Raw genomic sequence first — 144,179 nt, 5'->3', positions numbered from 1 at the left:
AGTATGTTTATTGTTAGATAGGTATGTGTTTTTTTTCTTGATTTTAGTTCTAGTCACAGACCTGATGATGGCTGTATTGCATTACTTATCCAAAAGTGATTTTGGTTGAAAGTCTTTTTATGTATATCTTTTGATGTATATGCTATGCTTTTCTTAATATCTGATCTTGGAATGTGGGTTGCAAATAGATAGGCAGTGTTTTCCTTAGCTAGGATTTAGTTTGTTCTAATCAGTACTTGTATGTGGGGGTGGGTCCTTGCTGTTCTAAAATGCACTTTTACAGCCCTGTTTATATTGCTTGCCATGAATAGGCTGGTTTAAAATTAACAATACACACCTACTTCTAAGTATATAAAATCTGATATGTTTAACATTATTAAATATTTCTGATATTTTGTTACGGAGGATCACTTGCCTGTGATGAATAAAGGCTTGTTGCTTTGGAACACTACCTGGATTTCATGATTTTTGGAAATTATTGTGACTGAGCTCATCAATGAAGTTGTAGGACCACTAGTTTCTCTATTTTTTTATTTTTTCCTCAACACTTATGGTGCTAACATTGGAACTAGACAGATTCTTGTGCTTGTTTATTTTTTTTTAAACTTGTAATAATTGCAACATATAGTAAGGTTAATTTAGAATATGCATTCTGAGCAAATTTATGTCAAATACAAGTATTAATTACTTTTGCAAACAAAGACAGTCTTTGTTTCAGCTTCATTTGAATTATATTTTAGCAGCCACACCCCACTCATTATTTTTTATTCAGATTCTGCTCTTCTGTTTTTTTTATTCTATGTTTCTTCTGCTGCAGGTGTGCACTATTGTCCCCATTTAGTCTATTTATTGTATTCTTTCCTCCTCACCACCTGAGGAGTGTAGCATGTACAACATCTTTCCATAACCCTAGACACAGGTGGGCCCTCACTTTGGAAGGAGGACTGGCAGCATTCTAGATAATGGGCAGGAGCACCATGGGTCCTGAGGCTGTAAAGTTATACTAGCCATTTTAAATTTCATTAGCCCTGATCCCCACACTCTGCAAAACTTAGGTTTGGATAACAGTGACCGCCTCATTCGCACTGGAATACCATGGGCAAACAAGAAGTGGATTACCAAAGGATCTGACTAAATGTTCTAAAGTTTATTGTTTATGAGAAGTGTTTTCATTTGGAGAGTCATCAACTACAATGACTTTTTGATAGAATTTTTACAGATTACACTTGCACATATGTTATCTGTGATTATTTAGGCATATACTGTTTCATTGATATACACTTAATATACATTTTTGATAATGCATTACTACTTTATTTTCTGTTTTGTGAGTGTGCGTTATTTTCCATATTGCTTCTGTAATCCTATATGTATTGCCACTGTAAAATTGTCTTTGCCATATTGTCTCAGGTGATGGCTGAAAAGGGCCTTTGGACTAGTTCACTTACCCACGTAAATAAAAGTACAGAAATTAAAAAAGAAAATAAATTAAAAACAGGTAATCTCACATTTGATACAGGGGATGGGTGTGTGCATTGGGGGAGAGAGCAGTAAACTAATCAATAATAAACAAACACAAGATGCATTCTACCAAGCAAACAACATAGCATCCTCTACCTGAGTTAAACTTAGAACACCTAAACTTGTCAAAAACAGCAAGAAAAGCTAAAATAAATTTCTATTAACAAATAAAAATAATCAAGAAAATAACTATAAGCATATATAAATCAAATACAATACATTAATATTACAAAATACAGGTAAGCCACAGTGCAAATATGAATAAATATAAAAACATCATTAAATATTCAATCTACCTCAAGAAAGACTATTATAAGCACTTATACTGAAATTCATTAAAATTCACTGAAAGCTAGGCAACATAGATCCTGAAATCAGGTTATCTGTATATTGTTGAGTGCAACATGTACATGATTTCATTTAGTTGAGTTAAACTCACCAACATTAAACTCTATTATTGCTGCTTTCCATAGCAAATCACTGCCATCCCAGGTCCTAACAATGTGCTGGCAGCAATTCCTTTGTTTTGAGAGATTTTTCCTTTCCTTTACATTGTCTTCACATTTTTATTGTGGATTTGCTATATATAGGTTTAGAATATTCAGTTGCAGACCACTTAAAATTTGTTGAGTTGATTCATTGCTGAGTTGTATTACAATGAGTCATAGTGGAAGCCATGATGACTTTACATTCCATTCCACTGAAGAATAAAAACAAAAGTACTACTGTTATAACAAAATTCCACAATGGCATCATAAAAAGTGAACGGGAAACAGGAATGAAAACAAGTATAAATGTATAGATAGATGGTATACTTGAAATATAAGGGACTGTGCAGTGTGAAAACTTGTTTCATGAACTGTGGCTGCTCCACTCAACAAAAAAGTTGTTTAAAAAAAAAAAAATCATCAATACCACTCAGACTCCCTTTTTACAGGCCACTGAACTCTTCTTCGCCACACATCAGGTGCCCGATTTACAAGACACTGAAGAAGAAAACTATGATGACCATTTGCAATTGGAAATCACATTATAGTGGCAGACATCACCATGCTATAGAATTGTGCAGTGTTGTGTAAAATGCACAGCTGGTACAGCATGGGTAAGAAGCATAACAGCAGATAAACAGTCTGAATAGTGTGAATGTGATTAGTGTATTAGTCACAAGGTTGTGAATGCAAACAAGTAAAATGTATCATCTTTCACATACACATAGCAGTGTTGTAAGCTGAATAATTGTATTAATTCCTTCTGGTCACCTTTCTGGGAAAGAGCAATGAGTGTTATTTTCTCTTTTATGGTCAGTTCCTGGAAGACATGAACTAAACATAATCATGAGGTGTGACAGTTATGTGCTGCAGTTTTGAAGAATGCCGATTCTGTCATCTGACAATGGCTGTAATTTGTTTTTCCGTTTGTAACATGCTTAAACACCTTCTTTGGGAAAACTTGTCTAAAGCATGCCTTGAACTGACAGTAAGGATAGATATTTTGTAGGAAAAAGAAAAATCAACAGAGCAAGTGAACAGAGCAACTACCCAATAGGTTTAAGATATGTCTAAATTTGCAATTTGCCTACCAGTGCTTAAACTGTCACAGATTGCTTGTCAATCTGTTGTAATGGTTGACGGACTTTTTTATGCATCAGTTATGGAAATGCAATACATTGTTCACTTTTCTTTAAACAGGATATGTTTATGATATAACTTTAACACATGTGAGACAATTCTGCAGATCTTTCCATGATATTGCCTCTCCCCGAATGCATTATGCAAGTGTTACATGATATTTCATGCATGAGTTTTAAATCACAGAGGATGTTTGTTATAAGATATAAATACAGTCCTGAGGCTTTTAAAGCTACAGTAAAATCTGAGATTTACGTGAAGGAGATGTATTAATATCTGAAATTTACATAAAAGAGGTGTATTAAAATCTGAGATTTATGCAAAGGAGATGTATTATTGATCTTCTCATCTTAGACTAGTACTGGAATATCCTAAACAGCCTCTGCCTGAATGGTGTCGAACTAGCAGTCATCTTAGAAAACCTGGAAGGAATAAATAATTCAGTGAAACTCTCAAAGATTTTTTTCTATCTATTTGTTAACTGGGTAGATGGTCTGATCCAAAGGCCCTTTTCAGCTGTGACCAAGACCCATGAAAGAACAGAAATGCTGAAATCTTTCAGCATTTCAATCAGTCTCTGTTGGTGTTGTTCCGCAAGTGTCAATACTCGGCTGTCTTCTATTTAATATTTTAATAAATAGATTTCATACTACCACAACATGTGCCACTCTCATACAAGATGCTGATGACTCAACCCTTATCTGCTCTGTTCCATCTATTACAAATTTGCAGAAAATCACTCAATAGTCTTTCACTGACATTGAAACATGGCTAAAACATTCTAACTTGCTGCTTAATGCCAAAAAAAAACAAGCTTCTGCTATTTACTCCAAAACAACACTTTAACCACAAACACACATTTCATACTACTTCAGGTGATAACATAAAAATAGAAACCATAAGCCAAACTAAACTCCTTAGAGTCATAGTAGATGACAACCTCAGGTTTGATCAACACATACTTCATTCCATCAAGAAAACTCACCAAAAACTTGTCTCCCAAGCAAGGATTACATTAGCAGCAACATACATCCTTCCTTTTCCATTATATGCTTCCTCTGTTCTTACAAATATCAACAGTATGTGTAAAACTAAACTAGCTTTCTGCTACTACTGAATAGCTAAATTTGCGACTAGGCTTATTAAACACACCAATGCATTGTGTTAAAACAATCAGACTGACGTGAACTCCCAAACCAGTTGACATATTCACAACTTATCATTACCCACAACCTATTGCACTCTACAGACACATGTCCAGCCTTACAGAATAATCTACTATACTACTGACCCACAAGAGACCTTTGCTTTAGTAATAAATTCTTACAATATATTGGTAAGACATTCAAAACTGAAACTCTGCTACTTCCATTATCAAAACACTGGAATGAAATCCCCACACAGTTAAAACAGAAAGAAAACTTAAATAGTTTCAAAACTTTGTTTAAACAGCACCTATTCCAAAGATGGCTCTGCTCTCCCTGTTCACCTGGTTAACTTTACTCAGATTACTTTTCTCCAACTCTTACAGCCACTTTGCTTCCCCACTCTTTTCTACCTTATTATTCCTCCTCATACTGCACTAGTTTCCTAAATGTTTACTCTTCTGCTTTTCCTCACACCCCACCACTAACTACAATCCATCCTCTGTCCATTTATCATCCGTTGTAGTTCCATAATTTTTCCTTTCATATCTCTCTTGTCCTTAATTTTTAACATACATTGCTACTTGTCTGTAAATTGTTATTGACCTCAAAAATACCCCCGTTTAATCTTTTACCTGCAGCCATCATGCTATAAATACATTAACTATTATTCTATTTTATTTTCTATTCTATAATTAGCCAGTTTAGTTTCTCCCTTGGTTTGTGTTACACTATTATGTTCATGTAGGGAATATTAAAAAAAATCATGTAAATAAGCTTATGTACAAATGTTTTACTCTGAGATTATAAATGTGCATCATGTGTCACTTAAATGTGGTGCTTCTCTCCCTGGCCTCTTCTGAAAATGAGTTTACCTAGTCAGACTTTCCCAGTCAACAAAGGCAAATAAATAAATAAATAAATAACTAAAATAAAATAACAACAGAGTGCATTACGTTGCATACCTGAGATCAGCAGAGTATGTTACAGTTTCGTTTTCCTTCTACTATGTTTTTCACTGAAGGCTTAGTAATTTCAAAGTGTTCATCAAGGTTAGAGTGATATGGGAAAGATCTCAGTCACCCCTACCTGCAAGTAGCCCTCATTTGACTGTTCACTGCTGAGTACTGGTTAGCCATTGGCATGTCCCCTTAGTCTTTCATACTTGCAGGCAAACAATCCCAACATAGTCATGCACTGCTTTTGAGATAAAATGAAAGAGTACTGATCATTCTTAACTCAGGAATACTATGAATATTTATTTATTTATTTATTTAACATTTGTTTACTGAGAAGCAACACTGATCATTAAAATTGCTACACCCAGTGATTATATTGTTTTATGTACTGAAAGACATAAAGTTGGTGGATCTTAATGTCTAAGCACATTAGAGGAACACTTTTCCATACATAAAAGACTAAAAGAATGGGATGCTAGGTACTGTGGCCCTAGCTGTAACAAACAGCCATTTTCTCCTTTTGCGAGGTCAAACAATGGTACTCTTCCTGAAAAGAAGGGAAAATAAAAGAACATACTTTATGAACTGAAGTTTGAAGCAATACGTGGGAGAGCACCCTCCAGAAATTATTAGTTATTGATAGTTTTCAACTACAAGAAGAACATATACCACATATATGTGTTAAGGGAACTACAGTATATAATACGTCATTATATAATACATCAATATATAATACAGCACCGAGTAAATTAACTGATTTATATACATCAAGTATATCAGACTGACTAAGACTAACATCAGAAAACAAATAGTTATTACCTCTGATTGCTTATAGATAAAGAGCTGATAGTTGAAGGTAGTTCAAGTATTTGCTTATGGACTAATACATGAAAAGGTAAGAATGATAACATAATCTTAATATATTACATCAGTGATTTTTATGGCAACTCTATTACATCAGTTATTAACTTGCTAGTCTAAGTAATTGTAGCAGTCAGCAACATAAAAGTGCACCTCTCTGTCAGCATTTGGTACAGCTTTTTATAGCTGATGACCTGCTTCTGCATAGATAATAGAAAACTGGAGAGATAGTGTGCTACCTTCACTTAAGTCAAAATAGAGATAGTCTCTGGTTTACAACTAATCAACTGTTTGTTAATAAAAAATGCAATGGATGTCTAAAGCAATGCCACAAAAACCTTCACAGTACAATGGATCTGTCTCTCCTGGATGTCTTGCTCTACAATGCTGAGCATCTTCATACTCTTACACAACTCATCTCTGAATGAAGTCTGCACTGTACTTTAACTCTCACAGAGAATGCATCAATAGGATTTTAAGCTTGATATAATTTTTTTAGTTTATGCATGCTTGAGGAGCGAAAATCTTGGAATCAATGTACTTTTGCAAAAACAAGAATAAGCTCTGCCAATGTTATCTACACATTTTCTTATAGCACTCTTTATTTTAAAATGAAGAAGAAGACCAGCTAACATGGCAATAAAATCAGTATTTTAATAACAAAGACAGAAAAAAAATGATACAAGATAAGTGCTTTCATGTATATCTTTAGGTGCTTCATTAGACTATTATTACAAATGAACAAAACATCAGCTAAATACAAAATTTCAAATTCAACTAGCTAGATCACATGACTTCAGAACGGGTCTTAAAGAGACTGTCTCATTGAGACCTAGTCCCTTATCAGCTTGCACCTCTAAAATCCAATTAACTTCAAGGCATTCAGTACATGTTTTAGTATCACTACCCCTAATGTTAATCTGATATAATTGTATGACCAAAAAGTCAAATACATGCTCATAACTAGCTGCTTTCAAATGAGAGGGCAAGACGTCTTCAGTTGTGTATTGTATATAACCTATTACACTGCATTTATTGTTGATCACTAGTAAACAAGCATAGAAGTGATGTATCATACTACTCTTTCAAATTCTCAAACAAATGCACTATTTCATCCTTCAGACTTTCCTTTAGTTTTGCCACTGGCAAGTATGCCCTTTCCAAAACAGCTAGCCTATATATTACCTTCATTGCTACTTGCATTTGCTTCATAAACTTTGCTTGATAGATTTTTCATACATCCTTGGACCCCAATGCTAAATGTTGTTATACACATGTTTATCTTTTCTTTGAAAATGTTGTTGACCTTTGACCAAATATACTGGTGTACACTCTGTACACCCATGTTTGCTGTATTGGCCAGATGTCAGTTTTATTATTCAATGTTTTCTCATGATAATCTGTTGTATTCTTTGATATCAAATGCATACTTTTTTTGCCCTTACATTATATTAGCTTTTTTCATTTTCAAATGTACAATGCATTGCTGTTTGGCTTTAGTCAGGGCTGAAAACAATGCAGTAAACTAGTTCAGAGAGAATGTATAACTAAATCCTTCAAAATAACTGTCAACAGTGCTGCCCTTGATGGTCTCTACATGTATTCCATAGTACAGTGAAATCTTTGGCAAACATAGGTGTTGTATCATGTATTTCTGAAGCTTCTGCTATGATCGTTTTGCTAATGAAGTTTGTTTGAAATAATGTTTTACATTTATGTCATTGCACAATTAATCAACGTTACACTAAGAGGTTCACTCAGCTATGTGAACTTGCATAAGCACCTGTGAAGTGCATTAAAAATGTGTGGTTGGGTCAGTGACTCATGTTGGGATATGTGAGAATTTATTACACATCTCTAGCCAAACTGCTATTGTAATTAGACACCATGTTGTTGCATACTTTTTCTATGCAAGTGTTCAAACCCTAACATCATCATGCCATACCATGTATTTCTATGCTAACCTATGGTAGGACCACAACTGGCCATGTTAACTTACTGCCCAGTCTTGCATGTTGCATACTGGCATCATTAACATACATGATCATGAAAGGGTACCCTAGTTCTCTGGAATGCGACTTGGTAAAAGGACACTGGTTCCAAAGGTATTGATTTTAGCAAAGCTTCTAATCTGTGACCTAAGGAAAGTCAAGTATTCCTTTACCTGCTTCACAGGGATCATTCAGAATGTCTTACATTCTATGAACATGATGGCTTCTAGTATAAAGGGGAGGTGCTCTATGCATATGATGGTCCCTAGTATAAAGTGGAGATGCAGACACATCTACAGTAACTTGAGGAGGTGACATCCTGATTTTTTATGCTGGTTGAAATATAAAGTCAAAGCAAAGAACCCAGACATGTATGAAACTCATATCACAATCTTGCTATTTTTCTTGTAGCTATTTATGTTGCTGGGCATTCAATTAAGGAGTGCCTTTCTTATAGGTTCATAGGTAGGTACTAGGCTGTCAGCCCAAGGGCCTAAGTAAGCCTAACCAACAAGGTTCCCTGGCTTACACCACACAATAAAATTATTTTCCTGTGCCCCTGTCGAGCAGAGCCACAGAAGTGATCCCCGGTGAATTTCCTATTTCCCATCCAATCATCAAGATTTTTCTTGAAGAGTGCTAATGAGGAGCTCTGTTTGACATAGATAGGTAGTCTGTTCCAGAGTATGGGAAGTCTCTGGGACAAGAATCTATCCCTCCAGCATGTTCTGTTTATTGTGGTGAGAAAGGTTTAGGTCCCTACAGCGTGTAGCTCAGTGGGATTGGGATATCTTTAAGTGAAGGATGTCCAACAGCTCTGGGTTTGACATAGCTTTGTATGTTAGGCAGAGATCACCTCTGAGTAGGCGATATGTGATGGAGTAAAGCTGGAGTTTTATGAGATAGTCTGCATAGGGCATCTGTTTGAGGCCAGTAATCCTCTTTGTGAGGTATTTCTGTGGCCTCTCCAGCTGTTGTAGATGTCTTGTGAGGTACATACCAAAAGGGATGCTGTACTCTATAATGGGTCTAATGAGTGATGAGTAGGGGGGAACAATGACCTCTTTTTTTCTGGATGAGAAACCTTTTGTGATGAGGTGTGCCACGTAGAAGGATTTCCTGATGACTGTGGTGATGTGATTATTAAAGGAGAGACTATTATCCATCTGTGTCCCAAGGTCTCTTATCACACTTTCAGTGTTAAGTAGACTACCACCTTTGTGGTAGTTCATGGGTACAGAGTTTTTACCAAAGGGGATGACAATGCACTTTTTGGCATTGAGCTTCAGGCCATGTTTTTTTCACCAGGCATCTGTCTCAGTGAGGCCCTTTTGTAGGATGTCCACATCATTAGGAGTTTTGATTATGGCTCCCAATTTGCAGTCATCTGCAAACGTCATTAGCCAAAGACCTTCTGTGTTAGTCCGTACTTCAGAGAAGTAGGTATGAAACTGGAGGGGACCCAGGACTGAACCATGTGGTACTCCACTTGTCACTGGTCTGAAGTTGGATTTGGAGTCTTCTACTTTCACAATGTGGGCTCTGTCCATGAGTCAGTTAGCAACCCATCTTGTGACATAGGGATTTATACCTAGTTTAGTGAGTTTATCTATAATTCCAGAGTGGGGGATGGTGTTGAAAGCCTTGGCGAGAACTAGATAGGCTGTGTGAACCACCTTACCCTCATCTATGGCTTTTGTGACTGCTTCAAAGAAGTCTGTCATGTTTAGGAGACATAATCTGCCTTTTACAAACCTGAACTGAGTGGGGTCTAGAGTTTGGAGATTACCAATGTCTTTGTTTATGAGTTCCATGATGATATGTTCCATGGCCTTACAGACCAGGCTCATCAGGCTAATGGGGCAGTAGTTCCCGGGGTCCATTGTGGCTCCCCATTTGTGGAGTGGGATAACCATCACAGTGCACCATTCAGTGAGCACAAAGCCTGAGGTGAGGCTATGATTGAACATGGTACTTATGTGGGGTGCCAGTTCATTCTGTAGTTCATGTAGAACACAGCCTGGGATTTTGTCAGGTCCCGTGGATGCTGTGTTCTTGGCTTTGGAGAGTGTGTTTTTTACCTGTGCAGCCATGATTACAGGAACTTTGCATTCTTCCAGTATAGAGATGGGCCCTCTAGGGGGTTAGAGGGGGTAAAGTTAGCACTGAACCTATCTGCCAGGATGTTGGCAATATCAGTTGGTTCTGTATATTTAGTGCCATTGTGCTGTAACTCAGAGCAGATCTGAGTGTTGCCATTGAGATTCTTGACATAGCTATTTAATGCTTTGGGGTTGTCTTTAGAGTCAGTGGCAATTTTGTTTTTGTAATTAGCTTTGGAGGATTTTATGAGGGATCTCAGCTTCTTACTGAGGCTGTCCAGGGAGCTCCTCTAGTCATGGAAGTTTGCTCTTTTTTGCAACAGTTTCTTTCTTCTGTTGTAGAGTTTGTTTATGACAGAGGACCACCAGATTGGCTTCCTTTTTTTGGAGGATAGCATCTTGGTTCTGTTAGGGATAGCACAATCCATGCAGTTGTGTAAGTGCTTATAAAGTGCATTTGTGTAGGATTCAGCAGTCTTAACTCTATTGTCCGTCTGCATGGGTGTCATGAAGTTTGCCACTTTTCTTGAGAAGTGTGAAGTTGGCTTTGGAGAAGTTTTTTTTTTTTTACGGTGGTTTCCCTAATGGGTGTAGGGCAGAATGTGGATGTCTAGGGTGATTAGCTTGTGGTCGGATCTGACCAATGAGGAATTGACCTCTGGTTGGAACACCGGTCACCCATGTTGGTAATGACCAGGTCTAGGATATTGCTGCCCATGGTGGGGGTGTGAATAAGTTGATCCAAGGCATTGGAATTTATGAATTCCAGAAAACATTGAGCAAAAGAGTTGGTACATGAGTACTTTTCACAGTTAATGGTGGGGTAGTTGAAATCGCCCATTATTAGGGTGTTGGGTTGTACCCTAATATTTTCCAGTGTATCAAGAAATGAGGAGTGGGAATCTTGGGGCATGGTGGGCAGTCTGTAGCAAGCTACAATTTGGATTGTGGTGTTGCCCAGAGTTAGTTGCACTTGGATAATCTCGGATGCATTATTTTGCTGTGCAACTATCCTGGAGGTGTGGATATCCTTAACGAATATGGACAAGCCTTCACCTTTAGTGCTTCAGTCCGGGTTAGGTGGCCGAAAGGTGTGGTATGAATTTTAGCCTGATAATGCAGTGGTGCTCGTTGGAACTTTGAACCAGGTCTCTGTCACTGCTCAGATGTCATTGTTCTCCATTTTAAGGAGTGCCTCGAGTGAGTGCATTTTGTGGTTTAGACTTCTAGCATTGAGTAGCATTATCCTCAGATTTTGCTTGCTTGTACCTGTTATGGTGGTGAATTTGTCATTTGAACCTTGCCTAAAAAAGGCACTATAGGGGTGGCAAGAGCCTTAGCCAGTATCCAGAATCCCAAGGGCAACAGGTGCAAGCCATCTCTGGCAAAGCATTGTGGTATATCGATCATGTCATCTCAGGCAGACAAATAGTGGATCCCCTTAGAATGACACCAGAAGCTTAGCCAATTGTTGAAGTCAATCATTTTGACATTGTACTGTGGTATCATTCTGGGTAATGGTAGGATGCTACTCAGGGCTAGGGTCATACCTGCCTGGGCTACAAGATCAAAGAGCTCCTCTATGTCTCTTTTCATGTAGTCCAGGGAGGTATGTCTCAGGTCATTCACACCAACATGGACAATGACAGAGTCATATTTGTACTTGTTGTGGAGTGACCTGAGTGCGTGCATTATGTGGTGGATCCTGGCACCTGACAGGCAGCTGACAGTAACTTTCTCCTTGTTTAGCCTGATGAGTGGAACATCAGTGTGTCTGACTATAGAGTCACCTATGACTAGAGTGCTGGATACATTGTTATTCCTTATGGGCTGTGGTTGAGTGGCACACTGAGATTGCAGGCTATGTGTCATTTGGGTTGTGTTGGGGGTGGAGTTTGCTTCTGTTTCTGCTTTGGAGGTCCCTGTTGCTTGGGCAGGTTTTTATTGAGAGCCTTCGTGAATGTAGGTGTATGTTTTGTGCTTCTATGTGTGTGTTTTGGTGGTGTAGGTTTTGAGGGACTATGTGATAAGTGTGGTGTGGTGCAAGTGTTTACCTTCTCCTCTTAACTGTCTAGTCCAGTCTTGGGTGAAGAGAGCTTTGCTTCCAGTTTGACTATATAAGTGCATCTCTCACAGGCTGTAGTGTTGGGTGGTAGCAGGAGAGGGTTGTCTGTGTACATGAGGCAATTGCTGCATTGCCCCAAGATGCCCAGATTCATCAGGTAGACAGGAGAAAACACCAGGTGCTGACCCTTAGACATGCCTGGATAGGTGATTATTTATTAAGTACTAAAAACTGCTTTCCTCTAGACAAGTGAGGAAAGTTGAATGTTGAAGTAATTTATAGCTTATTTAGCGCTTACAATGAGTTCTGAACAAGTGCTGAGCTCAAAGAAACAGATGTGAGTGCTGAAACTAAAAAACTGGCAAGTTCTAAGAAACATAATTAAGCTAGAAGGCTTCTCTCCAACACAGAAAGGTTTGGGAGCTCAGAAGCTTACAAATAGTCCTGGATACAGCAAATCTGTATGTGGACTAGAGTGCTTACAGGAAAGGCAGGAAACAAACTTAGAATTTTTTTTTCTTCCCAAATGCTCTCTTTGTACACAGTAGGAGTGCCTGAAATCAGAATATGACTTCATGTTTTATAAAGCATTATTGCATGATACTTATTTAGTTTTGTACAGCATTTATCAGCATCAGTAAGCAACGCTACTACCAAATTACTTTAATGTATTACCTATAGCTATACCATTTGCTCAAAAAAGGAACTTATCACTGCTTAAGTGCACTAATTCTTGCAGCCAGAGATTCAGTTAAGTAGCAGGTGTATACAACAGCAGTTAAATCTGCAATTTGCTGTACAGTCTATAAAATACACCTGATAATCAAATGAGCCTGTAGCACCACCTGTTAATGCAATGACACACGTATTTTTTTTGTTCAAATGGTATTAAGTTTGAATCAAGGTGTATGTAACAGTTTCAAATAGTTTTACATGTAAATCCAAATTCTGAAGTGTGATAACTGGTATAGAGCCTCTAAAATATGGCTAGATGACACTGGTTTCCAATTTAGCTATATGATACTTAGAAATGATTTTGCTGTAGCTGCATGTTAATGCATGATGCACACCATTGCCTAATTATGCTTTAAAGAAATGAAATGGGGAAGACAGGAAAGTGGTGAAATGGGGAGCAAGCAGGGGGAAGAACATAGTGAAAGGAGGGAGGGAATGTGCAGGACAGATGTAGGAAAGAACCATAGGAATCAATTTCTTCAAGAATAAAACATGAATATATATATGCACAAACGTTGCTGAATTTAGACTGTCACGTCCAGAGAAAGGGGAGATAACAACATAATCTGTTGTATATGGAATTGGACCAAATCATGTGTGTCATGAAGACATGTGTGTGAAATGGAGAGCTATGCATGGGATGATATTTTCTTTTTGTGGGACAACTGCCCATTTTTTAAGAGAGAGAGAGGAATGTTGGTGAAGGGCTTTAGGAATGTCTGGGTGCAGTAAGCTGGGCAGTCGAGGAAGCAATTGCAGACAGACAAGACAAACAAGATGTGAGATGAGGACAGTGAAGGACACATGAGGTGGGTGAATAACCTGTTTGGGATGAGGTTGGGGACATTGTGACCCCATAGACATCAATTTGGGTAACAGTGAGAATCGAGTTTTCACCCACTGGATTGTCATCACTGTCACCTCACTACACCAATGGCTGTAGTGTCTGACATCTGTGTCTTCTTGTGTTATTTAATACAACGATGGAGATCAGTGTCTCCAGACAGCATAGGTGTGCATCAACTGTACATTGCACAGTCCTACGCACCAGCCTTGGCAGTTCACCGCAGATGATAAACTCACCACCTCTGCCACTGCTCCTAGAGGGAACCACTGGTCTATCCTGCAGGGCAGAATTACCTGATGGGCCAGGTAGTGCTAAACTGAGGCCATGCATTACTTTGGGGAGGAATCAATGTGTAAATCTTTGAGGCCTGAGGCCTACTACTTACTAATGGACACATACAAGTCAAATAATTCTCTGCTGTCACATGTGACAATTTCTGTACAAATATCCCACCTTGTAGTTGCTTACTGTACGAACTGATGAAATACAAGGACATGTCATAATATTATTATACAATACAGGACTTACCTTGTAAATGCAGTAGTTGACACAGTTTTAGTTTAGGCCTGAGTGTGATGCAAGCAATACACGGCCAATGCATGGGGGTGGGAAAGGTTGGCACTCTGAATTGAGGCTGTCAGATGTCACAGGGTTCCTGTATTTTCTCCCTGTCTGCCCTGTAGCACTCTACAATGTCCATGTCATATATGTTGTGATAGGTCAAATGTAGCCTGAAAACTGTTCTCTGTTTCAGCCTAGGCCAATCGACAGCAGTAGCAGCATTGCCTGCAGACTGTAGCACATACAAATGGAGCTAAGCACCAGCAGCTCCTAACATTCTGTCTATGTAGACTGTCTGTGTCTGTACTCCACTACTTTTGAAATTCACAGGAAAAACCTGGACTCTAAATGGTTGCTTTATAACTACTTGAATAGCTCCACCAGATTGGTTGGTTAGCATGCAATTCAGCTGCTTATCCTGTGATTAACATCTCTGAAACACAGCCTAGACAGATGCAGTCCATTAATAATCTACTCCATTTTAAAAAGACAAATGTGTAGCTAACCAAACTGATAATTAGGATGCATGCTACATCTTCAGCAAAACAAAACATTTTCCAAGCTATCTTTACAGAGGAGTATTGAACTCCAGAAGGTATGCTGTTGTTTTTTTTTCCACTATATAATACATATGCTGGAATATATTAATGAATAATGTGAAGCAAAGCCTTTTACACTGTTTTCTGTATGCACTAATTAGAAGTGTGCTGATGGCATGGCCATGTTTGTCAAGCCATTTTAAAGGTACAAATGACTGGTAATACATGAAAATAGCAAGCTGTGTGATATATATGTACAAATGTTTCAGAGACAGGTCCTTTGAGTGCATGTTTAGCACTTCAAATATGTGTTATTAGCAAAATGGTCCATGCACCTGTTCTTTAGTAGGTGGGTGGAGCAAAGAGAAGTTACTACCCAGTCTATTGAGCCCACAGATGTAGGACACATGGAGGGCAATGACAGTGAGCAGCGAAGTGTGGCTACATTGGCTTCAGTGCCTGTTGAGTCTGGCCACAGAAAAAGTGTTGGCAAGGTGCCACACCAGAGAGTTGATAGGGGAACTCGGAGGGTGCCTGATGTCGCTCCTCAACCTGCTGCTCGTGTCTCTTTCTGTGTCACACAGTGTATGTTTAGGGTCATAATGGAGGCACAGGTATGTTCAGAAAGGAGCTCCAGCAAATGGTCAGGGTTGTGTATGTGGCACAATCTGACATGAGTGACTGCCTACACCATGTCACTGGTTCCCTAGATCAGATGAATGACACATTAGAAAGAGGCGTGTCTGTCATGGACTAAAGGGTATCTGTCATGGAACAAGTACTGTCTGTGATGGAACATCTGCTGGGAGGGGAGTGATATACTTGTAGGCATAGGCCAGCCACAGCATCTGCTGATAGCCAATGTGGCCATTACTGATCAAAGTCCAGTAATAACAGTACTTCTGCTGATCCATCAGTGAGTATGTTTCCCACACCCAGATGTGGCAGGCCATGGGGTCATGGTCCTGGGCATTCCCATGAAGGGAACAAGTCCAGCAGACATCGGTCACACTCAGGCAGCAGCACGCCATCTGATCTTGGGAGATGAGGTGCCAGTGCAACTCCTGGCAGAGCCAGGTCTTGTGGTCATGGATGACAATAATGAACTGCTACCTCTACCATGCACGGCTCACAGCTGTCCAACATACCAAGGCGTAGAACTATCCCTGAGCTTGGCTGCATACATGCAGACTCTCACACACCACTTTCACATGGAGAACCCCTACAGAAACACACACGCCTGCTTCCCTTTCTCCCTCACACATGCTCATAGACCTTTTGTGTCAGCCTAGGTCTCTGCCCCCCCCCCCAGCACCCTGTGCAAGTGATGACAGCTGTGCTATATCCCTGTTTTCATTATTTTAGATTCAGGGATACAAAATGTTTGTGTCTAATGCACAGTGTGCATTGCTACTTATTGCCTAGAGTATCTTCATTTGTGTTGTTGAACTGATAATCGCACCTGTCAGTTATATTTGCCTTGCCAAATGATACACTGGATAATATAATCATGACAGTGTTTTCTAGTGTATTCTCTTGTAGAGGTTGTGAAGTCAGGAACTGCAATGTGTGTCATTACTTTATAATCTTTCTCTTTAATGTTTTCCAGTATATACATATGGTGCACATCATAAGGCATTTATCACATTCAGATCTCAGGATTGTATGACAGCACTGCAGTCAAACTCATCAGAACAGTAATGCAGTATATTTTTTTTCTTTTACAGGAACCTCAGCAGACCCATGTAGCTGCTGGACAGACCACAGGCTTTTCTCATCAAGATAAGACACGGCCTACTAACCATGACATGATGCATGCGGGTAGATTAAAAGATATGTCACTGTCATCTGTCTGGTATTGCATTAAACTGTAACTGTTATTCTAAGCCTATAACTTTTGGTTTAAGCACTTGGGCTTCAGACCAGTTGATATACATTAACAAAGTTTGCAGTCTACACTCTTGTGGAAGGAGATGATAGCCTCTGACCATCTGAGCTCTGAATTGCTGGTTGAATGCTCATTGTGGCTGTTGTTCTAAGTCTCTTTGTTATGGTTTATGCACTTGGCCTCCAAACCAGTTGTTTTACATTTGGAGGGTTTGTGGTTTAGACTCTCGTGGCAGGGGAGGATTGCCTACACCCTTCTAAGTTGGGAATTGCTGGTTGAAGGCTTATTGTGTGTGTTAGTGTAAAATTGTCTTAGTTCTGGTTTAAATAGTTGGGTTCCAGTCCACTTATCTCACACTAGGAAGGTTTGTTATCTACACTCTTCTTGGAGTATTCTACTGAATTGCTGCTTTATTTAAACTGATTGTTCTTCTGTTGTGATACACTTTGGATATATAGTACTTCTGCATGTTATAGCATAGGCTCAATTCAGGCTTGCTGAATCTAGACTGGTATCATTGGAGTACTAAAACTATCCCACTTATATTAAGAAGGCCCCCCTGCACCCTTGTGGCAGAACTGTGCAGCCAATAACCCATTTGAGATGGGGATTAATGGAATAAGGCTCACTGCTCGCCTTTCCTTTTGTTTACTTTTTATAAAAGTAGTTTAACTATGTTTGTATTCCAGCATTGTGTTTTGGGGAGTTTGCACTCAGTTTATTGTAGCTGCTCAGAGCTTGCACTGCTGCCCTGACAACAGCTCAGTTGTGAATTGTGAAACATTGACACATTTTTGTAACCCTAGCCCTCCATAGAATAGGCACATTTTGTTAGTCTTATACAAAAACTTGGTCCATCTAGTCCATTCCCCTCTACTTACTACAGTATATACCTTCCATAATGGGCAGACAGTTTCCCACCATTTATCCAGGCAGCCTGATTTGCATGGGTATCCTGAGGCAACAGAGCAATTGCCTATGAATTTGGAATCAGTTCTCTCACATAACAACAAACCAGATATTAAGCATGTTGTCAGTACAAATAATTTACCTCTTGCACATAAGCTCACAACACATAAACCCACAATTGTGGAGGTACTCACTAGAAACCTAACTAAAGATCAGAGATCTCCCAAGTGCAAATCTGTACACACTGCAGACCCAACAGAATCCACTACACATAATAATATGCACACCAGTGACACAGCCAATAAGCCCCTCAGGCAAAACACCTCCAAACAAAATGTCTTACTCATACATGACTCCATAGTGAAATGCACAGATGTCCCTTTCACCAGGCTGGACAAGGAACAGGTCACAGTCAGCTGCCTGTCAGGTGCCAGTGTCCGTCAGATCATGCATGCACTCAAGTTTCTCAACAAGGACTGTTATGACTCAGTCATAGTCCATGTTGCAGTGAATGACTGAAGATGTACCTCACTGTACTATATGAAGGTGCTTGCCTCTCCCATAGTGACCTTTTTAGGCAATGTCAGACCAACTAAATTCCCAAGGTAAAAGAATACACTAGAGTCAATTTGAAAGTTATGCTGCTTAATGCAATAAGTGTAAATCATAAACTGCACTCACTGGAAGAGCTCCTTACCTTGGAAGATGCCCATGTCTATGCAGTCACACAAAAATGGTTCAAGGCTGCAGAGAGCCCCCTGGCCATGCAAGGGTACTATGCTTTCCACACATTCAGACATCAAAACGAGTTTGAAAGAACCAAAGGTGGAGGTGTATACATCTTCATTGAAGACAATTGCACAGCAAGACTGTTCAAAGGGTACAACTCCATAACGCTACTCCAAGTCCAACTAACTGTGTGTAAAACCCCCTTCCATATCATTGTTAGCTACAGGTCCCCCACCATGAAGCATGAGTACAGCTCTGAATACTTGCACCTACATGAGTCACTAACTATACAGCCAAACACCTTGGTCATGTCTGATTTCAACTATCCTTCCACTGATTTGGAGTCATATATGTGCGCAGACATGCTCACCATAAGGTTTCTGGACTTTGTTAATACACATGCTGTGTAATAGATAGTCTGCACCCCCACAATGGGCTTGAATGTCCTAGACTTAGTATTCATTAACATAGTGGTTCTCTTCACTAACCCCTGTGCTGACTGCCTTGGTCAGGTCAGATCACAATTCAGTCTCGTTCACATTCACAATCATACCCAACACCTCCTCAAGAGCAGAAAGGATGAAACATTTATCCAAAGCAAACTATAGGCTCCTAACTGATGCCATAAATAGTTGCAAACCCTCTGCTGCCACTGCCAACAATGACTGCTATACAGAGGTGTACACTAATGGCCTGTATAAGCACCTATACAGATGTATTAAGTCAGGTGAGTGTGAATGGATCAAAACAAGTTGCTCACAGAGAACAAGCCACCTTGGTGGGCATCAAATATATATAGGTTATACAACAAGTAGAAACACGTCATGTCTAAGAACAAGAGACAACTGACTCAGCAGAGAAGGACAGCCTACACAGCTTGAACAAGGAAATTAGCTGTCTTGCAAAGGTACTCTAAAGCCACATATAAACATAAACTTGCATCCCTAGCTAAAGATATTCAGGAGGCATTCTTTAGCTATGTCAGAAATCTGAAAGTGAAGGGCCAGTTTGTGCTGAACTAGTAATGAACGATACCACTCATACTGACCCTGAGGACATTGCAAACCTGCTACCAGACAGTTTGGGACAATCTTCACCTGCCCATCCCCACCAGACATACTCCAAAGCATAACTGTCACCAATCCTCTACTTAGTATCTGCAAAGAGCAGTTTATAATAGCACTGTCCATGACCAGAAAGACAGCCTCTATGGGGCTGCCTACTAAATGGTCTGAAACAGGACCTAGCAGAACCATTTGTCCCTCTCTTCAACCACATGTAAGTACTGGCTTTGTCCAAGCAGAGTGGAACACAGCAACAGTATTTCCCTTGCACAAAAGGGGTTTGTCAACCCACCCTAGGAACTATAGAACCCTAAGCCTCACCAGCTATATCTCCCAGGCCATGGAGAGAATAATCATGGACCTTATCAACAAAGACATAGGTGACCTTCAAACTGTTCTCCAGACACAATTTGGCTTTGTTATGGGTAGATCAGGCTTACTAAAACCAGGTGTACAACTTTGAGAATGTCACCAAAGACCTGGATGAATGCAGAACAGTACATACAGAGTATCTTGACTTAGTCAAGGCTTTTGACACAATCCCCCACTCAGGCATCATTAGTAAGCTCACACAGCAAGCAGAAACAGTGTAATGTGGAAGAAAGATACCCAGACAGTTCCAATAGTAGTAGGAGTAACAGATCTTATAAAAAAATCTACAACTGTATTTAGATATGTTACTGATACATGTAACTCCATACAAATTGCAGAAGGCTTTGCAAAGAGCACTTCTGGCTGATATCAAAGATGGAAACAATACTAATTTCATGAACTTTAATTATGCTTTGATTTAGGAATGGGGTCCATTCCCATCATAGTATTAGAAACCCAAATGATTTGTAGAAATTAAAAACTGGTAATTAACCCGTATGTCACTAGATGTGTAGCCAACTTGATCACCAACAGAACACATACAGTCAAATTTGGGGATTCCTCCTCTAGCAACAGACCAGTTACCATTGGTGTACCACATAAATTTGTGCTGAGCCCCCTACAGTTTGGAATATATTTCTCAGATGTCCAGGAAAAAAAGACAGCCTGTGGCTTACCATGTTTACCAATGGCTTCAAATTGGGTGCAATCAATGAGTCCCATAACAATGTTGAAATACTACAAATTAGGCCTTACACAGACAAAAGATTGGTGTCAAAGTCACAGACTCAAAATGCATGGTAAATAACATGTTAACATCCATTACAGCCAAGGGGAAGTCCCTGCATTTACAATATTAACAATACCCCTGTGGTGAGAGATTTGGGAACACAGGTTGATATCAACCTTAACTGTGATCACCATATATCCACAGTGGTAGGGAAGGTCTTCTATGTTGCACATCTTATAAATAAAGGCATCAAATACAGAGTTAAGGATGTTATAGCTCCTCTGTACTCATCCCTCAACAGACCAGTAATAGAGTACAATACTGCCTTGTGTATGTACCTTACCAGACACCTGCAGCAGCTGGAAAGACCTCAGAGGTTTCTCACCAAGACAATGCTGTAATTAGCAGCTATGAAAAACATCTGCTACTTTACTGAATATATAAACTCTCTTAGTACACAAGATTATATACATGTTCATTCAATATATTTAATACCTCCTAAAAAAAAGTTTAAAGAGAATGGAAAAAATGTCAGCTTCATTCTTATAGTATCAAAAAAAAAAACTGAGAACTGTCTACAGAAAAACAGAAATCATATAAGATTGTAAGAGTATGGTGGTATTAGCTTCCCAGCTGTAGCATCCTATTCTCTTGCTGCAGATTTTAACTCTGTTATGCTCTGTATAGACTGAACTTACACTAGTAAATGGAAAACTATTCAGAAGAAGATTTTACTAAATTCTTATAAGTTTATCAAATATGATGAATTAGAAATATGTAACAATCCTTTCATCTGATTAATAAAATTTACCTTAGAAGGATATTTATTTCAGTCTTTAGGCTCTGCATATATGAAATAAATTCTTAAACCAGTTCAGAAATATATTTTTGAAACTGTATTAATATGAAAATGGAAGTTTTTGTGCTGTTCCATTGCACACACCTAAAGATTTAAAGAAACTCAGAACAATGTTAAAATGAGTTTGCTAAAAATAAATAGATTAGTATCATGGTCTGATTGCTTTGAAAAAGGAAAAGCTAAATTGGCAGAATATTTAACAAATGACTGTAAGTTGGATGAATCTGTTAACCAGTTAATATTATTCATCAATAAGAAATTAAATGAATTTGTAGATAATATGAGTGAAGATGAAGAGAGCAGTATTCCCCAATTTAATGAACACATGAATGCTATCATTGAAGGTAAATTGACCTACAGTGGAAGCTTGTCCAAGTCGTATAAGTTCATTATAAATAATCCCCTGGATTTAATAAATTCAATAAATTCCATGTAGGAATAGTGTTATTCCAACATGGAGTGAATGGTGTTCATGTTCGCATCCCTTCTCAGCAGCATGCCTTTCATATTAATGAATGTGTGCTACTGAGATGGATCTGCAGACACTAGCACTGAATGAGTGCAGGGGGCATGTTGGAGTAGTGCTCGCAGATCCAACATGACCGCTGCACTGTCAAAGTGCCATATGGCACATTTTAAATGCTTTCAGTGTCTGCAGACACTGAAAGCAACTGATAACAGTAAAAGAGTGTCCGTGGACATGGAAATAGGTATTAGGACTTGAAATAAATGCGGGGGGGGGTGTGACAGGTACTGTCATAAGCACCCTGCATTGTGAAAATGCTGTACAAACAGTGTCTTCAGACACTGAAATCAATTAATTACAATGAAAGCAATGCAGGAGGTGTGTGACAGGTACCATGAATCACCCCCTGCATTATGAAAATACTGCACGGCACTTTACAATGCTTTCATTGTATGCAGACACTGAAAGCAGGCTTGTGAATGGAAATCAATGCAGGGGATGTGTGACAGGAACTGTAACACACCCACTGCATTGTCAAAGTGCCGTACTGCACTTTACAGTACAATTGTGTCCTCGGACACACAGCCATACCTGTCAACCTCTCAGTGCCAAAAATCAGGACAAAGGCCAACAAAATGGGGGGGGGGCAATGGTCCAAAAATAAGGACATATTTTAAGTACTGCTCTTATAAACTTAGAAAGTTGATAGAGTAATAGGGTTCGATTTAACATACATTTTCTGAAGGATTAAAAGTCTGAAACTCAAATGTATGCCATCATTTAGTGAAGTCAATTCTGAGATCATCCTATTGATTTGCAGAAAACCACAAATTTTATGAGGAACAAAATAAAAATGTGATCAAAACATCTGGACAGTCTGTGAAAATCTGAACAGTTGAGAGGTATGCATACACCTCAACCTCTTCTACCAAGAAATCTGGATAAAGCCATGAAATAAATGTGGGACAAAGGACCTAAAACAGGGCAAGTTTAAAAAATATTGCTCATACAGACTTAGAAAGTTAATAGAATGACAAGTAGTGTGTTACCAAATATGAATCGGCATTAGTATTAATATATGTAATTAAAGTGGTTGCATTAATTTTTTTCCCCATTATAAGTGAAGTTTAAGCATAGCTGAGTGGGTTTGCACATCTTGGCACTTTGTTCAGCATTACTTAAACATGTTATAGGAGCTAAATACAAATGCATAGCTAAAATCCTCAATAGTGTAGTGGTTAGAGTTCCGGCTTTGCATGTAGCAGTTCACAGTTTGGGTACCAAGACAGGCCCTTCATTTTTACATGGGAAAGCATTGTTAAAATTATTATTATTTTTCTTTTAATTATGTAGTAATTAATATTTGTTAACCAGGGTAGTATAGCTGGTCCAAAATTGAAGTGTAAGTGGATACAACATGTGAAATCACCCATGTAAACACAAGTGTCATATACAGTATAGTCACACCACAAGGTAATGTAATGAAAGCACACAGGGGGACATCATGTAAAGTAAATTATATACACTTAATAATATGTCAGTAATGATTAATTAATTTGCAATTCTGAAAAATTTCTTAAATGAAAACTGAACAATGCTTAGCAGTGCTGTGCTCTGCTTAGCTGGTATGAGCATTGCTTAGAAGTCTCATTCTAAGCAGTATTCAGCCCAGCTGAGTGGATATGCACACTGCTAAGCACTGCCCAGCATTTGCCCCTTTAAGCACTGCTCAATTCAGCTTAAAATGGTCCAGTAATGGCAAAGGGGTGGGAATACGGGCTTATTTAAACTGCACAGGTGGGAATGCACCCAGAAAGTGTTGTAGTTTGATCTGTGCAGGAACTATGTCAGGCGTTGGAGAAGGAGCATGCGATCCGGTGCAGTGCTGGGTCATCTTGGAGTCCAGGGTCATGGCTGGGATCTTTGTTAAAGACCATGACCACAGACTGCTGCAGGGCCAGTACCAGGGCTCACAGAACAAAGCAGAGGCCTAGGACCATCTGGCACATGATCTCTCTAGTGCTACTGGAATCCCCCAAACTGGTGAGCTGGTACAGCATCATTATGCCAACCTGAAGCATAGGAAGGGGGCACTCTTGGCCCAATGGATCCAAGAAGCTCGAGATGGGGATGCCCCAGTAGTAAGTACCTCACCCATATCAGTACCAAAATCTAGCTTGGTATGTGATAGACATACATGCTTAATGTTTTCCCCCTACAGCTGCAGAGGAGAGAGCTAGCAACCTAGAAGATCATGCTGACAGATTGGTGAGGTTGAGATGATTGTGTGGTGAGTACATATTTATCTTGCAGTATATAGTGTAATAAATAAGAAGGAGTACTTTGTTTACTGCCAGTAGGTATAGTGTGTTCTAAGTGTACTGAATAAATAAAAAGGTTGTCAGACCAATATTGATCTACAGGATATGCAGTAGTACTGAATGTAGAATATCAACTGTAAGAAAGCACTGTGTCATGCTACAAAAATAACGATTTATAACACAGACTGTTGTGTTTAATCTGATTTGTTGTTGAAGAAATAGAATGTGTAAAATAGGATATAAATGAAATATGAAATATGTCCTGCACTAACATCTGAACCTTAATTAGTAATGTGTAATTGATTACAGTGTGTCCCCTGCAGCATTGCCTTGTGTTAACCTTTGCATTACAGATCGATGTAGCCCTGAATGTGGATATGCTGATGCAGGCAAGTATGAGAGTGTAATAGGTTTAAACTGCAAATATATGATGTCCAAATGTATATGGGTCGGGTATGGAACCCAGCACCCTGCTATACTCTGTACAGATCACACATATTCACATCTACTAGGGGTTAAATGTATACACCTGCTTTCAAATGATTAATACACAGTACAATAACTATCTGTCAGGCATGTATGTTCAACTGTCATTACAGTCTTTGGTGACACTCCACTTAGATTACAAGGTCAGACTGTCTAATCAAGTGACTGAGTATTAGGCAGAAATCAGTCAAGCAAGACACAGTTTCCCAGTAACGCCGTGTATTGAGAAATAGATACGTTTTTCATTTTTGCACACACAAACCATGATTTAATGCCAGGGAGTGGTACTAAGAAGTGTGAATATTTACAGACAATTAATCCTGAATATAGGTACAAATAGTCAGGTAGTGTTAACAGATATTTTCTCCACAGGTTTTACAGGTAAATAAATGATTGTAGTAGCTGTATGATGGGTATACTAATACACTTTGTGTCCAAATGTTTCAGTTTCCAACCCCATAGTTGCAAAAGACAGCAGGATAGGTACATACATCATGTATTCTTCCCAATGCATGTCTCTCAAGTGTCACACTGTCATGGCTAGTGATCACTGTTTCCAATAATCTTGGACACAGATATGAATCTAGTTGAAAAATGCCAGTAGCACTCTCACACAACATCAGTGCAGACTACACCTTGTTAATCCTATATGTAACTCTGACATGCACGAGTCTGCTCCAGTCATGTACCCAGAGTACTCACACTTTGCCTCATACCCTTCCAGCTTGACAGTTTAACAGTTATGTGGGCCACAGGTAGATATAAAGTGAGGGCAGACCTGTAGAGTATAGAGCAGTACTGTTGTGAAAAATAGAGGCCTATACAGTTGTTAATGTTTTTTTTTCTCTCTCCCCACCCCTTATCTGAATCAATAATTATTATCCATATACTATGGGTATGTTGTTCTCAAACTCCAATGTTGGGACTTGTGTTCCATTATTGTTCATATATTTAATTATTTACATATTAACATACCTTGTCAAATACCATTGTTGGTTTCTTGTTTCCACACATTTAACTGGCATGATGTTAAAATTCTGACTGTTATTCCATATATGCATGTGTTCTGTTTGCTATGCAATTGTGTGAATTCCACTGTTCTGAGTTAATTGGAACACCCATGCATGCTGTTATAATTAATTTTGAAATGTTTTGTGCATGACTAACCAATACATTTTGTAAAACCTCAACACCATAGCACTTTTGAGAAGGCCGATCCAGGCGGATCCACCTGTCCTGCCTCATTTGGCCATGGCATCAGGCCACAGCACATCTGTGACCCAACCCCGAACTGCCCCTTCTGCTGATCCTGCACCACCCTCTGCTGGAACTGCCTTAGGGGATGGGGCCTGTCCCCCCTGGGTGTGGGCGCCGAGAGGAACCTGTCACCCACAAGAAGTTCAGGGGTATGGTGCACACTCTCATCCGCTCAGGGTTGGATGGATGGGTGAGCCAGATTGAGGGCAGACTGATGCACCTCAAGGGGCAGTTTGCTCCTGTTGTCCAGCCCTCAGCACAGCCACCTTTGAGGCCATGAAGGTGCATTAGTGACTGCCCATGGGTGGGGATCTCAGTCCCACTGTATCCATTTAAGGGCTTGTGGGCCTCTGGTTACCAACCACCCTCTCTGTCCAAGGTGTTTACCCCCCCTCATGTGTAATATACCTCCCCTGTCTGCTGTCTTGTGTGTCTTGTATGTCTGCAAATGCAACCTATTCTACCCAAACTACCTCCCCAAACATACCTACAGCCCTTCCCCAACATCCCACTCTCACCTTAAAAAAAAGGGCATCTGTCCTGCAAACAAATCATTGCCCTATACATAGCTCTACATTTCGGCCCCATGTACAGTGAGACAGTGAAGTAAATCAGCCTGCCCTCAAATTACTCTGCAAATGTATGTTGCCAACACCCCTCCTTGTGGGGTGTGAGGCTGTAAATTCCAAATTTTCCACATCATTCACAGTTGTTGATGCAGAAGATATGAAGAGCTATGGTCCTTTCCTACTCTCGTCCTGCACATCCCTAGCTGCTTTTCCTAATATTTTACTCCCTGCTTGGCCCCATTTTACCACTTTCCTATTACCTTTTTTCTTTTATTTTTTTAAATTAGCATGGGTTCATGCTGGAATAAGCAATGTTAAGCAAAGCCAATCAGGACTAAGCACCTTTTGGCATTGCTTAGTGTTGTTCAAACTCACCCAAACCCACTTAAAATTGCTTAAATCTACTTTAATCACTCTCTCTCATTCAGCCACTGTTCAACCTAGCAACAAAATAGTCAGCCCTGCCATTTCTCAGACCCAGGATCCTGTAAACTGATGGTCAAAGCAACTACCACTACACCACATTAGCTGTGAAAATTATTACTGCTTCAGTAAAGATATCATGTATTATGGTCATCTAAGTTTATATGCATATATATATATATATATATATATATAATATACATATATATATATATATATATATATATATATATATATATATATATATATATATATATATATATATATATATATATATATATATATATATATCATGAAGTGCAGTCATACCTCTCAACCTCTTAGTGCAAGAAATCTGGACAAAGCCTAACAAAGTGGGGGGACAAAGGCCCATAAATAGTGACATATTTTAAATATGTTTTTTTATAAGCTTAGAAAGTTGCTAGAGTAACACGTTTTGTTTTAACATATACTTTCTGAAAGATTTCAAGTATGAAACACAAATGCTTGTCATTATTTAGTGACTTCAATTCTCACATCATCCCAGTGATTTGTCAGAAATCCACAACAGTTATGGGGAACAGACCAAAAATATGAGCCAAACATCTGGACATTTTATGAAAATCTGGACAGTTGAGACATATGAGTGCAGTCATATAACATTAGGAAAATTACACAGAGAGCTACCAAACATTTCACCCAGCACCTTCTGAACTACAGTCAGACCAACACAACGCTACAATAAATCAGCTCTGGGGAATTGCTCATGCATTTGCAAATATATCATGCACTATACATGTGTAACTGTAGGGAAAAACAGACATTGATTAGAAATTGTCTGCCCGCAGTCATTTGCACTACAGTCAAACCAACATACCAGTAAGCCAACTGATGTCTAGAGTATAATGATTGTTTGAACAAACATATCCTGATTGCCAGTCACACACTACTCCTATATACAGTATACTGCCCCAAGTCACAGTGCACTTGAAATCCAGAGGTTTTAAAGGAAATGACTCAGTCTGCCCCTATGAACATATACAGCTTATAGACCACCAGCAACTGTAGCAGCATGCACAGTCAGATAGAAAAAGCATCTATGACAGTCACATCTGCCTACTCAGGTCAACCACCATTTACACACTACACTGCTACACAATCTTAAAAGCCTGTTAACAATAGCCAGACATACATAACTCTCAACTGTACAGATTTCCACAGACTGTCCAGGGTGTGGCCCAATATTTATGGCCTCTTCCTCATAACATTTCTGGGATTCTGCTAAATCACACTGGGATAATATCAGGAGTGAAGTCACTAAATAATGATATACTATACCTCTGAACCTTTTAGTGCAAGAAATCTGGACAAAACCTGACATAATTGGGGGACAGAGGGCGAAAAACAGGGACATATTTCAAATATTGGCGTTATAAACTGAAAAAGTTACTGGAGTGACAGGGTTTGTTTTAACATAAATTTTGTGAAGGATATGAAGTCTGAAACACAAATGGATGTCATTATTTAGTGACTTCAATCCTCAGATCACCCTAATGATTTGCCAAAAACAATTGTATGAGGAACAGACCAACCATAAGAGCCAAACTTCTTGACAGTCTGTAAAAATTTGGACAGTTGAGAGGTGTGTCATATACATATCAGTGTCAGACTTCAAATCATGCAGAAAATGCATATTCAGACAAACCCTGTTACTCTAGCAAGTTTCTAACTGTATAACAGCAATACTTACAATCTGTCCCTACTTCTGGAACTTTGTCCCCCATTCTGTTGGGCTTTCTCCACATTTCCTGTGCTAAGAGATTGACAGGTATGCAGACACAGCATGCAAAACTATGGACATAGCATATTAATCCAAACAGTGGACAGCATTTCCACCTACCCTCTGTGATACTGTAGCTCCAACATCTCCATAATGTCCTCCTCACAGGCAAGGAAAAGGGGCAAGGCCCACATGAAGGACTTAATTATAGCACTGTGTTGCCATGCCATTGGCTAATTTAAAGACAACGCATCTGTTCTGGATGTAATTAGCAAGTGGAACACACCAATTTGTGCAGAGGCCATCACCTGCTCATGAGCATTACCTACAAAAGGCAAGCTGCTGCCTATGGAAAACAGGTCTGAGCAAAGACAGACTGTGACCACAGAAAGCTTCACTTCTGGATTACTCTGAGAAAACACTACAGCACTATAACAGGTATGTCAAACAATTAAACATGTAATGGAATGCAGAAGGGGGATGCAATAATGGGAAATAGGAGGTTAAACAATAGGTCTCAACAAATCTTGCTGGACTGACATGTTGCTGTCCAGCACCTACAGCCATCTCTGCTGGCTCTGTCTGCAGTGACATAGATCACATGTCTGGCCCCTGAGTCACCCCAGCAAAGGTCAGCTCACACATGATTACTACTGGAGTGTCTGTTGTACAATACTGGCTGTGACACTCCCAGGCCAGCTACCTGGGAGGATCCATATCACATAGTCAAAGTCTTATAACTTTAAACACATAATGTTCGAACCATTATGTTTGAAGTGACAAAACTTTGACTATGGATAAAAAAAATGGAAAACAAAATAAACAGTTTTAAGCAGGAGGGGGAGCCCCCTGCACCCCCTACACCCCTGGTACTTAATTATACCAACTCCGAGATTGCACCCCATCGATCAAAATGGAAACCTCTGCTTATGGAGATTTCCATTGAAACACTTAAACTTTTACAAATTCGAACTTATGGTCTCGACCATATGATGTTCAAACTTGTAAAAGTTTGACTACATGGTAGGAACCCACTTGGGATGTTGTAAATATTCATATGCCACTTGTGAATACTACTATGATACATATGCTTGTGTTACAAATGTAAGAGATCTATATATGGTATGTGCATAGTAAACAACTGGCACAAATGTGTGTTGAACTGTATGTTATATATTGAGCTCATACCTTTAAACTGTCCATAGTTTTGCAGACTAACCACATGTTTGCCTCATATTGTTAGTCATTTTCTCATATAGTTGGGTTTTGTCAGACAAATTATTGGCAAATCAGTAAAGACTGAAGTCATAACATAATAGCATACATTTGAAAGTCAGGTGTCATATCCTTCAGAATATTCCTGTGAATGCAAAACCTACTTTGCTATCAACTATCTAAGTGTGTTACAGCAATATTTATAAAGTGTCCCTATTTTTGGGCCTTTGCCCCCCATTTATGTGTGCCTTTGTCCAGATGTCTTGCTCTAACAGGTTGAGAAGTATGACTAATCTGCAAGAGTATAAACTCAGTGTGCCATACTGAGAAAGAACAGAAATGTATATCAAGTATAATCTGTGCACATGTATCTATTCATAGTAGTATCTGGAAGCCTCAAGCATACAGACATTGGTTGCAGAACATCAGTTAAATATGCTGTATTGTTTTACAAATGTGTAACCTAAGTTTCACTGCATCAAACAGACATAAATGTCTACAGCTGCAGGTTGCTGTATTGCCCTGAAACAGGAATAATTACTAGTTTGATTATAATTACTAGGTTGAAACTGGAAAAGTGTTTAACTGTGTTATGACTTTGTATCCAAGCCTACACCAAACATCTGTATGAGCACCTACATAGCTGTATGGACTCAGCAATACATGACTGGACAAAATCATCTTCCTCAAGGTAGAGTAAACCTCTGTGGTAGACAACAGTAATAGTCAAACTCCATAATAGGTAGAAATATTGGCTGTACAGGGCCAAGAAGAAGAAGGTGCCAAATTGGAAGCAATCTCACCTTTGTCTGAACAAGCAAATAAGGTCACAGGTGAATTACTCTAAGTCCAACTTTGAGTGCAAATTGGACACATCCACCAAGGCCAATCACAAGGCCTTCCTCACATATGTCTGCAATCTCAGAGGCAACACCCAAATCTGCTCTGAACTGGTGGTCAATAACACCATATACACATACACCATAGATATAGCCAACCTGCTGCAGATAAGTTAAGTGGAAAACCTCAGCCCCCTGTCCCCCATCAGTAAAGGAGGACATGCACAGCACCTCCCCCTCCCATCATCATCAGGGAGCAGGTCTGTAATGCTCTCTCAAAGGCAACAAACTGAAGCTCCATGGGACCTGATAACATCCCTGGCTGCATCCTATATGAACTCAGGCATGAGCTCTCAGCTCCATTACACACTGTATTTATCCAAAGCCTGAGCACCAGTGTTATCCCATCTGCACAGAGGACAACCACTTTCACCCCTCTACAGACATGTGGAGCATCCACTGACCCAGCCAGTCATATGCACATCAGCCTAACTATCCTGATCTGCAAGACAATGGAAGGCATTATCAAGGACCTTATAAACAGGGACATCAGTAAATTCAAAATGCTTGAACCAGCACAGTTTGGTATTATCAAAGGGAGACCAGGCCTGTTAAACTAGGTCAACTTCTTTGAAGCGGTCAGCAAACACATGAGTGAGGGGAAGAAGGTGCACACTGCCTACCTTCACCTAGCCAAAGTGTCTGACAATAATCCACAGTTGGTCATAATATAAAAACCTACGCAGCTAGGCATCAACCTGTATGTTACCACATGGGTTGCTAACTGGCTCAATTATAGTACTCATTCAGGCAAAGTAGTGGAAGTCACCTCTACTAGTAGACCCTTAAAGAGTGGTGTACCCCAAGAATCTGTCTGGGGCCTCTACTGTTAGGGATATATTGTTCTGAGGTTCAAGACAAAACCAGTGGTCTGTGGCTGGCCAGGTTTACAGATGACTGCAAGCTGGCCACTGTCTTATACCCCCTAGTGATGAGAACATCCTCCAAGAGGCCCTTACCCAAATTAATGACTGGTGCCAGATGCATTGCCTCAAACTGAATGTCAGGGAATGCATCATTATCCCTATTGTGGTAGATGTCATCCACACTAGTTATGACAGTAATAACAATGTACTGAGCATGCAATCAGGCATGAGGCAACTTGTGCACCAAGGCTGATAGCAACCTGACAGTTTCTCACTGAGTTGGCACCGTTGTACTGAAGGCTGTTTACATGGCCTACTTCACAAATAAGGGTACATCATCCAGGAACCAGGAGGCCATAGCATCCCTGTACTCCTCCCTTATCAGACCCATTGCTGAGTACAGTGGCTCATTTGTCATGTACCATGCCAACCACTTGCAGCAGTTACAGAGACCACAGAGGTTCCTGACCAGGAAAATACAGGGTCTGTAACACCTATCCTATACAGATAGGCTGAATACCCTGTCACTCTACCCAGTCTCATACAGACTGATCATAGGTGGTGTGTGTCTGGCTAACAAGGCCATTCGCAAACCAGCCTTGATGGAGTTTCTGCATATCCGTAAGACAAACCCCACTTGCGCAACCCACACGCAAGGCACTCACCTGGTCTGTGATGTGAATAGTACTTGTTGGTGGGATAGATTTGTGTCTCAAACAATACACTGTCTGTAAAATACACTCCCTCCCCATGTCTAGCAGAGTACCTCTCTAGCTTTCTTTAAGAAGAAGCTGGATGACTGCATGAGAAACAGAAAAGTCACCACTGGGATACCACCTGTGTCCCAGCTGGACAGGGGAAACAGGTGCTGAATTTGAAGGGACATGTGCAAAAATCTGAGATAGGCTTATGAGGACATCCGGGCCAATAACCTAGTATCATCCTATGAACCTATGCACCTAGTACTTTACAGGTTTCCTGTATGTATTGCAGACTGTACTGCAATGTTGTCATAAATGAATACCTGTGAGTCTGAACTGAGGATTACTGCATTGACACAGTTCTCTCTTGTTCCTTTATTAGTTATTATCCCATATCGTTACACCTTGTCATTGAGTCTGGTCTGTATAGCACTAAGTCAGCTCTTAGAGTACTTGCATATACATGTGGTGGCACTGTATAGCCCACTCCAATAGCCTTGGTCTTGGTCACACTTGCCATTTTGCTAATAGGTTCATCACACAGTAGGATTTGTCACCCTTTGTTGAGGGCCTTACAGTAATTGTTAAAGAGATGGACTGTGGCAGTCAGAACTACCTTAAAGTCTGGGCTGAAGGGCCCATAGGTAGCAAAGTTGTGCCAGACTTTAACAAGAGAGTGTGTGTGTATGCGAGTGTGTGAGTGTGTGTGTGTGTGTGTGTGTGTGTGTGTGTGTGTGTGTGTGTGTGTGTGTGTGTGTGTGTGTGTGTGTGTGATTCAAAATGCAAATAGCAAATTGTGTGTTTCAGGTACTTGGCCAGGGATGCAAAGTGCTGGTTGAACAGAGAGGATGGCAGATGTTTTGGATTGACTACTCTGCTGAGATGTTAACCTGATAGGTGTACCAGTGTGGAGTGTTATTGGGGATGTAGAGAGAGAGAGGGAGAAATGATCTCCACACTGACTGTGACCTCTGTGTGCTATAAAGGGTAATTGCACTTTAATGTGCATGTACTTATCATCCTGCCATTGTGTACATCCCTCGCTGGTGGTAGTGGTGAGTATTTAGGCTCCCTGATGATTGGGCCAGTGCAGGGGTGACACACTGACAGTACATGCTGGTGGATAGAGATGGCATATCACATCATGTACCATCATTGAGCCCCTCTCAATCTGACAATGTCATACAGGGTTGTTTCACAGATTGTCCAGGTCTCCTTGACCATTCCTGACATACTCTGCTTAGGTGATTTTGTACTCTATACCAGTATCTGATTGCCTCACACCTATGGCTAGCATACCTGATGACCCCTGTAGCAGGACAGTGAGTTATAGGCAGTAGTAGTGGGTGGATGCTGGCACTGGGTCAGCAGCAGTGCATACATACTGAGCATACAATGTAAGGGAATAGATACAGTAACAGATACCCAGCTACCATCACTGTGCTCCCAGGGGTCTGGCATACCAGAGACACAATCCCCAAACTAGGTGGACAAACAGCATGTATTGCTCAACTGGTATGCGGAAGTACACATTTGTCTGGCAGGGGGATCTACATCTTTCAGGCACATGTACGAATTCTACAAACATCTGGGTGCTGAAGATGTCAGACACCTATGAGGAAGTCACCCAACAACACATGTGCACTGATCTCAGTTATTGTGTAGCTCAGATGTTCCTGGAATGTCCACATGCACCTATAGAAGCACTCACCTATTTGTAGGATATAGGCTTGAATACATGGTGCTGTAACACTGCCCATAGGGAACACCCAGCAGTTGATGGCACAGATGTGTGTGGACACCTAACAACACAGTCTGTCACAGCAGAATACTTATGGTATTCCACTAACCATACCAGGTTACTAGGCTCTAGGCCCTGAGCAGCCATATCCCTAGGCCACATGTTAGCCCATGTATATGCAAGGCAGCAGCTGATGTCCCCATCCATCAGGGACACAGGTAGTATCCCAAGGGTGTATGTGCTGTTAACCATCCAGTTGACCATGTTATGCCAGCAAAGGTATAGGTAGCTACTATGCCCGATGTGGACAGGGTGCTCATTCCCATGCATGGCGATTATGTGTGACACACATCCAAGCTGTCAACAAAGCCATACCAAGTCACTCACCAGGTAGAGGCTGTGTGTGTGTGTGTGTGTGTGTGTGTGTGTGTGGGTGTGTGTGGGTGTGTGTGTGTGTGTGTGTGTGTGTGTGTGTGTGTGTGTGTGTGTGTGTGTGTGCGTGTGTGTGTGTCTGTGTATGTGTATCAGCAAACATTATAGTGAAGGTATTAATTTACATATGTTGTCATTCCCCTCACAACCTGATGTCAGTGTCTTTGTGGACTCTGATGATGATGGTAGTCATAGTAAGGCACAAGTGGGGTTGAAGAAGGCTGAAACTGTGCCATTGGTTGATATCCCACTTTCACTCACAATGTCACCACACACAGTCAGTATGCCCACACATACATAGTCCCCAGCAGCCACAGATAATGGGCAGTTGGAGGGTGGTGGCATGGAACAGACTAGTGTGGTGACTATGGCAAGTGCGAGTTTAGATGCTAGCCATAGCCAGAGAGCAGTTGAGGTCTCACACAGGCAGACAAACAGGGGTGCTCGAAGGAGGACGGCTGCACATCAAGCCCCTGTCACAAGGGTTACAGCAGGTCTCACCAGACGCATGTTTCAGTCTGTCATGGAGGCACAGGCATGTTCTGAACCTAACACCAGGCAGATGCTCGGGGTCATGAATGCAACACTTCTTGCCATGTGTGATGACCTCCACAGCCTTGGTGATGCCATACATTATTATGCTAATGTCATGGATAGACAGTGGAGTGAGACATTGTCATTGCTCAACCAGGCAATGTCTGTGCTTGAGCATGTGGTGGGAGTAGGGTGTCAGCCACATGGACATAAGTCAGCAACAAAACCAGCTGAGAGTCCATGTGGCCATGCACATTCATACTTCCATAGTAGCAGTACCTCCAGCACTACCAAAAGGAGTGTGCTTTCCACACCACAGTGGAGCAGGCTATGGGAATGTGGTCCTGACCAGTCCCATCAGGGACACAGATCCAGCAGACAATAATAACCATCGGGGAGTAGTACTGCATCTGGCCTTGGGCCTGGTGGTGCCAGTCATACTCCTGGCAGAACCAGTTCCCGTGTCCATGGCCAGAGATGGTGAACTGTACACTCTGCCATATATGGTCCATGGCTGTCCAACACACCTCTGTGTAGGGCAACCACATGGCTTGATTGTGTGCATACAAATACTCACACATCTCTGTCACATGCAGGTGACCACCAGACACACACAGCTCCTCTGCACAGCCCAGTTGAACAACACCCCTCTAGACACACACACACACACACACACACACACACACACACACACACACACACACACACACACACACACACACACACACACACACACACACACACACACACACACACACACACACAGACACAATGTCAACTATATGGCCCAGCATAGACCTCTGGCAAATCCACACCACACCCTGTGCATGTGATGATACCTGTATCACATCCCTATTATCCATACCATTGATCAGGGACATGCTAATATGGGTCTGATGCACAGGGTGAATATAGTACAGTGTAGTAATGTAACACTGTGTAAGGCGCTGTCTGCTGGAAATTGTTATGGGTACATATCAAAGTGTATGCGCCTTTTATAGCAATGATGCATTATTGCTATTAGTACTGCTGACTGACTGTAGTCTCACATACTGTATTATGTTTTTGTTCCAGGTGTATGTGTGTCTGCAGGCTGTGGGCCTGCTGACATTACCAATGATGAGTATGGCAGAGTGGAAACAAAGTGACCTTTTAATAGCCAAGGTACAGCTGTATATGTACATGTTTACCAGGTGTGTATGCATGCAACAGTGTGTGAGGGACACTGGGGACAGACAGTGTGACCTTGCATACATACCCCTTGACACAGCCAGCTAGCCTTCATACATATCACCTGGGTGTTCTGTAGTACCACAGGCTCATAGATACAGGGGAAATTACTTGAGTACTGGCACTAGGTCCCTCACAAATCTAGCCATTACTTTAACTCCGACATATTCACTTATCTTGTGGGTACCAGATAGTCACAGGGCCTTCACATGTCTACATATTGCACACACATAGGCAACGCACAATGTGTGTGTGGCATTATCAAATGTGGAGTGTGGGACACAACTTATAGTAATGTGACAGTTGGAAGGACATAGCATGCCCATGGCAAGTGCAACACAAAGGACTTCTTCTGGTTTGCTACTATGACACCTTCTTTGGGTGACATTACCTTAGCTTACAGTATTTCTCATAACATTAAGGTACTTCTGATGTGCAATAACTGCTCCAGGCAATCAGTACAGAACTGCAGGGCATGTTTCTTGTCCTACAGTCTCATGACCTCTTCTCACTGTTTAAGTTGTTGTCACAGGTTACACCTTGCCAAACAGACTGCAACCTGCAGGGTGGTACAGACATACCTCTCAACTGTACAGATTTCCACAGAATGTCCAGATTTGTGCCTCATATTTTTGGACCATTTTCTCATAAACCCATGTTTTTTCTGGCAAATCATTGCCAAATCATTGTGGGTTGATGTAAAAACAAATAATGGCAAACATTGTTAGTTGCAGACCTCCGACCGTTCAGACTATCTATGCTAATTCAAAACCTGTTATGCTCTCACCTTTATAACTTTGTAGGAGCAATATTTGAAAAGCGTCATTATGTGGCCTTTATCACCCAATTATTTACGGCTTTGTAAGCATTTCTTGCTCTAACAGTTTGGGAGGTATGGGTACAGATGGTAACCATACCTCAGACCTCTGCATATGTCTGCAGATTATCTTGACGTCGGACACATAATTTCTTTCCATCTGTCATAAACATGTGGTTTTCTGGCCAACATTTTGGAAAATCACTACGGACTGACATTGCAGATTAATGACAGATTAATGACAGATATTGTCATGAAACAATGCATACTCTTTGTTAGGTGCTGGAATATACATGCATACATACATACACACACACACACACACACACACACACACACACACACACACACACACACACACACACACACACACACACACACACACACACACACACACACACACACACACACACACACTGTCATGATCTGCCCCAGCTGATAGCCGAACCTCTACCCGACCAGTTTTATAAACAATACTGCTAGATACATAACATAAAGACTACAGAGGTAATGTAGTGCTGCAGTGTCTGCCACTACTATTTAAGTGGGTGACAATTGCAGGGGCTGTTAGGATTGCCAATGGTGGGTTCAGAGACCCTTAACATGGTAGAGCCACCTGAAATACACACATACACACACACACACACACACACACACACACACACACACACACACACACACACTGCTGCATGGGGACATGCATTGAAACACACATGCACACAGAGCTAAAACTTCTCATATTAGATGACCCACCTATCTATTTATGTACAATACACAGTAATATGATGATTGCATGCACCACAGTGCCTTTGTGTTAGAAACTGTGTAACTGTGCTTGTTTACCAGAAAGGCTCATCCAGACTCTGCTACACTTTGCTGTGAAGGAAAGGTTAGTTCGCTATTATTTGTTGTATTTTGTATTACTTTATTGCCTTTTTATATTTTGAATACTGTGGTTTGTTTTATTTACCTTGTGTTTTACTTGCATTCTGCTTTAACTGCATTTTAAAACTTTAAAAGAGACCACAGTTCTGTCTCTTCTGAGTCAGGCAGAATTTTTTTCCCACCCTTTCACCCAGTTACAGTTGTCTTGTTAAATACCACTGTCTTTCTAGTTGCCTGCCTCTTATGTTAATCTAACCATATATCTCATTTCCTCTCTTCTTTCACTGGCTTGTGTGAGTAATCACAAAATCATAATTTTTGAAATCCCTCCCCTTCAACTATTTAAATTTATTGGCCATCCTACTGTATTCCATAGTACCAGAATACAAAAGTGACTACCCCTTTCAATCCATCTTGCTGTTTTAAAAATAGTAACTCTACACTAAACCTTAACTTTTTAAACAGGTAAAACTTAAGTTACCTACTTTCACATCTAACTTCTCTAGTGCACACTGCAGTGTGCATTTTTTTTTCATCTTACCTTTAAGCATCCCTTTAACTAGCACTTGCTCTAATTCCTGCTGGAAAGCACTAGGAAGCCTTAAACTGATACAAGCACTCAACTCTCCTTGTTAATAAGGAGAAATTAATTGTAGGCACTAAAAATCCTATAATTGCAAAGTACCTTGCTAAGGTAAGGGAAAACAGCTCCTGTACTTTACAAAAAATAAAAAGCACCAAACCAGGCATGTCCAAGGGTCAGCTTCTGGTGATGTCTCCTGTCCACCTGGTGAATCTGGCCATACTGGGGCAATGCAGCAATTGCCTCATGTACACAGACAACCCTCTCCTCCTACCACCCAGCACTACAACCTGTGAGAGATGCACATATGTAGCCAAAATGGAAGTAAAGCTCTCTCCACCCAAGATTGTGCTAGACAGTCAAGAGAAGAAGGTTAACACCCACACTACACTTCAAGCAACACATAGCCCTTCTAAACCCACAACAACAACACCCACATATAGCAACAATAAATCCACATATGCAGAGGCCCTTAACTGTAACCTGCCCAAGCAACAACGACCTCTGAAGCTGAAATGCAAACACCAATCACAACCAAAGTGTCACATAGCTCACAACACCAGTGTGCTACCCAGCAACAGCCCCTAAGGCAAGACAACATACCTAACACTTTAGTCACAGGTGACTCTATAGTCTGGTACACTGATGTCCCACTCACCAGGTTGAACAAGAAGAAAATTACAGTCAGTTGCCTGTCGGGTGCCAGGATCTGCCACATAATGCATGCACTCAAGTCACTCCACAACAAGTACAAATATGACTCTGTCACAGTCCGTGTTGGAGTGAATGACTTGAGACGTACCTCCCTGGACTACATGAAAAGTGACATGGAAGTGCTCTCGGATCATGTGGCCCAGGCAGGTATGACCCTAGCCTTGAGTAGCATCCTGCCTTCACCCAGAATGATACCACAATATAAGGACAAAATGATTGACTTCAACAATTGGCTAAGCTTCTGGTGTCATTCAAAGGGGATCCAGTATCTGTCTGCCTGGTACGACATGATCAACAAACCATGATGCATTGCCAGAGATGGTCTGCACCTGTTGCCCCTGTAATTCAGGTTACTGGCTAAAGCTCTTGCCACCCCTATAGTGCCTTTTTTAGGCAAAGTTCAAATGAAAAAACCACCACCGTAACAGGTACAAGCATGCAAAATCTGAAGGTAATGCTACTCAATGCTAGAAGTCTAAACCTCAAAATGCAATCTCTCGAGGCACTCCTAAAAATGGAGAACATTGATATCTGTGCAGTAACTGAGACCTGGTTCAAGGCTCCAGAGAGCACCCCTGCAATACCAGGCTACAACTCTTACCACACTTTTCAGCCACCAAACCAGGACCGAAACACTAAAGGTGGAGGAGTGTCAATATTCACCAAGGATATTCAAACCACCAGGCTAGTTGCTCAACACAATGCGTCTGAAATTCTCCAGGTGCAACTAACACTATGTAAGACTGCAATCCAAATTGTAGCTTGCTACAGATCCCCCACCATGCCCCAAGATTCTCACTACACCTTTCTAAACATACTGGAAAATATTAAGATAGAACCAAACACCCTAATACCGGGTGATTTTAACTACCCTGCCATTAACTGAGAAAACTACTTGTGTACCAACACCTTTGCCCAATGGTTCTTGGAATTCATAAATTCCAATGTCCTGGATCAACTAATTCATAGACCCACCAGGGGCTCCAATATCCTAAACCTGGTCATTACCAACATGGGAAATCGATGCTCCACACCTATGGTCACCCCCTCATTAGTCAGGTCTGACCATAAGCTAATCACCCTTAACATCCACATCCCACCACCACCCCCCAGTAAGGAAACCTCCATAAAAATACTTCTCCAAAGCCAACTTCATGCTACTCAAGTAAGAAGTGACAAACTTCACGACACTCATGCAGACGGGAACTGAAAGTTCAACTGCTGAATCCTACACTAAGGCACTATACAAGCACATCCACTCATGCAAAAATTGTGCCATCCCAAATAGAACCAAGATGCTCTCATCCAAAATAAGGAAGCCAGTTGGTGGTTCCCTGCCATAAACAAACTTTACAACAAAAGGAAAAAACTGTTGCAGAAAAGAGGAAAATTCCAGGATGCAAAAAACTCCCTTACCAGCCTCAGTAAGAAACTGAGATCCCACATAAAATCCTCCAAAGCTAGTTACGAAAATAAAATTGCCAAAGATTCCAAAGACAACCACAAGGCATTCTATAACTATTTCAAGAATATAAATGGCAATGCTCAGATCTGCTCTGAGCTAAAACAGAATGGCATTAAATATACTGATCCCAAGGATATTGCCAATATCCTGGCAGATCGATTCAGTGCCAACTTCACCCCCCTCTCACCCCCTACATGGCCCATCTCAATACCGGAAGATTGCAAACTTCTAGTAATACCGGCCACCCAGGTAAAAAACGCACTCTCCAAAGGTAAGAATACAGCATCCATGGGACCAGATTACATCCCGGGCTGTGTTCTACATGAACTACAATATGAACACGCACCTCACCTAAGTGCCATGTTTAATCATAGCCTCACCTCAGGTTTCATGCCCACTGAGTGGTGCAGAGCTACAGTTATCCCACTCCACAAGGGGAGATCCACCTTGGATCCCAGAAACTACCATCTCATCAGTCTGATGAGCCTTATCTGCAAGGCCATGAAGCGTATTATCATGGAACTTATAAACAAAGACACTAGCAACCTTCAAACACTGGACCCACTCAGTTTGGGTTTGTGAAGGGTCAATCTTGTCTCCTGAACCTGATTGACTTCTTTGAATCAGTCTCCAGAGCCATGGACAAGGGTAAGGTGGTTCACACAGCCTATCTAGACCTCGCCAAGGCCTTTGACACCATCCCCCACTCTGGAATCATAGATAAACCTACTAAGCTGGGCATTAATCGCTACATCACCCAATGGGTTGCTAACTGGCTTAATGATAGAACCCACACTGTAAAAGTAGCCGACTCCAAATCCAGCTCCAGACAAGTGACAAGTGGAGTACCTCAGGGTTCAGCCCTGGGACCACACTTGTTTGGCATCTACTTCTCTGAAGTACAGGCCACCACTAAGGGACTCTGGCTAACACAGTTCTCAGATGACTGCAAACTGGGAGCCATTATTGAATCCCCAAATGATGTGGATACTCTACAAAAGGGCCTTACAGAAACAGATGCTTGGTGCCAGAGCCATGGGCTCAAGCTCAATGCCAAGAAATGTATAGTTATCCCCTGTGGGAAAAAAAAACATGTACCCATGAATTACCATATAGGTGGCAGTACACTAAACACCAAAAGTGTGATAAGAGACTTAGGGACACAGGTGGACAGTGGTCTCACCTTCGATAACCACATCGCCACAACAGTCAGGAAATCCTTCTATGTGGCACACCTCATCACTAAGGCTTTTCATCCAGGAAAAAGGAGGTCATTGTCCCACTGTACTCATCCCTCATTAGACCCATGATAGAATACAACGCCCCATTTGGTATGTACCTCTCAAGACATCTGCAACAACTAGAAAGCCACAAAAATACCTCATTAAAAGAATCACAGGCATAAAGCAGATGCCCTATGCTGACCGCCTTAAAAAATTCCAGCTATACTCTGTCGCATATTGTCTACTCAGAGGCGATCTCTGCTTAACATGCAAGCCCATGTCAAACCCAGAGCTGTTGAACATGCTACACTTAAAGAAATCCCAATCCCTCAGAGCCACACGCTCCAGGATCTAAACCTTGTCAACAAAATAAACAAAACATGCTGGAGGGATAGGTTCCTGACCAGAGACTCCCCAGACTCTGGAATAGATTGCCCATACATGTCAGAGTGCCTCTTTGGCCCTCTTCAAAAGGAACCTTGATGACTGGATGGGATAAAGGAAATTCACCTCGGGGATCCCATCAGTTGCGCTGCTAGACAGGGGTCCAGGGAAGTAAATAGTGTGGGAAGAAATAGCCAGGAAATTGTTATGGCTAGGCATGTATAGGCCCTAGGGCTGATAGCCTAATACCAACCTATGAACCTATGAACCTATGAACATCTGTAGGGGCTGCAACTAGGTTGACAATGGGGGAGTTAACAGGGTAGAAGAGGCACACAAAATGGCATAACCATTGTATGCGTGCAGTAAGTACAGCCACAGGGGATATGCATACAGAAACACATACACAGTTGCCAATAGCTTACTAACCCTATGTATCCACTTCTATGTACTATAGTGCTATGTACACATTACATGCACCACATAGATTATATGCTGGGGACATAACTTACTACCTCTTACAACACGTAATCTTGGGAATAACCTCATGGATGGTGGGATAAAATACCCAAAACAGCAGCTGGTCTCATATATTTCTCTTACATACCTGGACAAGTAATAGAGTAACCAACTTTGTATCAGCATGATGTTTCAGACAGGTACAAAGACTGATGCTGACATGTCTGTCTTTATGGTAACTGTGACATATTTTACAATGATTACTCATAAATGCAAACATCTGGATATTCCATGTACATCTGTACAAATGACTGGTATGGCCTGTATAGTTTAACATGGTGCATGTAAGGCAGATGTCATTAACTGCCTCCTTAAAGTAATGCCATAGAGAGGGAGTCAACAGGCCTTAAAATGGTAAAACCAACACACATAGGGGATATGCTTCACACACAAACACACACAGTACTATAGTTGCCAGTAGTGAGATTAGAACCCCTACTTATCTAATTTGTTTTTGCACACACCACAGAGCTTATAGGGCTAACAAGTGTATACAGGTACTTCAAAGGTGAGTGATATCAGCAAGCCTTGTAAAGCAAGGCAATGGGAAGTTTACTGGGTGGAGCACACCTCAAAATGGTATAACCACACCCCCAGAGGATATGGATCACACACACACACACACACACACACACACACACACACACACACACACACACAGAGTATTGAGTTTAGAACTTCTATCTGTCTAGTTATTTGTACTACAGTTAAAAATGAAACAGTCCAAGTGTACACAGCAGGTCCACACCATAATAAAATTCTTCCTTTTATTCACCAGTTGATTAAGTGCTTTCATCAGCTTGTAGCTAAAGACTTCATTAGAAACTACTCAAGCATACAGAAAGGTAACTTAAATAGTTACAAAACACACCACCTGACCAATTAATCAATTGTTACTTAAAAAGACATACTCTGGAAAATTAAACACAGTGCAATCCTTCAATGAAACCCCCCTTTTATATAAAAATGTTCACACTTAAATCTAAACCAAATAAGACCTAAGCTTTAAAACACAACTTATACTACAATAATCATTTAACGCTGGGCAAATGTGTGCTTGTAACTTAATTTGCCACAGTAAAAGGAAGAATGCTATTTTGGTGTGGACCTGCTGCGTACACTTGGACTGTTTCATTTTTATCTGGTTTTGTGTTTGGTTCCTGGTTATGCAATTTGTACTACAGTGTTACACAGTTATTGCATGTGCCATGGAGCATATAGGGTTGAAGTGTTCCAACGTACTTCTAAGGTGAATAACATTATCAGCCCTTGTAAAGTATGGAAATGTGAAGGGTACTGGGTGGGAAAGGTCTCAAGATACTTTAACCTACAAGGCCATATACAGACACACATTTGCTAGAACTGAGATTAGAACCCCTGCCTATCTTATTTGTTCTATACTGTTATGTATGTATTGCACTATCCACAGAGCTTAGGCTGACTGCTGTCCAAAGGTACTTCTAGGTTGAATAACATAAGTAACCCTTGTAAAGTATGGCAATGGGAAGTGTACTGGGTGGGAAAGGCCTCAAAATATTTAACCTACAAACATACATACACACACATTTGCTAGAACTGAGATTAGAACGTCTGCCTATCTAGTTATTTGTTCTATACTATGTAGTTATTGCATGCACCACAGAGCTTATAGGGCTGATGGCTGTTGAAAAGTACTTATAGGGTGAATAACATCAGCAACCTTGTACAGCATGGCAATGGAAAGTGTGCTGGGTGGGAAATGCCTCAAAATATTTTAACCTGCAAACATACACACTTACAAACACGTATACACACACACACATTTGCCAGAACAGAGATTAGAATTCCTGCCTATCTAGTTATTTGTACTATACTGTTATGTAGTTATTTCACATGCCACAGAGATTACAGGGCTGAGGGCTGTCTAAAGGTACTTCTAGGGGGAATAACATCAGCAGCCCTTGTAAAGTATGGCAATGGGAAGTGTACTAGGTGGGAAACACCTAAAACACTTTAACCTACAAACATATACACTTACAAACACTTATACACACATTTGTCAAAAGTGAGATTAGAACCCCTGTCTATCGAGTTATTTGTATTATACTGTTTCATAGTTATTGTATGTGCCATGGAGCTTTCAAGGCTGAGCGCTGTCCAAAGATACTTCTAGGGTAAATAACATCAACAGCCCTTGTAAAGCATGGCAATGGGAAGTGTACTGGGTGGGAATGGCCTAAAAATCTTTAACCTACAACCACACACATACACTTATATTTGCCAGGACTAAGATTAGAACCCCTACATATCTAGTTATTTGTACAACAGTGGCACACAGTTATTGCATGCACTGCAGAGCTTATATAGTTGACAATTGTCCAAAGGTATGTCTAAGATGAAAGACATCAGCAGATCTTGTTAAGTAGGGCAATGGGAGGTGTACTGAGTGGGGAAGGCCTGATAATACTTTAACCTACAAAAACATGCACACACACACACACACACACACACACACACACACACACACACACACACACACACACACACACACACACACACACACACACACACACACACACACACACACACACACACACACAGGTAATGAGATATTACAACCCCTACCTCAGTACTTTTACGCAATGGATCTTACCTTCATGCTGGCACATGTGACAACTTCAACTGGTATGCAACTGTCTGCAGCAGGACATCATTATTTGTCTTTCAGGGTATCCCTGTCTATGATTCACTCTCTATGTGTGTCTCCCTGTGTGCCTCTCTCTCTCTCTATCACTCTGACTTTCCAATGTCTATGTGTGTGTATGCTTGAAATATTGCTATATATTGCCTATATATATATATATATATATATATATATATATATATATATATATAGATAGATAGATAGATATGTCTGTGAATCACACACAACAGATGCAGATATATCACATATGGGCCACCTACAGCTAGCTGAGGGTAATCTCGTCTGATGGGTGTGGGTGGAGTCAGTTAAGGTGTACATAGCTGTCTTTATGCAAAGACATCTATGCACAATACAGTTTTATAGTCCGATGTGGGTTTAGACATGGGCTGTAATTCTCTAAATGTAGGAGCATGCTCAGTATGACCTTCTATAGTAAGAGTGGGACTCCATTCCAGAGATAGTTGTACTCCGGTCCGGGGTTTTTGTGCTTCTGCCATACATCTCAACCTGTTAGTGCAAGGAATCTGGAGATATCCTGCCAAAATGGGAGGGGGACTATGGTACAAACATAGGGAGATACTCTAAATATTGCTCTTATTAATGTGGAAAGTTGATAGTGTAACACGGTTGGTTTTAGCAGACATTTTCTGACATATATGACGTCTAACACTGAAATGTATTGTGTCATTACTTAGTAACAGAAATCCTCAAATCATCACAATGATTTACCTGAGAAATACAAGATGTATGATGCCTAGACCGAAATTATGAGTGAAACTATAGACATTCTTGCCCAATCCGGCCAGTTGAGAGGTGTGGCTACATCCGATTGGTTGATGAAGCTGTGTAAACAGTTCAGCATCTCAGTGATATACTGGTTGGTGATCACCTGCTTGTGTGTAATTCTTCTTAAATGAAAAGTCATATCCTGATGTGAGTCATACCTCTCAACTGTGCATTTTTTTGCAGAATGTCCAGATGTTTGACTTATAATTTTGGTCCATTTTTTTCATAAACTTGTGGTTTTCTGTCAAGTTAGTGGCAAATAATTAAAGACTGAAGTTAGAAAATAATGACAGATCATTTGAGTTTCAGACTTCATTACGTTCAGAAAACTCATGCTAATGCAAAACCTGTTATTCCATCAACTTTATAACTTTGTGAGAGCGATATTTAAATATCATCCCTATTTTTGGGCATTTGTCCCAATTTTATTTATGACCTTGTCCAGATTTCTTGCTCTAAGAGGCTGAGAGGTATGGTGTGGGTACAGATTGCATTCTACTGACCAGAGATGTCCATTATATTTGTGGTATATTCCACATAGCACTGTGATTTCTAGGTATGTCAGTGGCAAAGCAGTAAAGAGTAATGTGGTGAACCAGTGACAGATATTTGTTTATAGGTTGACAGGTAGATATGAGGTTACTAAGCTATTGACCCTGAAGTCCTTATAATCCTCGCAGACAAGAATGTAGCCCATGTTAAGACATGTCAGCACCCAGAGCCCCTGTCCAGCAAGAACACAGGTGGAATCACAGGAAGTATTTTCTGTTTCCCATGCACTTATACAGGGAGCACTTCACAGGGGGTATTGAGGCAATCGGCTTGATGTGGACAGGGAGATTATTCCACAGATGGGGAGTCTGTGTGACACATATCTGTCACACTAATAAGCCCTATTAATATCACAGACCAGGTTTATGCTGCACCTACAGGTTGATCGAATGGGCCTTGACTTCCAGATGTGCAACAATCCCATCAAGGCAGGATCTGGATTGGTTTGTGTGCCAGACAGAGGTCACCTCTGAGTAGTCTGTATGGAATGAAGTACAGGAAAAATGCTGTTAACCTATCTGTGTAGGGTAGGTGCTTGGGGTCCTGGATACTCCGAATGAGGAAACTCTGTGGTCTCTCCAGCTACTGCATGTGCTTTGTGAGGTACATACTGAAGGGAAAATTGTACAAAATAATTGGCCTTAAAAGGTTAGAATACATGGATCTTATGACCTCTTTATCTCTGGATGAGATACCTTTACTTTTGTGTTGGCCCATCTATGAAGTTTTCTGTACAATGGTAGCAACATGGTGCTCAGACTTCAGGTTGCTATCAACCTGGGTGGTCAAATGCCTCACTACTGATTGTGTATTTAGGACATTGTTGTTAATGTGATAATATGTGGGGACGTCAGTCTCCCTAAAAGGGATGATGATGCATCTGCAGGCATTCAGCTTGAGGCCATGTTTCTGGCAGCAGTCATTTGTTTTTGGTGAGACCCTGTTGTAGGATGTCCACATCACTTTGTGTATTGATGACTGTTCCCAGCTTGCAGTCATTTGCCAACTTGGTCAGCCATAGGCCAGTGTTTTTGGCCTGCACCTCAGGGAAGTATATCCCGTATAGCTGAGGCCCCCAGACTGATCCCTGGGGTATGCCACTCATTATGGGTATACTGCTTGACTTGACTACCCCTGTTATGATTATGTGGGTTCTATCAATAAACCAGTTTTCTACCCATCTGATAACATATGGACTGCTGCCTAGTTGACAGAGTTTATGTACTATGGCCAAGTGAGGAATAGTTTGTTAGGCTTTGGCCGAGTCAAGGTGGCCAAAGTGCACCACCTTTCCATCATCCATACCTTTGTTGGCTGTCTCAGGGAAGTCACTGGCATACCTACCCTTGAGAAAGGCAGACTGTGTGGGTTCAAGTATTTGGAGTTTGTCAATGTCCCTGATAATGAGGTCCATAATAATCCATGATGATCCATAATTATAATACCTCAGACGGTTTGTGTTGCTATGTTATTATGAGGCTACATGTTGCCCCTGGCTGTCAACCTGTCACAGACTGACATCTGGACAGGCCCATATATGACAGTCAGATTCAGGCCCACTTATGGGGATAGGGTGTTACTAATGCTCTGCCAAACATAGACAGCTGGGGGACTGGTTTGGTATAAGCTTCCTTTTTCTTATGGGTATGACGTCTGCTTCTCCACTGTCTGCCATTGATGTTTTGACATGAACCTTTCCTGTATGGCACATAGTTTAGCAGGCAAATGCAATGTTAGGACAAGCAGAAGAGATATATGAAGCCTACTTGTGGTCCTTCTGTGACAGGCTGTCATTCCAGGGGTATGGATGGTGGCCAGTGACTTGTTGTCAGTGCTGACACAGTAAGGTGGCAGCCATTTAACACCTGGCTGTACACTGACTTTCAGGTACCTGCTGTCCTACAATCTGTGTACTGTCCATATGTGTGTTTCCTTGTCCCTGACTTGTCCAGCTTTCCTGCAGGACAGATATTGACTTCTGGACAGTGTGTATATCTCCTACCATAGGTGTAGCTGCATGCAAAATAGTTGGCACAGAAGGTCTTGGAACATGGACCCTGCCAACCACAGTACTAAACCTAGGCCATTAAGCCAAAACAGCCAAGAGTAAGTGCTGCCCACCTCCTGACAATATTAACTACACATATACATTGCTCATTGACCCCTGCATATTGTGGACATACGACAAGTTATCAAGTTGATTGGAACAGCCCTGGGAATGTGTGCTCTGCTGCTACTACCCTACAAACATACATGTTACTGCATTTCTTTGGGTGGCGCAGTGGTGCAACAGTTGCAGTGTCACCTCACAGCAAGAGGTTCTCCAGTTTGATTCTTGACTGGGTGCCTTCTGTGTGGAGTCTGCATGTCCTCCCTGCATTCGTGTGGGTTTCCTCTGGGTGCTCCAGTTTCCTCTCACATCACAAAGACATGCATCTTGAGTGTTTCTCCCCAGGCCCCTGCTGAATATTGGCTTTGTTCCAAGTCAGACTTGCCCGGTAAATAAATGTTAAATAAATAAAATAAAAATTCTATGGGGACACGGGTGTTTTGGGGAGGGGTCATACCTGTCAACTGTACACATTTGCACAGACTGTGCAGATGCTGGCTTTCCTTTTTGGTTCCATTTAGCATAGTGTTGTACCTGTCTGGGAGAATACTGGCATATCACTAAAGACCAAAGGTTAGAATGTAACGGCATACATTTGAGTTTTAGACTTCTTACCCTTCAGAGACTTCATGCAACTACAAGACCTGCTGTTATATCACTGTTTAAGTCTCTAAGAAGAATATTTCATCAATGTCCCTATTTGTGGGCCTTTGCCAGACATTTCTTTATGCTTTTCTATGGCTGGCTTGCTGGGAGAGGCTGAGGGGTGAGTAAGGGAACCCAACATTGACATCCATGCATGTGACCTATGACACCCCAGTTTAGTTGTCCTCCACATACACTGCACGAGTTTTGCCACCTAGTGGACTACTGCATACTCTGTGGAAGCCAGTATTGGGCAGATATTTTCTGTTGTCCACATAGCTGTCAGTTGTCTGCTGCTATCCCTGTAGGCCACCCCATTCCCTTGCATACATGCAGCAATACCTTAGATATGCTACCAAAATGTACTACTCCAGTCATCTATTGTTAAAAGAGTGACTAACCTTGTGCTTGCAGCAGTTGTGAGGATGGTGCTTGAGGCCTGATTCTGTCAGATGCATGCAGTACACAGCCTATACATGGTAAGGTACAGGTAGTGTGATGTGTGTGACATCCATTTTACTGTGTGTACAAGTCGGAGAGAAGCGCCAGTCCCTGGGTCCCTAGGGTGTCAGTGTATGTACTACGCATTGGCTCTTTGCTAAGGCCAGGGCATACTCGGCATGCCTACATCTGCCTATGGAGCAGGCTCAGGGGGTTCTCCTCCAAGTCCCCCTGTGCCAGTGGAGACCTTGACAATGGTGGGGGGGGATGTGTGCCCCTTCCTTGTGATGTTCCTGCTGTAGCTGTTTCTGCAGGATCATATTGTGTAGCATGGCACATACTATGAACATGTGAGCATATGTGGCTGGAGAGTACTGCAAGGATCCACCAGATATGTCAAAGCAATAGAACCATGACTTGAGCATCCCAAACACATGCTCTATAATGTTCCTAGTTTGTGCATGTGCCTCATTATGACGTTCTTCAGTGGGTCTGTGTGCATTTCTGATGGGTGTCATCATCCATGGTTCCAGTGCATAGCCAGCATCCCCCACAAGATGGCCATATGAGATGACCCCCTTGGCAAATGCCTGGTACAGTTGTGAGGCATGCTATATGTGGGAGTTGTGATAGCTGCCAAGGCTGCCAGCACACACATTGATGATAATGCCCTGGACATTGCACATGACCTGGCAGTTGATGGAGTGATAGCCCTTGCCGTTGACATACACTCTACCGTCTTCACCGGGTGGTGCTTTGATATGGACGTGAGTGCAGTCTATACCACCCCGTACATCTGTGTAGTCTGCTACATGGTGGAAGATACTCATATTGCTGGTCCTCTCCTCAGGGGTGCTGGGGAAATAAATCTGCTCATTGGCATGTGGTAGGATGGCATCCAGGAACTGGTGGAGCACCCTGGATGAAGATGGCTGTGAGACCCCCATGATGTCCCCAGTAGGTCTTTGGAAAGTACCTGTAGCTAGTATTCTTAAGGCTACACATACCTTGGTTTCAACTGGGATGGGTTCCCCTCTGTTAGCTCTGGGTCTGAGTTGAGGCCAGCAGAGCTCAGTGAGTTGCTGAAGTATGTCCCTGTCCACCCTGTAGTGTACTAGTATCTCCAGATCATGTAGCCCCTGTAAGGTTACCCTGGGTCTGATAACTCTTCTCCTTCTCAGTCTGAGCCTGTTGTCAGCATTATTCTCATCACTGCCATCAGTCTGTAGTACATACAGCTGTAGCAAAGCAGCAGCAGCCCCTATCATTTTGTCAGTTAAAATTTCCAAGTGTGTACACCAATGGTACAGAATTTGTGGGAAAAACTAGACTGAAAGGTGTTTGCTTATTTTATACTGGTGTGTTGCAGATGCTGGCTGTGTGATTGGCTGACTATGATACATTCCACCTGCCAGCTATATTATTGAGGGGTTTGAATGGGCCACTGTGAGTGGCAGAGTCTGTATTAGTGATTTGTAGTTCATTTCCTTTATTCTGCTACTTCCTTTTTTCATGTATTTCTGCTGTGTTTAAGCCTCACTGCATGTTGCACAAACTGTTTTAGCTATTGTAAACATGGATGAACAGAAAAGGCCCTCCCCTGGACATGAACACGCTCATCATTTCTTGAACCAGCTGAGCAGCTTCAGATACACACCCTTGCTTAGCTGTGCTTAGCTGAGCACAAATAGAAGCAGCAGAGCTCCAATGTGCTTACACCAAGCATGACACACCCCCTTTTCATGTCAGCTGCTTCTTCTGTTTACAGCACTGCATTATAGCTTCTACACAATTAGGTGCCTGTGGACATGGTCTCCCATTTTGCTATTCAATAAATTTAGCTCATTTACATACCCCTACTGGCTTATACCCTAGTTACACCACTACACCGGAGCCTATGTCCTTAGTGACCACTGTTACCTGTCATTGTTATGAGTCTGCATATTTCCCACTATAATGGCAAAATTACTGCATCACATTTAATTGCCTTTCTACTCATTTTTCTTTATTTTCTACACAATTGCATTTGCGCACCTCGACGCTCAGCTTAAACGGCCAAAATCGGCAAAAAAAAAACCTTTGGATTTTTACAATTTTGCAACACTTTGGCATGCCAATGGCCATAATTTTGGCTATTGGCATGCCTAATGAATATAATGCATGCTTTACTTTAAGATGTCATGCCCCTGTTTTTATTTTTGCAGAAATGTACATGGTTACTAACTGCATATATTTCTACTGCGGACATGGCTCCAACACGGATGCCTGTCTGCTTCCTGGATCGCAAATTCACCTCATTTTCATGTTTTCCCCAGCATTATTCCATTGCATCCATGCCAAAATAGGGCTGGGAGGCTCGTGCACAACCCCAGCCTTGTTTACTAGATCGCTCAGGCTCCAAACTCCATGTTTGAGCCATGGCACTCAGCTTACATGGAGATTAGCTCCATGTAAGCTTTACTGAATTACCCCCAATAACTTTGATGCAAATTTCTGGGAATTTTTAGATCGTAGTGGAATGAGCGATTCACTAGGTGGTACGAATAAAACAGTATTACTTTAAGCAGTTGGTCAAACTTCTTCAAGTTTATACAGGAAAGTTTTTATGTGGAAATATATACATAGAATATTTGTTTTTCCCTATAACATCTCTAAGTTTATTAAAATTACTTCTTCAGTTTATTGGAGATGTAGTAAAGCTATAAAAATGGAGTGGACACGTTAATGGATTGTGAAAAATTAATTGTATGTTGTGAAGAGCTACATATGTTGTTTAAGGGGTTATGCTCTGATAGTTTTTCTTTAACTAAACCAGTAATACTAATGAATGTTGCACTTCCTTTACCTGTAAAAGTCAAACAACAATAGATGTTCTTGAGTCTCCTGGCAGTAGCTGGAAATGTCATTAAAAATTGGATATAAAATTCTGTCTCTACATTCAAATAATTTTTTAAATTTAAAAGTAATACTATGCAATACTGAAAAAAGTGATCAGGATAAGATCTATACATCATACTAAGACTTTTAGTGGTTGGGATAGCCTTGAAGTGTTGCTACTGAAATATTAATACTCTTAATGTGTTAATTGTATAAGATTACATTCATAATTCAATGTATTCATAACATTGTATAACAGTATGTGATGTTGAATGTCTTCCTTTTTGTGTATATATTGTAAATATGTTAAATTAATAAAAAAATATTAAAAAAAAGAAATTGCTGTTGAAAAGCTACTATTCAAGCCTTGTCTGTCAAAAATTCAAAACTTCCTGCATAAATCAGTGAGCTGTTTTATAAGGATACAAACTGAGAAACTTTGTTGATGTACAACAACAGAAAAAATGCATATAGCTGATTTCATATAATAAAGTAAAAAGGAATGAAAATGGTAGACATAAGGAATCAGATTTTCAAAGTTGGATGAAAATTAACATCAATTAGCATCCTTAGAAGAGGAATATTTTTATTTTTTCGGTAATACTTCAATTTTATTAATTTCTTGTCAGTCCGGAAAATTTCTTTAGACGTTATAATTATCAAACAAAAATTAGCCAGGTGAAATGTATACATCTCTTTATTTTTCAGTTATTACACAATATGCTTAAGATTATTTGGTAATCTTACCACAAATAACATACAGAATGACAGAGATGGGACAATGTCATAGCAATGTATATGTATATGTATTTGTGTAATTTGTGAGTATGTGTATATATATATATATATATATATATATATATATATATATATATATATATATATATATATATATATATATATATCTGTATGTGTGCAGGTGTGCATCTGTGTGTGTGTGTGTGTGTGTGTGTGTGTGTGTGTGTGTGTGTGTGTGTGTGTGTGTGTGTGTGCATGTGTGTGCATGTGTGTGTGTGTGCACGCATGCATGTGTGTGTGTGTGTGTGTGTGTGTGTGTGTGTGTGTGTGTGTGTGTGTGTGTGTGTGCGTGTGTGTCTCACATTGTAAACTTTTGGTTTAATAAGTACTCATATACACATTATATACAACATAGATGTCTCCTCAGACTTCTGATTAACAGCGCCAGGTTATGAATTTCAGTCCAGATAGTTTCTGTCTGGAATTTTAATGTTCTCCGTCTGGATGTTTTAGTGTCCTCTATTTTTTCCACCTTTCAAAATTATGGTGGCTAATTATCTGCACTAAACAGTCAACATTTGTTCCGTTTATTCTCACATACGTTGACCGGGTCATAGCTGAAAGGGTCTGCAAGGCATGTATTGCCTGACAATTTAAACAAATGTGACTGAAGTAGTAGAAATGCTTTCTCACAAAGCAACACTCTACATAAAATATCTATTATATCTATTATAAGATCCACATGAATCACACAAAGAATCTACCAATGTTGCATTCAAAAAGGCTGCATCTAGACTTATAGGATTAATAAACAGCTGAGTAGTTCTACATCTAGAAATAACATTTGTTCTTTAGAACAAATGAAAACAATTCAATACCTATTTAAATATAACAGAATTAATTATGTGACCATACTGTAAGCCAGACAATGTAAAACATGCATATTTTAAAACAGATCAGATAAGGCACTTTATTTGCCATTGTGATAGAAATTATTTAAAAATCTTTGCTCTCTAGGTAAAAATAGAGAATTGTGGCACTCTCATTTTAAAATTTTCTTTATGAAGCAATGTCAGTTAGGGTAGAGAAATATGACAGCTAGTGCAGAAGATGAAGGCTATGTGTTGATAATCTGCTTCTTGTAGTCCAGGGTATGAATCTCTCAGCATCTATTTGCCTACTGTATGATAATAAGCAGGGCACTTAACCAGACAGTACTCCTTGGCTAAGACTGAAAAAAAGCCCATGCAGATTAGTGCTCTGATCTGGTTAACAAATAAATAAACAATTAAACAAGTGCCTTAGCCTCAGTATGATTTTGATGCCAATCTGTTTATGAAGTCCTAGAAGTCCCCTCTCAGCCAGGTGCACAGGTGCAATTGCCAATGAAGTTCTATGATTTTAAGGATGCATGCTAAGGCTTCTAATATGTCTATGCATCTATATGCAGTCCATGCATTTCAAGTGCACCTCATTTTGGGTGTTAAAAAGTTCATGTTCCTTGAAGTTCCACACTGAAATTGTTTGTCTCACAATCAGTGTTAGGATTTTTTTAACTGAAATCGTGGTGAACAGAATTAAATTATATTAATCCATTAAAAAAATGTTTATAATTAAAATGTAACACATTTAACCATCTTGTGTGCTTCCTAGTTGAGGTTTTAAGTAAGCTGTTAGTAAGTATTCCACATTTTGCCCATTTGTTCTACATTATGAGAGGTGATGTTCCTCATTTTGGAGATGGAAGGCTAAGAGCTAAGATGCTGTCCTTTTTGTTGTTCCATAATGAGCTTCATGTAGAAGATATTACATTTCCTCTGTTTTGCTCAGAAAATATTTTATGGTGCTTTGGATACACTTCAGTATTCTGAAACATTTTATATCCCAACTGTGAATGAAGTACACTAATTTGTTTTAAAAGTGCATGCCTTTGTATTGAATGATTTACTATGTGGTCATAAAACTGATTTATCAACTGGTGAGATGATTTCTTTTATGCTAAAGAATTTTCAATTTTTAAGAGACAAGAAAAAAATACTCAAACTTATTTGCAAACCACATTGGTCTTGTGGCTCCATTGTTAATTGTGTTTCATATCTATTTTCAGATTTTAAATTCTAGAACCTTAATACATGTTTTTTAACAGTTTTGTTGAGCTGTTTGTGATAATGGAACAAATGGACTCATTTGACAGTGGTTCTTCATCACTTAAATTTTAGTATAGCTACTGAAAATTCAGCAGGTATCAATTCAACCCAAATAATTAAGTTCCCAGGAACTGAAGATGTGATTGCTTTAAAGAAAGCTTGTAAACTTACAATCTGTTTGTTGGAGTCCATATGACTACATCGACAAGTCATAACATCGACATGCAGTACACCGACACGAAATCACCGACAGATTAAATAACCGAAATCCCACTTCACCGACATTCAGAAGTTCGACAACCCGACAGCGGAAAGACCGACTAGGGTAATGTGTGATCGTGATCCGGTAAGTGTGTGACAGTGACGGAGGTAGGAGTGGTCAGGTAAGTGAGTTAGGGTTAGGGTGCAGGTAGGTGAAGTGTGCGTTAGTGTCGGAGCTTGGGCTAGGGGTGGGTAAGTGAGTTAGGGTTAGGGTGCAGGTAGGTGAAGTGTGCGTTAGTGTCGGAGCTTGGGCTAGGGGTGGGTAAGTGAGTTAGGGTTAGGGTGCAGGTAGGTGAAGTGTGTGTTAGTGTCAGAGCTTGGGCTAGGGGTGGGTAAGTGAGTTAGGGTTAGGGTGCAGGTAGGTGAAGTGTGCGATAGTGTCGGACCTTAGGGTTAGGGTTTGGGTCAGGGCTAGTGTGTATGCTATGTAGTGTAGTGTGTTGAAGTAGACCCGGTTTAGTATGTGTAGGAGTTTTGTGCAGTGGTTAGGGGCATTTACTTAGTGACTGCTTCGTTGTCGAACTTGTGAATGTCGGTGAAGTGGGATTTCGGTTATTTAATCTGTCGGTGATTTCGTGTCGGAGTACTGAATGTCGATGTTATGACTTGTCGATGTAGTGATATGGACCCGTTTGTTGCCCCCTTCAAGTTGGCACCTTGGATAACTGCCAGCTTTTCTATTCCCATCCATTACCTCTGAATGTGTTAGCCAAATCTGTCAATCTGTCTGATCTGGGCATTATTTCTGTAGTAATAGAATGTCCATCCACTTTAGTTAAAAAATTGCAAACACTGTTCAATTCTTTTGATAACGATTTTTTTGTAACTCCCTTTCCTGTGGTAATATGGTTTTAGAAGTATAAGGACAAAGAGTTTCAAAATTTTGAAAAAAGATTAACACAAGTACTCTGCTGTAGAATAAACTTGTCTCTTTTTTCTTTTTTCGATACAATGGTCAATGGTTTTGTGTCTTTTCTTTTTATATATAACATGTTAATGGCTATAAAAGGACTTAAAGCTCAGACTGTGATCTTTAAAAAAAGTCTTATATTGTTTTCAGCTGGTCTTAATAGTAATATGGATTGGAAGTCTCTATTGCATCGAATCTCCTGTCTGTTTTTTAATAGTCTTTATTGCTTTTTTATATGTTGATGTATTTTCTCCTTTTATTATTGCGACTTTAAATAATTAATTGTTAGTTGAGTGTTTAATTATTGATATTACCTAATGGTTTGATTTTCCTTTTCTGGTTTCCCTTAGAAAGACTTTCTGACTGAGGTGCTATGAACCTGAATGTTTTTTTTTTTGTTTTCTTATTACATATTTATTAAAAAGTTTTTTAAGAGTTACATCATAGCCTAGTACTACGCTAACTGCCCTTGTGAGCCATTTTAAGCCTAGCCAGCTATCCCTTGTGAGACTCAAACCCTGCACCTTGTGTTTGTAAGGCAAACACCTTAACCATTAGGCCACCATACCAACCCTCCCAACAAACTCATTATTTGGACAACCTAGTCATGTTTTATTATTATTTTCTTTCAAGTCATTTGTTATTAGTACTTTGAATGGAAAGAGAAAACCCTGAGCCTCCTCATGGATGATGGCTCCAATGTTGGTCTGTTAAAACTCATATCCCGTGAAAAAGTATGAGTTGAAGGGGTCTCAGCCAGAGGGAAAGAATGGGTCAGTATAATGACTAAGGAAATAAGTTTAATGATCAGAGGAACACTGAGAAAAAAAAAAAGAAAAAAAGCAGTGTAAAAAATGCAAGGCATCTAGGATTTTGATCTATGTGTCTTTGGAAAAATGACCTTTCCCCCAACATTGTGGGATCTCAGAGTTAGTATATATAATTAATAGGGAGTGTAGGGGGTGAACGGGGTGGACTCCCCATCACTCTTCAGAAAATAATGCTTTATACTTTTTTTAACATTTGTTTTTGCATGCCCTAAGGTTATTACTTAGCACATGTGAATTTCAGTATACATTACACACACACACACACACACACACACACACACACACACACACACACACACACACACACACACACACACACACACACACATATATATATATATATATATATATATATATATATATATACATATATGGGTTTAGGACTATTCACTGAAAACACATTTCACTGAAACACATTTGACTGTGCACAATTCACTGAAAGCTCAATTCACTGAAAACACAATTCACTGAAACACATTTCACTGAAAGTTATATATGGCCTTTTTCCCACTGTAGTGTGACCCTGGAGTTAGAATATATAGTAAGGGGGGTGGGGGGTGTAGCCCCCCCACCTATTTTAAATATTTTGAACTATACACATGGATACTTGCAATTTAAATAAATTACTCTTTTCTAAACTTAATATATATCCAAACTATGTGGGGGCTACACAAAATGTGTTTTAACATGGGTCAAGATAGGGGTTCACTGCTATTGCCGAACTACAAACCTTGCCCCTATCTCGACCCATGTTAAAACCCATTCCTAGGCTTGCTTTTAAAGTTCGATACTGCTGTGTTGGACTTTCCATTGTCGAACATAGTGAGGTCGACCGAGTGTAAGTCAAAATAATGAAAGTAAACCATATATATATATATATATATATATATATATATATATATATATATGTATATATATATATATATATATATATATATATGTATGTATATATATATATATATATATATATATATATATATATATATATATATATATATATATATATATGGGTCTACTACACATGATCGAAATTTCATTTGACTGAAATTCATCTGACCAAGACTGAAAACTCACTTGACTGAAACTCATAAGACTGAAACCTTAACAATGCTAAATTTCAACTTACTAAATTGTAAACTATAGACATGCACACTTACAACACCAATGACTAACCCTTTCCAGAACTTAAAAACTACTTATGTACTCTCTTATCAGAAACTGGATAATATAAAACCAAATTAGGTGTGGGGCTACACCCTCACACCACCCCAATGAGGAGGGCTGTGACTCCCACACCCCCTAACTATATATACTAACTCCATGATCGCACTACAGTGGGGAAAAGGGCATATACCTTTTACTTACCTTACAGTAGTCTATACACTGCCACTACTATGTTGAAATTTAGCATTAAGGTTTCAGTCTTATGAATTTCAGTCAAGTGAGTTTTCAGTATTTTGAAATTTCGAATATATATATATATATATATATATATATATATATATATATATATATATATATATATGGATCTTGTACTATTGAGCGAAAGCTCAAACAACCAAAACCACATCAGCCTAACACACTTTAGCGAAAGTGCTTTTCACTGAAAAAGCACATTCACTAAAGTGTGTTAAAAAAATCTAACAAATAAAATAAAAAAAAGCACAGAACTCACATTTACGCAGGGGGAAAGCCCCCTTGCACCCCCCCATGTGGGGGACTGCACCCCCACACCCCACCTACTTTTATATTCTCACTTCGAGATCGCACTACAGTGGGGAAAAGGGAATATTCCCTTATCCCCACTGTGCTATGATCTCAACAACAGCCATCTCCCAACATTTTCACCCTTACTTAAACACACTTTCACAAAAGTGCTTTTTCAGTGAAAAGGACTTTCGCGAAAGTGTGCACAGCTGTTTCACTTTCGTGAAATGTCCAGTCACACAATAGTACAGGTCCTACACACATATATATATATATATATATATATATATATATATATATATATATATATTTATATATATATATATATATATTTTTTTTTTTCCTCAACAAGGCCATTAGCCACATCAACCTTTTGGGACTTAGTCCAGGGATCACTATCTGGTTAAGTTACTTGCTAAGAGTCACATAACAGGAAACTTGAAACTGTTCGATCAAAGCCTGGACAATGTGAAACAGTGTATTAACAGCACTTCTCTGTATTACCTGTTATACCTAATAAGATTTAAATAAATGCTTAAAATTAAAAAAAATATTGATTCCTGGCTGTATAATTATTTTCTCTGAATCCGTAATATTTGTTGCAAAGATGAATGATTTTTTTTTTTTGCTGTTGCAAATGTAAACATAAGACATCATTTACAAAACCTTTATTTGAAGCTCCCCACAGCATAGTTGTTTAGCAGTTTCAATGATATTCATGTTTTATGCTCCAGCCAGGACGTTGGGAGGCATACGCACTGTAATGATTTCAGTACAATGTTTTTAGAAGAGGGGGTAGCTTTTTAAAAAAAAAAAAAAAAAAAAAAAAAAGTACGTACATTTAAGGAGGTGTTGGCTCCTTTAAGGAGGATAGCAGCCAGTCGGAAGTGAGCTCACATCATGTCCGGCTGGCTGCGAGCGGGAAACGAGCATTCACAAATGAAAGGCAATGCAAGCACAACGATTATTGAGGCAAGCGCAACGAACAGAGGAGAGCGTTCACAAAGGCAGTGCAAGAGCAACGAACAGAGGATTATCGAAGCAAGCACAATGAACAGAGGATTATCATTGAGGCAATCAATTGAAGTAAGTGTGTGCATGCAAGCGCAGATATTGTGTGTGTCCAGCACAATCGCAAATGGCAGTTTAGTTTGAAGTGTGATGGCAGATGGCAGTTGAAGTGTGTGTGATGGCAGTTTAGTAGTTTGAACTGATGGCAAATGGCAGTTTAGTTTGAACTGGTGTGTGTGTGTGATGGCAGGTTAGTTTGAACTGGTGTGTGTGTGTGTGTGTGTGTGTGTGTGTGTGTGTGTGTGTGTGTGTGTGATGGCAGGTTAGGTTGAACTGGTGTGTGTGTGTGATGGCAGGTTAGTTTGATCTGGTGTGTGTGTGTGATGGCAGGTTAGTTTGAACTGGTGTGTGTGTGTGTGTGTGTGTGTGTGTGTGTGTGATGGCAGGTTAGTTTGAACTGGTGTGTGTGTGTGATGGCAGGTTAGTTTGAACTGGTGTGTGTGTGTGTGAGTGATGGCATTTTAGTTTGAACTGGTGTGTGTGTGTGAGTGATGACATTTTAGTCGAACTGGTGTGTGTGTGAGTGATGGCAGTTTAGTTTGAACTGGTGTGTGTGTGTGAGTGATGGCATTTTAGTTTGAACTGGTGTGTGTGATGGCATTTTAGTTTGAACTGGTGTGTGTGTGATGGCATTTTAATTTGAACTGGTGTGTGTGTGATGGCAGGTTAGTTTGAACTGGTGTGTGCGTGATGGCAGGTTAATTTGAACTGGTGTGTGTGTGATGGTAGGTCAGTTTGAACTGGTGTGTGTGTGTGTGTGTGTGTGTGTGTGTGTGTGTGTGTGTGTGTGTGTGTGTGATGGCAGGTCAGTTTGAACTGGTGTGTGTGTGTGTGTGTGTGTGTGTGTGTGTGTGTGTGTGTGTGTGTGTGTGTGTGTGTGTGTGTGTGTGTGTGATGGCAGGTTAGTTTGAACTGGTGTGTGTGATGGCAGGTTAGTTTGAACTGGTGTGTGTGTGTGTGATGGCAGATTAGTGTGTGTGTGTGTGTGTGTGTGTGTGTGTGTGTGTGTGTGTGTGTGTGTGATGGCAGGTTATTGAACTGGTGTGTGTGTGAAAATGCCCCCACATAATACACCTGCTGGTTATAGGTGTTCAGGCTCAAACCCTGTACCTTTGCTTCAGGGTAAGAAGAGCCTAAAGTCCCTAACCACCACCATTTCTGAACTTTGTTCAGATTTGCTTTTCTAATGGTTGTGAGCTATGGTGAGAACTGAAGTTGTATTTCTCCCATTATTGTTTTTGTTGTTTGTCCAGGTTGTTTGTGCTAAGGTGTGAAGTGAGAACTGAACTTGTATTCCCTCATTATTGGCTTTGTTTGTCCAGTTTTTTTGTGCTAAGAGGTTGAGAGCTATCTAAATGATAGCCATTAAGTTTGTCTTCCTATTTATCCAACTGCTGATTTAGCATAGTGGTATGTTGCATTGACTATAGTGTATATGGTTCTGGGTTCAAGACATGCATGGTGAAAATGTAGCATTTTATTCTAGCAACTTTCCAAAATTATACAAGCAATGTTTAAAATGTGTCCCTTTTTTTTTGCCCCCCCCCCAATAAATGTTGGCTTTTTCCAGATTTCTTGTGCTGCAAAGTTCAGAGATACAGCTGAGTGTCGACATTTTACAAGGAGCTGAGAGCTGCAGGGGAACTTAAGTTTAGTGCTGCTTATGCTGAGTCTGCTTGCACTGTTAATAGCACAACAGGTAGTGTGCTTGCTTTTGATGTCGAAGGCTGTGGGTTCTTCTCCCACAGTAGGTAGATGCATTGCTGATACTGTACTGTGTTGTAAAGGGGGGTGGATGCTGTAGTCCGTTTTGGCGAAGACATCTAGTAGCAACTATGAACCTGTTATCAGTTTGCCATCCATTCCCTATTGCAATATTACTAGCATATCATTGTTTTTAATGCAACATAGGCAATTTATTCCTTAAGGGCAACAGGCAAATTATTTGTAGATGAAACCATGAAATATAAAGTTGTTTGCTAGCAGCAGCCTCTTCATTAGTTACAGATTTCTCTAATGTGGAATTATGTAGATGGCTTTTACTAGTTCAGAGATTGTGCATATTTACTGATACTGGTGGACTGTAGAAGTTTGAGTAGACTTTTATGATGGAAGGTATATCAAAGAGCATGTGTATGTTTCATGTGCAAGGGGCCTATGATTTGAAAACAGCCCAAAGTTACTTTATCTGCCACTGGCAAAATGTATTTTCTTTGAATGTGGGTTTCAATGCTGTCTCAATGAATGTGAGTTTCAAGGGCAGAGAAGTTTTAATGCTAAGTCTAGTTTCATTGTGAGACTGCATTGCTTTGTTTAGCAGATATTTATTGGTGTTCGTGCTGTAAAATGCAAAATAAAACTTTTCTGGCAAATCATTTAGGAATGAAGTCACTAAATAATGACCGTTAAGTTTCAGACGTCATAATCTTTAGAAAAATGCATGCTAAAGCAAGACCTGATATTCTATCAACTGTCTTAAGTTTATACAAGGTCAATTTTTAGTACTGTTTGTATGTTCCCCCAATATATTTGGCCTTGTCCAGATTTCCTGCATTAAGAGGTTGAGAGGTATGTGCAAATAAATCACTTTATAGAATTAGGAATATCCAAACCTCTCAACTGTCCCCAATTTTGGCTCAAAATGTTGCTCTCCCGCTAATAATTTCTCTGCAAAATAGCAATTTTGGAAGAAAACGTGGAGGGTTTAGTTTTATAAATAACTGTAATGATCAGAGTTATACATTACTTTTATTTCAGAAATGCATGTAGATTCTCTAATTTTGTTAGCTGCTCTAAGTTAACTGTGCTCATATTAAAATGGTGTCCCTTCTTTGACAGGTTCCCAGCTGTATTGTCTGGCAATTTTATATTTTTGCATCACATTTTGGTCAGTTTTTCATAAAATTGCAGTTTTCTGGCAAATTAGTGGCAAATTGTTAAAGACTGAAGTTAGAAAATAATGGCAGACATTTGAGTTTCAGATTTCATACCTTTCAGAAAATTCGTACTAATCCAAGACCTACTACTATTCTATTATCTTTTCTAAGTTTATAAGAGCAATATTTAAAAAAAATGTCCTTATTTTTGGGCCTTTGCCTCAGTTTTATTTGAGTTTGTTGCTCTAAGAGGTTGAGAGGTGTGTGTGTGTGTTAGGTAGGTAGGTAGCATACCTCTCAACTGTCCAAATTTTGCATAATGTCCAGATTTTTGCCCCATATTTTTTGTCTGTTCCTCATAAATTTTGTGATTTTCTAGAAAATCATTGAAGGCTGAAGTTGCTAAATAACAGACATTTGAGTTTCAGACTTCATGTCCTTTAGAAAAATTCATACTAGCACAAATCCTGTTATTCTAGCAACTTTCTCGTACTAGCACAAATCCTGTTCTAGCAACTTTCTAAGTTCACAAGAGCATTATTTAATATCTGTCCCTATTTATTTTAGGCTTTGTCCATATTTCTTGCACTAAGAGGTAGGTAGGGGTGTGTGTGTGAATGAAACATCCTAGTTAAGGGTTGCAGGTGGTTAGTAATTTACTCAAGCTCAAAACCTGTACCTTAGTTACAGAAAACAAAAGCATAAATTCTCTACCCCAACTACCATGCTGCATTTTTCAAAGAACTGACACTTCAAGTTAATTTTCAATTCAAGGTACCGAGTTTGAGTGAATTTATATTCTATTACTGAAGAGGCATTACAATGAATGCCTCTTCATCGACACTAAAAGAGCGAACTGTGAATTACGAGAATGGCCGTAGCTTGGCTGGGGAGGGGGGTAGCAGTTTGAGAGCTGTGAGTACAAATTTGAAAATCCTAGCTACACCCCCAGCATATGAAAATGAGGTCAGTTCTATGATCCATAATATTAAGATTACTGTTGGCATAATTCAACTAATTCACTTTATAAGTATGCTAAGATCATTTAATGTTAAAATACTTATGCCTACATGAAATGTCTGCATATTTCACATTCGATGGAGCTGCCTAAATTCTTGATTTTTCAAGTATCAAATAAATTAATGAAATTTCTGTGAGTGTGACAAAGTTTAAATTTAAAGTGCTTCACAAATGTAATGGAAAACTGTGATGCTAACACATTTCTAGGTGGCACTCTACTATGATGATTTATATCTAATTATACCATGACCCCCCCCCCAAACGTGCACGCTGATTGGCCAGCGTGCCCGTTGTAAATCGAGTTATACTAATGGAAAAAGGTCCGGTCCCCCGGACTTTTTTCCCTTAGTATAACTCGTTTTTTAAAAACACTGTCTCGCTATGTTAAATGGGTTTAACATAGCGAGACAGCTTTAAAATAAGCAACGGAGATCTCCGTTGCTTATTTTAAAGCTGTCTCGCATGTTAAACCCATTTAACATAGCGAGACAATGTTTAAAAACAACGGAGAAAGCAAAATCTCCGTTGCTTTTTTGTCTCGCTATGTTAAATGAGTTTAACATAGCGAGACAGTTTAAAATAAGCAAGCGGAGATGTCCGTTGCTTATTTTAAACTGTCTCGCTATGTTAAACTCATTTAACATAGCGAGACATAAAAGCAACGGAGATCTTGATTTCTCCGTTGCTTTACAACTCTGATGTACTGCAGGCGCGCAGTACATCAGAACTGCGGATGCCAGACATCTGCGGAAGGGCAGTAAACAGGCATTATACTATGCCATTATTTAAGAAAAGTAACAGTTTCTTTTCTTAAATAATGTCATGGTATAATAGCAATAACCCACTTCTGGGTGTGGGTAATGCTAAATTTACCCACGGTTGGCTTTGTTTGGTCCTCGGGCTGCCTCGGGACCAAACCACGCCAACCGTGGGTAAATTTAGCATTACCCACACCCAGGCATGGGTTATTGCTATAATAATATTTCATACACTGGTAATCATTAAATGTTCCTGTCCTCCATGCACAAATGTAGGGTGAGATCATATACAATGCAATGTGATTGAGAAGGTACTGTTAAATACTTCATTGTTAATAAAATGCACCACAAATGTTTTCTAACTGTATTCTATAGTTCATATTTATTCCATTTCATTGTTGTTATTCATATTGGTGACACCACTAGTTCAATTAAAACTCATTCCACTTATAATAATCTACCATTAAAATAACCTACCAATAACAGGGGTATCTCATGGTACTGGCTGCTGGGTTGTGGCCCCCTCGCCACAAATAACCAATTAAAATATATTTTTAATTACTTTTAATATTTTTATAATAGGGTGGCTACCATAATCAGAACTACACTAATGTCCGACATGTACACAGTGAATAAAATTGCTATAGTTTATGAGTTTTGTAGTTGTCTGTGATGAAAATGGCTGTGTATGTGTGCTGGGGGGGGGGGGGGTTGCAGTAGCAAGTTGGCCATGCTGTTTTAACTTTCCATCACAAATATCAACCTATTATACAACGAGTAACTTTTTGTTCTGGTCTGAGCAAGAGGTATGTAAAAGCAGCTGACCACTGACACAGTGGTACAATTAGCAGCAGTGTCATCTCACAGGACTTTGTGCTTTGGTTGAGGTTTTGGCAATGAATTCTTCTTTGTGCAACTGTCATGTACTCTCTGTCTGTGTATGTGTTATTCAGGTGTTCTGGTGTCCTTCCAGCGACCCTCAGCTATATAATGTCTGCCTGTGGCCATTTGCACTTTAACTGTTATCCTAAACTAACATCAGAGGGGTAACTATTTTGTTTTGGAGGGGTGGGCAGGCAGACACATATTCCATACAGAATGTATATAACTTTATAAGCATTTACCATCACAATTTATTGAAACCTTCTACTTTTAGTCCCAAACCATTCTATTACTTCCTGCATCCCCACTTGCTTTGAAATTACTAGATGTCTCTGACTTAGCTCCATCATAGCTCTACATTAAATGTTTATTTTTCTATGCCTTCTACATTACATATATTTTCTATGACTTCTGTACAAGCACTCCTTTCTTGAAACTGACTAACATATAAATGTATTAGATGCTTACAGGAAAAAAATAAAATACTAGTAACTCTGGTACCTCTGGAAGCCTTAATAAACTGGCACTAAGTATTTTTTAAATAAATTTAGGGCAAGCTCTGTAAAATATAAATAACTATTGCAGCTAGTATACATTTTAACAAAATTAAAATCTGTCTGAAAGGTCTCTGAAGTATCATTGAATACTTCCACTACAGAAGCACCACACTGCCCAATATTAAAACATATGAAAATCAGGAAGGATAATTCCCATAAAGATAAGAACTTTCTCCCCAAACTAAATAGGCATCTAAGAGGCTAATTAGGTCTAACAAAGCCAGCCTGCTTTGAGGTTAAGATAGCCTCCCAACTGAAGAATAATCATAAGCTCATCTTCACCTCTTTTAAAGGCCTCTAAGGCACATGGCAGTGTGCTGAACTGGTGGTTAATGGTGCCACATTCACCAAGCCTGGTGATATAGTGAACCTGTTAGCTGACAACCTCAGTTCCAACTTTAACCCCCCCCCCCAACCATCCTTAAGAAATACAGTCAAATATAACCTCTGCAACTATAGCTAGGGGGGCATGTATTGGCTATGCTCATTAAAGCCAAGACCACAACCTCAGTGGACCCAGCTAACATCCCAGGATGCCTCTGGACAGTCTAGAATATGACTTAGCATGACACCTGGACTCATTATTTAACTATAGTCTTAACATTGTCTTTGTACCATGAGAATGGAGGACTGCAACAGTCATCCTCTTTTATAAGGCAGAACTTTCAGAAAATCTGGGAAACAACAGTCCCATTAGTCTGACTAGTCTTATTTGTAAAGTCACAGAGGGAATTATCATGGAAATTATCAACAAGGACATAAGAGACTTCTACATACTAGATCCATCCCAGTTTGGTTTTGTTACAGGAGGCAAAGCTATGGCTTAAAACTCAAAGCTAAGAAATGCATTATAGCCCCTTTTGGGAAGTCAGCCACCCTGGGTGCTACATCATCAATACAAAGCCCACTGAAAGTTGATTCACTAGTCAGGAAACTGGGAGCTCATGTACATCATAACCTAGCCTTTGATCAACATGTGTCCAAGGTAGTAAGAAAATGCTTCTATTTTGCTCAACTTATAAGTAAAAGCATGGCGTCTTTGTCCAGATAGGTCATTGTACCACTTTACTTGCCCCTCATCAGGGCCATCATAGAGTATAATGCCCCCATCAGTATGTACCTAGCCAGACACATGCAACAACTGGAAAGTCCACAAAGGTCCCTTACAAAAAATACAGGGAGTAAACACAATATCCTATGCTGATCACCTCAAAGCCCTGTCTCTTTACTCTGTATAATACATACTTCTGAGAAGTGATCTTTGCCTTGCATACAAAGCATCCCTGGACCCCGTTTTGATGAAGCTTTTGCACATCCACAAAATAAAACAGCATCAGAACAACTAGGTCGAAAGGACTAAATTTTACTTATGACTTAAACAGGGCATGAGTTGACAACTGAGTTTCTCAGACAATTGGTGCAATGCCTTTAGATATATACAGGCAAAATGCTGGCATGCTTACCTGGGTCAGAAGATGAATGATAGCGAATCGTATGTAGATGAGTCACAGAGAACACTTGAAAGATCTATATCATTTTGTGTCAGGCGTGAGTCACAGTTCAGGATCACCAAACACTCAAAGGCTTCTTATATCACACAGCTTCTGACAGAGACTGTCCAGAGTAGCAATGGAGTGATATGTTCCATCATGAGAGCCACACCCTGTGGACTTCATTACTAATGAGTAGATAAAATCAATGAATAACTTGCTGAAATCCAGTCTTTATGCTTACAGTTTCGTTTGATACAGTGTCTCTTGTACTAGGCCTGTAAAAAATGAGATATGCATACAAAACAGTTAGCTCAGATCAAATGCAGCATGCTGAGTAAATAGAATAGAATAGTGCAAATTAACATGTAATATACTCCTCTGACTAGAGAAGATGAAGGTGCTTTCTGCAGGTAGATCAGTGTTAATGCTCTTTCCCATGGCTTGTAGCATGGTGACACAAGCCATATATAAAGAAAATGGAATGGATAATCTTAAAACCTTTACAGAGCAGACACAGCATCATGATTCTTTGTAATGAGTGCAATGTTACTCAAAAATGTAGGAAAAACATATGATTTATATATATATATATATATATATATATATATATATATATATATATATATATCGGATAGGTACAGACCCCCAAAGGAACTTTTCACCGAAGCACAAACAGCCAGGCATACTTCCGTGAAAGTGCTTTTTACTGAAAAAGCACTTTTGCGGAAGTATGCCTGTAGCTAGAGGGAGTCGTGGGGGAATGACTGTTGCAGAGATCGTACTATGGTGTGGATAAGGGAATATTCCCTTTTCCTCACTGTAATGCGATCTCGGAGTGAGAATATTAAAGTGGGGGTGTGGGGGGTGCATGGGGGCTTGCTCCTCTGCATAAAAGTAGATTTATTGTTTTTTTTTTTAACGCACTTTAATGAAAGCACTTTTTCGGTGAAAGTGCTTTCGTTAAAGTGTGTTCGGTGATTGTGGATTTGGACTTTTGAACTTTCGTTCAATAGTCCTAGATCCATATATATATATATATATATATATATATATATATATATATATATATATATATATATATGTGTGTGTGTGTGTGTGTGTGTGTGTGTGTGTGTGTGTGTATGTTACCACGTACAATGACTGTTTCAGAAATAAACAATCACAGATGCAATGACCAAAAGTGGAATGATAAAAACATAACAGCATTCTGCAATACAACATATGTAGCTATGAACAAATAAACACTGATGTCTGAGAGAGAAAATGACAACAGTCTTATAGGCCACACTGTGGTACAGTGCTCATATTTTGAAGGCCCAAGGAATTAGTTATGCCTGGCTCAAACTGACCTGTTGATGCATCATGCAGTGTCACCCAATTAACAGCCAGACTCTTCTGCTTAGGTACTAATGTAAACATGCATCATACTGTTCACTAGCTGTCCTGCAATCAAACTGCAATGACTGTATACCAAGATATACATAATCATCTCAAACACCTTATAGAAACTGTTTCAGAATTCTAAATTGTCCTGCCTGTGCACACAACTGAAGAGTAAAGGCTTTATGAACCACAGTATATAACAGCTTGGTATATTTTTCTGTCATTGCTATTGCCAGAATGTTGGAAGACACACATGTTGTGTACTGTTATATTCAGTCTCTATATACCTGCATGTCTATTGGCTGCACTAAAATATTCTGCAGTTGATCACAGGAGTATCAGACAGCAGACATGATAAAAGTTTGCAAATGAACTGCAAATTGTTACTGTTGTGTGTAATAGCATCTGTGCATTTTATGACCGCTTGTGTTACCATATACTATTCCAGGCATTCCTGTGCTGTCTGTGATCTATAGTTAAAAATCACCTCTTCTATAATCATGTAGTTTCATCACGTCTGTTTAAGACCAACATGAATTCTAGACCAACTGGCAAACCAGACTGTAAGCTTTATAGGAGAGTAGCGATTAAATACATACATACATTACTGTGCATTAAGAGCTTATTTGATGAGTTTAGAGTGGGCAGGAAAAAAAGCAGGCAGATGTAAAGTTCAGGAAAAAAAAGTGGTGCTTTTACACCTACAGAGACAATTGTGGGAAAGGAGTTAGACTAATTTGTTGTCTGAAGAAATCAAAGCACATGCTGAAATTGGAGCAATCATCCTGTCTAGACTAAAGTCTGGAAATAAACACTGAAGGAAATTTTCATGTGTAAAATTTGTATAAGTAAAGAGGTTAATGGTATGAACAAAAAGGATGAAACTATCGATACTAGAAACAAGAATGGGAATATAACTAGAAAAGAAAGATATATTAGACAAAGATTTAAACAAATCTGCACTGATCCATATTGTGACACATCTCAGAATAGTGCAGAGATATTGTACTGGAAGAAAGCAGTAAACACCTAAAGCCATTTGAATGAGGGAAGGACAAGACTGGCAGCTGGTTTACAGACAGAGATGTAAGGAAAGCTATTTCATAGATGTAACTAAGTAAAGTGAAGGGTCACATTGTTTATCAGATTTTATAAGTAAATATTGTTAAAGGACTGTTGTAGGATAGACAGAAGTGGGAAGTCTCTCAGCCTTCAGTATGTTACCAGAACAGAAGTGATACCTGAGTGACAGAATGATCTGATAAACGGTTGGGTGTTATAAGCCATCTTCCTAATCAACATGAATACCAAAATCATAGTAAAAGTTATGACAGCAGAAGAGATGCACTTTTACCCAGAATTATATGGATGGGGCAGGGAGGTTTTCTGCCTTTCAGGCAGAGAGTACTAAATGGTAGGCTGTATGCAAATTTTATGAGGGAAGAACAAAGGCAGGGATTTCACAATGCTGTAGGGGTTTTATTTGATAGTCTCTGACATAGTTGTAGTGGAATTTTTGCAAATGGTCATGGAATCTTTGATTTTCAGCCAGCTGCTTCCCATCCTGCAGTGACCTGGTCTAGTGCATTCCAAAGTTCACAGATACTTAATGAAAAGAAGATAGTGTCATCTGCAACCAAGCATGGCACAACTGTAACTTTCCCATCTTGGATATAGTCCAAACTGTAGCTGCACCTTGCTGTTCTGTCCATGAAAATCATGAACTGGAGGAGAGACAAGACATTAACCTGGTCAACTCCTACACTTAGCTTCAATGAATTTAGCTTAAGAGTGAGAATGGAGACACAACTTCCACGCCACAAATGGAGGATCTAAATACCATGCAGCAATAGGATGGGACTACTGTATTGCTGTAGCAACTTCCAAAGGACATTTAAGGGGATGTGCTCATGTGCCCTCTACAATTTCATAAAGGAAATAAAGATCATAATAGCAAACTCCCCTTATCCTTCAGTTATTTGCACAAGTGATAAGTGAGCCACTGCTCCATGGCCAGTACATATTCTGCATTGTTAACCATGAGTCAGAGGAAGAAATATAAGAGAAACTCTTATTTCTTCTGTGCTATCGGCTAATATCTCACCAGACTACCACCAATAATGTGACATCTCCCACTCAAAACCGGGGTCAGTAATTAAGGAGGCTTAATCTTCACCCCTGACTCCAGTGTGGGAGCATCATGGAAAACACCAGAGCACAGAGCATCCAAGACTAAAATTCCACAATTTCCTTTAAGAGCAGAACAGGAACACACTCTATTTTCCTGAGATTGGACAATATACATCTGTTCACATAAAATGTAATCCCTTCTCATATACTTTGAGCAATGTGTTCCAGTTTAAGACCTCTCACTCATATTCAAAGTAAATTTAAGTCTCACAGATTCAAACACTGATGAGAAGCCTGACACAGATTTCCAGCTGTGTCCCCTCCCCAATACAAATGGTAAATGCTGCCACCAGAGTCAGACAGGTCTTCATGCCCTTCAAAGGGTGATCAATTATTAAAAAATTAAATATCAAAATAAATGATAGCTATGACTAAAAGCAGCCAGACATTTGAGGTGACCTGAGGAGTATCAATCAGGTATAAGCACTCTCTGATCTATAAAGAAAATACTGATTGTCCAGCCACAATATAAAGTAATGAAAACATTTAATAATAAGTAAAATGATTACAAGATTGTAAATCAATAATTTTCAATAAACACAAATTCAGTCACCAGAAATATAACATTAAACTGTAAGACAGAAATCCATCATCTTAGAAAAACTCTATCTAAATTATTAACTTTCCTAATCTAACTGGAAAATACTGTCACTGATCTAATCTAAGACATAACAGCAAGGCAAAAGCAGGCTTGCCGTTTTTGATGTTTTTTTAAGGTAGCTACTGCATAGTCCTGTAACTGACTGTAACTCTCAACTAACTGCTACTCTTAACTAACTACTCTTCAACTGACTTCAGCAGTCTCTCATAGTCCAGGTTAACAGCCTCAACAATCAGCTTTTTGAAAAAGTTATTTTTCCTGTCAATTATCTAATTAAATAATCACCTAGCAGCTAGGAACATTCTAATGAAATCACTTACTGATTATCTGACTCTCCACAGACAGTTTGCACTTTAGAATCTCCTCAAAAAATGTGCAATTATAAATGTATCAAAACACTGAAGATTCTTTAAACATTTTGTATAAACAGGGAAATACTCAGCATTTTAAAAAACTTATTTACATTTTCACAATTAGAAATGCTGGCATACAATACAAGTTAATCTGAGAATACACAAAAATTTCCTGCCAGACATGCTAACACAGATGACAGTGTTTTATTTTCTTCACATTTCTCCCCCCAACGTATGACTCAAGCACAATTTTCAAGTGACCCTTGAAAACCTACGCTTGAGAAAAATGGGTCTGCCTGGGAATATTAACCCATTCCTCTCCGGGTCAATCCATCCACATTGGCATTATTAACCCCTCTGCAATGTTGCATGGTCATATCATATGCTTGCAATCCTAGACTCCACCTCAGTAACTTGGCATTTTGCTTACTGACCCTATTAAACCATGTCAAAGAGTTATGATCTGTGAATACAGTGAATTTTTTCCCATAAAGTTAGAGCTGCAGCTTTTGCAATGCCCATACTATGGCCAAACAATCTTTCTCCATGGCTGCATAACATTTTTCTGTAGATTGGAGTCTATGGCTCAGATATACCACTGGGTGCTCTTCTCCTTCTGCAGAAACTTGGCTAGGTACAGACCCCACTGCATAATTTGAAGCATCTACCAGTACAATATATTCTTTACTGTAATCTGGGTTGGCTAACTCAGAAGTTCTTCCCAAAATCTCTTTAAGTTTTTGGAATGCCTATTCACAATCTGTGGTCCACACTACCTTGTCCCGTTTATTTTTCCTAGTTAGATCAGTAAGGGGTGCAGCTAAGGTACTGTAATTGGGCACAGATTTCCTATAGTTCCCTGCCATCCCTAGAAATGCCTTCACTTGTTTCTTAGCAACAGGAACTGACCCCTCTTGAATAGTTTCCACCTTGACAGGTTCTGGTCTAATTTTACCACTTCTCACTCTGTGTCCTAAGTAAGTGACCTCTGCCATACCCACTTGACGCTTACTGTGTTTAATGGTTAATCCTGCCCTACCTATTCTAGCCAAGATCTCCCTAACATGTTGGCCTGCAAATGCCCATAGCATAGTCTTCAATGTAAAGTTTAATCTCCCCACAAGACCATTAATCTTGGAATGGTAGGGGGTGGTGTTTAGATGTTTCACCCCACAATGCTTCCACAGACAAGTCAGCAGGTCTAGCATGAAGTTAGCACCCCAGTCAATCAGTCTTTCCTGTGGAAAACCTACTCTGCAGAAGATTTCTAGCAAAGCATTTGCCACCTTCTCTGCCTCAAAAGATGACAAAGCCACCACATCATGATATCTGGTAGCATAGTCTACTAGCACCAAGATGTATTTTTTCTTGTAGAACTTGGAGTACTCAGGGGTCCCACAATATCTAGAGCCAATCTCTGAAAAGGCTCTTCAATAACAGGCAAAGGCATTAATGGAGCCTTAGCATAATCCCGTGCTTTACCAACTGTTTGGCATTGTTCACAAGTACTACAATATCCTCTCACATCCCTCACAATCCCTGGCCACTAGAAATTTTGCATAATATGTCTCTTTGTACATCTCATGCCCATATGACCTGAGAAGGCAATGTCGTGCTATGGCTAAAAATAGCAGGCGGTAAGTTCTAGGCACAACCAACTGTCATATTACTTCACCTGCTCACCCATAGCCAGGATTCCACTCATTATACAACAAATGTTTGTTGCAGTATACAGACAACCCTCTTCCTTGAGCCTTAGGTGCCTCCTTAGCCATCTCCCTCAAGCTTTGTAACATAGGATCAGTAAGTTGAGCTTGTCTCAACTCTACCTTTGTAACCTTCCCCAGCTCTCCTTCCACAGGAATCCAAGTCAGTTCTGACAGCTGTGCCTCACTGACACTCTGGGTACCACCACTGACCTCCAGCCTTGCAGTCACCATGTCCAAGAGAACATCAGTGCCCACCAGTAGCTGTGGCTCACATTCAGACTTACTGCTCCCAGATAGCACCTTCTCTGAACAGCCATCATGCCAGTCCCAGTTTCAGCTATGAGATCTTAAACTATTGGACCTACATGCCTTTCTCCAAGCCTGACTGCATGCCACTGCATGTACACAAGGTACTGCATCCTAAAAGTCATTCCCTATCAGGACATCTGCAGAAGTATCCTCAAATACATCTACTTGCTTGCTTTCTCTTCCACCCTCCAAGTCAAGATAAATGCTATCCAAAGGTATTTGGAACAGGGTCTCTCCCAATGCTCTCACTAGAGTGGACTGCCCAAGCAAGTACTGCTCATCTGTAATCACTGCAGGACTAACAATGGTTATATCAGAAGCTGTGTCCCTCTTAACAGTTACCCATTTACAATCTACTAAGATAGGATATAACTTTTGGTGACAATTTGGCACCCCATTTGTTTCTAAACAACTTACCACTGGCAATTTTTCATCCACACTTACTGGCTCTGTCACCTCCTGTTTCCCATCTTGCCTCAATGGACATTTGGCTGCTATGTGCTCTGGTTACACTTGAAACATCTAATCCCTAAATATGCACTTGGATTAGTAGTTTCCCCCTGTTGCTGGGGGACTCTGTTGGAGTGGTTTAGACTGCCCCCATGGGCTCCCTTATGTCCATGTGCAGCACTGTGTATCCCTTTCTTATGCAGTGGTGCTCTGCTTGCCAAGTAGAAATTCTCTTTTCTCCCCAACTCCTATGCAGAGTTACACTTATGGTCTTCTGACCAGACTCTCATGTTATCAGGTAAAGTACTGAGGGCTTGTTCCTTCACCAAAAGTCTGCCAGTCCTTCAAAAGTGGTAACCTGACACCCACTCACCCATTTGTGAAAATAAGTACTTAGGTCAGCAATATAATCATGTACACATTCATCTGCCTTGCGTCTATGTCCAAGAAACTTTTTTCCTATATGCCTCAAGTGTAAGTTTGAAACAGCCAAGCAAGCAACACTTCATTTTGTCATCATTCAAACAATCTACATCATTTAACTTTGCTACAGCCTGAACAGGTTTACTATGGAGTAATGGAGCCGGGACCGAAATCCAGAGCTCACGGTCAACATCACTTTGTCTACATACCCTTTCAAAGATATGAATAAAACTATCAAAGCAATTCCCCCATCCCTGCACTGAGGAAAAAGTTTACTGACCTTTACAGCTTCTAGGGTCCAGTTATTCCCTTCCCCATTACCCCCATGACCCTCTTGAAGGGTTAGAAGCTGAACTTCATGCAGGCGTTGTCTCTCATTATTCTCATGCTGTCTCTTATTGTCCTCAGCTTCTAAACACCTCAGTCTCTCAGCTAATTCCAATTCAAGATGTCACATTCTCTCCTCAGCCTGCAGACATTGGGCTTCCAGGTGCAGTCTCTCCAACTCCAGACAGATTCTCAGATCCTTCAAAGAAAATGTCAACTGTCCCGTATTGGCAGGCTGCACATCACCAATGCCAAGCTGGATATCCTCTGAATGGCTGGTCTGAGCTGTGGCTGGAACTAAGGCTGCAATCATTGCTTCCTTGGTCAAGTTGGCATGCACCACTCCTCTGGCATCCCAGGCCTTAGCCAACTGGATCTTTGTCAGCTTGCTAAAATGTTCTGTTGACATCCTTTCCTGCTATCCCTGACTATCTAATTAACTAAATGAATAAATAAATAAAACTGTGGTGGATTGAAATTCTGAATGTTTACCTTGTGGCTGTCAAGAGTGCACATCTTAATGACAACTACACACAGGCTTCTGAAATCCAATTAATCATCCCACTAAGCTGTCAGCAATTCAAAGGTGACATCTGGCTAATATACTACCAGACTGCCACCAATATGTGACATCCTCCACTTAAAACTGGGGTCAGTAATTAAAGATCCTCAATCCTCACCACTGACTCCAAAGTGGGAGCATCACAAAAAACACCAGAACACAGAGCACACAAGAGTAAAATTGCACAATTTTCCTTAATAGCACAACAGGAACATGCTCTATTTTCCTGGGACTGGACTAATACCTTTGTCCACTCCAAAGGTAATCCCTTATCATGCACTTCAGAGCAATGTGTTCCAGTTTAAGACCTCTCACTCACACACACACTGAAAATAAATTTAACTCTCATACACTCAAACACTGATGAGAAGCCTGACACAAATTTCCAGCTGTGTCTCCTCCCCAATACAGACGATAAATGCTGCCACCAGAGTCAGACAGGTCTACACACCCTTCAAAGGGTGATCAATTATTAAAACATTAAATAACAAAATAAATGATAGTTATGACCAAAAGCAGCCAGGCATGCAAGGTTACCTGGGGTGTATCAATCAGGTAAAAGCACTCTCTAATCTCTAAAGAACACACTGATTGTCCAGCCACAATGTAAAGTAATGAAAAACATTTAATGATAAGTAAAATGATTACAAGAATGTAAATCAATAATTTTCAATAAGCACCAGACTTCAATCACCAGAAATGTAAAATTAAACTGTAGGATAGCAGTCCATCATCTTTGAAACCTCTTTCTAAATAACTAAAATTTCCTAATTTAACTAGAGAATACTGTCCTTGATCTAAACTAAAGCATAACAGCAAGGCAAGTGCAGGGTTACAGTTTTTGGTGAGTTATTTTTCAGATATCCATTGCACAGCACTGTAACTGACTGTAACTCTCAACAAACTGCTACTTTTAACTAACTGCTCTTCATCTGACTTCACCAGTCTCTTTTATAGCCAGGTTAACAGTCTCAATTGTCTTATATTAAAAATAATCAGCTGTTTAAAATGTTTGTTTTCCTGATATTTTTTCTTCAAATAATCACCTAGCAAACAGGAACATTCTAATGACATCACCTACTGGTTAGCTGATTCTCCATAGACAGTTTCTAAATTAGAATCTCCCTCACAGACATATTCAATTAGAAATGTATCAAAACAGTGACAGATTCTTTAAACATTTTGTATAAACAGGGAATATTCAATATTTTAAAAACATATTTACATTTTCACAATTAGACATGTTGGCATGCAATACATGTTAATCTGAGAATATACACATGCCAGACATGCTGACAGATGACAGTTTTCATTTTCTTCTCATCTTTTACTGTGGCAAAATGGGCTAATTATAATCCTTTTAAACTATAATACAACTTTTATTCTCCAGTTTTGAAAACAGATACTGCCAGCCTGATTCTTCAGTACTGTACACATTTTCCATGCAAAGTTGATAAAGTCACTTAACCAAAACATCCCCAACAATATCCAGCACATTTAACATTTCCATGGACTATCTAACTTGTAACTACTTAATTTTTGCAGTGATCTTAGCAACTGCAATTAGCATAAATGCATCTTTTCCTACTGGCATTACCTCTTCAAAGAAATGCATTTTCACTGAGTGCTCAAAAAACACAAATCTGGATTAGTTGTGTCTGTAGTAAATGTTATTATAGCACCCTTACCTTAATGAAAATGTTTATCATTAGACTGGAAAATGTGTCAACATAAGTGGTAATGGCTCACATGGAAGTGGTTGAATACATTTGAATAAATATCTGGGAATCATGCACACTGAAAAAAAATGTTTTTATACCTAAACCATACTCTTTTAACATATAAAGTGAGGCTAAATGTGCAGAATACATATGTCTTCAGCATTTATGAGCATAAAACTATTTCCATTGTAAGAAGGATCAAAAGTAAAAACAGGCCTAGGGAAAATAAATGAAAAATTCTTATGCACGTGTCACATAAAAACTGTAATTTTGTCTCTTGTGAGATTAACCATGCAACTAAAAAATGGAATATTAACAATCAAACATGGCTCTCTTCATTAAAAGGGGTAATGAAGGCCTGGAAAATAGAAAAGAGAGTGGTGTGTGTGTGTGTGTGTGTGTGTGTGTGTGTGTGTGTGTGTGTGTGTGTGTGTGTGTGTGTGTGTGTGTGTGTGTGTGTATAAACATGTTGATTGTAGCTTTTTTCATTAATAAACTGCAGGCATGTGGCTGGATTCTAGTTGTTATAGTGTCTTGGGCAGCTGCTGATAAAATTGAATGAATAAACAAATTTCAAATTTCAAAACAGCCAACACTCTAGGAAAACTAAAGGGCAGTATTTAATATATTTAGTGGTTTAGTTTCACATGATTAAAATCCATGCTGTGTTTTTTTTAACTTTACTTTACACATGATCAGATTCAGGAACAGTCACTCCAGTGGCTCTACCCAACAGAGGCACTTTGAACTAAGGCTGGGTGACATGATGTCAGGGTAATCCTCTAGGCTAGGTTTGTAAAGGCTCCAGGAACATTAGCCTAGTACACACCTATGAACCTATAAACCTATAAGACTAGTCTATTCCTGCACGGACTGTTCCATGTGGGAATACAGCAGCAGCGTGCCCTACATATTAATGAGGGTGCGCTGCTGTATTCCTACATGTACACGACCAGCAGGGGGCATGTTTAAATGGTCCGCGGACACTGAAATGTAAAAGTAAACATGTCAGTGTCCGTGGACACTGAAATAAGAAAAACAAAATGTAACCACACAAGCACAAGTAAGTTGCCCGCACAGTAAATCACTGTCCCCAGAATGGCCAGATCCCTGCCCCACATTCTTGCAGCCTGCAGAGAAATATATGCTGTAAATTAAATATGTTATTAATTTGTTTTTTTTCTAAAGAATAAAGAGTTTAAGCAAAGCGCAGTGGGTTTGCGTGCCACATCGCTTTGCTCAGCCCAGCCTAAATGCAGTATGAGGATCAAATAGAATTATGAAGGAGAAATTTTTGTTGTTGACATAATGTAGTAGTACAGTTCCAGTTTAGCATGCAAACCATGTGCGGTTCAAATCCCAGTAACAACCAATGTATTTTTATGTGTGGAAGCACTTGTAAATTAATTTTTATGAACTGGAATGATATTTGTGAGTCATATGTCCTCACATATGGTAGTGTAGGGCTGGGAAAATGCTATATGTAAATTTAAAAAAGTTTTCTTTTTAAATAATTGTTTGCGGACAGTTAAGCTGGCGTAAGCGTCACATAGCTTCATGCAAACCCGCACAAATCCGCTTACAACTGCTCTAATCAGTCTATGTCATCCACACAGTGTTCTGCCTAGCAACAACATAACTGGCTCTGCCAGGCCTTGACCCCTTACACTACAGTGAGACAACATACCACTAGATCACCTGGGATTTGGTAATTCAATTGTTTTATTCACATATATTCTGCAGTACAGTCATTCAACAGTACAGAAAAATTCTCTACAATAAAAGTCAGGTTTTCATATGTAAAAATACACACATATATATGTATGGAGATGTATATATATGGAGAAATATATCAATAACATAAATACGGATATACATATTAAATATATACATATCTACATATAAATAATGATATACGACATTATAAAAACAATTAAATAACATATATACATAGAACAATATAGAAATATATACATATATAGATATATACATCTATATTAATATATATATATATATATATATATATATATATATATATATATATATATATGTATGTATGCATGCCATACCTGTAACACTCATACTTGGGGGACTCCTGATAGTCTGTCAACCATTGGCATACATACACAGATATGTTAACTGGTTAGAGTCCCAAACACTGTCCATGCTTTGTCATCATATATCAGGCCTCTTACACATGACATGTCTGGCAGTCTGATACATCACTAGGATGGTATCAGGAATTAAATCACTAAAGAATGAAATACCCCACCTATCACCATGTTACTGCATGACATCTGAACAAAGTCTGACATACTTGAGGGACAGAGGCCCACAAACATGGGCATATATGCAATATTGCTGCCATAAACTGACACAGTTGCTGGTGTAACAGGGTTTGTTGAAACAGATATTGTCTGACAGGTATGACATCAGAAACACAAATGGATGATAGAAGTTACTGACTGCAATCCCCACCAAATGGTACTGATTTTAAAAATAGAAGACATGTCTGACAAACACACTGAACATGAGAGTCCAACACCTGGTCATTCTGCAGATTGGCCTACTGTTGAGAGTTATGTCAACCACATAACACTGTCAGGCTTTAAAATCACACAGAAAAGCCATGTTCACAGAATCCTGTTACACTAGCATCCATACAACTATATAACAGCAATACTTACATTCTGTCCCTATGTGTGGAAAATTCTCTCCCAATTTGTTGGCCTCTTTCCACAATGTACAATGTAACTGGTATTTCAAAGGAACCTTTCTGATGCTTTTGTTCACACACCTACATGATGTCTTCCTCACAGGCAAGAAAAAGGGGCAACGCCCACAAGATGTACTCAAAGGAGTATGTTGCTATGCCATTGGCTATAGGACTAACACCACAGCTGTTCTGCATACAATTTGCAAGTGGGGGACACCGACTGGTTCACAGGCCATCAGCTGCTCTTGAGCATTACCTACAAAAGTCAGGATGCTGCCTATGCAAAACAGATGTCTCAATTACATCGAAAAGAGAGAGAGAGAAAGAAAACAAACAAACCAAAAAATAAACTAACCAACACATCTGAAGACTGTACCAGCAGAACACAGACATTTGGGGAAAAAAAGTATGTAAATCATGTAGGCCTGTAATGTAATGCAGTAGGGGGTATATATTAATGGGAAAATAGGAAGTTCAACAACTATGTCTCAACCACACTTGCTGTCCTGATATCTTGCTGACTATGGCCATATCAACTGGGTCTGTCTGCAGTGACATGGATCCCAGCTCAGGGCCCTAAGTCACCTCAGGAAAGGATGGCTCACATATGCCAACTACAGGACTGTGTGTTAACAATACTGACGTTGACAGTGCTAGGTCAGATACTGGGATGTTGTAGATATTCATATGTTCATTGTGACTGCAGCTTTGATATAGTTATGTGTTTCAGAAATGTGAGTGACCTATGCAGGGTATTTACATACTGCAATAGTGTTGCAGATGTTTTTGTTGAAAGGCATGTGATGTACTGAGCTTGTACCATTCAGATCTGCAGTGTTATGCACACTGACTGTAGGTGTGCCTCATATTTGTAGTCATTTACTATTACAGTAGTGTTGTGTCTGTCAACTAATTGACAACCTGTGCAGACTGACATTACATCTCCCTCCCTTTCCTTTGGCTGTTTCTGTTAGGGGTCTCCACAGTGGATCATCTGTCCCCATTTCCGATTGTCCTCTATTTCTTGCTCTATCACAACAACCACCTGCATGTCCCCTGTCACCACATCCATACATGTTATTGTAGACCTTCCTCTTCATCTCTCACCTGCCAGTGTCATCCTTACCATCCTAGTCCCAGTATAGTCAGCATCCCTCCTCAACACACGTCCAAAAAAACATTATCCCAGTACTATTTGGCTTTCTCTCCAAAATGTCCAACCTAGGGAGATCCTGTAACATACATATCCGTAATCCAGTCCACTCTTGTGACACCTACTGCAAATCTTACCATGTGTAAGTGTGCCATGTCCAGCTGTGAGTCCTGCCTTTTTGTCAATGCCACTGTCTGCAGCCCATATGACACAGCTGGTCCCACTACTGTGTTGTACATCTTCCCTCTCACTCGTAATGGTACTCATTTGTCACAAATCATTGCTGATACTCTTCTCCACCCTACCCAGCCACCTGTACTGTCATCTCCACCTCCCCCCCACACTTGACATTGCTCTGCAGTGTTGATCCCAAATGTTACAACTCATGCACCTTCGCAAACTGTACTCCCTATGCACTCACCATTCTTCTAACCTCCCTCCCAGTCATACAAATATACCCTGTCATACTCCTGCTGACCATCATCACTCCCCTCTGTAGAGGATATCTCCACCTCTCCAGTGTCTCCTCCTCCTGTTCCCTACTGTCAGTACAGATCATGTCATCTGCAAACATCACAGTAAATGGTGACTCCTGTCTGATGTTGTCTATTAGCCTGTCCATCAGCACTGCAAGTAAGAAAGGGCTCAGATCTGAACCATTATGTAATCTAACCTGCACCATAAATACACCTGTCATTCCCATGGCAGACCCTAGTGCTGTCATACTACCCTTGTACATTTCCTGTAGCACTCTTACAGATTCCCTCACCACTCCTGATTTCCTCATACAACACCACAACTCCTCTCTAGGCACCCTGTCATATGCATTCTCTAAGTCCACAGTGAGAAAATGTAACTCTATATGACCTACTCTGTATTTCTCCATCAACACTCTCAGAGCAAAAATTGCATCTGTACTGCTCTTTTCTGGCATTAAACCATAATGCTGATTAGTATTCCTCAGCTCCCTTCTTAACATAGCTTCCAGTACCCTGCCCAAGACCTTAATGGTGTGAGTGATCAATGTCATCTGTCCACATACACTTGCACCATAGGTACAGACAAAGTGCTGCGGACAGCTTTAGGGCAAACATCACAACCGTGGCTCACCATCATTGTAGATGGATATGCACACCACACACACCCCTCCAGTCATCAGGGAGTAGGTGCATACTACATAATACAAGTCAAGAAAAGCAACTCCACATGGGAGCTGAGAACATACTTGTCTGTATCATACATAAACACAGCCATATGCTACCAGCTCCATTACACACTGTATGGAAGCAAAGCTGGAGCACCATTGACATCCCGTATACAAAGAACATGGGCACTGTCACCCCTCTACAGAAACATGGATGGTGAATTTTGGTTTATGCAATGTACTGGCCCTCATTGGGGAGAACATGACATATCAGGAACAGGACAGCAATGCAGGTTCATACTGTGCTGACACACAACAGGGGAATGATATGGTTGAAAGTGGTGGCTGCTGATACTCCATATTGATGTGCTGGTATAACTCTGTCAAAATGTCTGAGGTCCTGTGATGTGTTTCTGTGTTTATGTCTTCCAGGTAGCATGGCGAGTCTCCCAGACTATACAAGGGCAGAGTCTGCTGCATTAGTGGAGACAGTAATTGAACACCACAGTATCCTATTTTCAAGGAGCCGCCACAATCTGTGGGAGCAGACTGCCCTGTGGGACAACATTGTCCACAGAGGAAACAACATAGGCCACCATGACTGCACATATGATCAGGTCAGGCATCGTGCCACTGACCTGATCTGTCGTGCAGAGCAAAGAGCTGCTGCCATGGCCAGAGACCATACAGCTACAGGTGGGGGGTCCAGCAACAAAGCCCCCAGTCACGGCTACTGAGGAGCTCCTTATCAACCTTAGGGTAGACCCCACATGACCAGCAGCACAACACGTGGTATTCATGGAGGTGGGTGATACCCAGGAAACAGGCAAGGAGTATTCAGGTAAGACCACAGTGCACATCAATGTACTAATTTATCAGTCATACTGTCTTCTATAAAGTATCTACATGCATATGTCAGTAAAACGGCATTTGTGGGTGGGGTTGGTAATGCACAGAAGTGCACATCTATGGTGAATGACAGCTAACTGGGTAGTATCATAGCTTGTACTCTACCTGTACAGACACATAGCATTCATCTTTGTACCACTGCCAGCTGTGAGCCTGCTGGCAATATCTCTCCCCCACACCTACATAGGTACCTATGGTCTGGATGAGAGACAGCAGCTTTCAGCCGGTTATTATGGTATTACCTTGTTGTGGCTCACCAGTAACAATGGCATGTTCAGGTCATGCATGTCACCATGCACAACTGTTACTCTCACTGTTTTGCAAATATCTGCATGTTAATTTGGGGTGGGGTTAACTGCATTGTATCACAATGGCCACCACAGGGCTTATTAGCAGATGTCATATATCTGTGCCATACCTCCCAACCTGTAATTGCAAGAAATCTGGAGAAAGACTGACAAAATGAGGGGAGGAAGGGCCAAATCTAGGGATATATTTATAATACGTGTTATACACTGCATCTAAATGGTGTACACACACACCCATGAGAATGATGGCCATTTGTGAGGTACAAACATGGCAGCACTATCACACATTTACATACCCTTGCAAATTGTCGTGTGATCTATAACCTGTCCAACTCACTTGTAAGATAAACTACGGTGTTACAGAAACAGGTTTGATATATAAGAAATGTAGAAGACACTACATGTATATGTGTACACAATCTGAAAATAATACTGTGTTGCAGCAAATGTAGATATTAGTACAGATGTACATGTTGTTGGGTATACACCTGCTGTCAACTACTGACACTCTGACATTAATGGCAATGCTGTCCTACCAGGGTTATCCTACATGTACTCAGTTGCCTGCTACACCAACAGGCATACTTTGCGGGATCTCCTTTGTGCAAGGGGTCAGGGCAGAATAGGGTACACACACATTCCGACAGCAGTGCATATACCATGCAACACAGTGCAGACACATCAAATGGAGGTGAACATATGGGCCAACAGTGATATTGCATAGGACTGGAGAGCCCTACAAATGTGTGGGAAAGACAGGACCCACAGTGGTCATGGAGGGTGACAGGAGTCCTACTGCAGCACTACAGGAGTTGCAGGAATCAGTGGCATGTACCAGTTGTGCACTACATGTGAGTACAATCTCACATATTCTCCACATGTCTGGCCTATGGTGTAGGCTTGGAAGATGGAAGGCGTATCACACACTGAGCAACAGCCAGGTCTGGCTGATGTCTCAGGGCAAATACTGCAGGTCCCCCATTACCATGTGTGGAGATGCGTTATGGTCTAATGACACCTAGGTTGCATGTTTTGTCCACTATGCCAACAGTTTTCTTTGGCAGAAGAATGACAATGTGCATCAGCAAGGGAACACCATCCTTATGCTGAAGCATGTTGATGGCAGTGTTCTTTGTGACTGCTGTTCATGAACTGGATGCGTGCTTATGGGCAAGGTGGAGGGGATTAAGAACAATTCAACATACCAGTAATTTTTGCTACTCAATCATGTTTCCACTAGAAAGATGTGGATGGAGAGCACTTCATTTCCACACAACACTGACCCATACCATACATCAACATCCATGAAAGAATGTCCACAGCAGTGGACAATCAATGTTTTGGAGTGGCTCAGCCACAGTTTACACGTACATGCATTACAGGATCTGTGTGGTGCCCTGAAGAGGCATTTGCAGACATCATGCCATTGTAATCCAACAGAGTCTAATGCCTTCTGCAAGGGCGAATGCACACATATTGCAAAGTGCAGATGTGCCATGCTCAGATATACCTTCCCAAGCACACTGACTGCTGTTAGGAAATGAGGATGTGCTGTAACATTGTATTATCCTAAGGGTGTGTACAGTCATGCAACCAGCCTACTATACATATTGCAACTCCAACATGTTCCTCTACCCAATGTGTGTGTTCTGCAATTGGATTGCACAGGTCATAGGTCACAGTAAAGTTGGGTGATGTTATCACAGAATTTCTGTGCACTCATGTTATATATATGGGACAAAGTTGGCATGTACGCATGGTTGTGTACACATAATATCCACTGTAAGCTTCAGAAGTTGTAAGTGTGCACAGTTATGTTGTGACATATATGTACTTCAGATTTGGAGGTGTGAGACTTTACATATGTCACTACGGGATCTGTACAGATCTCTGAAAACATTTTTCACTGAATAATTATTGGTGAGGCATATCTACGCGAAAGTGCTGTTCACCGAAACAGCACTTTCACGTAAGTATGTCTGTTCCGGAGATCGTACTATGGTGCGGGTAAGGGAAAATTCCCTTTTCCCCACTGTAGTGTGATCTCGGAGTGAGAATATTAAAGTATGGGGGTGTGGAGGCACAGCCCCCCTGCATAAATGTAGATTTGTTTTTTTGTTTTTTTTTAACTCACTTTAATGAAAGCGTTTTTTCAGTGAAAAGCGCTTTCGTTAAAGTGTGTTTGGTGATAATGGATTCGGGCTTTTGCTCTTTTGTGCAAATGTCCTAGATCCGTCACTACATTGTGACAGCAGAACCCATATAAGCAGAATAAGATGACAGACAACTGCAGGATTTATAAAAGACAGAGCAGACATCTGGCCCACACATGTAGACTTTCAGCAACACTCTGCACAGTTGGGAGGTATGTCCTGTAAGAGTTGGCACTGTGCTATACAGGTAAACAGCAGTTATGTGTACATGTCTGCAGTGTGTGATACTACAATGTCCATCACCTGGTAACAATACTTGCATATCACAGAGATGTACAGAAGTTGTAACAGGAAGTATAAAGGGCTGCACTGCATGCTGTTGACAGCATGTCCAGGATATGTAGTGGTCTGACTGTGCTGTGAATGTCATCATTTGCCTACTGTGAGTTATGTGCAATGCATGTCTGCCACCTCACCTGTGTGTGTGTGTGTGTGTGTGTGTGTGTGTGTGTGTGTGTGTGTGTGTGTGTGTGTGTGTGTGTGTGTGTGTGTGTGTGCATCTGTGTGGATGTGTATCAGGAAATGGTATAGTACAGGTATCATGTTACATATGTTGTTCTTTTCCACACAGGTGGTCGCAGTCCCTCCCACTCAGCATCTGATGACAGTGTGTCCACAGACCTTACCAATGATGATGATGATGATAAACAGGCTTAGGTGTTGTTGTCAGGGGCTGAATCTGTGCCATCGGTTGGCATCCCTCACTCATACACACTGTCACCATACACAGTCACAATGCCAACACATGCCCCATCCCCAGTGCCCACAGATGATGGACAGTTGTCAGCTGGTGGCATGGAATGGGCTAGTGTGCAGACTATGGCAAGTGTGGGTGTACACACTGGCCATATCCAGAATGCTGGTGAGGTCCCACACAGTCAGATTGCTTGCAGGAGGACTGCTGCTCATTGAGCCACTGTTGTAAGTGCCACAGCAGGTGTCACCAGATGGATGTTCTGGGCTGTGATGGATGCACAGGCATGTACTCAATGCTACACCAGACAGATACTCAGGGTGTTGGATGCAGGTATTCCTGGTTTACGTAGCGACATCCATGACCTTGTTGAGGTCACATGCCAACAAACTGAGGTCATGGATAGATGGTGGGGTGAGACCTTGTCAATCCTTGACCATGTCACATCTGTGCTAGAGCATGTGGCAGGAGATGGGCATCAGCAACGTGGACATAGGTCAGCAGCAACATCAGCTGAGAGTCTACAGGGCTATGCATCTTCACACTCCTGTAGTGGCAGTGACACCAGCACCACTGAAGGGGGTTGCTGTCCACAGCACACTGCAGCAGGCCATGGAAACTTGGTCCTGGCCAGTCCCATCAGGGACGTGGATCCAGCAGACATTAGTCACCATCCAGGAGTGGTACTGCATCTGGCCTTGGGCCTGGAGGTGCCAGTGAAACCGCTGGCAGGGCCAGTTCATGTGTCCATGGCCAAAGAGGAATTGGATACCCTGCCTTGTATGGTCCACAGCTGTCCAACATACCCCTGAGTAGGGCAGCCACATGGCATGACTGTGTGCATACATACACACACACACAAATCTTTATCACAGGTGAGTCACCTCCAAACACACACAGCACCTCTACACAGCCCATGTATAAAATAACAGTACAAACACACACACACATATACACTCACACACACACACACACACACACACACACACACACACACACACACACACATGGATGTCAACGGTATGGCCCAGCCTAGGACTCTGGCACACCCACACCACACCCTGTGCATATGATGATACCTGTGCCACATCCCTGTCATCCATACCATCAATGCAGGGACAGGCTAAAATGGGTCTGATGTGCAGGATGAATATCATACATTTGTAGATATGTAATATTGTTTAAAGTGCTGTTTGCTTGCATTTGCTATGGGTACACATAGAGGTGTATGTACCTTATTAGCCATGATGCATTATTGCTGTTAGTAGCAGTGCCTGAATGTAGTCTGACATGCTGTATTCTGTTTGGTTTGTGTTCCAGGTGTGTGTGTGTCTGCAGGCTGTGACCCTGCAGACAATACCAACATGAAATGTGGCAGAGTGGGCATACACTGGCCAGTTCATAGCCAGGGTGCACCTTTATATGTATGTTTACCAGATGTGTATGCATGTAACAGTGTGTGATGAGCACTGTTGTCAGACAGTGTGACTTGCCATACATACCCATTGTCACAGACAGGTAGCCATCAGACATGCCACCTCAGTGTAGTGTAGTAGCACATGCAGGCCCATACTTGTGGAACAGGTTTTGGAGTACTGTCAAGTAGATCCCTCACCAGCTTTGCCACATTATTTACTGAAACAGATGCACATGTGAGCACCTGTTGGCCCTCCCATTTCTTTCAAATACACTCAAGCCTGATGCAGGCACTATGTTTGACATGTTTTCGGTATGTATTATGCAGTTCATAGGGTGGAAGAGGTAGAGAAACAGGGATATCCTTAGTATACACACAGTAAAGACTGACACAGTGGATGTGCATACAGTAAAACAAACACAGTCGCCAATGGACAGATTCTTACACCAAGACATGCACTTTAATGTAGTATACTGCTACATACACATGACATGGTCCACATACATGAAATGCATGGGACATAACCCAGTACATGTTACAACACCTAATGTTGTGACAGCCTTTATGGATAGTGACATAACCCACCAGGAATAACAACTGTGGTTATGTATTGCTCCTATAAGCCTGGACAAGTGACAGGGTAACACACATCATATAACCATGAGTTTTCCATCATGTCTGATATGTGATCCTAGCATGTGTGTGGGTACAGTAACTGTGACCTACTTCCCATCAATATCACATGCATGGCCATTGTTGGGGGACACAGACCACATATGGGTTGCCAACTACCAAATATTGTGTAGACATCAGTACAGATGACTGCAATGGCCTGTGTAATGGTGTAACATGGTGCATGGGAGGCAGATGCCAGTAAGATACAAAATAAAGTAATGTCATCGGGAGGTGGAAAATGGTGTGGATGGGACATACATAAGAATGATATACACACAGATGATATGATTCTCAAGCACAACATACACACATTTGTCAGTACTGGAATCAGAAGCCTACCTATCTAGTTACTTGTACTACAGTATTACACAGTTACTACACGTGCCACAGAGCTTGCTGAGCTACTCACCCTCTGAGGTAGCGTCTAAACTGAGTGTCATCATACAGCCTTGTATAGTGGGGAAATGGGTACCATACTGCCCTCCAAATGTTATTGTCAAAACACCTATGCAGAAGATATGGTTTTGTCTCTTGCTCACTTACAAACACACAGTTGCCAGTGCTGGGAGTAGAACCCTACCTATCTAGTTATTTGTACTACAGTATCACACAGTTACTATGCTCACCACGGCACTTGCTGAGCTACTTGTCATCTGAGGTAGCTTCTAAACTGAGTGTCATCATACAGCCTTGTAAAGTGAGGAAATGGGTACCATACTGCCCTCCACTGGCCTCAAAATGTTATTGTCAAAACACCTATGTAGAAGATATGCTTTTGTCTCTCTCACTCACAAACACACACACCCACCCACAAGTGCCAGTGCTGGGAGTAGAACCCTTATCTATCTAATTACTTGTACTATAGTATTACACCATTACTACACTCACCACGGAGCTTGCTAAGTTATTTATAGTCTGAGGTAGCTACTAAACTGAGTGTCATCACATAGCTTTGTAAAGTGGGGAAATGGGTACCATACTGCCCTCAAAATGTTATTTTCAAAACACCTATACAAAATATATGCTTTTGTCTCTCTCTCTCACTCACAAACGCACACACTCACAGTTGCCAGTCCTGGGAGTAGAACTCTACCTCTCTAGTTACGTAACTACAGTATTACACAGTTACAACATGTGCCACAAAGCTTGCTGGGCTACTCCCACTCTGAGGTAGCGTCTAAACTGAGTGTCATCACACAGCCTTGTAAAGTGGGGAAATGGGCACCATACTGCCCTCCACAGGCCTCAAAAGTTTATTTTCAAAACACCTATGCAGGAGATATGCTTTTCTCTCTCTGTCTCTCTGTCTCTCTGTCTCTCTCTCTCTCTCTCTCTCTTACACACACACACACACACACACACACACACACACACACACACACACGGAAAAACACAAACTAGTCAGTGCTGGGATTAGAACTCTTACCTATCTAGTTACCCGTACTACAGTATTACACAGATATTAGATGTGTCCCACAGCTTACTGGGTTAATGAGGAACTGAATTGACTTCTAAGGTGAGTATCACTAGATGGCACTGTAAAGTTTGGCAATGACCAGTGTTGCTCTGTCAGGCAAGATTTCAAGAAACTGTCACCTGCAAACACACACACAACAGTAGGTGATGTCAGATTGCTTAGGCAATGGGACTCACCTTCATAGTGGGACATGACAGTAGTAACACGAGGTGTGCAATTGCCTGCAGCAAGGCGACACTCTATGCCTTTCAATGTGTCTGTATCTGTCTATGACTGTGTGTGTGTGTGTGTGTGTGTGTGTGTGTGTGTGTGTGTGTGTGTGTGTGTGTGTGTGTGTGTGTGTGTGTCTGTGTATTCCCCTCTCTCTCTCACTGTTTCTCTCTCTCTCCCTCCACCTGTCTTTGCAACTGTATGATTGATATATTTGTATATGTTGCCCTTACATATGCATGTGTATCACACTCACCAGTTGCAGACCTATGATATATGGGCTACATACAGGTAGCTGACAGTATGGCTGTGTGATAGGGGTTGGGAGAGACAGGTCAGCTGTATATAGCTGTCTGTATGTAGTGGTATATAGGCACAATACAGTTATGGAAGGTGATCCTGGTTTACACATGGTGATTATCTAAGTGTAGGAGCATATCCAGTATGACCCTGCATAGTAAGTGTACACATGGTGATTATCTAAGTGTAGGAGCATACACAGTATGACCCTGCATAGTGAGTGTACACATGGGCTGTAATTCTCCAAGTGTAGGAGCATCCCCAGTATGAGCCTCCATACTGAGTGTACACATGGGCTGTGATTCTCTAACTGTGGGAACATGGCCAGTGTGACCCTGCATCGTGATTGTACACATGGGCTGTAATTCTCTAAGTGTAGGAACATGCCCAGTATGAGCCTCCATACTGAATGTAAATATGGGCTGTGATTCTCTAACTGTGGGGACATGGCCAGTATGACCCTGCACATACCTCTCAACTGTGCAGATTTTCACCAAATGTCCAGAACGTGACAACATATTTTGAGCCATTTCTCATAAAATTGTGGTTTTCTGGGAAATATTGCTAATTCACTAAAGGTTGAAGTTCAAATATAATGACAGACATTTAAGTTTCAGACTTCATATCCTTCAGAAAAATCATGTTAATGCATAACCTGCTATTTTATCAACTGTCTATATTTGTAAGATAATTAATTCAATATTGTCCCTATTTCTGGGCCTTTGTCACACTTTTATTTATGGCTTTCTCCAGATTTCTTGCTCATAGAGGTTAAGAGGTATAATTCTCCATAGTGAGTGTACACAAGGGCTGGGATGTTCTAAGTGTTGCAGCATGCCTACTATGACCCTCCATAGTGTTGTTGGACTCCATTACACAGATACTTGTAGTCCAGTCCAGGATTTTGTGTGCTACAACCATACCTCCCAAATGTAAACAGAACTGCCCTACAGGTACTGGGTTTGTTTTAGCAGACATGTTTTCTGATATATGTGAAGTCTGACTCTGAAATGTATTCTGTCATTCCCTACTGACAAACGTCCTGAGATAATCACAGTGCTTTATAAGAGGAATACAAGATGTATTATGCACAAAAAAATATTATGAGACGCACTATGCACTATGCACATTCTTGCTCAGTAAGGTATGTTTACAGGTGTAGTTATGGCCACTTGACTGCCGCAGCTTTATAAACAGCCCAGCAAGTCGGTACTGTACTGGCTAGGCAACCCCTGCTTGTGTGTTATTCTTCCTTCCTGAAAGGTGATATCCTGCTGAAGGCATACCTCTAAACATTATATTTCTGGTCAAATGGTCCAGAGCCTTGTCCAGCACTTTCATGCAGTCTACATAGACTGGTGTTATTATGCCAAGTTAGTTGCATGTACTTGAAGACTGACATTACAACCTGAGGACATACATTGCTGTATCAAAGTTCCTCATCTGCAGAGAAGTCCTGGGAATGCAAGACCCCTTATCCTATTAGCTTCTTAGTATGTATGGGCAGTATTCAGTACACATGCCTATCATCTTGCAGTTGTCCCACTTTCACTTATGACCTTGTCTAGATGTGTTGCTGTCACATATTTTTTGGGCATGTGTGTGGGTACTGAGTGCAGTCTACTGTGCAGAAATGTCCATCATATGTGTAGTATAAGCAGTATCAGTGGCAGAGCAGTGAAGAGCAATCTGGTGACCCCTGACACACACACACTTCTGTGTGGGTTGATAGGTCATTATGACATTAGTAGGGTATGGGCCCTGAGGCCCTTATCATCCACACAGATGAGGGTCTAGGCCATGTTACAACATGTCAGCATAGAGTCCCCGTCCAGCAGAGATGCAGAGGGATCAGAGGACTTTAGTGTGTGTGTTCCCCATGCACATCTATAGGAAGCACATCAGTAGGGGTATTCAGGCAATTGTGTTGTCATATCACAGGTTATCATGTTGGTTGTGACAGCCCTTGCAATGTGCGCTGTACTGTTCTTTCCCTGCAGACATATATGTTACTGCTTTTGTATGGGGGGGGGCACCTCTGAACTGTATACATTTGGAGAGACTGTGCTGATATTTGCTTAACATTTTGTTGCCATTTTCCATAAAATTGTGCCCTGTGTTGTAGACCACAGGCATATCAGTACAGAGAATGAGGTCAGACTGTGAGTTTCAGACTTCTTGCCCTTCAGAGCCTTACTGTGACTGCAGAACCTGTTGTGCTATCACTGTATTACTCTGTATGAGTGTGTGCCATTATTGTTGCCATTTGCGAGCCTAGCCTGTGCCAGACATTTTTTATGGTTTTCTACAGCTAAGTTGCTGGGTGGGTCTGTGTGGGTTGAGTATGGCACTCCCACAGTGTCACTCATGCCTATGACCTCTGCCCCCCAGTTACCTGCCCCCCCCCCACATATACTGCTGTGGTATTACTCACCTTGGGTACTTCTGCATAGTGTGGTGATGGCATGTTGGCCACACACTTCCTGGTGTCCTATATAGTTGTCACTTGCATGCTGCTATCCCAGTAGGCCACAGCAGTTCCTTGCATGCATGCTACAATACCATAGGTATGGTAGGAGAACATACTAGTCCATGCAGTTATTGTTAAGAAAACACACTTACCTTGTGCCTGCAGCAGAGGTGAGGACGTAACTTGAGGGATGCATATGTTGGATGCACACAGTACACAGCCTATACAAGGTGGGTAACAGGTAGTGTGGTGTGTGCGGCATCCATATTACTGTGTGTGGGAGATGGAGAGAGGTGTCAGTCCTTGGGCTTTTACGGTGTCAGTGTGTGTGCTATCCATTGTCTCTTTGCCAAGGCCTGGCAATACTGGGCATGCCTCCTTCTACCTACAAGTGCAGGCTCAGGTGGTTCCTCCTCCAAGTCCATCAGTTCCTGTGGAGCCAGTGTAAACAATGCTTACTATAATTTGACCTTCTCCTGGCTATGAACACACTTATCAGTCACCCCCCCCCCCCCCGCTGAGCTAAGCTTAGCTCTGCACCTCCCATTTGCGCAAAGCTCCAATGTGCTTACAGGAACCGTGACACACCGCACTTTCATGTCTGATGCTCCCTGTTCTTACACCATGGTGCTATTGCTCCTACATGGTTAGGTGCAGTGCAGCACTTAGAAAAAATTTATGATTCAGGCACATTACCCTCATTTACATACCCCACTTTCTTAGCCCATAGTTACTCCACTACAACACATCCTTTCCCCTTAGCAACCAGTGTTGTTTCCTGTTGTTTACATTCTGCATGCCATTGACTGTAATGGCCAAATGCAATTTTTTTCTTATTTTAAACTTTTTTTCTCTATATTTTTTTTCTTTTTGGACCCCTCCCATTTGCACAGCAGTGTGCTGCACTTTAATGGCCAAAAATGGTCACAAAAAAATATTTTTATTCATATGGCAATGCCAATGGCTATATATAGCCATTGGCATGCCTAATTAACTTAATACATGCTCTTCTATGAGCTATCAGACATCCATTTTGCTGTTTGCAGATGAAAACAGTTCTGCACATTATACTGTTCCTGCACGGAGATCTGCCTGTCTGCAGAATCCCTATTTTACCTCATTTGCATGTTTTCACCTGCAAATGAGGTAATTAGCATTCTGCATGGATCTCTATGCAAGAGCAGTGTAGGCAGGCTCATGCACGTTAGGAACTAACATTCCTGTGTCACTCGGCTGCCATGTTCCGTGCAGGAAACGGCTGCACTGTTCCTGCACAGACTTTTATGCTTTGTGAATCCATATTTTATAATCCAGAATGGTAAACACACATAAATGAAAGCAGGATAAATGGAGCAAAGACGAACAATCAAAACCACTGCAAATCTGTTACTAAAAAGAACAACTCTCATACCAATCCACTTTAGTAAAACATTAATAATTTAGCATCCCACACCATAGAAACTGAACACTAAAGAACTAGAAAAAGAGGGAGTATATAAGTAACCTGAAGTAAATGAAATGACAGAAATACAGCACAGACAGATGATAACAAAGCTTAGTAAAGAATATTTGTGAAGACTGAAACAAATAGTAAAAACTACTTTAACAAATAGAAATGAAGATCAAATTATAAGACGACTTGGACTCTTTGTCCAATCTTGCAGCTGTGGAGTAATTGACTGACCCAAAACTGTATTAGATTAGTTGGATAAGAAAACAATGCAATTATATAATGATACACAAAATCAGAATTTGCAAAAATGATGCATCTCTTGCTCAGAAGGAGGCAAGAACCTCTTTGAAATTGATCATACATATAGACCCAAGATTGGAGCATACATATTTATTGATATCATAAAATCCAAACAGAGTGGTATTTAAACCATGAAGAAAATAAGTCTAAGGTAATAGGCTAGATTCACGAATGCCTGCACTTAGTGCTGTTATGGTGTGTGTGTGTGTGTGTGTGTGTGTGTGTGTGTGTGTGTGTGTGTGTGTGTGTGTGTGTGTGTGTGTGTGTGTGTGTGCGCGCGCTATTTGGTATTCATTAAGCAGCTCTGCACATCATGCCCACTCTGAAAACAATGGTAAGCAGCACAATATGCTAATGAAAGCATATGTAGCTGCAGGACATGTTAATTAAACAATCCAACCAGGTGGAGGTATTTAATAATGTATAAAGTGAGCGAGTAATCCTTTTTGCCCTGAAATTTTGGAACATAGTTACAAAAAAAAAAACTGCTAGGGGTTGCTGCTGCCAACATTAACCTGTGTGTGCAACAAGCTTTAACTCAAGTACTGTTGCTGCTGCTACCAGATCATGTCTGAGAAGGAGAGAGGTGTTCACACCCCTTTTGGCTTACTATGGTCTACATGATACAGGTATTGTAGAGTGAAACAGGGTTGACAGGGATAGACTAGAGGAAATATGCAACCTCTGCTGCCCTCAACTGAAGATCCAGGGAAAAAATGGAAAACTCATCCCAGCAGAAACAAAGTTATGTGCAGTATTATGTATACTATATACAGGTACTTTCCAGAGATCCACATGGGATACATTAGGGGTGTCAGAGGTCTTAGCTTCTAAAATCTTACATTAGTTTCTAAATGCAGTGCTACAACATGCAATGGATTGTATATGTTTCCCATGCACCTCAGAGGAGAGCTCAAGAACCATGCAACAATTTTATGCCATAGCACATTTCTCTGAAGGTCTGGGGGCCAAAGGTTGCACACAAATAGAAATAGAAACTCCACTCAGTGAACAGGCAAGGAGGCACACTAACAGGGAAGGATACCCCTCTGTCAACTGTTAGGTTTTCTGTAATGCTCAAAGGATCATTTATAATATGTGTGCAGGTAACCCTGGCAGTTTTCATGACTCACACATATGGCACATGTGTGACCTGTACACAAGGTTTACAGGGGGTGGCTTTCCACAAGGGCATCTTATGGGGAATGCAGGTTGTCCACTGGAACCTTGGCTCATGACACCCATGAGAAACCCAAACAACCCTACTGAGCAAGGATATAGTGACTCCTATACTGTAATTAGGAACATGATAGAGCATGTATTTGGTTTGCTCCAGTTGAAATTTCAGTACCTAGGCACATCAAGAGTTGCCCTGCAGTACAACATAATCACCTCTGCCAAAATATTCACAGTCTATGCCATGTTGCACAAAATAATTTTCAGGTAAAAGCTTCAATTGGGACAACAAGGGCCAGGACCACATTTTCAAGGCCCATAGACAGGGTCAACAGTTTAAGCAGATGCAGATAAGTAATTTTAGGGAGGACCACCAGCTGCAACTGATGGTGTCAGATGTAGGTATGCATAATATGCCATGGCTTAGGTTAAAAGGTAAATAATGTCACACACAACTAGTACCTAAGTGAAAAGCTAAGAGCCTGAGCACATACATATATTAAAACTGACACCTGTAAAAGTTCACGCCCTGGATTCAGTAAGCTCCATGCAAGACTATTGTTATTCTTCCACCGAGGATTTTGTGGCTGTGTAAGACAGCAGTGTGCCTTGCATATTCATGAAGGTATTCTGCTGTCTACACTGTTGTTGTTGTGTCTTTCATTTTTTTCCCAGTTAGGGGTCGCCACAGCAGAACTCCGGTCTGCTACTGATTGGCAGTTGATTTTTATGTACCAAGTTGCCAGCTCTGATGCACAACCTTTAATGAAGGTACACCCATTCACGCACGTCTCCATGCAGAAGACGTTCTAGCTGAGAATCGAACCGGACAGCATCTTACTGTGAGGTGACAATGCTACCGCAGCACCACCACCGCAGCAAGTACAGCTACATGGCCACAAAACAAGAATGGGTGCAGGGGATGTGTCTGAGCAGTGCTCACACATTACACACACACCCTACATGCTAGAATTGCCATAGGACAATTCTAAAGTAACTAACAGTGTCTAGGGACACTGTTATCACAAAATAACAGCATTCAGGGACAAAATACATTAGAATACACACAGAAGCACAGCCCCTCACAATGGTCCAGCACAGACAATGTCCACAATAGTATGCCAGTGTACATGCTGGCATACCAAAATAAGTAAGCATGATCCTGGGAGGAACATGTAAAAAATAATACTCCATGCATGATGTAGTTGTCCAGATGTCTTGCCCTAAGAGGCAGAAAACAATGTGCATACCACTTAAGTAAATAAAAATAAAACACGTCTAATTTTTTTACATCCCCAATAAAGTTTAAGTGTAGCTGAGTGGGTGTGTGCATCGCGCAGCTATGGTCAGCCAAGCTTACACATCATAAGGAGCTAAACAGAAATATACAGCAACAATTTGCAATGTGTGATACTGTAGTGGTTAGAGCGTCCGCTTTATATGGTGTCATTCACTTTTTGATCCCTAGTGAAGGCGTTTCACCTTTATATGTAAAAGCAATACTATTTTTTTTTAATAATTAGATAATAAATAATATGTATTTGTCAACCAGAGTAGTATAGTAGGTTCAAATGCGAGGTGTCAGTCTAATAAAGTTGTGAAACCCTCATATAAATACAAGTGTCTCATACAGTATAGTCACACAAAATGTCATGTAATGAATGCACGTAGAGGGATGTTATGGAAGGTCAACATATATATCATAACATGTCACTGATGTGGAAAGAACCTCTTATTTGATCTATTTCTTTTTGAAATTTGTGCGCCTTGTTTGCTGTAGCCCAGAAGTTAGTAGTTTATTGGACATTTTGGGCTAATTTCTATCTCTTTCATTTCCCTACTATAAAAAACACATTTGCATGGTTTTGCGCACCGGGTAGCGCTGGTTAGCTAGGGTTAAACTATTTCCAGCTCCACTAAGTTTTCTCTTCAATTTTTCTCTTGGAACTAGACAAACTTTCAACTTGGACTCAAACCATTCATTTCACAGCCCAGCACTTGTTCAAAACTCATAGCAAGCACTAATTAACCCGAGAACTAGACCCCCTATACTGTCCAGAAGGACAAAGCTCTCTATTTGGCCCTACCAGCCAATCAGTAAAACAGCTCATTTTACCTATTCAGGCATGCCCAAAGTGCAGTTTCAGGTGTACTCTCTAGTCCATCTGGTGAATCTGGGCATTTTGAAGCAATGTTACAACTGCCTCATGTACATAGACAAGACAACCCTCTCCTCCTACCACCAGACACTAATATATGCGAGACATGCAATTATACAGCCAAACTGGAGGCAAAGCTCTCTCAACCCAAGACTGGAACTGACAGTCAAGAGGAGAAGGAAAATACTTGCAACACACCACCAGTCTCACATAGACCTACTAAACCAACACTGGCAAATAACACACATAAATACAAGAAAACGTACTGGGAGGGTCTAAATAAAAATCTGCCAAAGCAACAGAGACCTCCAAAGCAGACACCCAAGCAACCTACACACCCCATCACAAACCATGAAACACATACTTCACATAATCAGTGTGCCACACAATCACAGCCCTTAAGGCAAAAAAAAACATACCCAACACACTAGTAATAGGCGACTCTATAGTAAGGCACACTGATGTCCCACTAACTAGGCTGGACAAGGAGAATGTTACAGTTAGAGGCCTGATGGGGACTAGGATCCGCCACATAACACAAACACTCAGGTCACTCCAGAACAAGTACAAATATGACTCTGTCATTGTCCATGTTGGTGTGAATGACCTGAGACATATATCCCTGGCTACATGAAAAGAAACATGGAAGAGATCTCTGCTCACATAGCCCAGGCTGGTATGACCCTGACCCTGAGTAGCATCCTGCCCTCACCAAAAATGATGCCACAGTATAAAGAAAAAATGATCAATTTCAACAATTGGCTAAGTTTCTGGTGTCATTTAAAGGGAATACAGTATCTCTCCACCTGGGATGACATGCTCAACAAGCCATGTTGCTTTGCAAGAAATGGCTTGCACCTGTCACCCTTAGGCTTTTGAATACTAGCCAAGGCTTTTGCCTCCCCCATAGTGCCTTTTTTAGGCAAGGCTCAAAAGACAAACCCACTACCATAAATAGCACAAGTAACCAAAACTGAGGGTAATGCTACTCAACGCCAGAAGTCTAAACCTCAAAATGCATGCACTCAAGGCACTCCTCATTATGAAGAACATTGATATCTGTGCAGTAACAGAAGCCTGGTTTAAGGCTCCAGTGAGTACCCCAGCACTACCAGGCTATAACTCATACCATTCTTTTTGGCCACAGACCCAGGACCGAAACACAAAAGGCGGGGGTGTATCCATATTCATCAAGGATACCTACACCTCCAGGTTAGTGGCACAGCACACTGCCTCAGAGATCACTGATGTGCAACTAACAACAGGCAAAACTGCAATTTAAATTGTAGCTTTCTAGAGATCACCCACCATGACCCTGGACACCCATTCTGTGTTTCTGGAGATGATGGAAAATATGAAGGTCCTACCAAATGCCCTAATATTGGGTGATTTCAATTACCCGAACATTAACTGGGAAAACTACTCAAGTACTAACTCCCTTGCCCAACGTTTCCTAGCATTTATAAATTTGAATACCCTGGATCAACTGGTCAGCACTCCCACCAGAGGTAACAACATATTGGACCTGGTCATCACCAACATGGGGTGACCGGTGTTCTACACCAGAGGTCAACCCCTCACTGGTTAGATCAGACCATAGACTAATCACTCTGGATATCCACATTCTGCCCCCACCCCCAATCAAGGAAACCACTGTGAAAAACTTTTCAAAAGCAAACTTCATGTTACTTAAGACTGAGGTGGAAAGGTTCACACCCCCCATGCTAAAGGACAACGCTGTCCAAGTTGCTGAATCCCTTAAAAAGGCACTCTATCAGCACCTGCAGGAATGCATGGATCATGCTATCCCAAGCAAAACAAAGACTCACTCTTCCAAGAAAAGGAAACCAGTCTGGTGGACCCCTGCCGTAAATAAGCTATACAACAGACGGAGGAAACTAGTACAGAAAAGAGTAAAATCCCAAGAAGGAAAAACATCCCTGATCAGTATCAGCAAGAAACTATGATCCCTCATAAAATCATCCAAGGCTAGCTTTGAAAGAAAAATTGCCAAGGACTCCAAAGATAACAACAAAGCGTTCTTTAGCTATGTCAAGAACCTAAGTGGAAACTCTCAGATCTGCCCTGAGTTAGTGCAGAATGGCACAAAATACACTGAACCGACTGATATTGCCAACACTCTGGCAGACAGGTTTAGTGCAAACTTCACCCCCTCTCACCCCCTAAAGGGCCCATAACCTTACCAGAAGAACGTAGAGCCCCAGCAATCACTGACACACAGGTTAAAACAGCCCTATCCAAAGCCAAAAACACAGCTTCAATAGGACCGGACGATGTTCCAGGCTGTGTCTTACACAAGCTCCAAAATGAACTAACCCCTCACCTAAACACACTGTTCAAACTCAGCCTCGCTACAGGCTATGTACCCATAGAGTGGCACACAGCAACAGTTATCCCGCTCCACAAAGGTGGAGCCATAACGGACCCAGGGAACTATCTCCCTATATGCCTGACTAGCCTGGTCTGCAAGACTATGGAGTGCATCATCATAGAACTCATTAACAGAGACATTGGGAACCTCCAAACATTGGACTCTACCCAGGGAAGATCCTGCCTCCTAAACCTGGTGGACTTCTTTGAGACAGTTACCAAGGCTTTAAACAAGGGAAAGGAGGTCCACACAGCCTACCTAGACCTTGCAAAGGCTTTCAACACCATTCCCCATTCTGGTATCATAGACAAGCTCACAAGCCTTAACATAAACCCCTATGTCACAAGATGGGCTGCCAATTGGCTCATGGATAGAACCCACAAGGTGAGAGTTGCAGGCTCTAGGTCCAACTCTAAACCAGTTGCAAGTGGTGTCCCCAGGGCTCAGTCCTGGGACCCCTCTTGTTTGGTATATACTTCTCAGAGGTACAGGCAAGCACAGGAGGACTATGGCTGACCAAGTTTGCAGACGACTGCAAACTGGGTGCCATAATTGACTCTACAGCTGTTGTAGACATCCTCCAGAAGGGTCTCACTGAGACAGATAAGTGGTGTGAAAATCATGGCCTCAAGCTAAATGCCAAAAAGTGCATAGTCATCCCCTTTGGAAAAAACAAAGTACCCATAAACTACCACATACATGGTAGTTCCCTAAATACAGCAAATGTAATAAGGAATCTGGGGAACTAAGTAGATAGTAATCTCTCCTTTGATAATCATATTGCCAAGGTGGTTAGAAAATCCTTCTATGTGGCCCACCTTATCACAAAAGGGTTTGCATCTAGAACAAAAGAGGTTACTGTGCCCCTCTACTAATCACTCATCAGACCCATCATAGAGTACAATGCCCATTTGGGATGTACCTTACAAGACACCTGCAACAGCTAGAAAGACCACAGAAGTACCTCACCAAGAGGATTACTGGCCTCAAACAGATGCCATATGCAGCCCAACTGAAAAAACTCCAGCTGCACTCAGTTGCATACTGCTTACTCAGAGGTGATCTCTGCCTGACATACAAGGCCATGTCCAACCCAAAATTGATGAACATACTCCACCTAAAAAAAACAAATCCCCAAGAGCCACACGCTCTAGAGATCTAAACCTCACCACAATGATAAAGAGGATGTGCTGGAGGGATAGATTCCTGTTCCAGAGAAGACTCCCCATACTTTGGAACAGGATTACAATCTACATTAGGCAGAGCCCCTCACTAACACTCTTCAAAAGAAACCTAGATGAGTGGATGGGAAACAGAAAATTTAACCTGGGGATCACTGCAGTGGGTTTGCTGGACAGAGGGACAGGGAACTAATCTAAGAGGGTGGCGAAAACCAACACATTCTGGCTAGGCTTATAGATGCCCTTGGGCAGATAGCCCAATACTTACCTATGAACCTATGAACAATCCTGATAGTCCAGAAAATGAAAGCTGAACAATGTTAAGTTGTGCTCAGCTATGCATAGCCGATGGAAGCATTGCATAAATGTAAATGCTAAGCAAGAATTAGGGTAGTTAAGCAGATTTGCACATTGGTAAGCACTGCTTAACATCTACCCTTTTAAGCAATGCTTACCCTATCTGAGCCCTATTTAAACCTTGCAGGTGGGAATGAAGCCAGAACCATTTGTAGCTCATCACTGTAGGCACTGTGGCACGTGTTGGTGAGGGTACACCCTTTCGAGTGCAGCGCTGGGGCATTCAGGAGTCCAGGGTCATGGTTGGACTCTTTGTAAAAAAACATGAAGGGAGACTGCTGCAGGACAAGTACCAGGACTCCCAATACAAAGTGGAGGTCTGGGACCATCGCACACGTAATCTCACCAATGCTACTGGCCTCCCTTGAACTGGTGAGCAGGTCCAGCACCATTATGCTGACCTTAAGCATGGGAAGTGGGAGCTCTTGGACCAGTGGACCCAAGACACACAGGCAGAGAATGTCCCAGAAGTGTGTAAGTATCACCATCAATTATTTTGTGTAATAAAGTTCAGCTTGAGTATGCAAGAGATACGTATGCATAATTGCTTCTTTAATTGCTTCTTTATCCCATGTACAGCTGCAGATGAAAGATCCACAAACATTGATGCTCATGTGAGCAGGTTGCTAAGACTGCTCCAGGAGGCTGGTAAGTAAAAATCTAGCTTGCAGTATTCAGGGTAAATAAATAGCTTATAGTAGTAGAATAAAGGACTGTTATCAGATTAATAAAGTCTGTGTAATGCTGATTAAAAGTAAAACCTCCGACTGTTGTGTTTACTTTGTCATGTTGTGGTAGGAATGTAAATGTGAACAGGTTCTGCACAGTAACCATGTCTCTGACAGCAAGAATGAACTGAGGCTCATTTTACCAACATTGTGGAGCTTGAAAACAGGTGTTCAATGTAATGAAATGTGCCATGCAACAAGATCTTAACCCTGAATAGAATGTGTAAACTAGAAAAGGCTATCCCCTGCAGTAGTTCTTTGTGTTAATCATTGCTTCTAAGAATGTAATATGTGAAAGTATACTAGTGTTGACAGCTTTGCAAATGCCCATAGTGGTACATTTTTAGTGAAATGTGACATTTTGTAGGACAAAACATACATGTGGCCACTGTAAAGGACAGAACATCACTTCCTTCCAAGAATAAATGATTATTGTGTTGCACTGGAGTTGCTTATGCTAGTTAGTATGATACTTTATTGTTTTTGGTATACAATAACTATTGTATGCAACCATTCATGAAAAGTCCAAAAACAATAACTAAAAAGCCAGAAAATAACAGGAACTTAGTCTGTCTGAGGAAGTCCAGGGTGACAAAAGTGCTTACTGTTTGATGTGAGATTTAAGTAAAGTGAAATTTGGTTTTATTTTGGCTCACTTCAGTTTTTTATTTAAATTCATGAAAAGTCAACACATGTATATTGTCTGAAAACTGCAGTATAGTTTGTCATTACTTAGGTTTTTTCTCAGGACACTGTGCAAAGGGGGACCGTCCCTTGTAAAGAGGGAAAGGTGGTAACCCTAATGAATACACGGTACAAGAACTATCTGCCATGCTTGATTGTTACAACTACAAGGCCAGATTGTACAAACCAGAGAGTACTATGGTGAAATAATTCACACAGTCATTGGCAGTAGCTTGTTGTAATGATACACAACCTTGTAGTACCTTTTTCACAAACAGGAATGGTTTGAATCTCGAGAGTGGTAATAAGCTGTATGTATGTTTTCACAAAACAATTATGTGAATTTGTGTAGAAACAGTCAGGTAGTATTAACAGAAATTTCATCCACAGGTCTCCCAGGTAAGGAAATGTTCATATTAGCTGTAATAAGGCTTTAGTAACACACTCTCTGTGTACAACACTTCCACTGTTCAACACCAAGGCTGCAAATGACAGCAAGATAAGTACAAACACCAAACACTTTGTTCCAATACATGTCTCTCAAGTGCCACACTGTGATGGCTACTGGTCAATGCTGTCAATAACCACGGAGACAGATAGAAACCCCACCAGAGTATGTCAGAAGCACACCCAGCAAGCAGAAATTCATGGCATCTCAGTCAGTGTCACATATGTAACTGTGAAGATGTGAATATGTGCAAAAACAGTCAAGTAGTGTTCACAGATATTTCTTCAGCAGGTCTGCCAGGTAAGGTAATGTTTCTATTAGCTGTAAGACACCTTAACCAATACATTGTGTACAATAATGCCACTGTCCAACCCCAGCCCATAGGTACATATAAAGTGAGGTCAGTCCTGGAGAGTAATGAGTAATGATCTTTACAGTTGTGGAAAATTGAAGCCTAGACAGTTGTTAATTGACATCTCTCTCTCCCCCCACCCTATCTGCAACAATACTTCATACACATTCATGGGTATGTTCAGCTCTAAACCTACTGTTGGGGCATGTTTTCTATTGTTATACAAATATTGAACCATTTTAATAATAATGTTCACTGTTCAACTACTATCATTAGTGGCCTGTTGCTATCAACGTAACCTCCATGTCGTTATAATGCCTACTGTGGTATGTATGTATGTGTTCTGTTTGTTATGCAACTGTTTCAATTCTGTTTTATGGTGTCATTTGGAACACCCATGCAGGATGTTATAACTAACCCTGAAATGTGTTGCTTATGATTAACCAACTTATTTTATAAAACAAAACACTATATCACGTCAGGGAAGGCAGATCCCAGTGGATCCACCTGTCCTGCCTCACCTGGCCATGGCACCGGGGTTCAGCATGTCTGGGACCCCACCCAGACCTTCTTCTTCCATTGGTCCTGCACCACCTTCGGGTGGAACCACCTCAGGGGAATGGAATCATTCCCCCCGGAAGTAGCATGTAGAGGTCTGGGGATTGGTGTGCAGTGTCCTCCATTCAGAGTACATGGATCAGCTGCACCAGCTTGAGGGCCACCTGGAACAACTTGAGGGTCAGCCTGTCCCTCCTGCTCAGTCTCCAGCACAGCCACCTTTGGGGCTGTGAAGGTGCAGAGGTGACTGCCCATGGCTGGGGACCTCAGTTCCACTGTAACCATTTGGGTGCTCATGTGCATCCAATTCCCAACCACCATCCCCGTCCAATGTGTTTACCCCCCACATGTGTCATATACTGCCTGTCAGCTATCTTGTCTATCTTGTCTGGCTTCCTACTCAACTTCCCTCCCCAAATGTACCTACTATCCTTCCTCAACATCCCACTCTTACCTTAAAAAAGGGCAATCTGTTAACAAAAAAAAAAATCACCCCATACATAGCTGTCCATTTTGCACATGTATCCACTGGACACATGAAATCTGGTCCAATTGGCTTGACAACACATTAAAGTTGCCATCACCCCTCTCTCAGGGGTTAGAGTTTCCAAATTCACCTCCAAATTCTGTAGAGATGCACAGCTGTTGCTGTAGGAGAAATGGACAGCTATGGATCTTTCCTACACCCGTCTTGCACATCCCTAGCTGTGTGTCATACTGTACTTCCCTCTGCATGCCCCCTTTTCACCACTTTTTTATCATCCCTTTTTTCTTTTCTTTTAAAGAAATTAGCCTGGGGATAAGCAGATTTAAGTGGGTTTCCGTGGATTTGCACAATGCTAAGCAAAGACTACATGGTATAAGCACCTATTTGGTTTAACCATGTGTAAGCAAAGTTCACCGTGTTTTAGCATCGCTTGGAGTCATGCATACTTGCGCTCACTTACTTATAACTGTTTAATAGTGCCTTAATCACTCTGTATCCAAAAGCCCTTGTTCTCCCCAGCAACAAAATAGTCAGCCCTGCCAAATCATGAACCCAGGTCCTTGTATACTAGAGTGAGAGCAACATACCACTGCACCATCTGAGCTGCAAGAATTGCTGTTGCTTTTTCACACTTATCATGCAGTCTGGTCATTTAACATTAAGGAAAACCTCATCAGCCCTAAGCCTTGAAAACAGGGCCCTGTACACTACAGTTAGAGCAATGTATCACTACACCATTTGAGCCATTAGAATTGCACTTCCTTTTTCAAACATATCATGCAATACAGTAAGTTTACCATAGAGAATGAACACTGTGGAATCAGTAATGATTCAAATGATACATATACATATACATATACATATGCATATACACATATATATATATATATATATATATATATATATATAGAGAGAGAGAGAGAGAGAGAGATACATTAATTGTCAATAACTTGCAGCACTGTCAGAACCCAGAACTCCTTAGTACAAGATGTCTGAACCAAGCCAGATGAAGTAGGGAGACAAGTGTATGGACATAGGAACACATTGGTAATAATACAAAGGGACTCATGCCACTGACATCTGCTGCCTTCCTACACAGTACAACTAATACGTACACAGTACACTCCTACAAAATCAGGGTATCCCATACACAATGGCCAGACATACACTGACCTCTTAGTAAAATAACTGAAATGACTGAAGATAGTAAAATGAAAAACAACCAGCCATTAATCCACACAAATGCTTTAATGTGTTTTGCCTTCAAGTATTATAAGATTACAAAACATACTTGCCTTAAATACAAGAAGCAATTAACATTTAATTACATATTTAATTAAACAGCCTCCAATTACACTTCTCAGTTAACCCCCTAGGGGATAAAGTATCAAATGTTAAAATGTAAATTGATTATTTACATAACAATGGTTCTGCTATACATGTTTTATCAAAAAAAAGATTTCCCAATTAAGTACCTTGTAACCCACTACCATCCCATTAGTGAAATGTATGAAAATGTACAGCTATATAATTTCTGTCCTTCTAATTAGTAATATGTCTCACATATTCTAACACCCTAATTTTAAAACATGTCTTACTCTTCTGCACACCAACCTTTTGACTGCACAGGGTTCTACATGTTGTCCAGCATTTGCACTCATATATATGGCCCATACCTCACACCATGTGTTGGAGTCCACAAAATCACTGGGATGATAGCAGGACTGACAGCACTAAATAATGATAGAGCATACCTATCAACCTCTTACTGCATTACATCTGGACAAAGCCTGACATGTAAATGGAGGATAGTGGCCCAAACACAGAACCATATTTGAAATATTGCTGTTATACAATGAGAAAGATGCTGGTGTTACAGGGTTGGTTGTAGCATATCTTTTCTGAGGAATATGAAGTCAGAAACACAAATGGATGCTGCCATTTACTGATAGCAATCACCAGAGTATGCTACTGATTTTCCAAGGACAACACCTGCCTGGGGAACAGATCAAACATAACAGGCAAACCTCTGGCCATTATGTGGATAGCTCTACAGTTGAGAGCTATGCAGACACATAACTTTGTCAGACTGAAATCTAGGTAGAACTAGCATGTCCACACATACCCTGTAAAACTAGCAGTGTGTTTAATCCATATAACAGCAATATTCACATTCTGTCCCTAAGACTGAAACCTTTTCCACCATTTAGTTGGCCTGTCTTCACAAGTTTTGTTGTAAGAGTTATACCCAGCTGCTGTCTGTAACACTGTAGCTCACACACCTCCAGGATGTCTTCCTCACAGGCAAGGTAAAGAGACAATGCCCACATTAAGTACTCAATTATAGGAGAATGTTGCCATGTCATTGGCTATTGGAATAACTACATAGCTGCTCTGCATGCAATTAGCAAGTGGGGAACACCAACTGGTCCACAGACCATCACCTGGTCAAGAGCATTACCTACAAAATGCAAGCTTCCACCTATTCAAACCAGCTGTATACCAGTAGTCTACAGTGAACACAGAACTGAACTGGAGCAACTTTGTAATATTACCCACTGAACTGTAAAAAAAAGGTATGTGAAACAAGTAAGCATGTAATTGAATGTAGTATGTGTTTTCTAATAATGGGAAATAGAAGTTGTAAAGAATATGTCTCAACAAAACTTGCTGTACTGATGTCTTGCTGAACATCACCTATGGCCATAGCAGCTGTCTCTCTCTGCAGTGACATAGAGCCCAGCATAGGACCTTGACTCACCATAGGAAAGGACAGATCACATATGACAACCACTGCAGTGTCTGTCAAACACTACTGACTGCGCCACTGCTAGGCCAGCTACAGGGATATTGTACATATCCATATGTCACCTGTGAATATGAATATGATACACGTTTGTCTTGTAAATCTAAGAGACCTATATAGTGCATGTGCATAATAAAGTACTGTTGCAGAAGTGTGTGTTGAACTGCATGTGATATAGTGAATTCATACCTTTCAACTGTACAGTGTTCTGCTGGACAATAACGGCATTTGTGTCTGATATCTGTAGTCACATGCATATACAGTCGTATTATGTCAGCCAAACCATTGGCAAGTCTGTGAGCAATGACATTGTAACATAATAGCCTAGTTATGACTGTTGGATATCCTCCAGGTTATCACTGTGATGTCAAAGCCTACTGTGCACTCAACTTAATTATGTATGGTGCAGCTATATTAATACAGTGTCCATACTGATGTGCTTTTGCAACCCATTTATGTGTGCCATTGTCCAGAAGTCCTGCTATAACAGGTTTAGAGGTATGATTGAGTAGCAAGACTGTAAATACTGTGTACCATACTAACATAGAACAGAAATGTATACCAGGTATTACCTGGGCACATGTATGTATGCATATGTCCAGCTGGAAGGCACAAAACAAATAACATGGCTTGCAAGCAGTCAGGAGAATGGGTTGTGCCTGTTGTACATGTGTGTAATATCAGTTTCAGTGCATACAACAGACATAAATGGATACAGCTACTGGTTGTTACATTGCCCTGCCACTGATATGGGTACTAGAATAGGCATGATTATCAGGTTGTAATCAAAGAAGTGTCCAACTGTGTTATGACCCTCTGTCCATGCCTACCACTAACAGCTATATGAGCAGCTATATATATAGTGGATATCAAAAGTGTACACACCCCTGTTGAAATGCCAGGTTTGTATGCTGTATGAAAATGAGACCACAGAAAATCATTTCAAAACATTTCCCACCTTGGATGTGACCTATAACCTGTACAATTCTATTGAGAAACAAACAAATCTGGTAGAGGAGAAAATTTAAACATAACATATGTACTATATGCTGGTTGCATACATGTGCACACAAGTAGACTAATACTTTGTTAACACACCTCTTGCTGTAATCATAGAATTCCTCCTTCTTGGGTACACAAATGACTTCAATTAAAGAGACTCTGATTACCCCAAATAATGTTCAGCTGTCCTTCTAGAATTTATTTGGCATTTACCTAGTTTCTTGCTAAAGCAAAAGCCATGTTTTGCAGAGAGCTTACAAAGCATCAAAGGGATCTCAGTGAAGAAAGGTATCAGTCAAGAGAAGAGTAAAAAAACTGTTCACAACACTGGATATACAATGGAATACAGTGCAGACAGTCATCAAACAGTGGAGAAGATATGGGATAACAGTGATGCTGAAAACAGCTGGGCATCCATCCAAAAGGGATGAAACAAGACAACTGGCCATGGGGGCTGCCAGGGGACCTACAGCATCACTGAAGGAGCTTTAGGAATGCCTGGCAAGTCCTGGGTGTGTACCACTTGTGTCAAGAATCTTCTGTATTCCCCATATGTCTGATGAATGGGGCAGGGTAGCAAGATGGAAGCCTTTTCCTACACAGAAAAACATTCAAGGCTAGACAAACATTGCCAAACACTACATCGACTCTCCCAAATGCATGTTGGAAAATGTGTCATGGTCTGATGGGACCAAGGTTGAACCTTTGGCTCACAATTCCAAAATGTATGTTTGGCCCAAAACAACAATTTGCATCAGAAAAAGAACACCATCCCCCCGGTGAAGCATGGTTGTGGTGGTATCATGCTTTGGGGTTGCTTTTCTTAAGCTGGAGCTAGCCCTGTAGTTAAGGTGAAGGGAATTATGGACAGTTCCAAATAACAATCATGTTTGTCGCAAAACTAACAGTCATTTGCTAGAAAGCTGAAGACAAAGAGGGATTTTACCCATCAACATGACAATGACCATAAGCATTCATCCCAATCAACAAAAAAATGGCATCACAAGATGAAAAGTATAGTTTGGGAATGTGCATGCCAGTGCCCAGACCTACATCCAAGAGTAAATCTGTGTGTTGAACAGAATAGGGCTGTGCACAAGAGATGTCCCCACAAATTGATACATTTGTAGCACTGTTGCAAGGGAGGTGGGCAACTATTGCCAAGTAAAGATGTGCCATGATGTTAGACTCCAACCTGAGAGGAATGAATGCTGTAATCATCTCAACAGGTGCTTACACAATGTATCAGTTTAACTCATGAACCCCGACTACCATCTCATGGTGCCTCTGTGGTTACATCCGTGCATGCTGGGAGACGGTAGTAACTGCATGTTGTTACACCTGAGTGCCTTCTCCCAGCGCAAATAATTTTGCAGTCAGATTGTAACTCCACTGTTGAAAATTAAGATGAATAAGTAACTGAACGTTGTTAGTTATCTTGTCAGCTTAATTTTCAGCATGAACTTATGTGGTGTTCATATTTGAGTTTTCCGAGAAAATTGGCTTGCAATTCCCTCTGTACTTTCCTCTCATAGCAAGCCAATTTTCTATGCATTTAATCAAGCAAGCACTGGCATCCACTGGCAGTCTTGCAATCTAAGCCACTGCTTCCTTAACACCTCCACCCCCTGACCAAAAATCTTTTGTTCTGTGAAAATAAATAGGGGGTCCAATATTAAAAATTCCCTTTCTTTTTGTGGCGTTTGTGGAATTGGCTGCTGGGTTCCTCTATTGTTCCTGCTGATAACTTCATGACCAGAGATCTATCTGCAAGTCTTTTGTTATGGACCTTTTCACCTCCAATCTAGATTAAGGTAAGATGCTGCCTTATTACACTCAGTTACTCACATGTAATGTCACCACAGGAAAAGTTCTTACTATACTGTCATTGTTTATTGCAGTTACTTTTTTTTCAACAGTATATTCCATTCCACATATTAATCTGCTGTTGGCTGATGTCCCTGAGAAGTACTGGTCCACCCCAACAATCAACATAATTTCTGATTGTTGTGTCAGTTCAAGAGCAGGGTTGTTACTTTACTTTTATTCGTGTTGGATGAGTAGTGCCACTAATTTGAAATAAACTCAACCTGAGACTATGGCCAGCCATATTTTTGCTAGAACCAGTATTGGGAAGTTTTCTCCATAGGAGACTGGCGTCAGTGTACTAGTTTCCAAAACATGGTTCTTCCTAAAACTACTCATCCAAGAAGAATGCCAGTGCTGAGGCTTCAGCTCGGTATAAACTACTTTCAATCTAGAAAACATCTGCAAAATCTTGCAGCAAATCAGCCCACATGATTAGTGCAAACATCCTTATAAAGTAACAGCTCTGCTCCCAAACTTGACACAGCAATCGAAATTATAGTGATTGTTGGGGTGGGCCAGTACTTCTCAGGGAAATCAGCCAACAGCAGAATAGCTTCAAACTGAATTACATTGCAGGCACTAGCTTCCTCTTCTTCTTGGTTATTCCGCATATCTGTTCATGAGGGTTTTCGCTTATCTTCGGACTTGTTCAAAAAAAAAAAGTGTTTTTGTGAGTGTGTTTACATTTGTCTGTGTGTGTGTGTGTGTGTGTGTGTGTGTGTGTGTGTGTGTGTGTGTGTGTGTGTGTGTGTGTGTGTGTGTGTGTGTGTGTGTGTGTGTGTGTGTGAATGTGTTCATGAAAGCTGATTGTATGTGTCTGTGAACGCAGAATGGATTGTGCATGTGTGTATAAGGGAGAGTGAACGGTGCATGAGAGAATGAATGGTGCATGCATGAAAACAGTTCGTATGTGTGTGTGAATGCAGCAGAGACTGTGTACAGATGTATGAGACAGAGTGAGTGTATGCCACTGAAGGAGGTTAAAAAACGTTTTCTTTCTGCTTGCTTTACCTCAGCCTTTGTACCTCCGGTAACAACTGTCTTAAAGGTATGTTTTGTTTAGCTTTTTAAACCACTGTTCCTCTCTCCACAAACTAAAATAGCTAGAACTACCCAATCATCTCACCTATACTCAACTTACTCTTGCGCACAAGCTCATTTTCAACCCCTCCCTCTGTCCCTCCCTTTCCTCTGCCTTTAAAATGTACCTACCTGACAGAGTACTAAGGTCTAACAACCAAAATCTATTAGAAGTGTACAAACCAACTCATCCCCCAGGCAAAAATCTTCTATCCTATGGTCTAGCACGTCTCTGGAACTCTCTACCTCCATCCATTCATACCAACTCTAATCGCTTTATTTTCAAAAAAAATCTCTTCACTCACATCTAGTATCCCAGTGGGAATGCTCCTGCTCCCACCCCACATAATTTACGCTGGCAATTTCCATCTTCTTTTCTTTCCCCTCTTTACACTAGCAATTTCCTTTTACCATCTCCCCAACTCATGCATCCCTGTAATTACTAAGCTGTTTGCAAATAATGCATTAGGTTGCACATCTTAAGTGTATGCTTCATAATATGTAATGACTTCTCAGTATTTATTTTGTAATGTTCCTTTTACTAGTCTGTATCATCTGTAATGTTCGTCACTAGTCTGTACTATTTGTAATGTTTGCTCTAGTCTATAACACTTGTAAAATTATAATCTAAAACCTATTGTAACCTTTATTGTTTTTGGAGCTTTTCTCCCCAGGACTCCATTGAAAACGGGTTCATATTGGCCCAATGGACTATCCTGGTAAACCAACTGCAAATAAAATAAATAAATAAATTAATTAATTAATTAATTAAAGACATTACACAGTGAATCAGCTAATCAGTATTTAAGCTGGACAGCTTTGTGCATGTTTGTTCCACCACAGTGCATTTTTTTGACATTAAGCTTTAGGGTCTGGTCATTACATAAGATGTTAGCCTGATCAAGCCTCTTGTTAGAGTAGTGGATTACCCATTGCAGAGCATGTAACATTCAGTTTGCAGTCATCCAGCAGACTTAGTCAGCCATAGTTCTTTGACTTCCACCTTCATTCTGGAAATGTAAACATCAAAAAGAGGGGCAAAGGGCAGAGCTTTGGTGAACACCACCAGTAACATTCTTTTTTTTTAATTTTTTTGTTGTAAGATTTTTTTTTTAATTAATAAAATTTCAGACGTAACTCAAGAGCACTAGCAGTCACACACAGGCCATACCAATGGTGTACGTAACCATGACATACTGTAAAATACTGTAATTCAAGTAAACAAATAGAAGCTGCATGTTCTTTAAGTCATTTAATGAGAACATTTCAAAAGATAAAAGTTTTGAATTAAAAATTGTTTGAGAAAAGACAGATGTAAACTGCAGGTACTGTAAAAAAACATATAATAAAGTAGCTTAGTACTAAAAACTTATAATAAAGTAGCTTAGTACTTTAACACTGACTTATAATAAAGTAGATTAGCACTTTAACACTCAGAAAGCCACAATGGTGCAGTGGTAGTATTGTCGCCTCACAGCAAAAGGTTCTCCCATTCGATTCTTAGCTGGACCACCTTCTGTATGGAGTCTGCATGTCCTCCCCTCGGTTGAGTGGCATCCGAAAGACACGCATAAATGGGCATGCCTTCATTGAAGGTTGGGCGTCGAGCTGGCACCTCGGCACTGTAAAAATCTACTGCCAATCATTAGCAGACCGGAGTTCCACTGTGGCGACCCCTAACCGGGAAAAGCCGAAAGAAGAACAGTTCTTTAACACTCAGTAGCATATCAAACAAATGTTAAGTTATCAAGTCTTAAAAAAGCATGAGTGTTGACATACATCAGCAATGTCTGGCTGCTTAACTCATGTCAAAAGGGAGCAAGGTGGAAATCCAAATCAGCCCAAATCTCTCTACCTTTTTTCTCCTCTGTGCTAAAGCTACAACTGCACACAAATTTGTTTGAAGTATCTGCCAGCATTCCACAATTTGATGAGTGTCCTCCACTCTCCAATGTCTTGTAATGGACTTTTTTACCACTAATAGCATTATAGACAATAACTTGGATGGGGAAACTTCATAGATGAACCCAAACACAACTAGGTCTGTATGAGTATAATGAGTGTATGTCTTCATTTTTATCCACATCTCCAAAACACCTTCCAAAAATCTAGGATTATGGGGCTGCTCCAAGTTTTATGTTCCAAATTAGGCAAAGTTTCATCTTTATGGCAATGGCAGCATTTTGCGTGTAATGATGTAGCAAATAAACTCATTTTTGGTATCAGAAACAAGTGAAATAGGCACTTCCAGGAAAATGATTTACATTTCAGAGAGGCAAGCATTTTAAATGGATTCCACACTAGTGATTCCAATTGAGCATCAGACGACCAATGTCCTCTGCTGTGCAAATACAGCTGTTGTACAATTGTGGTTGTGTTAAAGTACAACTTTACTAGAGCTCGATAGATTCCTGTAATACCGATCTTCCTATAGGACTTCCACTTTGTGAGAGATTCCATGAGTTGAAACAGGGATTCATCCAGTGTTGACTGAAGGTGGGAACTACCAAAGAGTGATGAAAATAGAGATTAATTTGAAATTAGAAAAGCATATGTTTTGGTGGAAGATAGTTTTGCATCTGCATGTTGTTTCATGTCCTAAGCTTACCATTTTGAAAAAAAGCTGAAATGGGAAGATCAAACCCCTCTCATGCCATGTTTGAATAGAAAAGGACAACTGAATAGGAATAAACTTTGGGATGGCAAAGTATGGAAAAATAAACAGGGGAAGAATTCTGGTGTCATCTATCCTCTTGAAAGTTGCAACCTATCCCTTTTAAGTGTATTTAAATACTGGGAATTCCATAATGTGGTAGACTGATAAAAATAATCTATTGCAATAGTTCAAATGATAAAATGTTTCTTTTGCATTTTGTGCCTGAGTAATGGAAGTCTGGTGGGAAGAAGATCTAAGTCCACAGCTTGTGCCAGCAATGCCATTCCATGAGTCAGAGTGCTTGGAGGCACAGAGATCCAAAATAAACCTTAGAAGAGAGGCCCGATGAGTCCAAAATAAACTTGGAAGGTGGAGGCCTCCACAGGATTGTGGCACATAATAAGACATCCTGTGCTCCTCTAGGATAGCAAGGGGCCCACAGAAAGTGCTGGATTTGTTTATCCCACTTCTGTAAAAGAGAGCCTCTTGGGCAAATTCTGCATTGGATATAATTATGCTAATTTTATGTCCCATGCTTTTAAGTGCAGCTTTATCTCAAATGAGATATTCCACCCATCCTATTCAGCCAAAGCCTAGTGGAGAATTTGTGTCAGTAGCATTCTTTTGTGTGGAAGAGATATCTCTATAGCCCTTATAGTCGGTTATTTAACAGATGATATTGAGACTAATGTATGTTTGTTTGGGTCAGCTTGTCAATAACACTAGTCCAGATAGGCAGTATGGACAGAGTAGTCTATGTCCATGGCCTCTGTAAACTTTTGAAGAAACTGGTTAGACTGAGTAGAGGGGATATGCATTGGCCTCAGGATCAGAATAAGTTGAACCACCACTCTCAGCATTATTGACTGTCATGTCTGACATTCCTGATATAGTTAAAGAAGGCTACATTGTTATATTTGGGGACAGTGAGGGATACATTGTTGTCTTTGGGGACAGCGGTGAGTCTGAAGTAGCCTTATACACATGTTTAGGTCCCTTTTGTGGTAATGGAACTAAGCTTTCTTATAAGTGGCATATAGTCCTTTCATCTTGATAGATTATGAGAATTCAACAATAACAGTTTATTCCAGAATTTTCCATTCTATGTTTTGTAAAATATGGCCATATGCCCCTATGCAGTCTTTTAAATGAGAGTTAGAATCAGAAGTCTATGCAGCAATTTTGGTAAGAAGTTCAATGGGGGACCACTTTTATTTTTTTAGGTCATCATAAAGCTGTAAGTTATTGGCTTTGGAGTAGTCCATAATGTAGTAGGGCTCATTAATGAAGTGATACTAGTTCAAAGAGAGAAGAATTCCTGGTGGCCAGACTTTACCAGGGAAAAAAGAACATACATAGGTTGCTGGCATGGATGATATTTGTAATAATACGTTCAAAAAAGATTTGCTCTTCTAGTGAGAGGTAGACAACTTGGAAACTGGTTTTCACAGAATCTAAGAAGCACTATGCATGTCTATTGCTGGTACTAGACATTTCCCAGATAATGAGAGGGGAAGCTGAAGTCACATAAAAGCAATGCATTGGTTTTAACAGATATCTTTTCCAAATGATTTGGGCATATATTGTGATTGGCAGAAGAGATGAAAAGCACACTATACTGCACAATAATCTGATATTTACTTTTGTGTCAAGTGACTAAACATTCAAGAAGCTCTAGGTGTGTGTTATATGGGAAATCTAGTACAAGATTCTTGGGTCATTCATAAATACAGAGATGCCGTTCCTGTTTGACAAAATGAATGGCAAATGTTAAACTGAGGTATTCAAGGAGTGATATTCCTATGATTTAGTAGCACTGTAAATATGGATATGTTTGATAGTTTAAAAGAGCTCAAGCTTTGACATTTTTTTTTTATTTAAACTACTATGCACTGCCACACTGATACAGGCTTAATTGGAATTTACTATGTTGGTATGCCCATGAAATGGCTTTACCTAAAACAATGCTCTATGGGGGTTGCAAAAAGTTATAGCCAGTATACAGAAGTCATGAAGATGGAAGTATAAGCTATCCATGACAAAGCTGTTTGGCCCCTTAATGATCCCCTGCCATGCTAACACACTAGTCACTCATGACAGACACAAGCTAAGTGTCCAATTGCTAAAAGTAATTATTTTGTCTCTGTACTGTGCTGCCATTCCAGGTGATGGAAGAACAGTGCTTAAGACTGCTTTTATTTTGGAAGATGAAAGGGGGGCTCCATTGTATCCATCTGCATTTCCTCTATGGTAGCATACCTCTGATTATTGACCCCCACATGGGCCACCACAGGGCTACAGTTTTATTCAGGATGGAGAATTATAATAGCCCTAGTCACACCACAGATTAGGACACCTGACAGCCAGCTTACTGTCAACCTTTCCTTGTCGAGAATGTTGAAAGTAGACTCTGTCTACCTAACTATAGTATTACTGAGAGCTAGAACTTTACTGTAGGAGGCTGCAAACATTGGGGAGCATATGGGTATTGGCTTACAGCACTGGTGTCCCATCATGGAGATAGCAGGACAGGGTGAGAGTCTAGGTGTAGTGGCATATCTAGTTGGCTGACTCTTTCTTGTGAGACATCTAGGAGACTTAGATAATGATTTTTTTTTTACTATTGCAGCATAAGTGGATTTAATTCCAGAATGCTGGACCTGTGAATATGAATATGATACACGTTTGTCTTGTAAATCTAAGAGACCTATATAGTGCATGTGCATAATAAAGTACTGTTGCAGAAGTGTGTGTTGAACTGCATGTGATATAGCGAATTCATACCTTTCAACTGTACAGTGTTCTGCTGGACAATAACGGCATTTGTGTCTGATATCTGTAGTCACATGCATATACAGTCGTATTATGTCAGCCAAACCATTGGCAAGTCTGTGAGCAATGACATTGTAACATAATAGCCTAGTTATGACTGTTGGATATCCTCCAGGTTATCACTGTGATGTCAAAGCCTACTGTGCACTCAACTTAATTATGTATGGTGCAGCTATATTAATACAGTGTCCATACTGATGTGCTTTGCAACCCATTTATGTGTGCCATTGTCCAGAAGTCCTGCTATAACAGGTTTAGAGGTATGATTGAGTAGCAAGACTGTAAATACTGTGTACCATACTAACATAGAACAGAAATGTATACCAGGTATTACCTGGGCACATGTATGTATGCATATGTCCAGCTGGAAGGCACAAAACAAATAACATGGCTTGCAAGCAGTCAGGAGAATGGGTTGTGCCTGTTGTACATGTGTGTAATATCAGTTTCAGTGCATACAACATACATAAATGGATACAGCTACTGGTTGTTACATTGCCCTGCCACTGATATGGGTACTAGAATAGGCATGATTATCAGGTTGTAATCAAAGAAGTGTCCAACTGTGTTATGACCCTCTGTCCATGCCTACCACTAACAGCTATATGAGCAGCTATATATAGTGGATATCAAAAGTGTACACACCCCTGTTGAAATGCCAGGTTTGTATGCTGTATGAAAATGAGACCACAGAAAATCATTTCAAAACATTTCCCACCTTGGATGTGACCTATAACCTGTACAATTCTATTGAGAAACAAACAAATCTGGTAGAGGAGAAAATTTAAACATAACATATGTACTATATGCTGGTTGCATACATGTGCACACAAGTAGACTAATACTTTGTTAACACACCTCTTGCTGTAATCATAAAATACCTTCTTCTTGGGTACACAAATGTCTTCAATTAAAGAGACTCTGATTACCCCAAATAATGTTCAGCTGTCCTTCTAGAATTTATTTGGCATTTACCCAGTTTCTTGCTAAAGCAAAAGTCATGTTTTGCAGAGAGCTTACAAAGCATCAAAGGGATCTCAGTGAAGAAAGGTATCAGTCAAGAGAAGAGTAAAAAAAACTGTTCACAACACTGGATATACCATGGAATACAGTGCAGACAGTCATCAAACAGTGGAGAAGATATGGGATAACAGTGATGCTGAAAACAGCTGGGCATCCATCTAAAAGGGATGAAACAAGACAGCTGGCCATGGGGGCTGCCAGGGGACCTACAGCATCACTGAAGGAGCTTTAGGAATGCCTGGCAAGTCCTGGGTGTGTACCACTTGTGTCAAGAATCTTCTGTATTCCCCATATGTCTGATGAATGGGGCAGGGTAGCAAGATGGAAGCCTTTTCCTACACAGAAAAACATTCAAGGCTAGACAAACATTGCCAAACACTACATCGAATCTCCCAAAAGCATGTTGGAAAATGTGTCATGGTCTGATGGGACCAAGGTTGAACCTTTGGCTCACAATTCCAAAATGTATGTTTGGCCCAAAACAACAATTTGCATCAGAAAAAGAACACCATCCCCCCGGTGAAGCATGGTTGTGGTGGTATCATGCTTTGGGGTTGCTTTTCTTAAGCTGGAGCTAGCCCTGTAGTTAAGGTGAAGGGAATTATGGACAGTTCCAAATAACAATCATGTTTGTCGCAAAACTAACAGTCATTTGCTAGAAAGCTGAAGACAAAGAGGGATTTTACCCATCAACATGACAATGACCATAAGCATTCATCCCAATCAACAAAAAAATGGCATCACAAGATGAAAAGTATAGTTTGGGAATGTGCATGCCAGTGCCCAGACCTACATCCAAGAGTAAATCTGTGTGTTGAACAGAATAGGGCTGTGCACAAGAGATGTCCCCACAAATTGATACATTTGTAGCACTGTTGCAAGGGAGGTGGGCAACTATTGCCAAGTAAAGATGTGCCATGATGTTAGACTCCAACCTGAGAGGAATGAATGCTGTAATCATCTCAACAGGTGCTTACACAATGTATCAGTTTAACTCATGAACCCCGACTACCATCTCATGGTGCCTCTGTGGTTACATCCGTGCATGCTGGGAGACGGTAGTAACTGCATGTTGTTACACCTGAGTGCCTTCTCCCAGCGCAAATAATTTTGCAGTCAGATTGTAACTCCACTGTTGAAAATTAAGATGAAAAAGTAACTGAACGTTGTTAGTTACCTTGTCAGCTTAATTTTCAGCATGAACTTATGTGGTGTTCATATTTGAGTTTTCCGAGAAAATTGGCTTGCAATTCCCTCTGTACTTTTCTCTCATAGCAAGCCAATTTTCTATGCATTTAATCAAGCAAGCACTGGCATCCACTGGCAGTCTTGCAATCTAAGCCACTGCTTCCTTAACACCTCCACCCCCTGACCAAAAATCTTTTGTTCTGTGAAAATAAATAGGGGGTCCAATAATAAAAATTCCCTTTCTTTTTGTGGCGTTTGTGGAATTGGCTGCTGGGTCCCTCTATTGTTCCTGCTGATAACTTCATGACCAGAGATCTATCTGCAAGTCTTTTGTTATGGACCTTTTCACCTCCAATCTAGATTAAGATAAGATGCTGCCTTATTACACTCAGTTACTCACATGTAATGTCACCACAGGAAAAGTTCTTACTATACTGTCATTGTTTATTGCAGTTACTTTTTTTTCAACAGTATATTCCATTCCACATATTAATCTGCTGTTGGCTGATGTCCCTGAGAAGTACTGGTCCACCCCAACAATCAACATAATTTCCGAATGTTGTGTCAGTTCAAGAGCAGGGTTGTTACTTTACTTTTATTCGTGTTGGATGAGTAGTGCCACTAATTTGAAAGAAACTCAACCTGAGACTATGGCCAGCCATATTTTTGCTAGAACCAGTATTGGGAAGTTTTCTCCATAGCAGACTGGCTTCAGTGTACTAGTTTCCAAAACATGGTTCTTCCTAAAACTACTCATCCAAGAAGAATGCCAGTGCTGAGGCTTCAGCTCGGTATAAGCTACTTTCAATCTAGAAAACATCTGCAAAATCTTGCAGCAAATCAGCCCACATGATTAGTGCAAACATCCTTATAAAGTAACAGCTCTGCTCCCAAACTTGACACAGCAATCGAAATTATAGTGATTGTTGGGGTGGGCCAGTACTTCTCGGGAAATCAGCCAACAGCAGAATAGTTTCAAACTGAATTACATTGCAGGCACTAGCTTCCTCTTCTTCTTGGTTATTCCACATATCTGTTCATGAGGGTTTTTGCTTATCTTCGGACTTGTTCAAAAAAAAAAGTGTTTTTGTGAGTGTGTTTACATTTGTCTGTGTGTGTGTGTGTGTGTGTGTGTGTGTGTGTGTGTGTGTGTGTGTGTGTGTGTGTGTGTGTGTGTGAATGTGTTCATGAAAGCTGATTGTATGTGTCTGTGAACGCAGAATAGATTGTGCATGTGTGTATAAGGGAGAGTGAACGGTGCATGAGAGAATGAATGGTGCATGCATGAAAACAGTTCGTATGTGTGTGTGAATGCAGCAGAGACTGTGTACAGATGTATGAGACAGAGTGAGTGTATGCCACTGAAGGAGGTTAAAAAACGTTTTCTTTCTGCTTGCTTTACCTCAGCCTTTGTACCTCCGGTAACAACTGTCTTAAAGGTATGTTTTGTTTAGCTTTTTAAACCACTGTTCCTCTCTCCACAAACTAAAATAGCTAGAACTACCCAATCATCTCACCTATACTCAACTGACTCTTGCGCACTAGCTCATTTTCAACCCCTCCCTCTGTCCCTCCCTTTCCTCTGCCTTTAAAATGTACCTACCTGACAGAGTACTAAGGTCTAACAACCAAAATCTATTAGAAGTGTACAAACCAACTCATCCCCCAGGCAAAAATCTTCTATCCTATGGTCTAGCACGTCTCTGGAACTCTCTACCTCCATCCATTCATACCAACTCTAATCGCTTTATTTTCAAAAAAAATCTCTTCACTCACATCTAGTATCCCAGTGGGAATGCTCCTGCTCCCACCCCACATAATTTACGCTGGCAATTTCCATCTTCTTTTCTTTCCCCTCTTTACACTAGCAATTTCCTTTTACCATCTCCCCAACTCATGCATCCCTGTAATTACTAAGCTGTTTGCAAATAATGCATTAGGTTGCACATCTTAAGTGTATGCTTCATAATATGTAATGACTTCTCAGTATTTATTTTGTAATGTTCCTTTTACTAGTCTGTATCATCTGTAATGTTCGTCACTAGTCTGTACTATTTGTAATGTTTGCTCTAGTCTATAACACTTGTAAAATTATAATCTAAAACCTATTGTAACCTTTATTGTTTTTGGAGCTTTTCTCCCCAGGACTCCATTGAAAACGGGTTCATATTGGCCCAATGGACTATCCTGGTAAACCAACTGCAAATAAAATAAATAAATAAATTAATTAATTAATTAATTAAAGACATTACACAGTGAATCAGCTAATCAGTATTTAAGCTGGACAGCTTTGTGCATGTTTGTTCCACCACAGTGCATTTTTGACATTAAGCTTTAGGGTCTGGTCATTACATAAGATGTTAGCCTGATCAAGCCTCTTGTTAGAGTAGTGGATTACCCATTGCAGAGCATGTAACATTCAGTTTGCAGTCATCCAGCAGACTTAGTCAGCCATAGTTCTTTGACTTCCACCTTCATTCTGGAAATGTAAACATCAAAAAGAGGGGCAAAGGGCAGAGCTTTGGTGAACACCACCAGTAACATTCTTTTTTTTTAATTTTTTTGTTGTAAGATTTTTTTTTTAATTAATAAAATTTCAGACGTAACTCAAGAGCACTAGCAGTCACACACAGGCCATACCAATGGTGTACGTAACCATGACATACTGTAAAATACTGTAATTCAAGTAAACAAATAGAAGCTGCATGTTCTTTAAGTCATTTAATGAGAACATTTCAAAAGATAAAAGTTTTGAATTAAAAATTGTTTGAGAAAAGACAGATGTAAACTGCAGGTACTGTAAAAAAACATATAATAAAGTAGCTTAGTACTAAAAACTTATAATAAAGTAGCTTAGTACTTTAACACTGACTTATAATAAAGTAGATTAGCACTTTAACACTCAGAAAGCCACAATGGTGCAGTGGTAGTATTGTCGCCTCACAGCAAAAGGTTCTCCCATTCGATTCTTAGCTGGACCACCTTCTGTATGGAGTCTGCATGTCCTCCCCTCGGTTGAGTGGCATCCGAAAGACACGCATAAATGGGCATGCCTTCATTGAAGGTTGGGCGTCGAGCTGGCACCTCGGCACTGTAAAAATCTACTGCCAATCATTAGCAGACCGGAGTTCCACTGTGGCGACCCCTAACCGGGAAAAGCCGAAAGAAGAACAGTACTTTAACACTCAGTAGCATATCAAACAAATGTTAAGTTATCAAGTCTTAAAAAAGCATGAGTGTTGACATACATCAGCACTGTCTGGCTGCTTAGCTCATGTCAAAAGGGAGCAAGGTGGAAATCCAAATCAGCCCAAATCTCTCTACCTTTTTTCTCCTCTGTGCTAAAGCTACAACTGCACACAAATTTGTTTGAAGTATCTGCCAGCATTCCACAATTTGATGAGTGTCCTCCACTCTCCAGTGTCTTGTAATGGACTTTTTTACCACTAATAGCATTATAGACAATAACTTGGATGGGGAAACTTCATAGATGAACCCAAACACAACTAGGTCTGTACGAGTATAATGAGTGTATGTCTTCATTTTTATCCACATCTCCAAAACACCTTCCAAAAATCTAGGATTATGGGGCTGCTCCAAGTTTTATGTTCCAAATTAGGCAAAGTTTCATCTTTATGGCAATGGCAGCATTTTGAGTGTAATGATGTAGCAAATAAACTCATTTTTGGTATTAGAAACAAGTGAAATAGGCACTTCCAGGAAAATGGTTTACATTTCAGAGAGGCAAGCATTTTAAATGGATTCCACACTAGTGATTCCAATTGAGCATCAGACGACCAATGTCCTCTGCTGTGCAAATACAGCTGTTGTACAATTGTGGTTGTGTTAAAGTACAACTTTACTAGAGCTCGATAGATTCCTGTAATACCGATCTTCCTATAGGACTTCCACTTTGTGAGAGATTCCATGAGTTGAAACAGGGATTCATCCAGTGTTGACTGAAGGTGGGAACTACCAAAGAGTGATGAAAATAGAGATTAATTTGAAATTAGAAAAGCATATGTTTTGGTGGAAGATAGTTTTGCATCTGCATGTTGTTTCATGTCCTAAGCTTACCATTTTGAAAAAAAAAAGCTGAAATGGGAAGATCAAACCCCTCTCATGCCATGTTTGAATAGAAAAGGACAACTGAATAGGAATAAACTTTGGGATGGCAAAGTATGGAAAAATAAACAGGGGAAGAATTCTGGTGTCATCTATCCTCTTGAAAGTTGCAACCTATCCCTTTTAAGTGTATTTAAATACTGGGAATTCCATAATGTGGTAGACTGATAAAAATAATCTATTGCAATAGTTCAAATGATAAAATGTTTCTTTTGCATTTTGTGCCTGAGTAATGGAAGTCTGGTGGGAAGAAGATCTAAGTCCACAGCTTGTGCCAGCAATGCCATTCCATGAGTCAGAGTGCTTGGAGGCACAGAGATCCAAAATAAACCTTAGAAGAGAGGCCCGATGAGTCCAAAATAAACTTGGAAGGTGGAGGCCTCCACAGGATTGTGGCACATAATAAGACATCCTGTGCTCCTCTAGGATAGCAAGGGGCCCACAGAAAGTGCTGGATTTGTTTATCCCACTTCTGTAAAAGAGAGCCTCTTGGGCAAATTCTGCATTGGATATAATTATGCTAATTTTATGTCCCATGCTTTTAAGTGCAGCTTTATCTCAAATGAGATATTCCACCCATCCTATTCAGCCAAAGCCTAGTGGAGAATTTGTGTCAGTAGCATTCTTTTGTGTGGAAGAGATATCTCTATAGCCCTTATAGTTGGTTATTTAACAGATGATAATGAGACTAATGTATGTTTGTTTGGGTCAGCTTGTCAATAACACTAGTCCAGATAGGCAGTATGGACAGAGTAGTCTATGTCCATGGCCTCTGTAAACTTTTGAAGAAACTGGTTAGACTGAGTAGAGGGGATATGCATTGGCCTCAGGATCAGAATAAGTTGAACCACCACTCTCAGCATTATTGACTGTCATGTCTGACATTCCTGATATAGTTAAAGAAGGCTACATTGTTATATTTGGGGACAGTGAGGGATACATTGTTGTCTTTGGGGACAGCGGTGAGTCTGAAGTAGCCTTATACACATGTTTAGGTCCCTTTTGTGGTAATGGAACTAAGCTTTCTTATAAGTGGCATATAGTCCTTTCATCTTGATAGATTATGAGAATTCAACAATAACAGTTTATTCCAGAATTTTCCATTCTATGTTTTGTAAAATATGGCCATATGCCCCTATGCAGTCTTTTAAATGAGAGTTAGAATCAGAAGTCTATGCAGCAATTTTGGTAAGAAGTTCAATGGGGGACCACTTTTATTTTTTTAGGTCATCATAAAGCTGTAAGTTATTGGCTTTGGAGTAGTCCATATTGTAGTAGGGCTCATTAATGGAGTGATACTAGTTCAAAGGGAGAAGAATTCCTGGTGGCCAGACTTTACCAGGGAAAAAAGAACATACATAGGTTGCTGGCATGGATGATATTTGTAATAATACGTTCAAAAAAGATTTGCTCTTCTAGTGAGAGGTAGACAACTTGGAAACTGGTTTTCACAGAATCTAAGAAGCACTATGCATGTCTATTGCTGGTACTAGACATTTCCCAGATAATGAGAGGGGAAGCTGAAGTCACATAAAAGCAATGCATTGGTTTTAACAGATATCTTTTCCAAATGATTTGGGCATATATTGTGATTGGCAGAAGAGATGAAAAGCACACTATACTGCACAATAATCTGATATTTACTTTTGTGTCAAGTGACTAAACATTCAAGAAGCTCTAGGTGTGTGTTATATGGGAAATCTAGTACAAGATTCTTGGGTCATTCATAAATACAGAGATGCCGTTCCCTGTTTGACAAAATGAATGGCAAATGTTAAACTGAGGTATTCAAGGAGTGATATTCCTATGATTTAGTAGCACTGTAAATATGGATATGTTTGATAGTTTAAAAGAGCTCAAGCTTTGACATTTTTTTTTATTTAAACTACTATGCACTGCCACACTGATACAGGCTTAATTGGAATTTACTATGTTGGTATGCCCATGAAATGGCTTTACCTAAAACAATGCTCTATGGGGGTTGCAAAAAGTTATAGCCAGTATACAGAAGTCATGAAGATGGAAGTATAAGCCATCCATGACAAAGCTGTTTGGCCTCTTAATGATCCCCTGCCATGCTAACACACTAGTCACTCATGACAGACACAAGCTAAGTGTCCAATTGCTAAAAGTAATTATTTTGTCTCTGTACTATGCTGCCATTCCAGGTGATGGAAGAACAGTGCTTAAGACTACTTTTATTTTGGAAGATGAAAGGGGAGCTCCATTGTATCCATCTGCATTTCCTCTATGGTAGCACACCTCTGATTATTGACCCCCACATGGGCCACCACAGGGCTACAGTTTTATTCAGTATGGAGAATTATAATAGCCCTAGTCACACCACAGATTAGGACAGCCAGCTTACTGTCAACCTTTCCTTGTCGAGAATGTTGAAAGTAGACTCTGTCTACCTAACTATAGTATTACTGAGAGCTAGAACTTTACTGTAGGAGGCTGCAAACATTGGGGAGCATATGGGTATTGGCTTACAGCACTGGTGTCCCATCATGGAGATAGCAGGACAGGGTGAGAGTCTAGGTGTAGTGGCATATCTAGTTGTCTGACTCTTGCTTGTGAGACATCTAGGAGACTTAGATAATGATTTTTTTTTACTATTGCAGCATAAGTGGATTTAATTCCAGAATGCTGTGGTGTAGGTATGATGCTTGCCAAGACTGGTAAATATTGATAGACCTGTCTCCAATTTGAATTAATATTTGCATCTCTCTTAAATGATGTCTATGTTAGCTAAGAATGATAAGGTGCCTATAAACATGGGGCAGGTGCTACATTGCCTCAAATTGCCAAGTGTAAGTACGCTCAACATGGCCTCAAAGTGCCAAGTGTATATCGGCTCGGCACAGAAGGAGATAGAACAACTGTGAACCCATGATGTAGAAACTGATGAAGGCTAAGTAGTTCTATATGGATCTGGTGAAGTTTGGTGATGAAGTTAGGAGACGAGGAAAGGATAAACAGGTTAGTTTATTAGATGGATCAGCCAGATAAGTTTGACATTTTTGCTTGTCTTGTTGCATTTCTGATTATACTCAGTAGTTGCCTGAGTGAGCTAAAGGTTATTACTTGCTGACTACTACCAGCATAGTGGTACCATATATTTTAGGCATTTTTTCTTGGCTTTGTCAGTCATGTGTAATTTAGGTGGGAGGAGGCTCATTAATATCTAATTGTTATAGTACTTTACTGAATTACTCAGGTATTCTCCTTACTGATGATAATGAGTCTGTGTTACATAACAGCTGCACAAGGTAATATAATGAATGCCTATTCAACAGGTTCTGTGGAGTAATTATCACCTGTGGCTGAGCACGCTTAACCATGCAGTAATGAAATGCATGTTATTAGCACATTATCAATAAGTGCAGTTGCAATATATCACTGAGTCATTATCACTTTTCAGGCCAAACTCTCAGCAGCTGTCACTGTTATTCACATAAGTAGAAGTCCTTATCACATTGATGAATGCACAAGCCAGCTATGGGTTTTTCTCCACTTGGAGTGATTGCAAGCCACCTCCAGCACCAGTTTATTTCTTTCATTTTTATAATTTCAAGAAATATAACAAATATATAAGGCAAATCTGGACATAGATTTTAAATATTGTTAGTTACTCAAATAGCAGGATTTGTGCTAGAATGTATTTTAGGAAGGACATGAATAGATATGGTATTATTTATTGACTTATGTCCTCTGTGATTTGCCAAAAAAACACACATTTTATGAGAAACAGACCACAACTATGAAGCTAAATCTGGACAGTTGAGAGTTATGCAACTTCCTACATTCTCACACATAGCAACACACTCACATAGGAGTAGTAACTAATACTTATGCATAATTCACAATCTTTCATGTATTTTTCCAGTCCGTCAGGGTAGATAACAAGTTCTGTTTTACAGTTTACAGTAAAATATTTTTTACAGAAATTGTGAGTAGATTTTAGACTTGCTACAGGTGAGATGAAATAACAAACCATTTGCAATGTTAGGCTCCAGATTTACTATCCAATCCCATCATACCTCAGCTTTTTGGGGCATTTCAGAATATCACGAATGTACACCATAATGAAGCACCTTTTTAGTGCAGATCCGTATATGTTATTATTGTTGTGTATTATTATTATTATTATTATTATTTGTATGTTATATATTTTTCCTTTAATTGAGAATGGAGTGTCTGATGAATAGTTTTTGCCAACTGTTTCAATTTTAGCTTCAGTTCTTCTCATTCCGCTTGTAAGCATTCTCATTAGGACTTTGGTTATGAAAATTATGATATTGTTTCATATCTGGTGAACAACTTTGTCAGGGAACATGTCAGCATGCTAAGTAGTAGCTCATTTTGAAGACAGTATTAGTACTTGCAAGATATAAAAAGAACGGTATCCATATGCCATACACATGTCCAGATATCACAGCTTGTTTGGGACCATGGTTATGAGAATTATGATATATTTTCATATTTTGCTAAATAACTTTATCACAGAACATGTCATCAGGGTAAGTAATACCTCATTTTGAAGGCAGTATTAGTAGTTACAGGATGGAAAAAGAACTGTGTCTGTATGTAGGACAACTGTACAGATATCATATTTGGGTTGGGACTTCGGTTATGAAATTATGTTTTTTTTTCATATTTTGGTAAATAAGTTTGCTAGGGAGTATGTAATTGTGCCAAGTGATATTATGATTTTTTTCATATTTTGGTAAATAAGTTTGCTAGGGAGTATGTAATTGTGCCAAGAAGAAGACAGTGTTAGTCCTTACGACATGATAAAATAACTGTGTCTGTATGCTGTACACATGTAGAGATATGATAGTTTGTTTAGGACTTAGGTTATGGACATTTTGAATTTTTTAATATTTTGGTAAATAGCTTTGCTAGGGAGCATGTAATTCTGCCAAGTGATACCTCATTTTGAAGACAGTGTTAGTCCTTACAACATGATAAAAGAACTGTGTCTGTATGCCGTACACATGTACAAATTTCACAGTTTGTTTAGGACTTAGGATATGGAAATTATGATTTTTTTTCATATTTTGGTAAATAACTTTGCTAGAGAGCATGTAATTGTGCCAAGTGATATCTTATTTTGAAAACAGTGCTAGTCCTTACAACATGATAAACAAACTGTGTCTGCATGCTGTACACAAGTGCAGATATCACACTTTGTTTAGGACTTAGGTTATGGAAATTATGATTTATTTTAATATTTTAGTAAATAACTTTGCCAGGGAGCATGTAACTGTATCAAGTTATACCTCATTTTGAAGCCAGTGTTACTCCTTACAACATGATCAAATAACTGTGTCTATATACTGTACACATATACAGATATCAAAGTTTGTTTAGGAGTAAGGTTATGAAAGTTAAATAACTTTGCAAGGGAGCATGTCAATGTGCTAAGTAATACCTCATTTTGAAGACAGTATTAATAGTTACAGCATGGTAAAAGAACTGTGTTTGTATGCTGTACACGTACAGATATCAAAGTTTGTTTAGGACTTAGTTTACGGAAATTATAATTTCTTTACATATTGTGGTAAATAACTTTGCAAGGAAGCATGTCAATGTCCCAAGTAATACCTCATTTTGAAGACAGTATTACTCCTTACAACATGGTAAAATAACTTTGTCTGTATGCTGTACAGATACACAGATATTACAGTTTGTTTAGTCTTGTAGTATTATGAAATTATAGATTTGTAATATTTCTCATTAGTATGGCCATATCTTTGCAAGGGAGCATGGTGACAACACAAATGAGGCATCATTTTGAAGCTGACATTGAGCCACACAACTTGTCTTCTGACATGTAGTCTCTATTACAGGTGGTGAGATATTATGGTGTATTTATTTATCAATTATGAGAAATATAATATTAATCATATTTCTGTGAATATCTCCGTAATGGAGCATCACACAGTAATAATTAAGGTTTCATTTTAAAGCTAACATGCATACAAACAAATTAATTACAAATTGTAGGGGTCTCCATAGTACATTCACCAATATTTTGTGATTTGTTGTACCAAAAAGGTAAAAATATGCACAATATCAGCATTCCTTGGCAAATATTTAATAATGACTTACATACACACTATCAATATTTACAGTGTTGGGAAGGTCAGTGTCTAATGAACAACTTTTGCTTTTACGCTTTTAGTCTAGCTCTTATGGTTTAAGAGTTATGAACATTTGTTTTCTGTATGGTATTATAAATGGATTATCTGAAAATAAGCTCAGGCTGCACTGTTATTCCTATGGTGGAAGTAAGCAGGCAGCATTTTCTGAGCTGCTCCGGAGGGAATGAGTTAAGGGTGTCCACACTCATGCAACCAGCTTATTTTACTGATTTGTATTTGCATATGTTTTTCCATAAGAGGTTATGTTTTTAATTGAATCATACAGGCTATATGTCACATTAAAGGTGGTAATTGTTTTGAAATGAGTCATTGTGGTGTCATGTTTCAATTGCACAAATACCAGCCATTGTAACAGGGGTGTGTACACTTTATATCTACTGTAGCTGTATGAAGTCAGCAATACCTGACCTGTAAAACCAGCCTCCACCAAGGTAGAGTAATCCCCTTTGGAGGACAGCAGCAATACACAAACCACATAATAGGCTGCTATATTGGCTGTACAGGGACACATAAGTGCAGGCAACAACTTGGAAGCATGTCCACCTCTATCTGAACAAGCATGTAAGTTCACAGGTGACTCCCTGTAAGGCTAACTATGACTACTAATCAGATATATCCACACCACCAAGGCCAATCACAAGGTTGTCTCCATATATATTGTCAGTCTCAAAGGCAACAACACAACTCACCATGTACTGGTGGTAAATCACACCACATATACATATGCCATGGCTATAGGCAACCTGCATCAGACAGGTTAGGTGGGAACATCACCACCCTTCCCCCCTCATTTGTATAGGGGGGTATACATATCAACCGCATCCCTCCCCTCATCAATGGTGAGCAGGTACATATTGCCTACTTATGGCCACAACAGCAAGTCTCAATGGGGCCTGATAACATCCCTGTCTGCCCCCTACATGAACTCAGGCATGTGCTCATAGCTCCATCACACACTATAGTTAAACACAGCCTTGCCACCATCCACACCCCATACACATGGAAGATGGCCACTGTCATCCCTCTATACAGAAATGAATGGGGAATATAGGATTATGCAATTAACTGTCCATCATTGGGGGGAATATGACACATTAGGGTCAGGAGTGCAATCCAAGCTGATATTGTTGTGATAGATTAGAGGATTATGGTGTAGTTATGAGTGGTGGTGACTAATATCCACTGTTGATGTGCAATTTGACAACTGTATGAGGTCCTGTGATGTGTTTTCCTGTTTATGTCTTCCAGGTGCAACGTAAAAGGCAAACATGCCTCCCTTTATGTAGGCAGAAACATCAATCATCATTGAAGTATTAACACAACAGCATGCAATACTCTTCAGTTGAACACTACAAGATCTGCGGGAGAGTACCGCCCTGTGGAACGACCTTGTCCACAGGGTAAATGATGTCGGCCTGCATGGCCGAACATATGAGCAGCTCCAGCATCGTGCTACTGACCTCATACGCAATGACCGGAGGCAGGCTGCTGCTGTAGTGAGGGACCACCTATCCATAGGTGGGGGCACAATCTTCCAGGCCCCAGTGACACCAACCGATGAGCTCCATGCCAACCTCGAGGCAACCACCAGAAGCATCCCACAGGAAGCTGAAGAAAGCATTGTGGAGGGGGGTTGCACCCACACAATGGACGAGGAGCATGCAGGTAAGGCTGAAATGCACATTACTAAAATAGTGTTGCATATATAGTTGTATCTGTATAGTATCTACATGCATATGTCAGATAAGATAGTAGGTGTGGTTGGTGTTTTGTAATACACACAAGTGCATGTCTATGGTGATGGGCATCATATTTTTTAGTATTAGGGTTTGTACTGTTAATGTGCAGAAATGCTGCTTCCACCCTGTACCAACACCACGTAAGAGTCTGCTAGCAATACCTCTCTCCTACAGCTATTTAAGTCCTTCGGGTCTACAAGTGGGAAGGCAGCCTGTAGCTGGTGAGTATGGAATTGTTTTGTTGTGGTTTGCCAATATCCTGGGCATATTAAGGCTATGCTATTTGTCATGCACACATATATCACACTTAGCCATAATGCATGATGTGCATGTTCACTTTTGTTGTTAACTGTAGTGCATCACAGTGGTCACCATGGAGGCATATCTGAAGGGTATGTAACATTCCTGTTGCATACCTCATAACCTGTCAGTGCAAGATGTCTGGACAGAGACCAACAAAATGGGTGGACAAATGGCCTAAAGTAGGAACATGCATGACACATTAATCTTATACAGTGGATACAACAGTGTACACACCTGTTAAGATGTTAAGTGTTTCTGATATATACAATAACAGACAATAATATTACATTCCACACCTTTTCCAACCTGTAATGTGACCATAACATAAACAATTAACTTGTAAAACAGACATATGTTAGGGCTCCAAATATGGGGTATACAAACCTTACAATATGCTGGATGCATATGTGTGCACATCCTCCAAATAACATATTGTGGAGGCAGCTTGTGATGTACTAACAGCATTCACTCTGCTTGTGTGCACACCTGTCATCAGGTGCAGAGAATCAATGTAAAACTAACTAATGGTCTGCTGTCCAAGCAGTATGTTCATGACATTTGCTCAGTTGCTTGCAACAGAAGCAGCCACGTCTTGCACTCATCTTACAAAGGGTCAAAGGGATCTCATATCTGAAAGTTATCAGTCAGCAGTAGGGTACACCAACATTACCACAACATTGCATATACCATGGAACACAGTGCAGATAGTCATCTACAGGTGGATTAACTATGGGACAACAGTGCTGTTAAAAAGAACCAGATGTCCCTCCAAAACAGATGAAAAGACATGTTGAAAACTGGTCAAGGAGGTTGCCAGCAGACATGCAGCAACACTGATGGAGTTGCAGGAAACACTGGCAAGTACTGCCTATGTACCACATGTGGAAACAATCACCAAGATTCTGCATAAGTCTGGTCTATGGGGTAGGGTAAGTAGACGGAAGCATTAACCCACACAAAACACCATCCAGGGCTGTGTCCAAGTAGCAAAACATAACATCAAGTCTCCCAAAGACGGGTTGAAATGTGTAATGGTATAATGACACCAAGGTTCAAACCTGCAGATACTATCCCTAAAGCTACGTGTGCATCACAAGCAACACCTCACCTCACCTGAGGACCACCATCCACACATTGAAGCTCACTGGTGGCAGTGTCCAGCTTTAAGGTTGATGTTCATTAGCTGGAACAAGGACTCTATACATAGTGTAGGGAATTGTGAATAGTTCAAAATAACACTTGTGTGTGGTCCAAAGCCATAAAGCATCTGCAAGACAGCTGAGGATGGAGAGGGGTTTCAGTTTTCAACATGATAACGACCTGAAGCATACATCCAAAGCTAGCTAACAATGGCTCCATCTGAACACAATCAAGTGTATGAAGTGGGCCAGACAAAGACCAGACTTAACACCAATAGTAAACCCCAAGTGTGATCTCCAATGGCTGTGCACATGAGCTGGCCTTGCAATTTGACAGGGTTGGGGAAACTTTGTAGGGAAGACTGTCCAAATAATGCCAAGTAAAGATGTGCCATGCTGATATACCCCTTCCCAGGAAGAGTGACTGCTGTAGTTCACTTAGCATATGCTTCAAGAAGACATTGGTTTCTGGGTGTTCACACTTATGCAACTGTCATATTGTATGCATCTCATTCAGTATGTTCACAACTAACACATCTGTTTGTTTCTTGATTGGATTACACAGGTCATATGTCACATTTAAGGTGGGTAATGTTTTCAAATGCAGAAATGTGGTCTAATTTCATATCATAAAATTGCCTGGGATGTTAACAGGGGTGTGTACACTTATCATATCCACGTTAAGCATAGGAGGTTGCTGGTGTAACAGGATTTGATTGCATATACATTCACTGCTGGTGATGGGATCTGCAAATCAAAAGTATGTCATTAAGTAGTGACATCAGTCCACATATCATCCCAGTTACGTGTCAGACAAACACATAGGGGATGTGAGGAACAGAGCAAACATAAGTGCCAGACATCTACACATTCAGCAATGATTTGTACAGTTGTGAGGTATGGTCTACAGTAGATGCCAATGTGCTATACATGTCCACTGCAATATTGTGTACATGGGTGCATTGTGTGCTAGGAGAAGGGATATCACCTACGTACACAACTGATGCATCCCAGAGATGTATATTGTTAGTATCAAAGATTAAAATGGCTACAATGCATGATGTTGAGGGCCATGTTTCATGCATGGCAGCTGTTGGGTAATGTGAGGTCTGTGTAATAGCTTTGTGCTAACTCTACTGTAGGTATATGTGTGAGTGTGTGTGTGTGTGTGTGTCCATGTGTATGTCTGTGTGCATGTCTGTGTATGTGCATGTGTGTGTGTGTGTGTGTGTGTGTGTGTGTGTGTGTGTGTGTGTGTGTGTGTGTGCGTGTGTGCATGTGTGTGTGTTTGTGGAAGCCAACCATAATGTACGAGTATTAATTTACATATATTGTCTTCCGCCCACAGGTGGCGATGGGGGTCGGGGTCCCTCTCACTTGGAAACTGATGTCAGTGTCTCTGTTGACTCTGACAATGATGATAGGCATAATGAGGCACAAGCGGGGTTGTCAGGGGCTGAATCTGTGCCATTGGTTGGCATCCCACATTTGTCCAACCCATCCCTGCACACAGTCACAATGCCCACACATACCCCATCACCAGTGGCCATAGGTGAGGGACAGTCGGTGGGTGATGGCATGGGACAGGAAAGTGTGGTGATTATGGCAAGTGTGTCTGTAGACACCAGCCAAACCCAGATAACAGGTGAGGTGCCACACAGGCAGGCAGACAGGAGTGCTTGTAGGAGGACTGCTGCCCACCATGCCCCTGCCACAAGTGCCACAGTAGGTGTCACCAGACACATGTTTCTGACCATCATGGAGACACAGGCACATGTTGAACATGACACTCGACAGATTCTTAAGGTCGTGAATGCAACTCTTCCTGCTACATGTGACAACATCTTTGATCTTGCAGATGCCCACCGTTATTATGCTGAGGTCATGGATAGATGGCTGGGTGAGATGGTGGCAATCCTCGACTGTGGGATGTCTGTGATAGAGCATGTTGTGGGAGTTGGACATCAGCCATGCAGATGTAGGACAGCACCACGAACAGCTGAAGAACTACATGGCCGTTCAACATCTTGCTCCAGTAGTGAGAGTACCAGCAACATGACTGCAGGACAGTTGCTGTCCACAGCACAACACAGCAGGCCATGGGCACATGGTCCTGGCTGGTCCCAACAGAGACGTGGATCCAGCAGACAGCAGTCACTATCAGGGAGTAGTACTGCATCTGGCCTTGGGCCTGGTGGTGCCAGTGGGACCCCTGGCAGGCCAGGCTTCCATGCCCATGGCCAGAGATGGAAAACTGTACACCCTGCCATGTATGGTCTGTAGCTGTCCAACATAACCCTATGTAGGGCAGCCATATGGCAGGACTGTGTGCATCCATACACACACACACACACACACACACACACACACACACACACACACACACACACCACCATCACAGCAGGGCACCTCCATACTTACACACACCACCTCTGCATGGTCCTTTAATAAACAACCCCCTAACCCACACACATGATGTCAACCAAATGGCTCAGACTAGGCCTCTGGCAAACCCACACCACACCCTGTACATATGATGATACCTGGGCCACATCCCTGTCATACATACCATTGGTGCAGGGACATGCTAATATGGTTCTGATGCAAAGGGTGAGCTTAGTACAGTTTAGGAATGTAATGCTGTGTAACATGTCAGCCAGCATGTTTAACGGTTACACACCAGAGTGTGCAGCTGCCCAGACATGATGCATTATTGTTGTTATTAACACTGACTGAATGTGGTCTACATAATATATATTGTTTGAGTTCTAGTTATCTGTGTGTCAGCAGGATGTAGCCCAAGGGGCATGGCAGTGTGGTAACACATTGAGTGTATCATATCCAGGGTACAGCTGTATATGAACAGGTCTATATAACAGTTATTGCATGTGACACATAGCTGATAGGGCTTAGGGGTTTATGCATGTAAGTGCATGGTGGCTGATGTCAGTACCTCTTGTACAGTGGATACTGGTAAGTGTAGTGTGTGGCACACACCAGAGATTTGGGGATACCACACACACACAGAGGGCATTGTGTTGATGCAACACACTGAGAATACTGTTCACATACACACACACACACACACACACACACACACACACACACACACACACACACACACACACACACACACACACACACACACACACACACACACACACAGGATCATGATTGCCAGTGCTGGGTTTGAAACCCCTACCTATCTACTTAGTGGTAGTACAGTGTTAGGTAATTATCACAGGGGGCATGGAGCTCATAGGGTGTTGGGTTTCCAAAATACATGTATAGTGATTAATGTCATGTGCCCCTGTAAGTTATGGCAATGGGTGGTGCAGTTGGAGTGACAGTTTCCATAATACTGTCACGGACAAGTGTACACACTCCCAAACACTGCTATAAACAATGCACACACAAAAGTGTGCCAGTACTGTGATTAGCAGCCCTGCCTCTCTAACTACTTATTCCATACAGTTACATCACTGTTACACACAGCCTGGGATGTATAGGTCTGTAGAGTGTGTACAGATACCTAGACAGTTGATGTACAATGTGGCCCTTGTAGAGTGGAACATAGGACATATGCTGGGAGTACGATGGCGTAAAACTGTAAACCATAGCCACATTTCTCACTCAAACACACACAGTCAGGATACTAGTCTGGCACACACAAACATACACACAAACACACTTGGCAGAACTGTGAGTAGAACCACTACCTGTCTAGATATGGCTATTAAAGTGCTATGCATGTATTGTACATGCCACAGAGCTTGTAGGGTGAAGTGTGCTCCACAGTTCCTCTAAGGTGAACAACATCCCCAGCCTTGTACAGTATGGCAATGGAGATGTACTGTGTGAGAGTGACCCCAAAATGCTGTCACCTACAGAAATATTCACAATGAGCAACACAGATACAGTCATACACACATTTGCCAGACCTGAGGTTAGCATCCTTGACTATCTTGTCAGTCAGTCCATATTGTTATGTAGTTCCTGCACACAGCACAGCTCTACTTGGGCTGAAGAGTGTCATCAGTTGCCTGTACAGTTGATGGAGACAGTGGGTCTCATACAGTGGACCTTGGGACATGTACTGGTGGTACCATGGTGTAAAAATGTAACCCCCCCACCACATTGGATATAGTACTCACTCAAACACAAGATACTGTTCTCGCACACCCACAAGTTTACCGGTACTGTGATTAAAACCCCTGCCTAGTTATTGCTACTACAGTGATATGCATTTATCACATGTGCCACAGAGCTAGTAGGGTGAAGATTGTTCCATGGTTCTCCTAAGGTGAGCAACATCACCAGCCCTTGTAAAGTATGGCAATGTGCAGTGTATTTGGAGAATGAGGCCTCAAAATGCTGTCTCCTACAAATATGCTCACTCACAAAGACTTGCATAAACACACACACACACACACACACACACACACGCACACACACACACACACACACACACACACACACACACACACACACACACACACACACACACACACACACACACACAGACACACACACTAAGAACCCACCACACCTATCTACTCATTGGAAGAATAGTGTTACACAGGTACTGCAAGCTCTAGGGAGCCCATAGGGTGAAAAGTGTCACAAGGTACCTTCAAAGTGATTTACATCACCAGTCCTTTCTAAGTATGGCAATGGGGGTTGTAGTGGGTGAGAAGGGCCTCAAAGTATTTTCACCTACAAGTTTACAAACTCACAAAAACTGTTATACTCAGTAATGCATGCACACACATTTGTCAGTAATGAGGTCCATAGGTGCAGGTGTTCATAGGTGTGTACCAGGCTAATGTCCATGAAGATATGAGAAGAGTAGGCCATATGAGTACCCTGGCAGCATGCCACCTGACATTTGTCAGCAGTGCATCTATCAACTACTGCCATTTGAGTGATACCCAGGGTGGTAGTTAAATTCACCATCCACTCATCTGGATTTCTTCTGTAGAGGGCCTGTGAGGTGCTCCAATTGACATGTATGCAACATATATTGCATAATGTGGACAGTGTCTGGGTATGGACCTGTCCCCAAGTATCTTCTGTTGAATGTGGTACTGCGGTTGAGGTATCCATGGCATGTGGTGCATACAGATTGGGGTTTTCTAGCTGTGGCATTCGTAACGCAGCTGGGCAGACATGGTAATGTCAGTCAAGCATGGATCACCTGTAAGTAGCCATGATCTGACCAGGAAAACTTGTAGGTAATGGGCCCTGTCCATATAGGACAGTTGTTTCATGCCTAGGGTCCTACATGTGAGGTACACTTGCAGCCTACCCAGTTGTTAAAGGTGTCTAGTGAGGTACATGGCAAAAGGGCCATTTTACATGATGATTGGCCTAATGAATGGAGAGTAGAGGAAGACATTGACCTCTTCATTCCTGGATGAAACACCATTAGTTATGTGATGTGCCACATGGAATGACTTTCTGTCCACAGTGGCAATGTGGTGGTCAGAAGAAACGTTGCTGTCAACCTGTGTTCCCAGACCTCCTATAAGGCCTTCTGTGTCCTGTGGACTACTAGTGATGTGGTCATTTGTGGAAAGCACATTGATTCAACAGGGGATTGCTACATATTTCTTGCCATTGAGCCTAAGGCCAGTGTCCTGACAACAGTTGGAGGTGTCAGTGGTGACTTTATGTAGGATGTAAACATATTATGGGGATATAAACATAGCCCCCAACTTGCAATTGTCTGCAAACATTGTTAGCCAGAGTCCATTCTTTTTGGGCTGGATGTCATAGGCACACATAAACAATAGGGGACCCAGGACAAGACTATGTGGTACTCCACTCATGACTGGTTGGCAGTCTGACATGGAGTCCACTGATTTCACACTGTGGGTTCCATCTGTGAGCCAGTTTGCAGCCCACTTAATGACATAGGGATTGATGACTAGATGAGTGTGTTTGTCTATGATTCTTGACTGGTGAATTGTATCAAAGGAGTAGAAGGGCCGGCTATCTTGTTTCTGACTCCATATGGTTACATATGGTTATTCCACATGCAAAACAATGTATGGGACTGCAGAGTGTCCACAGCTACCACAACAGCGGTTGACAACAGTGGGCCCTGTACAGTAGACATTTGGTAGTGTACTGGGTGGACCACACAAAAGTGTAGCAAAACCCACCCCCAATGGATATGGATCACAATGGTAGACACACACACACACGCACACACATGCACACACACACACACACACACACACACACACACACACACACACACACACACACACACACACACACACACACACACACACACACACACACACACACACTCTTGCCAGGAGTGAAATTCAAACCCCTGCCTATCTAGTTATTGCTACTACAGTGTTATGCATTTATTGCATATGCCAAAGAGTTTATAGACTGAAGGGTGTCCAAACATACTTCTAATGAGAGTGACTTCAGCAGCACATGTAAAGTATGACACTTTGAAATTTACTGGTTGTGGATGAACACAAAATACTTTAACCTACAGATATACACACACACTCACACAAACAGACACACTTTTCTATTTTCCAGGGCTGAGATTAGAACCCCCTACCTAATTTGTTTATTGCACTACAGTATCACGCAGTTATTGCAAGTGTCACACAGCTTATAGGGCTGAGGGCTTTCCAAAGGTATATTTATAGGTAACTGACATCAGCAGGAGTGCTAAAGTAGGTCACTGGGAAATGCACTGAGTGTGAATGGCCTCAAAATCATTACCCTAAAAACACACACACACACACACACACACACACACACACACACACACACACACACACACACACACACACACACACACAAACTCTCACACAAAGATTTCCATTTGCCAGTACTGAAATTAGAACCCCTACCTAACTAGTTTATTGCACTATAGCATCACACAGTTATCACAAGCACCACACAGCTTATAGAACTGAAGGCTGTCTAAAGGTATCTTTATAGGTGACTGACATCAGCAGGAGTGCTAAAGTAAGACAATGGGAAGTGTATGGAGTGTGAACGGCCTCAAAATCATACAAACACACACTCTCACACAAATTAACACACTTTTCCATTTGCCAGATGCTAAAGTAGGGCAACGGGAAGTGTACTGAGTGTGAATGTCCTCAAAATCATTACCCTACATACACAGACTCTCACACAAACAGACACACTTTTCCATTTGCCAGGAGTGAAATTAGAACCCCTACCTAACTAGTATATTGCACTATAGTATCACGCAGTTATCACAAGCACCATACAGCTTACAGCGCTGAGGGCTGTCCAAAGGTATCTTTATAGATGACTGACATCAGCAGGAGTGCTAAAGGAGGGCAATAGGAAGTATACTGAGTATGAATGGCCTCAAAATCATTACCCCCCCACACACACACACATTTGCCAGGACTGAGATTAGAACCACCTACCTATCTTCTTATTTGCTGTAGTATGTTACGCATTTATCGCACATCCTTACAGGTCTCAGGCTTGGCCAAAGGTTCATCTAAGGTGACATACATCAGCAGATCTTCGAGAGTGGGGCTATGGGATGTGTACTGGGCCTCATAATGGGGCTGTCTCTATCGCTGCCTCTTCCCCATGTCTATGTGTGTGTATACTTGACATATTGTAGTATGTTGGCCTTAAATATGTGCATGTGTCACACAGAATGGATGCAGATTTACCACATATGTGCCAACTATAGCTGGCTGTGGGATTTCCTGTCCAATGTATGTGTGTGTGAAAACCAAATGGTTTACATATTGGTGTGTGTGCACAGACATCTGCAAATAACAGATATCTATAGTCCACTGTGGTTTCAGACATGGGCTTTATTTTCTCTAAGTGCAGGATTATGCCCAGTATCAGCTTCTATATTGATTGTGGGAATCCATTCCAGGGAGAGTTGTACTCCAGTTCAGGGTTTTGTGTGCTATAGCTATACCTAGCAACTTGTTTCTGCAGGATATCTGTAGATAGGTTGCCAATATGGAGACACGATGGGCCAAACATAGGGGGATACTGTAACTATGGTTCTTATTACTGTCTGTGTTGCTTGTGTAACATGGTTGGTTTTAGCAGAGATTCTCTGACATATGTACTGTTTTACACTGTAATGTATTGTGTCATTAACTACTGACAGATATCATTGGTTGATCACAGTTATTTACCACGGAAATACAAGAGGAATGAAGCAGAGAGCAATATTCTGAGGCAAAGTCTAGACATTCTGGCATAATCCAGCCATTGTGGAGGGCTGGCTACAGCCAATTGACTGATGGATCTGTGTAAATGGTCCAGCACCTTGGGGATATGCTGGCTGAGGATCCCCTTGTTGTGGATTTTCCAACTTAACTGAATGGCCATATCCTGGTGTGGGCATACCTCTCAACTGTACAGATTCTACCAGGTTATCCAGAGCCAGGCCTCATATCAGTTTCCCTTCACATTGGGGTTTACAAGCAGGTTTGTTGCTATTCATTCAGAGGTTTGCAGTCAGGTGGATGTATGGCCAGACATTAGAGTTTCAGACTTCATACCCTCCTAGACATCCATGCTTCTACACTCCCTCTGTTAGTCTATCCTCTTCCTAACATTATGACAGCAATATCTCAGAAGTATCCCTATAGTTGGTCCTTTATCCCAGCAGTATGTATTGCTTGGTCCACAGTTCTTGCCCTAGGATGTGGAGAGACATGCTACTGGCATTTGTTTTCTGTTTTCTGTGTTAGGTTGTTAGGAACCCATTGCATTCCATACAATGGCACTATGAGTGCAGCATGGGCATTTGCCAGAGACCTGTAGACCATGCAAGACTGATGCTGGCCATCGGTTGCAGGGCAGTGCATTCTGTCATTCATACATTCACAGGCTGCAAGCCAGTGGATCCCTCTGGGCTGACAGTGGTAAGTGGGTCAGGTGTTACTGGCATTCCTTCCTCTTCTTGTTGCTGCATCAGTCTGGGTGTCATCAAGCACGCAGTATCATGTGTGTTTTCCCCTACTCAGTAGGGTCATTCTGACATAATTCACAACAGCAAGGATCAAACCAGCGTAATACCTGTGGCTGTTGGGGTGGTGACCTGAGTGCATGTGTGATTTGGAAGCTTGTGGCACTTGCTCAGAGGTATAATGGTGACCTTCTCCTCATCTCATCTTGTGTGTTGAGATCAGCAGTCTGTCATTATTTTATAACTGTGGCTTTTGTGATCTTCCACTGATTGGCCAGACAACTAGTATTTCATGGTAGAGAGACAACATATGTGATGCTAACCTCTATACATTATTCCAAAGTTGTGGGCAGTTGAGAGTTATTATAGACACTGACTGTGTAGGGTACTTCCAGCTATGTAGTGTTTCTATGTATGGCCCCCTGTTCATGGCCTGTCCAGCTTTCCGCCGGTAACTGATATTGACATCTGGACAATGTGTACAACTGCTAACATAGGTGTAGCTGCAGGCAGATTAGTTGGCACTGCAGTTCCTGGGACATGGCCCTGTCAACCACAGTGCTATACCTAGGCCACTGAGACACAACATCCAGGGGCACTTGGTGACCACTTCCTGCCAATATTAACCACACACATACTTAACACATTGACCCCTGCATATTGTGGACATCCAGCAGATTATCATGTTGATTGGGACAAGTCTGGCAATGTGTGCTCCACTGATATTACTCACAAACATGAACGTTACTGGATTTTTATGTGAGGGGAGGCACACCTGACAATTTTACACATTTGCAATGACAGTGCTGGTATTTCACTTACTCTGTTTGCTTCCATTTAGTATTGTATTGTGCCCTATCTTGCAGAATGGTGGCATATCAGTAGAGAACACAGGAGAGATTGTAATGGCATACATTTCAATTTCAGACGTCTTACCCTTCGGAACCTTACTGCA

This window comes from Protopterus annectens, chromosome 1.part2 (genome assembly GCF_019279795.1).
Source record: "Protopterus annectens isolate FY-2018-M chromosome 1.part2, PAN1.0, whole genome shotgun sequence".
Taxonomy (NCBI): Eukaryota; Metazoa; Chordata; order Ceratodontiformes; family Protopteridae; genus Protopterus; species Protopterus annectens.
Note: the sequence above shows the minus strand (reverse complement) of the source record.